Here is a 144,179-nt window from a genome sequence, read left to right on the forward strand (position 1 = left end):
CCACAAAGAATCAGTATAATTGAGACATAGTTGTGACATTATATACAGAGAGCAGTGTTCTAAATACATGCACATATTACTTGAATTCTTAAGTTGCCTTAAAAAAAGGTGATTAGTGTCAGAGGAGCAGCTTGGTTTCCTATTGTGCAGTTTGTATTAGCTAATCTGAAGAAAGACTGTTGTTTTCTGCCTAGTTACTTTGCTTGTTTTAAGCTTTTTGGTTTTTATCATGTCACTTTGGCCCCACTCATTTATGGTGATGTTTTGCACAGATGCAAATAGTTGATGAGAAATGATTGATTTTCACTCGTTGCCACATGTAATCATCAGGTGGATCATTGTAAGTGTTTGATGCATGAAGAAGCAACACAGACATAAGTTTTACTTTTAAATATGATTGGCCATTATGGTTTCATTTGCAGACTCAAGAATGTTTGACTTAAAAAGCACTACAAGGGCAAAGAGATAAAAATGCTAGATTTAAGTGAGAATGATGGAATTAAGTATGAAAGAAGGCTCCTTCCCTCTTTCCTACTGTAAATATGAGAACAACATAGCAAATTCCTAACGTAATCTGAATTTCAAATTGTTTATTGTATTTTAGTGTTTATTGTGGTCATCTAAGTATACAATGTCAGCTGCAGCTGAAGCTTTTTATTATGTGAAATGTCAATGTTTAATTCCACAGTGCACTGACTGAATATCAGACCCAAAGTAGGACAATTATTTTACGCTTCCAGAAAGAACTACTACTGCCTGTGGTATCATCAGCAATAAATTCCTCATTACAGTGTTGGTTTGAGTTGATGTTTCTCTCTTTGCTTTCAGACTTGTTTTAATGTGTGTTAGCAATAAGCCATGCCCCTGGCGGGACCTCATCCCTTCCAGTGCTGGCTTCTCTCCATCACTTTTACCTCCTTGTTCCTCCCATTTCTTCAGCCCTGGCGAAACTTGCCCCAAGGTGTGTCTTGTGCCTTCTGCAGTTCAGACTTTCCCTCTTCCCGATACTCACCTATTTGCAGAAATATTTCTTCTACTGCATTGCCTCCTCAGCTCTTGGGCCTCGTATTTCCGTCTTTCAGAATGCGTGAGGGGATATATGCGGAGAGGAGAGGGCAGATTAAGGAATCTCCCACATCCCTCCTGCCAGTCCCCTCAGAAAACAACCAAGAGTTTCCCCCCAAAAGGGAAGGGAAACAGATAAGACTCATTCCACATCCCTTCCCTAATCCTGGGATCAATAGCAGCTAAGGGAACCGAGATGGGATACTGAGAGCTCTCAGTCCTTTGTGTGTGAGAGAAAGCATTATATACTTAGGCTAAATGAATTTTTCAGAATTCACAATTGCCTTACTGCTGCAAATGGAGGGGAGCAGCCAATTAGGTGAGATTTTCCCTGAAGGAAAATATTTTTTTTAATATTTAAATGAAAGTCTGAAACACATAATGTATTAGCAGATGCCATAGAGGGGATGCATCTGGTTTTCATTGTAAATCTGCCAGAGGTTAGTTTCTCCTCTAAGAGTGAGTGCATAATAATAACATAGTATTATGTGAAGGCATAATAATAACAGTGCATAAGGACAAGGGAACAATATTAATGGAACACAGGCAATCTTAATTCTTTCTTTTCTTAAGCGTGTGGCTTTGCACCCTTGAATGTGTGCTTTTGAAGTTTAGTTTTGCAAGTCATTTCCTACCTGCAGGCTTTTTAAAAAAGGCAAACTGCCTGCCTTCCTGCTCCTGATATTTTAATCGTTATCACACTGCAATGACCCCAGATTAGCAGGTCTGGAGCATCCTGAACCTCTCTGTAGACCTCTGCCATATAAGCTAACAGAGGTACATGGAGCCTTGCACTGTTAGGGTGCTACTGACATTCGCTGACAGCAGAGGAACAACCTTTCCTTGAATTAAGACAAAATTTAGCAATGATAAACCGTAATTAAAAAAAATAGAAAATCAGGTAAAATTTACCCAAGCATCTATGAATAGGCTATTCCAGCTGCTCAGCCTCTGCGGCAGAGTTACTCTTCTCCACTCAGGACAAGTTAGAGCACCAATTTTTAATAGGTCCTATTTTAATTTTATTTTATACTTTTACTGTATACCAAATATGAAATAGAATTACAAACCCCAACAGATTAGACTCTGACTTGGCAGAAACTTGTATTGTCTCCTCCCCCAGAAGCACCCCATAGACCTGAAATCGCACAGTCAGGCCCATTTATGGTATTTTTCATCTGTAAAGCACCCTAAGGGATTAAAAAAGTTGATGTGTTTTTTTAATTGGATTTCCTGCAAAATAGCGTAATGACTTTCCTCTGAGAAGCTGCACATCTCATGCCAGAGATAGTGGAAAAGTCTAAGGAAGATTACATCTCCCAAGAGGGAACATATCTAGATGTTGCTGTACAGAAAGGACATCAAGTTACAGAGAGAACAAACCCACCAAGAACAGTTAGAGAAGGAATAGAATTTCATCTCACATCCTCTCAGACTGTTAAAATCTTGTGAAAAAAGGCTTGGGTTTGTTTGGAAAGTGATAATATGCATGACTTGAATGCATGTAGTCTATTACCTGAGGTTTTACTGAGTTTAGCTGTTGGAAGTAGCTGCTGCTTTCATGCAGATAATCTGTTTTCACAATGTTCTTTCCTGAAACTTGATGCAAACACTGTTTGCCATTAGCAGTCTCATAAAAGTATTCTTTATGCCTCTTTGAAAAATTCTTCTTTCTCCTCTTAAAGAAAAAGCACTGCACCACTTTCCTCCTGGTCATTTTGCAGCTACTCTTTATCTTTGTTTTAGGTCTTTCTGTACGGAATACTGAAGAGCACACTTGGTTGGTTGCCGTTGTTGTTTTCCTTCTCTAAACACTTTCTCTCTGCCTAATTGGAGCTTAGGCAAAGGCCTCTGTAGGGCCTCATAAATCAGACAGTGCTCAACTTAAAAAAATAGTTCATGTGTTCTGAAGCCTGTGTCCCTACTAGTGATTTTGTCATCCTTTCCTTGAACTTATTTTTAAGGTCGTAAAGAGTTGTGTTGGCTGACAGTTTGCAGTGCAGAGGAAGGCTGGGGATGTGAGGATGGAAGGCAGAGGAAGGACATCTCAGGGGAAACACAACCTGCTTTCAGGTGAGAATCTGAACCTCCACAAAGTGAGATATACAACCTCAGTTTGGTTTTCAGTTCCCTCAATCTCTGTGAAGATGTGATGGGACAGAAAATACAAAAGACAGTAATATTAAAACAAATGAGGCCACAAAGGCATCTAGCAAGATACGGGCTGCATCCCACTCTCACTGTAATCATCTTCAAGATCCCAAGGGCTTGAGGAAGCTCTGTTTGATTACATGCCTCATTAAAGCAACACGTATCGTTTTCATGTATTTAAATTAAGGAATTTATTAAAAAAAAAAACCAAAGCCAAAAAAACAATCAAAACAGTGGTTTGATCTAGATACAGCAGCACTGTGACATTACTAGGACATTATGTACGAAGAATCCAAGCAGCCATAGAACACAGAAGCCTTTATCTTCAGTAACAATCTCAAAATGAAACTAGCTTCATCAAACAATGTTAAAGATCTCCCTGGAAAGAGAAACAAAACCAAACAGACCCTCCCCACCCCTAACCCTTTGGATACTAGAATGATTATTTTTTTTTTTGTACAATACCAACAGCCACTAGCTCTTCTAATTGAGAACACTTGCTTTAATTTATTACAAAAATGATCTGTTGACTCAGTTATGAAAGACAACTTTTAACATTGCTTTAGAAGTGTCTGCTCCTCTTATAGACTACAGTATTAGAAGTGCCTAAAAACATTTAATCCTGGATATGCTCTTGAAATTCAATCAATCAGAAGGATATTCTGTGTGTGTTTATATACCAAATACGATTTTTAATTTTTAAAGCAGGTGAAAAGACTAACCCTAATATGAAACTGCAATTTTACAATTTAATTATTAGTCAGATATGGGCAATCACATCATAGTTCATGAAATCTTTAGGTCTATCTACATTGCTCAGAAACACAAAATAAAGTTTTTACAACTTTCACCTTCAAAAGGCTAAAATGTTAAGTCTTTTAGAAGAGTGTCCAGTGTTTAAAAGAAATGGAGCAATTAAGGGAGACCGCATTCAATACACATGAAACGTAACTCGTTTGAGCTTGCTAATAAACATATCTAACAGCTGCATGTCGGGTGATGAGAAACGAAAACACATTTGTCATCCAGCCACTACCTGAAATGTTTCTTGTCTGGGAGTTAATCTTCTCTACAGGACCGCCGATTCTCCAGAAAACCTGGAGTTCCCCTTTGGAGCCCGTTGATCCCAGGCACGTGGTTGCCTCTTTTGTTTCCATAGCTGGGCAGTGAGCTGACCCAATGTTTGCCACGGATGCATCTCTGTGACTTCACACAGCATCTCACTTAATTGGTACCTAGGGATTTGTTTGCAGGCTTGGCCAAAAAAGTTGAACCGATGAATGTTATTTTGTTCTCTTCCTCATAACTATTTATTTCCAATATAAAAAAGAGGAAGCGTTTGTGTGAATGCCGCAATTACTAGCTAGCTCTTAAATAAGAAATGAATACTTTAACATTTGCGCTGTCATCTCATCTTCTGCTGGAGATGTCTTTACAGAAGCACAGTGCATTCTGTTTCAATATCTCTAAGGAACTAAGACAAACCAATAATAAAAAAGAACCTTAATTTACAAGAGTCATCTCCCTAGCCATGTAAGTAAGAGCAGCTATATTCAGCCTATTTCACTTAAGTAGTAATACAAAGAGTTGATATTGATCTGTTTTATGCAGACTCCAAAGTGCTTTCTATTGATAGACAGAGAGCATCCCTCCACGTTTAAGAATGGGAAAACAAAATTGTACAGGGGTTTGCCCAGGGCAGTGAAGAAAAACATGGGCAGAGTAGGAATACAAACCACCACTTCTGGCTCCAGTACATAAACCAAGGAGAATACATATGTGCCAGCAGGAATACTCATTTTAGTGAATAGGCAGCAATCTGTTTAAAATTGTGTCTTTCATAAAGCCCATTTGTCAGTACACTAGCTTAGCTGATCCAACTGCAGCAGCTTGTATTTGTATTGTCACAGAGACGTTTGGGGGAGGTGAGCATATAATACTGTAGCATACTGTTGGCTTTCACCTTCTTTGGTGGTTTCCCTAAAGGAAATAATTTGCAAAATTCTCTGAACCAAAATTCTTTCTCTCTCCTTCTCTTTTCTTTTTGCAGTTAAGGACAGAAAGTTATTACCAGCCAGCACCGCAATTTTATTTAGTATAAAAGAGATTGTGTCCTGCCCAGCACACAAAAGAGAAGAATTGTTTTAAACTTATGCAGACTTTCTCTCAGCTTTAGCATGAGGATGTTAGTCATTGTTATTCTTACTCTAAATAATTAGTAGTATTTTAAATTGCAGGTCATATTTGTGAAAGGCTTGAGATAGACAACTCTGCAATCTTCTGTTTTCCATGGAGCCACTGAACAGACCGATCCTCCCAAACGTCACTGCCAAATGTACCTCCCTGCAGCCAGAGACAGACTAGGACAATCCTTGGGCAGGAAAGCCTTTAAGTCTGGACTTCTAGAGCTCCTGCAGGCCACTTTGTACTTCATGCTACACACATGAAGGAAGATGGTCTACATCCCAAGGGGCGGACTAACCCAAGGATGTTCTTTCACAGAAAAGTCCAGTCTTTTCAAAGACTGTATGGGAAATGCCTAGAAATGCCTGATGAATGATGTCCTCTGCACTGAGAGACTTAACAAGTGAGTATTACAAATACAAACTGGAAAAAAAAAATCACAACTGACTGCGGAGCAGAGGTTAAAACACCCATATCTTGTCCACAATGAAGTCAGGTCCTGCAGCCACCTGTTCCATGGATGTCCGTAAGAAGAAGCAGCTGTGCTATAAGGGTGTGCATTTATTGCTCTTCCAGAAAAGCCTACATCGGGAACTCCTGACTGAGGCTCAGACACATGGGAACAGAGACCTGTGTGATGGCTCTTCGTGCAGGCTGAGTGGATACCTACTTGCCTCGTCAAACTGTTCCATCTGACTCTCATAGAGGTGACGTTGTCTTTGAGCCACGGGCCAGACCCTATGCTTAATATGACCTTGTGTGTGTAATTTCCAGGTTACTCAAAAAACTGTGAGCAACATATGATGAACCAAGGAAGACTGTGCAGCAATGTGTGATAACAACTGCCATTGGACACTTGCTGAAGACGATACACACATTACGGTAGTTTTCACACTGTCCTCCAGAGCTCACAGCTTGTCTGTCTTCCTTGTCCAGCCCGTGGTTTTATTAGTATTACAGATTGGTTTCCTGGTTTTCCTTTTAGCTGAGGCATCTCTACTGAAAAAGATCAACAGCAACTGGATTTGAAACACGAGGCTTTGACAGCTGAAGGAAAGAATTCAAGCTGGATCCTGAGGTGTAGTTGAACGACATTAAGAATCAGTGTCTTCGAATCAGATGCTTTACTGGGTCAGCCAGGTTTGATTCCCTACTGCTGATGGCACTCTTAGCCATAGTTTCTGGGGGAGGGGACGACTGCAAATTGAGATGGTATCAAACTGTTTTGACGGATAGCTGGTATTGTCTCTGAACTGCCACTTACCAGGCATCCCTAATCAGCAGGGCCAGATGAATGCTGAGATATTGAATTCTGCAGCTCCCTAACGCTCAGTTTGATCTCCAGTACCTGTTTGGTTTGATGACCTTCACACCTTTCCAAGCTTCACAAGCAGGTTTTTGTTCAGAAACAACATCTGAGTCATGGCCATTCTTGTAAAAAATCTCTTTTTAGATAATCCAGGTCAAGAGCGCACACATAAGAGTTTATTATTTGTTATTTTTTCCTTCATTATCCCTTTGTTTAAAAAAGCCTCTCATCCAACCAGAGAGTGGGAAAAAATACCACAAGACTTAAAGGAACCTTGAGACACTGCAGAAAACGAATAGCAAGCATCTGAATCATAAAAGCCTGTAAACTAATTAGTGTTCATCAGACTACTCAGTAAAGATTTAAAAATAAAAAACATGCTTGCACGATTCAGGATCAGATTGCAAAAGATTTCTGATTCTTAAAAAGAGCTAAGTTTGCTCATCTGTCTATTTAAAACAAGCAACCAGATCTGAACGTATGCATGTTTTTGAAAGAATTTGTATTGTAATTGGAAAGGAGATGATACAGAAAATTAATCAGTCTGGAAAGCTATTAAAGAACTACTCCTTTCTGCTCCTTTGTTATGTGCAAATCCACCTCAAAAACTATTCAGTTGGAATCAAAATACTAAAAATCCCATTGCAAATGCTCTCCAAGGTTGTATGATTAAACTGAAGTCTTTTTTTTTCAGAGTTCCTGAACACCCACGGCTCCCAGTGTTTTTTAAATTCGGCTCCACAGAGCCAACTGCCAAGTGTGTGTGGAAGCCTGGCTGTGCAGGGCACTGCCTTGGCAGGGCTTCAGCCCTGAGTTCTGGGCTCAGGTTGCACCCGGTCACACAGTGGAAGTGAGAGGACTGTGGTCCTACTCCAGTCTTGAGTGCAAGGTGAGCTGAATAATTTAAAAAAAAAAGAAAGAAGTAGTAAAAAAGAAAATCCTGCAGGTTTTGTTGTTGTAGGCAAACCCTGACTAGAAGATTCCTAGGACTGTTCATTATCACTAGCGATGTATGATACTGATTGAATCTTTCAGGGCTTGGATACTGAAAGAGTACAACAGTTCTGCTGCCCCAGCATTGTAATACTGTTTAAAGTCTGTCAGACAGGATAGCAACACTTTGGGGATGTGGCATGAAATCTCCCTCAACTGGTCTTGTTTTCTGTCTCTCCCCTTACTCACTCACTGCTCCCAAGGGGCTGGGATCCAGAGGGACTTCATCCCAGGCTTGACGCTTCAGGTGCACATAAGCATCCTTCTTCCATACCATCTTGAGGATTCAGATATCTAACCCTAGCATAATGTTCTCCAAGTATCAGGACTCAATGAATGCAGCTCTCGTCATTCGAGGACTTTGCACTGTCCCTGTGTCTCCACCGCTAGAGTCCTAGAGGTGCTGAGTAAGGAACTGTCCCAGCTGAAAGGAGAGCGGGAGAAGGCACATACGCTATCATTCACTGTTGTCATAAAAAAGTCATCCACCGCTAGTTAAGGCTGATAGCATCTAAGAGGTATAAGGCCATCTACAATCTATACTTGCAATTTGTTCACCAGCTTTCAGTAAGGGGTTTGTTGTTATTCAGATTTTATTTCCCAAGTGGGAGATGGTAAAGAAAGAAAATTTAGTCTTCATATGCCAAATTGGTAACATGTAGGAGATGAATCCTTGGGCCAATAGCTGCAGTTTTATCAGATTTATCTAATGAAATATTAATGGGCTAAGCCTTCCCCCAGTCGTCTTTCTTCCTTCCTCATGGTGGTAGGCGGATATTATCAGCCACGTTTTTCTGATGGGGGAATATGCTTGTCTGTTGCTGCAAAGTGATACAGTGGCAGCAGTGGAAAAAAGAGCTTAGCCTTTCACTCTACCCCCCATCCAGCACCCTCTTCCCCTAGCATCAGCGTAGAGGATAAAATCAACTGAGGGTGCACAAACATATTGTATACCGTATTGTTAGAAGGTGATGTCTTAGAGTGGTAGAAACAGATTGGAGTTGCACAACATTTGCAGCTCTCTAAGAAGAACCAAGATGTGTGTCTTGTCTCGGGTACACTGATATACATCAGTTGTCTGGCTAAGATCTGTTCCTCCACTTCTCACCCGCATTTCTTGAAATCAGGTGAAATCCCACATGTCATTGAAGAAGGCTTGTGAAAACCTCCCAGAGCAAGCATGTCTTCATCCAGAGCGTGCTCAAGTGACTGATCAGATTCCTGTTGACTTAGGTAGCTTTACGTCGGGCCATGAGAACAGAACTGGAGGTAATAGCCCTGTCTGTGCATAGTGGCTTTCACCTTTACAATATTTCATTCCCCTCCTGTCAGGACGCTGAAACCATTATAGATTTAGTTTATAGCTGATACAGAGAGAGAAAATTACTCAAAATTCTCATCTATTACTGTCTCTCTAAAATCTTGTATCTTCCATAAGATCTGCAATGCCATCATCTGACATGGGAGAGTGGCTGAAGCTCTCCCTCAGCACCACCAATACATGGAAAAGGAATTTCTGGACCACACTGATCTGAAGGAAAAAGAGGAACAACTTCTTGGTGATATTATGGCACACTTGCACAGCTTCACTAATGACCACGAAAACTGGAGGCTTTTGAAATGATGTGGACTTGCATCTTAACGTAGTGTACTCCTGATACAGGCGCCAAAGCCTCATCTCCCTTTCTTGACTTTTCTCTGTCAGCTGCTTTATGCAAATCCTGTCCCTGTTCTGTCTCTCTCCCTCATGACCTCAAGATATTCTAGTATGAAATTCCCGTGTCTGTCTCACTCAGAGATTTGCCACTACTAACCTGCACCTTTTTTCCCCCTCTACGTTGTCCAGATAGAACATATACACGACAGTCTAATGAATTTTGGCTATTAAGATTTCCACTGCAACAGTGCTTCCTTGTACCCTGGGATAACTGCACTGCTAGCTAACAGGGTTTTAGACACACCAGGCTGACCTTCAGATGTTCCTGATGACTCAAAGGTGTACAATCATCAGCATACTCTAGCCGACATTGTAAAGAGCATGGTGAACCAACATGTTTTACAGAACACGTTGGGCTAGAGAGATCCTGTCTGCACTTGGAGGGACAAAGGTTTTCCAATTCCTGTTGAAGGGAAGTAACCATATTTTTGATCTGGTGTTCTTAATAGTGATAGATAGTGGCATACTTGAGAAGAGCATGATTCTGATGCCTGAGGTACTGCTACTGATCCTGACCGATCCTGTTTATACTAGTGGGAACAATGTTTTCGTCAATGGTTAAAGCATCCTGGACAAAGAATGATGGAACCAAAAGTGGGCGGTATTATTTCATAACTGACATTTTATTCAATTAAGTTGAGGACCTAATTGAGGGGATGAGTCATGGTGTGTTTGGCATGACACATGAAAGTACTCTAAGTGCAGACACAACCTATGGGTTCTGCTACTGCTCAAAAGCAGCTCAGATCCCACTCTCAACCTCCACAGCTCAGCTCTAGAAAGCTGTCATGAATCTCATGGTCAGCACAAACCAGACTATTGAATTTCTCTCTTGCTACCTGTTTGATATGAGCAACTGTGGAAAGGCCTTGGACTTTTGACTGCAGCACGGAGAACACTTCAAGTTTTGCTCTCATTTCAGCAGGTGCAGGTTTCAAGTCCTTGAAAACCAAATGGTCATTTGCTTTCCTGGTCACCTCTCACCCAGTTTTGTTCTTGCTGTCATTAGAAACAGCACAAAAACTAGTGAAGGAGAAGGGCTTAAAATAGGGTTCTCTTTCTAACTAAAAAGTTTTTGATGAGCTAACAACGTCAGTAAGTGCAAATCTCAGCTGTGCTGGTCCCATGACATCACAAACCTTAGGCATAGCAAGTAGCATTCTTGAATGCATCAAAATCTTGTCCTTTAGCATTTAATGCGAGACATTACAAACTAATGAAGAGGAGAAATGTATGCAGTGTTGCTGTAAACCAAATATACAGATGTAAAATAATTAAGAATAAACGGTTGCATAAAAATGCATGTCAATAAAACCCAGTCTGATAAAGTGATTTATGAATAATTTTCTAGAATTACTAAAAAGAATGATTTCTCGTTTGAGGCTCTGGAAGTCTTGAGTCACATTTTTTTTCTTTTAAAAAAATGTCTTAAAACACATGGCTTTACAGCTGCTGCTTGGAAAATATACACCTCCAAAGTCTGACTTTCATTTAAATACAAATGTACAAAATGTAAACTGAGACAATAGAGAAATTTACAAAACTTTTCTTTAAAAATAATAAAGACAAAATTCAGTTCTAGTATGATGCTATTTAAATACGTGCAAGTAGTCATGTTCATTGAATTTCTATTGCAATGTTCTAAATAGACAAATTTGATTCACACAGTCTTGAGTGCCACCTCCAAAAACAGACCTGAGTGGAAAATTCTTCTTAAAACATGAGGCTCCACTGGAAGGAATGGATAGAAAATCTCCATTTTTGGGAGATTCTTTTTTTTTTCACTCAACGGTGGAGGCTCTCTCATCCATAGAAGCTCCATAGATTATAGTGGAAGGATGCAACATGTTGTTTCATAAAACTGAGTTGGAACTAGCTGCTTCCAGTGGAGTTTGAACTTACGTGATTTGAATTTATGTGGTGATTTAAACTGGCCTTTGAATTTGGAGAACTCTTTGAATTGTTCTGGTGCTGCAGAAAGAGGAAGACAATGACAATTAGATTCCCAAAATATGCCATGCTTTCTTTTAGTCCAACATTGTTCATTTTATGGTGATAACGTACGAACTGGACCGCAAGATTTTTGTTTGAAGATCTTTGGATGTAAAATATTCCTCACTTTCTTACCTGTATTCTCTCTAGGTCAGGAGGACCATCGCAGGTCTTGAGGAAGGCAGCAAAGAAGACTCACTCGAGCTCCAGGAGTAAAACCAATTCACTGCAAGATGTCAGTATCTGCTAAATCTGACTAATACAGAGGATACCTGCCCATACTCAGGCATGGTTTTAACCCTACAGAAATAGATCGGTCTAAGAATGTTATTTAGATTTGCAAGTGGTGCCATGGCGCCTCATGAAAGCTGTACATCACGTATTATTTGGTCTGCTCTCTTCTCTAGTGTCTTGGTTTCCTGCCATGACTACCTCACTCAAAATTTGCATTTTCTTTTTTTTAAACACATAAATCAAGGATTTTCACAAGGAACTTATTAAAACCACATAACCATTTCAAAAGGCACTTCAGCATATCACTGAAAAAGAGGTTGGGTAAGAAGTTTTCAACTGCTGGAAACAAAGCTCATGAACAACACTGGAACTTCTGGTGGTAAAAAAATCACAAGAGGTAGATGGGAAACCTGGGATATGCAGTATGAGTCGGGAAATTACCAGGTAACTGTGACAGCCAGCCCTCTCTAAGACGCACTGTCTTTCTCCTAGCAAAAATACCACCAGAACATGGCTGTGACACGGGGCATCTACAGGAGTTTCCTTGCCGTAGTCATAAAAGATCTCACCTGTCGTTTAAATATTCTCTGCAGCAATCCTTTCTTGGGTGGCTCTGGGGGGTAGCTTTTGTTTAGGTCTGGTGAAATAGTACCATTTGGTCCAAATACATTCAGTTCTTTGAAACACTCTGTTTCTATCATCTAGTGGAATACAATAAGAAAGTAAAAAAGAAATTATACATCTGCATTAAATATATTCCAGTAGTGCTAGGTTGTTCAAAGTCAAGATCAGGACCAGCAGCTTGAGCAATATGTTAGGAGAGTTAACAGTTGAATTCCTGCTGGTGGCTATAGAAGGCAAATAGGATGTATGAAAAAGAGAGGCTGAGTCTGCTCTGCCTGTTTGCATATCAGTCTTATTAGAAGTTGCCCCACAAAGCTTTCTGTTCTTTTCTTTAGCACTGTGGAGAATATAGGGTAAAGACAGGCATACTCACAAAATCCCAGTTATTAGCACCCCTCTGCTTAAGTGGATCTGCTGTTTGATCCAGAGTTGGATCACGAAATCCACTATTGGATGCATTTTGATATCAAACAGAAACAAAGACCCAGCTCTGGAAATCCTGGAGCAGTTCAAGGTCCAGGGTCAACTGCTGCAGCTGGGACCCGCTGCAAGTACACGACAACGGGTGAGATCAGGATTACCAATGGAGGAGCCTCCCATTAGGACTTCCAGCCATCCCACGGAAGTTCCTGAGAGCTGTTGTCGAAACACCTCTGTAGAAATCCAGGAGAAGGAAGTACAGTCGGATCCTTGCCAATTTACACAAATACGCAGAGCCAACAGATACAGTCACCTGAACCTGACATCTGTGGCACATTATAGATCTTGAAAGAGGCCATTTGTAACTTATGAAAGCATTAGAGTCTGGCAAGTTATCCAGTGGCTATATATTACTGGAAATATACAGCTCCTCTTAAACCATCTGTGTTAGGGGTTTTGTTGGAGTAATTTTACTATGATACATCCTTACCTCATTTTGCCATGGAATAGACACTGATCCTGTGGAAAACTTGGAATAGAAATCATCATCTGTTTGGTCCAGGTTAACTCCTTTCACTGTGGAGAATTGCTCGATGTCTAACACATCCTTGCAGTATACTGCTCTGGGCTATCTCAGCAGAAAAAAAAAAAGAAAAACAGCAAGAGAAAAAATATTTCTGAGTCTGACCATGTGCTTTCATTCACAGATTCAGTCAAGTGAGAATGCCTGACAACAAGTGACTATCTGCATCTGGCTTCTCTAGACTTGCTCTGCCCTCATGTTTATCATCAAAGGCTGACTTCGCTTTAAGCATGTTAAGCTTCTCACTTTGAAGTCCTTAAAGCATCAGCGCAGCCAAAGTGGGTTTTAGGCATCCATGTAGCATATGGTTAAGAGGTGAGGGGAAAAGGACAGAAAGAGCAAGAAGACAAAAATCAAATCCTTCAGTAGTCTTTTCTTTTAGAGAAGGAACAACAGAAAACCAGAATGTTTATGAGGGACACACTGGAAAGGCACCTCAAATAGAAGTGTCCTTCTGCTCAGATAGCTGTGGAGTTTGCAGCTTAAAAGTTTAAAGGAATGTATACTAATTGCTAAAGAAAACAGAAGGGGTTTGGCATTTTTCCATTGTTTTTATTAATAGCTCAGCTGCTGGAAGCTGTCCAGAATCACCTCTATTAACTCTTTTAACTTGGCTGCATTTCTTCAAACAAATAGCCAAATGGCTTTGCCTTTTTAAACTACTTAATTTTCTGGGATGACAGAGACAGGACTCTCTGCAGTGACGCTGCTTTTAGCTCATATTCCAGCAGTCAGCCACAGAAAGCAGAAATAGTCATCACCGGCTACCTGTCATAGCTAGTGTGGTCATCTGCATGCCTAGAGAGTTCCCATCAACAACAGTTACCCTTTGATGCGCAGGAATAATTGAGGGGTGGCTTGTGGGACTAGCCTGACCTGCTGAACTCAAGCACGTGTTGAATTCTACTGTCTACACATGGTACCGTGACTGCACAGCCCAGGAGTCCAACCACGCAGTATTTTATCTAGATCTGAGCAGTGTGACCAAACAAATCCAGCTGATTCCTGACAGAAGTCCTATTTGCTGGAGGCTGCATTCCTCTGCATTCCTGACGGCTGCAATCCACAACATTTTTGTGGAGACAGAGTAGTCTAGAAGAGGATGGAGAGACATGGGTTGGATTACAACCTCTGCCATTGGCTATATAGCTTTGGGTGATTCAGCTGACTTCAGTAAAGACTTGGAAATCTATGGATGAAGTGCCAAATTAAATTAGGGGCAGCTCTTGAGTTCCCAATAAATAGCCATAAAAATTTATGTGCCTCTGCTTTAGCAAATATGTCTATAAGAGGTGCCTTCTAGGCCTTACATGCCACAGTTAAGCTTTTAATACACTCTGGCGGGTCCCAAATTTGAGCCCAGAATTTTCTAATTTTCTACATCAGAAAGAAATAGTAGCTTGTCTCTTATTTCTTCCCACTAAAGCAGGTCGTAACACCATGGGCTAATTGGCAGGAATAACTAGGCCGCACAGTAAAATGTAAAGCAAAACCAGAGCAGCTAAAGTAAACTTTTGTAGTGTTCAAACCACTTTGGTTTGGTTGAGTTTGCAGCAATGTGAATGAGAGCTGCCAAGATGTTACTTTCCTTAATACGTTAAAATGGCAGGGTTTACTTAGAACCATATGGGAACTTTAAGGATAGAAGGTCTAGCCAGAACGAGAGCCCTGCAGGAGGAAAATAATCAGATAACTCTGTGCACTGGGGTAGAGACCGATACCACAAAAGGGTGGAAAAAGTTTTATTATTGCCAATGCAACAAAGACTTTCAGTATGTGCAAGACCGGTGTGTAAACCTGAGTAAGGACTCAATGTTGGGTTCCGTGCCCCATGAACACTAACAAGTTGAAAATGCTCTCTCAGGTGCAAGTCACCTCCTCTGCTTGTGTGACACTTGATAACTGAACCTGGTTCAGACTCTCTGTAACGAATGCCTGTTTTCATGATGATCCAGTCCATTCCTCAGTTCCATGGAGCTTTGGACTTTGTAATTCTGCTTTCACGTCTGTATGCATACATGTGGCTTTCATTGCTGATTGTTCTGAGCACCACATGGTCCTGAGCGTACTTATTCTCACACTACTACCGCGGATAAGGGAATACAAAGGTTCCCAGTTTAAAGTTTGGGAACTGAGGCAAGAACAGATCAAGTGGTGCCTCCAGTGTCACACAGGAAGACTGTGGTAAAGTGAGTGGGAAAGAATCAAGCCCCAGGTTACCACCCTACGTGGAGGCCCACCCACCCTGCATGCACACGTCTACAGAGCAGCTCTCCTCTTCCTCCCAGCCTCCCCACTCCAGTCCTACAGCTTATCACATCTTCCTAGGACAGCTACCCATGCAGAGAGTGATGACAGCTCTAAAAGAGAGAAGTTATTTTAGAAACAAATCTCTTGAAAGAGGCCACTGGGGGTTCTTCCTATCGTACTTACATCAGGGACAAAGGGAGGATCCAGCATTCCTGCTTCTAACCGCTTGAAATTCATGCTCTTGAAAAAGGGGTGCCTCTTCACTTCTGTTGCACCTTCCCCTTGACATCCTAGCCGCTGCTTCACATCTTTGGTGAGGAGCTGAAACATGCCAAGAGGAATGGTAAGGATGTCAGAAAAGCAAGAGCTCCACAAAGATATTTTTATCTCCAGTTGGTTTTGAACGTGCCCAGAGGGAAGTACAGAGGGGAATTGTAATTGCTGTTACTTAATGGCCAAAGTTAAATGGATTAGGACTGCACTGTTCTACATGCTGGTGAAACCCTTTGAAAATTACCTGCTGTAAAGTGTTTACAGTCAAAATAGGGACCGTTGCTTCTGCTTACTTTCAGTGTACACTTTCAAGAAGAGATCTGACATACCCTAATAACATACATAGATGCATATTCATAAGTCCCATGGGCTTTTTCTCAGTTCTTTTTTTTTTCTTGTTACTCTTGTAAGAATAATTTTCCCCTGTTGCTTAGGCTGCACAACTTCACTATCAAATTGTATTCCCCTCCACCCATGGCAGTATATTCCAGTACATCACATGACACATTGAACCAACCCTTTGTGCTCATGGGCTTATCTCTGCTGAACTTAAGGGGAGTTTTGTCCATGGAGCCAGTATCCGTGACCATCCTCAGTTCAGCCTTGTTTGTTTTCAGAGAAGGGCAAGGCACCACCTCTACCTGCTAGAGCAAGTCCTGCCTGTTGCCTGGGTGCCTGTAATGGAGCAATGGACACTAACTGAACTCAGCATCCTTGGTCTTTCAGATAAGCAGGTCCATGAACACAAACACAGGGGCTGTAGGTCCTGGAAGACCTTGTATGGATGGTCTGCAATTGATCTGCAAGAGAACAGTTCAATGGAAGAGCAATTCTGGCACAGACTAGTTGGTGGATGAGGAGACAGAACATGTAGCCAAATCTTCACCGAAATGCCTCTTCTTTTAAATCATATGCGTAGACTCAAGTAGGCTAAATTAATGTCTTAAGAGATCACATCTAAACAGTTGAAGAGAGGCAGAGCTCAGCATGCAAATGACTGGTGCAAAAAGACCACCACGTGGGACAGGGACCTTTCTAAATGTACTACTGACTTAGGCAATCTGCTGAAAAGTGAAGGTTCACAAATTGGCTTCCTTTTTTTCCTTCCATTCATCTTTGAGGAAGCCTGCATGGCGCTCTCTTAGATAGAGGAGGGAAAATACAACTCCGAACTCACTGTGATCTGCCCAGAGATTTCAACTGCCTATTAAAGGGATGCATAACATGTGCCTTTCAGTACAAAAGAAAACGAAACATGCATTGAAAACAGTCAAAGCTAGCTTTGCTGGAGTCTCCACTCTGGGGGAAAAGACCACATACTTACACTGCAACATCTTGGAGGAAAAAACACCAGCCCTTTCCCACAGGAAGGGTATGCCTTCTGGAGCCGGGCGTGAAGCCAGGCAGACACCCCACCGCTCAGCACTTTTCGTACCCTGATTTCTAAATGGCTGCTGAAGGAAGGGGCTGAGCCAGCCTGCATTGACACCAAGGCTGTGAGGCGGCCGCTGGCCCCACCACTACCCACCACCGCCGGCTGGGGAAGGGAAGGGAAGGGAAGGGAAGGGAAGGGAAGGGAAGGGAAGGGAAGGGAAGGGAAGGGAAGGGAAGGAAGGGAAGGGAAGGGAAGGGAAGGGAAGGGAAGGGAAGGGAAGGGAAGGGAAGGGAAGGGAAGGGAGGAAGGGAAGGGAAGGGAAGGGAAGGGAAGGGAAGGGAACGGCCGGAGGGGGATGCCCGGCGCGGCCCCGGCGGAGGGGAGCACGGCTGCCGGGCGCGCCGGGGGCCGCCGGGGGGCAGCAGAGGAAAGGGCAGCGCGGCCGGGCAGCGCGGCGGGGCCGAGGCGGCGGCGGGGCGGTGCGGGGCGGCGGCCGGGCCCGGCAGGGGCGGCGAGGCGTTCCGCGCCCCTCGGGGAAGGATCCCGACGAGTAAGCGACCTTGGAGCTGGTTCGGGGACTCTTCCCTGGGGCAGGAGGCGACTGGTGCCTGGGTGCCCGGGGGAGGGAAAGGTTCACCCCTCACCTCCTCCTCCGTCTCCAGCTTTGCTACTCCGAAGCAGGAGCTGAAAAGCAGCGATCTCCCCTCGCCCCCTCCCCAGGTGGGCTGTGCAGACCGATCGCACTGAAATGATCAGCAAAACTCCCTGGGACTGCCTTCCCACGGGAGCGTCAGCACCCATGCAGGACAGTGACGTGGTTTGGGTTCTCTGAGCATCTGAGTCCGTGAAGGGACTGAGCCCTTGGGAGCCCCCCTGGATAAGCCCCTGGGGATCATACTAGCTGTACCTGACAGCCAGGGCAGTCAGCAAACTGAGCTGTACCTTGCAGCGCCTGGCTGGGACTCACTTAGGAGACCAGGAGGCAAATAGCTTTGGGAGGGTCGGAGACGAAAAGAAGTGTTTCAGGAGATCAGGTAGACAAGCAGGTGCAGCCTTGCATGAGGCTGGGAACAGGGAGCCAGGCAGCTTCTCCACTAAGGCAAGGTTGTCTGGAGACGTTGCTTGTAGGCTTTCCAGTGCAGGGTATGCCCCAGAACCCTCTGGTTGTGTTGCTGTCTCAGCCACATCATCTCAATGAGGAGGAACCTTGAAAGAACGGTTTGTTGCTAATGTGAGGTTGGTAATCTTTCCTCTGGTGTCTGGCTAGAGCTGGGTTTTCTTGTCCTTATCACAGGTTTACAGGGTCACAGCTCTTCAGGCTTCTCTGAATGCTCTGCTACCCCCTGGGTTTCAGTGGTTTTCTTATCTGACTTCCACAGCCTCCTCAGTTCTGCATTTTTTTGCTAGGAGCCTCATTTCCACCCTGAGACAACAAATGGCTTTGGCAATCAGTGTGCCCCATGTATGCAGAGACCATCCTCCAGCCAGTCCTGAGCAAGCTACAATGGCAGAGGCCAAGCAGCAAGAAGAGGTAGTGAAAGGGTTTGTGGGATATAAATGAGGAGTCTTCTGCTCAGCTCTTTCTGCCTCAGCAGTAGCAGCAGCAGCAATAGCCAGAGGAGACTGTATGGATTGAGAGATGGGGGAAATGGTAGTGGTTCTGGCCACAACAGCAACTTCCAGCTTCCAGATAGCAACATCCCTTTCTTCCTCAGTTTCCTCTGCCTCTGCTGCTGTCTAGGTGGTGACATCTGGTCTGACTGGTCACCATGACTGGCTGGTTCATAGACAGAGAAAGACTTGAAGAAACATCTCTATGCCTTGCCATCCTCTGAGCACATAGATTCACGTGATACAGCACCATATTGATCCAGCTCATAGGAAAACATCTTTCTCAGGGCACTTCTCTGGAGCTTGCTTTTCCTGGGTAGAAGGAAAGAGGGACATTTTGCTTTCAAATCCTTGCATGAGACTTCAAGGTCTCATGGTCTTGAGGCAAGGTTTTTTGTTGTCGTTGGTTTTTTTGGTTTTTTTTTTTTTAAATCCCAACTGGCATATGGATTTAGCCTATGTGAAGAAGATTGCTTTGGAATTTCCAGTCAAGATCTGGTTTGCTCTATTGTGTCTGGGCAGAGAAGCCAAAAGGTCTTTTGATCTTCTATTCTCATGTTGAGATGACTTTACTGACAGATGGAAAGAAGAATCTGAAGGCAGAAGGACCACTTTTACTACCCATGGCTCTGATGATACACTTTTGGAAATGATACCTTGAAGCTTTCAGGAACAGTGCTGCTGAGGAGCAAGTTGTAGTAGGAAGGGGTAGATTTGGACTTGCCTGTAGATGATAAAGGAGACCTCTGCAGTTTCTGCTCTACAAGTCAGCTGTGAAGGGAAGAAAGGGGGTTACTTTCCTGTCTGTACAGCCAGTAATTCTCCTGCCTCTGGACTAAGTGGGAAGACCAAGCTAATCTGGGAATTTACCCTTGCCAGGCTGTAAATGTCAGAAGTTGTTTGGAGTGTGTGGTCAGAGGATAGGGCAGTTGAGGATAGAAAAAGGCTGTCTGGGGATTCCTGGGCTTCGCCATGAGAAACCAGGGAGTATTCAGTAACGTCAGATGCAAGAAGGAAGTCTCTGGAGCATGAATGCAGTTGGTTGTGGGTGGCTAGCCACTGCAGGCTGAAAGACACAAAAGGGAACAGGCCACTGGGAATAGGCTGGGGCTGAAAGACCACAGAAAGGAGAGTATTCTCCTGCAAAGCCCTGCTGCAGGGGAGCAGCTGCCTGCCTCTTGAGGAGAGTCTCAATGGAGAAAAAAATAAGAAATTCATGGAATTTGGTAAGCTGTAGCTGCAGCCAGCTCTAGAGATGGCAACAGGTGAAACCAGACACTTCTCCTGGCTTCTGTTGTGGATATCAAGAGATAGCATAGACTAGAATATTTTCCAGAAGGGAAAGTCCTTCCTTTCTCCAAGGAATAATGAGTCTTGTAGCATTTCCTGCAGCCCCAGCAGCTTTCTGCATTAGTAAACCTGCATAATAGCCTGCAATATGCATCCCATTTGGGAATCTGACCAGGGAAAGAAAACAGAGATTAACAACTGTATGTTTTGAGTCATCTCTACACTTTTGTTTAATTCCGTTTCAAAGGATGTATTTAATATGAATAGAGAGCAGAACAAAAGCAACTACATCGGGCTGATGACAAGCCCTCCTGGGACAGCAGTGCAATGACCCAATCAAACATATTTAAGTGTAATTCTACAGCCAAAGCCTATGGAGAATTCACAGAGTTTCAGATCTGAAGATGGCTTAGGCCATTCAACCATGCATGAAGTTGATATACCAAGCAGCAGAGCTTTATGTTCTGGTAACAAAGGCTCCAGATGACACTGGATGTGTGTAAATGAAGGCAGGATTTAGTCTACAGAGCTACAGGCAAAGCGTGACTAGAATAGGACTTTCAAAGAAGAGTCTTGTGTAGCAGCGGTGAAGTTACATTAAGATCTTTTTCCTGATATAAAGAACTCTCTGATACTTTCATGTCACTCATTTGATCCCTGCTGTTGATAAAACTCTGCAATGTCTGAGACTTTTTCCACTACTTTGTTTTGCTTACTTTACAAAAAGAAACAACTGTTGTGAGGATTGCTAAAAAAAACCAACAGTCCCCAAAGCGCTGCTTTATTTATCTTCATGTGATCAGTCAGTTCATATCCAGATCATACCATGTAATAAACAACTCCAAGTCCTAAGATGTTAGTCCTAAAATTATAGGAGTAAGGGAAACTTTTTGTAGGGTAGGTTTGTTTTGTAACCAAAAAATTGCTGCTCATGAAAAGAGAAAAGGGGAATGGTAAACCCACTTCCATTGACCCAGCTGATCAAATAGTTTAAGGGATCACCTACATAAATTTCAACCCTGAAACAGAAGTAAGCATACTATTTTTAACAATTTTTAGAGAATAGAAAAGTAATACTATGGTCACCTCTCAATTACTAAATGAGACAAGACGGTGGTGTGGGAACTGAAGATGCCAGAATGACATAACTGGCTGTATATCACACTGCTTATGCTTATGAAATCACAGCCCAATCTGGCCAACTGAAGAGTCAAAACTCTCTCAGACATGGGTGACAATTAAGCTTATTGCAAAGGCTTACTACAAAAGATTTATTATTATTATTATTATTATTATTATTATCAATAGCAATAGCAATGATAATCATTTGAAGAGCACCTTGATGTGTATGAGGTGCCTCTCAAGATAGATGAAAGAGCAGTAGCACTGATAACCTTTAAGGTGTCATAATGTGTGAACAAGTTGGTTTGCAGGGATGAAAGCAGAGAGGAGGGATGAAAGCAGGCAGGAATAGTAGCCGTATGATTACAGAGTTTCTGGTGGTGAGTGGGGAAGAGAAAAAATTGGTTTTAGGAGAAAAAAGAATCCATCATCTTTTGGTTGGTTGGGGAGGCACTTTGGGAAGGGAATGGAGATCAGAATCACAGAACAGCTGAGGCTGGAAGGTGCCTCTGGAGATTGTCTAGTCCAATCCCTCTGCTCAAAGCAGAGTCACCTAGAGCAGATTGTTTAAGGCCGTGTCCAGTTGGGTTTTGGATATCTCCAAGTGTGGAGACTCCACAACCTCTCTGGGCAACCTGTTCCAGTATTTGACTACCCTCACCGTGGAAAAGTGTTTCCTGATGTTCAGAGGGACCCTCCTATGTTTCAGTTTGTGCCCATTGCCTCCTGTCCTGTCACTGGGCACCAAACCAAGAGTTTGGCTCCGTTGTCTTTGCACCCTTCAATCAGAGACCCCTTTTGCGGAGTCAAATAGGAGCTGCAGGAATAAGAAGTGGCAGGGAAGATAGTCTGTGGGAAACGTAGACAAACAGGACACTGACAGAGTGACAGAAGAGCACAGCAATATGGGCCCGTCCAATACTGTTGACTTGAATGCACTTCAAGTCACATCTTTGGATGCAAGACTGCACTTGTCAGGGAAAACACTCATGTACATCAATGAAGTACAAGTCATAACAACAACAAACAGGGAGCATTTCCTAGAAAGATTGGATTTTTTCACAGAAAAAACACACCATGAAGCACTTATGTTATATGGGAACTATGGGTTGGGGAGCTTCCCAGAAAGCCAGCTGCCCCTGTTCCTAATTATTTATTATTCATCTCTGTTTCAGTCCAAAATGAGGGCTGATTTATGGGAAATGACTTACAAAATGAAACATGGAAATATGGGAGATAAGTGCCTGCAAAAATGCAAAGGGCATAAACGTCCAGGAGGGGAGGTTAACATGGGGTGACACTAAGGGTTTTCATACGAGTAAATTAATAAAGACAATATATTTCCTGATGGAGACGCTATTAGCTCATGGAGTAAGCTTTGAAGAGAAGGTTAGGAGACAAGGTGGAAAACATGTTGTTCCTCACTCCTGCCCTGAAGAGTCCACTACAGGAAAGCCTTTTGTGTTGGATCTTTGTGAAGGCTCAAGTTGGATTTATGTACTGCAACTTTATGCTTCATTTTCCAGGTATGATGGGTACTTATGTATCACTTTTTTGTTTCCTTGTTACGATGCTGATACAAAGCAACAAAGTTCTGGTTTTCAATATAAAGAGCAAAAAGTATTTGAGAAAAGATATTTGAATCATGGATTTTTAAAAATAGCACTTGATAAAATACATGACTTTTGGATGGAAAACCACAAATGCCATCATGCTCAGTATCAGAAGGCTCTTTCAGCCTTAAGGCACAGTAATTTTCATGTATTAATGCTCAAAAATGACAGGGTTATCTTTGGGTCGATAAAGAGTTTGCACAAACCACCTAAATAAACATGCCACGTGATTGGACAGTGAAGCAGTAATGATCAAGTTGTCAGGAATGATTTGCATATAGTTTATGTTCCCTGAGGCAAGGGAATGAACTAGACAACTTCCTGAGGTCCCTGACTCCCTGAAACCATAGACTCTATGGCTTGAAGATGAAAATGACTACTACAGTATAATGACTTTCACTGTCTACTCCCCTGAAGTGGTAGGTCATCTCCAGCACTATCCCATCAATGCTACATTTAATTCTTTTCAGCTTTAAGTTCTCATGGGCTTGGTTATTTTCAAAGTATACTTTCATTCTATTATGCCTCATGCCTGCAACTAACTACAGAACAAGCAACAAGAATATGATTTTTGCCTCATGACATTTTCATTTCATGCTAACAACAGGACCCGCACAAACTCTCTGCCACTCCAGCAGATGCTGCTCCTCACCTGGTGGGAGTTGAGATGCTACTAGAGAAAAGATGGCAGGCTGTTTAAGCACATGAAATGGTCTGTAAGAGCCTGTGGCTGTCCTAGATCCTCCCACGCCGACTTCACTGGGGGCTCTGAATCGCAGATTAAGGGCAGTGAATGGCCTAGAGTATCTATCGAGTGATGTCAGTTAATTACTACCCTTGGGATTCAGCAGTGAGTTGGTGCACTGTGAGTTAATGACTTCCAGGCATGATACTTGGCAATACTACCATTATTATTTTGCAAGGAGACTTCAATGTCTCTTCATGAAGCTAGCCAACCAGAATGTTGTTGATCTGTTTGCTTGCCTGTTGCACAAGATATTGGTGAAACTCTCACTACCTATTTGTTGACCTTTCTTTCCCTTCATTCTCTCTCTACCAGTATACACAGATGTGTCATTGTCTCCAAAGGAGACTTCACTCTTCAGCAAACAACATCAAGAAAAAGGCCCACCCCTTTCCAAATTACAATTCAGCCTTCTAAAGATGGATGTCGACAAGACATGGATGAATTCAGACACAGCTTTGAGATTTCTCAGAGGGTTTGAGGATTTCCATTGTCAGACATGGCTATTGTGCTACGAAAATGACTCCCAGCTGAAAGAGTGAGAAAACATTTTAAAGGACAGCTCAACAGTATTAAAAAAAGCTGGATACCCTGGCACCCCGGGGGAAAAGCTGCTAACAAAGTTAGTGAGATGGGGTGGGACAACATTTGAGTGTCACAATAATTTCATTGCATAATCTTTGTCCTGTTTACCCCCAGCTCTCACCAAAGACAATGGAAGCATGGGGTTTTCAGTTCCTTGCAGGAGACAATCAGAGTCTTGCATCATCAAGTCCTTTTTATTTTTTCTACAAGATTATAAAAGACAGAAATGCATTCTTGACTGCAAACTAACATTCAAAGTCTCACGAGAATAGATACCGCTTCCTTGGCCATAAAATTTTGGAGAGGACTCAAGATGACCGTGATGAATCTCATGGAGAAGCAAGCCCAAATAAACACAATTTGAATGAATAGAGAATGCAGTCATCCCATCAACAGATGAGCTTGGTTAGTCCTTGTCTCTGCAGCCCCTCTATGGTACTGTGTTACTGCTCAAACCGTGTCAGATATACAGCTTGGTAATGAAGCTGCCACACCGGGCCTTCAAGCCTCTTACCATTTTACAGATGGACTTGGCCTCCTCAGAAAACTTATGGGAGTACACCTCTTCTGTCTCCAGCACTCTTCTGTCCACTTCTTCCCTCTTCACCTTCTCTTTCCTTCCACGAAATGGTGATTGCCCAGCAATCATTTCATAAATGAGACAGCCTAGCCCCCAGTAGTCAGGGCTGAGTGTGTATCTCTGGTTGTTCAACACTTCTGGAGCTGTGGAGGAGAAAGATGTGTCTTGTGGAAATGCTTGATATTTACGTAGGCAAAAAAAAGAAATTTCTAGAAGTTCCATTTTGGTGACTGAATACACATGCACAGAGAATGGTGGGTAAAATATAAAAATACCTCCTGGTTTCTGTTGATGGCATTACAGAAAATGCAGCATGCTACATGCCATGTTTTTTTCCCTACATGCTACATGCCATCTGCATGCTGTCTTCTGACTTCTCTACCAAGCCAGACCAATTAAAAAAACAAAAAGAAGTTGAAGCTAAGTGTTAAGCAGAGGCCTAATCTTAAGAGTCCTTCCAGATTTCTCCATTTAGGGAAGAAATGACATACAAACACACATCGTGTAAACAGCAGTGACATTTCTTCAAAAGCAAATTTTGTCTTTTTGCTCAATTTATAATTTTTTCCCCACCCTTTAAAAAACAAAACCATTTATTTTGTGTTGCAACCATCCAGTGTGCTTTGGGCATATAGTCACTGTCTTGCAGGCATCTTCTCTTCCATACGTGGGTACAAACACACACACGCGTGCTCAGAAGTACAGTCTTAGTGTGTGCACAAACTGAGATAACAAAATTTAGAAATGCCAACTGATTTGCTTGCTTTCATTAAAGTCTCCATATGGTATAACAGTGGCTTATATCAGCCAGTTTCTATTTAGTCAAATAAGCATAAGTAATTTTTATTCCAAGAAATATCCCCACCCAGAGAATGCATAAAATAACTACATTGAATTTAGAAAACAGGTCTAGTTAAATCACGGAGTGCGTTTTTTACCAATGTACAAAACTCTACTCTTCTTTTGTGCAGCTTCCCCCGCACGTAGGGGAAGACTCAAGATGACCTTGGTCAAGATGACCATAGGTGCGGACTTACCCATTTTATCGTAAACACACAAATACATTTTAACTATTATACAAAGTAGCAACTAGAAAGAAACCTTTCTTTTGGCACATAACACTCCTAAAATAAATCTACGCTAAAATCACTAGACTCCCAGTTGTTGTCTCCCCTTTTAGTTTTCTTTGCTGATTTAAGATTATAGACCAGGCTCATGTCTCATTAAGAGCTGATGTGGTCCATTCCTTTGCCCACTTCTGATTTCCACCAGCATGACTCTGTGGTGGGTTGCCGCAGGGATCTGGACCCAGCTGAATGTGATTCTTTTTTTATTCTTCTTCTTAAGCCTACATGGCAGAAAGATCTCAAAAACTCAAGTAATCGTCTCAGCAAATTATCAAAAAGATAAGCTACTGAAGACTTACCCATATACCCTACTGTTCCTACTCTTCCACGGATTGATTCACCCTCAGGGATTTTAACAGCTAGACCCAAATCAGATATTCTAATATGGCCTGGAAGGGAAAAAGAAACAAAACAACACAAAACAAATGTAATAATATGACCCAAATTAGTTAAAAAACACAACTGTACACAAAACACATCGCTGCAATATTCTTGCAATTTACTGTTCAGACATTTTAACAAAAGACTGTTCTGGATCACTGAATTGGAGCAGTTTCATTAATGAGGAAAGGAGGAATGATTAAGGGTGTTATAATGCAGTGAAAGTAATTTTAACAATGAGGCTATGGACTAGAATGGATTCAGTTAGGTATTTTAAAACCAACTGAAAAAAGGCAATGAGGAGCATGCTGTAGGGAAGTATCTTGAACTGATCACAGGGCATGGATGGGCTGACATAATTCTGTAACTCTCCGATGGCTGAAGGGGCTACATCTGGTCTGTAAGTCAGCATGAGATTTGATTATCGCTGCCTTCAGCAACAAACGGGTACCTGGGTTTGCATAAAACGAGAGTTGGCTCAGCAAAGGATGAAAGTACTTTTGAAAATGGAGCGGGAAGCACAGATTTAGAAATCACAATTTCCTTTGTGTTGTGTCAGCCTTGCAACAATAAGGATGGGAAAACAATGAAAAAAGGCAGACACCCCAGCAAAGCCGTGCTCTCGAGAACAAGCCCTGCTGAGCAGCACGGCTGCTTCATTCCATCCATGCGGTGAGCTCCAGTACTTCACCCACCCCAAGACAGGAGTATTAGTGTATGCTGAGCCTCTTAGTCACTTCAGAGCATTATTTGTCTTTGCGCAATATATATCCTAAAACTAACTTAATCTACTTTACTGTGAAAGCATCTCTGTAAACCTCTGAGACTTACCATAATCATCTAGCAGGATATTTTCTGGCTTCAAATCTCTGAAAATGAAAGATAACAGTTATTTGTATGAAGCTGGGTTTGATAAAATAACCATACGACAGCGTGTGAGTGCATTTATTACTAGTAGTAAACCAACTGAGCGTCAACTCAAACAGCAAGGAACTCATGAAACCAATACAACTTTCTACAACTCACTTCACAGATAGACTGAAACCATATGTCTTCTTCTAAACTGGAGTTACATTTTTTCACTAAGCCAAGCTTTTAGTTCCTAATCCACTCTATAATGGACTCATCCATCTAGTCCTGTAAGCCCTGTAAACCAACCCCTATAGTCCTGTGTGTTGCTAAATCTCTGTAACATTTTCTGTTGTAAAATCTTCTGTTAAAAAGAAAAAGATTTTAAATTTTAAAATATTTTATTTGCATATGAAAATGGCAATAGCAATCTGTTGGGCTCAAATTTTCTATGTCTGGCATCTGACACAGACCAAATATGTGAATGTGTGTACATGCACTTATGCACATGTGTAATAATTTCAGCAAGTTTGGAAAATAAGGGGCAGAGGGGGGGATGCTGTGCCCAGATTAAAATTCTTCTTAAAAACATTTGTGAAACTCTAGTGCCTATGTGGTTTGGAGCAACACCATGAAAATTGGCAAGGTGGTCACTCTGATGTCAAAGATGTGCCTTTTACTGCTCCTGTGGAAAAAAAAATTCCCAAATCTGGCCAAGTTATAAACTTCTGGAAAAAAAAAAATCTCAGTTTTCATATATTTAGCAGAGCCTTGGCAGGTCATTCTTCTGAAAGGTTTGTCTGCACCAAACCCACCCCACCACTTGCTGCTTCTAGATGCTGCCCAGGCCAGCCATGCTCAAGTCCCATCACTTGACCAAGGCTGTTTTCCAAACCTGGGAGGTGAGCACACCTTTCCAGCTGCCGCTGCCATTCCTGGATGCGGTGGGCTGCTGTCGAGGCGGGAGCCAGGCAGGCTCCTTCCAGTCCTCCCCGTGCCGCTGAGCAGGGAGGAGGTACAGCCTGCTGCTAGTGCAGAGCGGGAATGAAGCCAGCTTGGGAGATGGGACCTGGAGGTGTCAGAGGGAAGATGGGGATGTGCTGGGCAGGGAGCATCCCAGAAGGGCCGTGTGATGGGAGCAGGCTGTGCTGGCTCAGGAGCCCGAATCAGGCACCAGCATGGCCAGGTGAGGCAGGGAAAAACGTGTTGCTGCAATTCACAACATCATGCCCTGACTTTATCTGATTGACTCCTACTGAAACACAGCATTCAGCCTGGTGCAAATCCAAGAAGTGCTTGGCCTTGTCTTTTTTTAAGGCCTCCTTGCATTTGTGAACTAGCTTGATTCTGTTAGCTTCCCAGCAAGACGCATTTCTTTTCAAAGAGCAAAGAGAGGGGGGCATACAAGAGAAACCCTCGCACCAGGAGATCAGTGCATTGCACAGAGTCTGTGCAGGAGCCCCCCCTGTGTTTCACGCTGTACTACTCCAGCGTCATGAATTTTCCTGCGAATGGAGAGGGGTATTTTATACTTTTGACAATGCTGAGATTAAAATTTCAAAACTTGTCTCATTTTTATTTATTATTTCAAGCAAGAACATAGAGTGCTGTGAACAATCTCCTCTTCTTGCTTGCTTCAGACCCTCTTGACTTCTCAAGATAAACTTCACCGGGTGCCCAGTGGTACCAAGCCTACTTTTCAAATAAACAATACTGAAATATGTGAAGGGCAGCCGAATGCTGAGGAGAAGCTGTGATTTTGTTTAACTTACCACTGTGGGCTTTCCCTGCCTATCAGCAGAAGGTTTCCAATGATGGAGCAACATAGTTGAGGGCATTTCCTATTTATTCTTAAAAATTTATTCTGAATCCCTTAAGAACTGTTTCTTTGAACAACTCAGACTTCATTAGTTACTTCATCTTCCGCTCCAGCAGTTATTAGTCCCACTTAAAGCTGTAACTGTGGCCAAAAGACAAGAATCCTGCATGCAAGTTGGGAAATGTTGTCTCTGAATGAGAAAATGAGAAAGTCCACGTGGACTCTGAGAACAACAGTTTGCTCCTTATAGTCCTCTGCGATTTAGGGCAATTAGAGCAGGCTTTCTTTCCCCCCCAGACATCAGTTGTCCTTTCTGTTTCCAGATTTCTGGTTCCTCAGCATCAAGGCTGGCTTCCTTTGCATGGCCAACATTTCCAAGTGCTAAGGAGGAATGTGATTCTTGTACTGAAATGTCTAGGAGAAATAAAACTCCCCGGTGGACACAGTTACATGTAAGGCTACTTCCCAATGGCACAGCTTCCCACGTGTAAACTAGCCTCGTCTAAATAGACTGAAACATAAGCTGTTGGCACTGCGCCCATGCTAGAAAGGCAATGGTATATTGTTTGGCTGTACAGGACAGCATAAACAACTCAATTAATCATGGTGGACAAGACTGTACTGTATATTTGTGTAATGCCTAGGACAATGTGATCTTGATGCTGACTGGAGCTTCCAGGCACAGCTATAGTATATATATAAATAATTTTTATATATATCATATATATATTTAAAAAATTATATATATATATTTATATATATATAAATAATTCGAGGAGAACCAGCAGCTTTTCATGTTTGCTTTCCATGAACAATCAACCCGTTGACCTTTACTAACGTGATGCAGTTCAGAAATGTAACATAAGTGCCATGTTTGGCAAGGGAATTCTGAATCAGATAAATCTGACTCTGAGCCTGGTTGTTCTCTCGGGTCACGTCCGCAGCGTGCGTCACCGGCCCGTGAGATAGGGATGTAGTTTCTGATGCTGTGATTTACTTAGAAGCATTTTGTTCATAGAAAATGAAATTAAGTCTGAGGAATAAGTGTTTTGCGCTGAATTATTCACCTTGAGAAAGTGGTAGCGTTTAGCTGCTATATTTTATTGACCTATATAGCACTTCTCAAGGGTCCAAAAACATGCTGTGGTATTACAAATTACAGGTCTCTGCAGATGCTCCTAAAATACTGCTAGAAAATGTCACCTACAAGGATATAATATCATTCATCACCAAAATGAATGTGCCATCTGAGGTGTAAACTAGCAGCTCTTTTAAGAGTAACATCAAAACAACTGCTTAAGGAAGTAGGATGCCATTTCTCTCAGAGCCACGTACTATTTTAGGTGGCCAGATCTAATTTGTTTTATTAGAAAGTGGCATTAGTATGGCATTTTACCAGCCATGTTATGAATGTACCAGTCATTTGCATCAATAAAGGATGCTTGTAATCTAGTACTTTTCAAAGAAACACTACAATATCTCCTAAAACGTTTCTGAATTTGGTAGGATGTTTTTTAAAGAAAAGGGAAGCCAGACATGTCACTCATTATTTGATTTTTCAACTGACATTAAACAATTCCATTTTGTTCCTTGGGAAAAAAAATCTCCTTCCTGGGCCAGCGCCAAGTAAATCAGCATGTTATCTGTCTGCCCTCCTTATGCCAGCCAGCAAGATCTGAGTCACAGTGAGGCAACCAAGTGGCAGTTCGCTAGAGATCTCCTCCAAGAAATAACAATATTGTAATTGCTATGTATACAAGCATATGCATAATGCTTATTACACATGGGCATATCAAATGATTTAAAGTGTGGCTTAGTTTTTAAAAATAACATGTTATTGTCTATTAATCATTGTCCTTGGAAGTTCTTTCATCAATTTACAGGACCTCTTCTGCTGTGAATGCCAGCAATAATGATTTCACAAGCTGGGATGATGAAGACAAACATTAGCTGTTGTTTACAACTACCTTGGCCATTGATTAAAAAAAATAAATCCTCGTGGAGTCACAAGAACTCTGTCTGCAATCACCCTGCTTATCCAGCAAGTAAACCCTATGATGCCCTAGAAAAGTGCTTGTATAGAGCTGTAAGCCAGGCTGGAAGCTGAGAACTTGAAATTTGTCCTTCTCAAAGCTGGCTGCCCATCACCGCGCCGGGCAGCGCCCTGCCCGCTGGCTGCACCCGCAGCGGGTGGGATGCTGCCAGCAGGACGGCTCCGGTGCGTGGCTGTGAATGTGTCTCCTTCCACGGCTGGCACGCTACGGCCACCGTCACGATCCAATCTAGCTAATCAAACTAGTTCGTGTCCTAGGGCGTAAATCCATTCCCTGTGTCTCAAACTCCCTCCTGCGCTAATTGTGCTCCCTCTGGGATAGGAGAGATGGGTTTTCCACATCTGACGTGCTGCGGCCCCTAACGCAATATAATCTAACTAATTAAAATAGAGGTTTGAATAGAATGATCTCCATTTCATACCAACTAGTAACTAGATTCCTTAATGAAATCCCTTTAAAGGAACTTTCATAATTTTCTTATGTCACCCAGAGCACGCTGAGGCAGAGTTTGAGGAGCTTTGTGTTAGTTCTGTATAATTTAGACAGGATGTACTTAGTGAAGCAACTGCTTCCTTCCATGATTACTGAATCATACTGTATTTGTACAAGGCTCTGCAAAATTTCAGCCAAAGCACTGAGGCATCTAAGCTGTACAGCACCACAATGAGTAGGGAGGATGCAGGCAATTCTTTTCTACCAGAAAAGATGTCCGAAGACTGTAGAGAGTGCTTACCTGTACACAGTATTTTCTCTGTGTAGGTCTTCTAAGCCACAAAGAATCTCTGCTGCATAAAACAAAGCTCTTTCCTCCTCAAAGCCTGGGTTTCCCATGTTGTAGATATGAAACTTCAGGTCACCTCCGTTCATTATGGTCAGAACTAAACACAGTGCATCCTTTGTTTCATAGGCATAGGCTAAATTGACCTAGGAAAACATTTGTAGCATAGTTGTGACAGTTCAGTTAGCAGCTAAGAAGAAAGCACTAACTTTTCATTACAGATTTTCTCTAGAAAAGGAAAAAAATACATTGACGGAATTTGATATAGGCCTTATTACAATAGCAAACGTACATTTTAAAAGTACAGAAAAATCAGATGTTAGGATTTTATAGATTAATTTGTTGAATCCAGCCTATTCATCACCAGAAACCCTCAAGGTTAATGCTCAGATAGTTTCACAGACTGGACAAACATACTAATTCCAGGCATACTTTTCCATGTAAAAGAAATCCTAATAATCAAGGGAATCTACACCTCCTGCTGCACTATTTTGCTGGATAGCCGTCAAAAAACTATCATCTCAGTAGGTTCCCAGGAAGGCCCAGATAGCCCAGCCCTGTGCTGGTCAAACGGACCATCACTGAGACATGAAGGTCAGCAACACCCCTGCGAGGCTCTGCTGGGTGCCCCAGGAACGATCAGACAAGCCAACAGCTACCCATTACTTTTAAATATGTGCCATCATCTTTGCTTCTGCCAGAGGTGAGTAAACATCTTGCATTTGTTGTATTCACAGTGTTTCCTAAAATAAGTATAAAGAACATGACAGATGCTGAGATAACAACACTTTTTTTTTTTTTTTAAATCTAAGGCAAGTTTTTAAAGAGACACAAGAGCTGGCACGACTCAGGAAAGCTCTACGTCAGGCAGACCAGCTCCACGTCACTGGCTAGATGCTTCTACTAGCTAATCTCTTCTGATCTATTTGGGTTGAATCTCCTTCAGTCTCCTTCAAGCCCCTCTCTCCTAGACATTGGGAATTCAGGTAATCACACTGGATAAAAATAGCTCAGCCTGATGCAGCTCTGATGCAAGTCAAGGCTGTAAAATGCATCGTGTTCCCATGGCAGGAACAGGCACGTTGGTTGGTGCATTTCTCACAGACCAGAGACTAAAATGAGACTCGGCAAAGGTGCATGGAGCAGGACTAAGGTGCAAAGCGAAGGGAGTCAGCTTCTGGCACCTTTCCTGTAGCAGGAGTTGGAAGAGACATCAGATTCAACAAGAGACAGTGCTCAGCAGGTGAGCAGGGAGCTGAGCGCTAGGGAGTTCAATACTCACTACAAACTGACTATTGACTTTTTCTAAAATCTGCTTTTCATTTAGTGCCATGGATTCGCCTTTCCTCTTTTTTATTCTCTTCTTCTCTAATCTCTTGCAGGCGTACATCTTCCCTGTCGCTCGGACTTGGCAAGCGCAGACCTGCGAATTAAAGAGAACAATTGGTGGGTAAATCGAAGCAAACGCTGTGTCTGGGTTGCACTTTACTCCTCACGATCTGATCTGATTTAGTCCTTTTAAGGTTAGAGACGGCGGCGTAGCGAATAAGGCATAGGCAGGGGCAGCTGGGGAACAGACTACTGTTTCCAAACCTGCTGCGTAATATTGGTTTAATTATTTCACTTTCCTCCGCCTGCTTCCTATCCCACCTCCTTTTGTCTGTGCAGATCATAATCTGCTCAGCTAAAGCCTGTCCGCGCCTCCTCTGACTCGGCTGCCTAGGCAGCGACCTCGAGCCATCAGTAAAATACAAATAAGGGTGTGACCCTAATTCCACTGTGAATGCAACAGTCGAATACAAAATAATTCTCAAAAGTGTTCTTTTGAGATTACAGTGTCATGAGAGGTCAAGTAAAACTGTCAGCAATTAATGAAAATCAGCCTCTGTCGCATCAGGCTCCTGTAACCTGCAGTGCCTGAGAAGTAAGAAACACTCTTAACAGAAACTTTCAGAATTACTCACCTCCCCAAAGCCGCCTTTCCCTAGTACCCTGTACTGCCGAAACGTGTTTTTTGTTACTGGTTGCCTGGAAGAAAAGGCAAAAAAAAAAAAAGAAAAAAAAGACACACTACATTTAATGCACTCTCTGTGATTTATTTATTTCAGAGCATACTTTTGAAAAGCAAAATAGATAAATATTATATAATCACATTATTTCAAGGTAATCATATTATATAATACAATATATAATTATGTAATTACATTACTTCAATACTATGTATGGCTTGAACTTTTCAATTCCAACATATTAGGCTGTAATAAAATACAACACATTAGTGAGTCATCAGTATAATTTCTGCTAGCATCTTAGGACCAAGGAGGGTTTTGAATCTCCATTATATAGCTTCGGCCTTTGTTAAGCAAAGAGGAGGCCTGAGAGCTTCCAACAAGATCTTAATTCTCATGATATATAGGAATTTTTTAAGGGCAGAGCTGGGCTAACACTTTATTGCTTTGCTTGGTCTTCAAGATGACAAAAAGAGATCCAAAATTCAATCCACCAGAAACTATTTCTGGTGTCTTGACCTTAAACAAAACAGGAAACTGATGTGAAACAAGGAAAGAAACAACCCAGGAACCGGAGAGGTGGGTTTAGGTGCCGTTCGCCAGAGAGGAGAGCAGGAAGCCGAGCTCCAAGCCGTCCTTCCCCGCCTGGGGTACCTGCCTCCTGGGAGAGCATCACGGGCAAGAAGGGAGGAAAAGCATCTCTTTCCTTTTATGGGCCAAATTAAGGGTTAAATACGTCTGTCTTTCTTGCTGAGGGTAGAGTGCTCCCTAACAATCACTAGACATGATCACTCTACGATCTCACAGGATTCCCACAAAATTCTGCTCTACCTAAATGACTCCAGCCCTACATCTAACGTATACTTTGTTACCATAAAAGTTTTATAACATGACAGAAGAAGAACTCTAGATTCAGAGAGATCCGATTTTGTATCCACCATTCCATCACCGAAGTTTTACAATTATATTAGCAGTCGATACGAATATTCCTACCAGCTTTGTTTTCCTCTGGCGGGCAGCCAGCCGGCAGAGGGAGCACAATAACGTGGCTGTTCCCACAACAGTGATGATGAGGTTGATGACAATAAGGAATAAATGTTAAAGTGAATCGTTTCATTTATGTTCATTATTGTTTTTAAAAGTGGGGGAAGAAAAATACGCAGAAGGCCAAAACTAGAAAAAAAAAGATGCTATTTTCAGGCTTCTGTGAGGATACTGCAAATGCTGTTGGGGTTAAAAGCAACAATTAGCAGTGGTAACTACATGCTCAGCAATGTCCCTGGAATAAATGGACTGTATGACTCCTCTGTTGGAGCCAGCACACTGCCAGAAGGAGCTGTTGATCACACTGTGCTACTAACATCTCTTTGCTAATCCCAAAACCAGTTCTCCCAGCTTCTTAAGCCAAGCATATCCAATGGCTTGTCACATTTGTTGGGGGAATGGAAAAAAAAAAAAATCCTCAAAGCATTTCAGAAAATTCCTTATCCCAAATGTGAAAATAGGAAATAGCCTGGCTAGAGATGAATCATCTGATGCTTTTTTAATTGAAATGGAAGAGTAAATGCTGGATTCAGTAAAGATGGCATGTGGAGCATGTCTTGGCATGAAATGGCTCTCCCCTTGGCCCACCGCTTCCCTTGCCTCTTGTGCAGCAGCTTTGTAGCTTTCCAGGGAGAGGAACTGGCACAGCTCCTTTGATCTTCAAGGCATCATGCTGATACACACCGCTCATGGATCTGGCCCTAGCTCATCTGCCGTAATTAATTCCATTTGTGGAAACTGGGGCTTCTCTTAACTCAAGGTCACTGTTACCCAGCAGTGTACGTCTGCTACAGCCCTCACCGACAAGGAGAAGGCAAAGGCCCCTTTCCTTGCAAATTAATACCCACTAAGGCTGCCTGGTTATTAAAGGTGCTTAGAAATATCTAGCCAATAAATATAGTGCGAGGACCTATACGCCGTATTTTTGTCTGTTTACAGCGATTTAATAACAGTGATAACTGGTCCAGACAAAAAGTCACCATATTCAGAGCGTAGCTAAACAGAAAGACAACTGAAGTTGCTGAATGTACTTTAATCGTACCTAATGTGCCTAATATACCTAATACCATTAAATGGCCGAACACTTGAGCTTTAGAAGCCAAAACTGGCTCCCTGGTGTTTTGGGGTGGATTTCTGTTTTATTCTTTACTTCCCTAGTGAGCAGCATCTTTCAGTCTTGCTTGGGCACGGTGTTTGCAAATGCAAAAGCCAGAGACTGGATGTGTATCTTACGTTTAGCATTATAGATGCACAAGGGTAGGTTATAAAAAAGTGCAACGTGTCCTTCAAGCTGTGCCATGAGTAGCTTGTGGTGACAGGGCCTACAGTGAATCGGCCACAGACGTTTCTCAGATCACAGGAGATTTGGATTCCTATTTTTTTATAGGCTGTAGGTCTTTTCCTACTCACTTGCCGTGCACAAGCATACCGTGCAAAAAAGGTGCCCCAGCTGCTTGCTGGAGCATGTCACCTTCAGGAGTGCGACATCCTTAAAGAGAGAAGGGAGCGGCTGAGGAGTATTTATGGGTGTAAGCACACTCATGGAGGATGAAGGAGCACTATCCATATCCCAGACACCAACTGCGCTCGTTGGATGGTCACAGCTGGAGACGCAGCTCATGGTTAAATTCAGTCTAATGCCAACATAACCATGACTTTTCTATAAGGCATCTTCCTGTGGCTAAAGGCATTACCTCTTCTTGAACCTTCTAACAACAAACACTTAAATACAAATGCTAAAATTAGGAAAGCCTTCCTGGAGTTCTCTGGGAGAGCTTCCCTGGAGTACAGCTCTGGGAAATGGGGAATGAGTCTTGATGGACCTTCCTGAAGGAGAACAGTGAAAAGTGGGAGAGAATTGCTGCACACAGAGGGCCGTAAATGGCCAACATTAGGATGAGGCATTGGTAACGCTGAAGAAAGGCCAAACTGTCTTTATCTTGAAGGCAAGGGAGCAAACATACTATCTGTCCATCTCAGCTGTCAGATTTTGAGTGTATTCTACAGACTTCGCATGGAAAGTGAAAATAAACCTTTGTATTCATTTTGAATTAAAAAAAAAATTGTGACACTTACCTTTCCAACCACTTCCACTGGAGAAACCTGTCGAAGTACATGCTGTTTAGGTATTCTTGGAATGGTTCCCCACTGAGGTGGTCAAGGACAGATCTATCTCAGATGAAAAGGATATATAAGCATTTTATAATCCTGAACTTGGAGCAAAAGAGAAACAAAACAAGAGGAGAAAATCCAGACTTCTTGTGAGGTAGGATCATTTTTACTTCTACTTTATTTTGTACTTTATTTTACTCATAGTTTCAATCTAGGAACAAAGTGATATGTTTGATGTATTTCATAACAGGACGCCTTATACAAACTGAATAGTAATATGTACTGGTTATGCTTGCTGAAAATTGACAGGGCATGTCCCACTGGCTTCAATGGACTTTTACAAAGGCTGTTAGTCACTAGACAACAAATGTCTTTGTTTCTGTTAGTAAATTAACACAACAGCCTCAGGAACTGAGCTCCTAAACTTTGGGGGATGTTTACATCTGGATGGAAAATTTCTGGCTGAAGTCCATTTCTGTCGAAGAGGGACCATCAGAGGTGTTATTTTGAGCAAAAAAATAAATTTCAATTCCTGCTGTACAGAAGAAGTAGTAACTGTGATTAAAGTCAAAGGGTTTTTCCTAACAAAGAGCTATGTGGTTTGTAGAGTAAAACAGAGGAAAGAAAGTCTGAACAGGGATGTGGATTTGTTTCTGGATCAAGAAAAGAATTTTGGGGCTCACGCAGTGGATGCAAAGTCTTTTGCATAATCAAAGGAATAAAGGAATAAAAAGGCCAGTCTGCAAATGTGAGAAATAAGTATATTGCTTGTGACAGGCAACAAGCAGCCAGAGACCAACAAACATCCCGTAAGAAAGGCCAAGGGTTCAGAGCTAAGAAAAGATGGGCTGAGCTGAGAGAGCTGCCTGAGATGAAGGTGGTCACGTTGTTTAACAAGGGATTGTTGACCTGCTGGTTTTGGTTCTTGCCTTGCTTACTGGGACTACTGCATCCACCTCTGCTGGCAGCATTGACAGGGACAAAACTTGGTGTTGGGTGAAAAATGCCCACAAGAAATGAGTATTTCTGTCTTGGTGTATACAGACACTTTTGTGTCTGTATCTAAGGGTATACAGACACATTTCCAGATTTTGCAGGAGGAGGAAATCCTCTCTGAAGGGCTACTCTGGTTTGGGAATGGATAATGTATGTTTTACCCTGGGGCAGTTCTAGACCTGAGCAAACAATTCACCATGAATAACGTGTCTCCTCAGTTTAGTTCCTCCCTGTTCATGAGCTACTATTCGTAAGTTTTTGGAATTTCTCAGCTGTTTGAATTTTTTTTGGTAATTCTTGCACCATCAATTTGGAACAGGCAGGTAATTGCACATATTCAGTATTCAGAAGTCAAATTGTTGTTGTCTTCGTTAGCTTTGATTGGACACAGATCATATGGTTTCCCCTAAGGGGATTCAAGCTTACAAAATAAAATAAAAAGTAAGTCTTAATGAGCTTTAACAAATGTCCAAATTCAAAGCCAAAATTATAGGGGAAATTGGAGGAGGGCAGGAGCACACAGTCAAAATATTAAAGGTCAAAGCAGAAGTTAGAGTTATACATGCATTTCTCCCACAGACTGATCTTATCTATGAAGACATGTCTGAAACTCATCCCCGTTCCTGCTCCTACAGGATAGCAAGCTTCATATTTGTATGTATGCCTCCCTTTTTGGTCTGACTGTGAACTCTTCCAAAATTAACATTATTCAGTACATTTAGTAAATACCAACAGCAAGTTTTTAAAACTTCCTTTTGACCCCATTTCAGTCCCTGTGAAATGATCAGCATATTTATTAACAAGGTCTCAAACCTGGCTCATTTATCTGTTTCCGTTGAGACGAAGGAACGGCTGTCGGTGAATACGAGCCTGAATTAAGTGGTGTCCAATGCTAGCCTATTCCATTCAGTTAATTAAAAGCTGCACGTATTTTAAAGAACAATAGCTGCCTTTCAGCAGTAGTTTGCTTTTTAGTTCCCCTCTTTGGCAACAACAAAGTGCATTTTAGAGGGAACTGTCAGCTTTCAAACCGATTTGAGAACTGGAAACAGGCATCAGGGGGGTTTGTGTTGAGCACAGCTCTGCCTTTGTCATTGGGACTGGCACACACAACTGGTGCGAGTTATACGAGCATCTCTACATGACACCAGGCCAATGCAAGGAAACTGGTTATGTTATAAGAGAAGGCCAGAAATAACCCACATCTCCTACCAACGCAAAGAATAACTGAAAACAGAAAAGGTCAATGAAATGAGTCAAAACAATGAATGACAGCGGAGCGAATTTTACAAATCCCCATTACATCACCCAGGGAAAAAAAAACCGTGCTCAGCCAGAAACCACATGGGCCAGCTTGCGATGATCCCTCCTTTTCATATTTTTATTGGTTTATGATCTACTGGCGTGAACGTACTCGGGTCAGTGTTTGCAAATGCAGATTGCATACCTGGAGCTTTAGCGCATAATAGTACAAATCGCCTCGCCGCTACAAAAACTGATAAGCCTTTTCCCAGACAAAGGATGAAATAATGCATGTTCGTTTGAACGCCACAGACAGACAGAAAGCATTAAAAAAGCCCCATTCTCCTGGTGAAGATTTTCTGGAAAAGCCATGCGGAGCAAGTTTGCACATTCCTCTGTCTAAATGGACTGTATAGCCACTTAATTTTTATTCACTTTGAAACAGAGATGTTTTCTTTGGATACATTATCATTGTAGCTCTTTTCACACAGCATGAAATCCATGGCTGGTTTACTTGGCTAGAACACTCTGTCAAATACCTGAAACACTAAGTGCCTGTGTGTAGTGTATATAATGGCATGGAAATATTTATTATATTTTGTTCAGATGAAATGACTTCACCGCTTGTCAGCTATGCCTCTAGGATTATGAACATAAGCCGAAGATACCTGCTTCAGGTTCAGATTGAAATGTCTCTCTTTACCTGACACATTCCTTACACGCTGCTGACTGCAGCCCTGCGATCTTTGGGTATCGAGTTATACTTACTTTGTACAGTGAGAGAATAGCTCTTTGCAGGGGCTGTTTTCGAGTTTCTCCTCTGTCTGTTGGATAAGATCTTGACTGACTTCGGGAACGCAGGCTGGAGACTGGGGAGAGAAGAGAGAGGCACATTATCTCTGTGACGAGGTGCAGATTCTCCTTTCTTAACGTGAAAAAGACACATTCATTATTTATGCCCTGAGCTGCTTCCATTCAATTCCAGCGGTTGTGTAAAAGCAAAGGAGCTTTACGTCAAACAGCAGTAAAATAGGATACCGTGGTAACTCGCTCCACATTCCACTCTATCCTCACATTGCTTTTCTGCCTTCTCCTGTACCTTCACCTCCTTGCCCAGCCTCATGAATATGCAGGACCCACTCTTTGCCAATTCTTTGAACTGCTCCCTTGCATCCCATGAAAAATGTGCTGGCCTGAACTGTGTACGGGCCATTCTCTAAACAAAAGAGAATTTGCCCAGCGTTTTCACTTCATTGATGATTCATTGTGCTGTCTGAAAAATCCATCTTTTTTTTTTTTTTTTACCAGCAAAGGAAAACATGAGCAGAACATCGGTATTTATTGATTTATATATAAATAATATAAAAAGATGCTCGCAGAAGTGTCTGGACACCTTAATTCATCATTAGAAGGACAAAAATAATCCAGTAGTTTTAAAATAATCATTTCAAAAAGGAACTCTGCCAACCAAGCACATAAACTCTTTTCATCCTCTCCTCCCTTTAGAGAGAATGTACATTCAGCCCCTTCAAAAAGCCCTTACCAAAGAGAACTCTTTTGCAGTATGCCTTGATGGTTAACCAGTTTAGGACCTTTGGGACTAATTATCTATAAAGACAGTTTTTAGGCAGTCCACATTCTTACTCATTGACAGTATACTGTAATTATATTAAAAAGTGTATATGCATGTACGTGTGAGTGTGAGTGTCTGTGTTGTGTACACTTATTTATAGACATTTCTCCCATTCACATGAAAGCCCCTTTATATAACCAATCGGATTTGGGTATTTTCAATAAATCCAGCCATAGATGACAAAATCCTCTTTCCTTGCAGAAGCCTTAATGCTCGGTAAGGTTCCCCATCCATGGCCACGACCACCAGATGTGCTGAGTGGGTGGGTCACAGAGCATCATCACTCATTCCTGGCCAGATGTTCTCATTAACTCGCCCTTAGCTGGGGATATCTTGGCAAGCACTGAAATGCATTGCAGGCAGAGTTCAAAAACGCTGGGAATGAGGACAGAGGAAGGGGCAGAGGTGGAGCCAGAGAAAATCTCCAGCATGGTGAAAGCTGAATTAAGTCTTTTATCTTTTCCTTCCCACTGGTGAAATGTGAATATGATCCTGGTTGTGACACAAAAAAGTAAATTTGTTCCCCTTGAATGTTTTTAAATAGGAACATGGTCTACAGAACTGTCTGTGCATGCTGCGTAATGCAGTCTCACTATTCAACCTTGACAGACAATCTGCAGAACATGCTGGATGTCTTTGACCTCACTGAAATATTTCCTCATTTCCTCCATATATTCCTCCATTTCCTCAGCAAAAGTTACCTAGGGAACACCAAATTTTAATCGCAGACAGAGTATATTGCTAATAATTAAGAAGTCTCACAGTTTCTTGAGAGGTAGACGAGCCCCCACATTATCATCTGAAAGATGAAGAGGCTGAGATAAAGCCAGATTTCCTCAGCTTGATCGGCCACTGAGGTTGACAGGAACTGAGAACTGTAGAAAAAGTCTCAGTAAATCAGACAACTTCCAGAAATTCCTAACTGTAGATGCCCATGACTAAATCTAAGTCCCAGTTTTAGTTCAAGAGAGTAAGTAGAGGCAAGAGTGAAGCAGTGAAAGAACTGGGGAAAAACCTCAAAAGTCTTGTTTTCCAGTCCTACAGCTGCTGCATTGAAACTACTGGGGAAAAAAAGGGGAAAAAAAAAAAAAAGGCTTTTATAGGAATACTCAGATATGAACAAAAGCTTAATGATTAGCAGTATTATTTCAGTTGATTTTGGCTAGGAACCACATGAATTAATACCTGTACTTCATAGTTTGCATGTACACAAGCTCATCAGCAGCCCAAAGCTTGTATGTGGCTGCATGTCTGCTGCTCGGAGACCTGGTTATCTTGAACATCTCTCTGATTTATAGGGTACAGAAACACCACTGAACTCCATAGTCTTTGTACTGCTGTGACTCAGGAGTGTCTTCTGACGTGAATGGAGTTGCACTTAAGTAAAATTGATACTAGGGCCTCTAATTGAAGTTACTAGTAATTAAATCTAGAACTTGTTCTACATTTATAGGCCAAAATTGAGATCCAAAAGCTAAGTACTAAACCTCAGAATTAGTCATTTAGACCAAGTGACCTGATTCTTACTCATGCCAGGCAACTTCATTTCCCATTGGGAATTCATCTCCCAATGGGAGGCAAGCTGCCTTGAGGGTAGTGTTGAAGATCATGCCCATGATGCATTATTATAGTAATAATTCCATCAAATTTTGTCTGAAATCAAAGTACATTTAAAAAAAAATTATAAGCATCAGCTAACTCTTTTTCATAAAGAAGTAACAAAATTCTTAAAGGGAAGGTGGAGAAGAATGAGCAAAAGAAACTGTAAGACAATGTGGGAAGTATTTAAAAATGGCATGAACTGTGATTCCTCTCTCCAAGTTTGTGGGAGATACAGTCACCACTTGGTTTTTCAAAACCACTCATTGCTGACCTTTGAATCTTTGCTTCCTCTGAACAAATCGAGAGCAAGCTAACAATATCAAGGTAGGTAAAGACATAAATACACTGACATCCTGTACATGGACTAAAGCCTTACAGTGTAGTGCAAACACTTTACTAGACCATTTCATTTTCTAAAACAAAAAAACACTTTTTTTCACAAGCGGATCATTTCCAAAGGTTTTCTAGGCCCAGCAAAACATTTTGTGTCATTATGCAGCCCTTCATAGTGTTCAGGGCAGAGCAGCTGCACCACGTGTATGGGAGGAGCATATCCAGCCCTTTCCAACTCTGCATACAATTCTAGGGAGTCTTTGTATGATCCTTCTTGAGATTTTCCTTGAGACTTCATAGTTCCCACTACTCCCATTAAATAACCATGCCTGCCATTTTCCCTGTTTGAGTACCGTGCATACCTACAGCCTTCAAATGTTCAAACAAAGCCAGAAACAATTACAAGCCAAAACCCAACCCACCAACCTACTTTTGCTCCCCTGGAGAACAATTAGGTAGCACAGGTTATGAGTGCAAGAAAGCATTTGGATCCCAAGAGCGAAGGCTTCCAAAGGTAACACTTTGGCCACTTACAGAAGAAAAAGTTGCTTCTTCCCTGGAGAGGTGCAAAAGATTTCTGCAGCCCCGATGAAATGGTTATTAACACCATTCTCCCACTGCATTATGGGTAATGGCTGTAAAAGCAAATTTGGCTTTTATAGGGGAAAAGAGACACCTTTTCCAACATATTAAATGTCCTGTGGCAGCTAGGAGAGCCATACACCATGATTAAGACCATTACATCTGTCCTGGTTTTGGCTGGGACAGAGTTAACTCTTCTTAGTAGCTGGTACAGTGCTGTGTTTTGGATTTAGTGTGAGAATGATGTTGATAACACTCTGAGGTTTTAGTTGTTGCTAAGTAGCGCTTATCTTAAGCCAAGGACTTTTCAGTTCCCCATGCTCTGCCAGCAAGCAGGTGTGCAAGGAGCTGGGAGGGAGCACGGCCGGGGCAGCTGACCCCAACTAGCCAAAGGGGTATTCCATACCGTGGAATGTCATGCCCAGTATATAAACTGGAGGGAGTTGGCCGGGCGGCGCGGATCGCGGCTCTGGCATCGGTCAGCGGGTGGTGAGCAATTGCATTGTGCAGCACTGGGCTTTTTTCCTCCCCCCCCCCCCTTTTTTTTTTGTTATATTCCTTTTCATTACTATTATTATTACTACTATTATTATTATTATATTGCATTATTATTATTGTTAATATTATATTTTACTTTAGTTATTAAACTGTTCTTATCTCAACCCACGAGTTGTGCCTTCTTTCCCAATTCTCCTCCCTATCCCACCAGGAGCGGGGGGGGGGGGACGGGGAGTGAGGGAGCGGCTGTGTGGGGCTTGGCTGCTGACTGGGGTTAAACCACAACAACATCTGAGCGTGTGACAAAGAATATTCTGCTAACTCTTCAGAAACACCTGCAGAAACCTGTTACGTTTCTTGTGTTCAAAATCAAACACTGAGTAGCTTTAACAAGTACAGTCCTGTATTTCCCCTAATGGCTATTCTGTTTCCTGAAGGGAAAGAAAGTGATTCTTGATCTCACTTACAATAATGTAAATCAGGAATGATGCCAGTCAAGTCAACAGTGTAACACTACGGTAAAGCTGATGGAACTGAAACCAGATTCATGGCCCAAGACTCTGGCTGTGCAAATAGTGCTTAAATTGATCCAACGGCAAAAATTTCTCTCATCGCGTTATCCTTTTTGACCAGACAGTTTAATAAAAGTCCAAAAGTCCAAACTACTTTCACCAGGTTTTAATCAAAATCTCCTGTCTCCTGTATCTTCTCATTTATGGCCAGAAACTGAAACCCTTCTTATAAATATTTTGCAGTTTGCAAAGCAACATCTCAGTTTTATGATGCCCTCTTGTTTAATTTCTAAGAAAAGAACGCAACTAGGAATTGGATTAGTGATTATCTGAGAAACAAGAAATGGATATTCATTCACTGCTGAGTGCCATTAACACACTCTGAGAAAAGTCTCCACTTCTAAATTTTGTTTTTTCTAATTTAAAAGACAAGAGATCCTCCCAGCTGCTCTTCCATTTCAGTAAATAGCATGAAAACACCTGAGATGTCACACACTTGTTCAAGGTTAGTTGTGTTCATGTCCACAAAAATTTGGAGACAGCTGTTCCTTCCAAATTAAGCCTCTGGGCCTGCAAGATACTTTCCATATTTTGCTGAGAGGTTGATTGCAGCTTCTCCCCGTTCCTCTCCTGTTCACTAGGATGCAACCACTGATCAACAGCGCGGTGGCTAGGTTTGAAGCTGGATGCGATATCACCCATAAATACCAGGTTCTTGGTGGGAGCTGAGAGCATCGCAAGGCGAATGCAATCTGGTCTTGCCTGCCCTACCACAGTTGTCCCTGGCAGCCTAAATGCCAGGAGACCCCTGCCAGGCAGCTGCGTCTGGGCTGCATCTGGTACTGCCCATGGCCCCGCACTCGGCACCTCACGGACGTACTGAAAAGAAGCGAAATCTGATTCAGATCAGATGAAAGCTTCCAGGCTGCATAACTCCTCATTATCTGTTATTTTGAATGTCATGTTGCATCACTATACTTTAAAATGTAAACTCTCCTTTTTTGACAGCTCTGTAAGTTTTGCTACAGGCTACTTCACTCAGCCCTTCAAGACACAGTATTTATTGACCTTCACTGAACAGGACAGCAAACAAATAAGCCTTCTCATAAAATCATCTCTGTACGTTTGCCATGGTACTTACAACATTTCTCTGATGGTGTTTCCCCTGTGACTGTGTGGAGGACACCTGACCTTTTGTCCATCTATCAGCTAATCAAATTCTTTACAAAACAAGCTGAAATGCCGGCAGTACCAAGGGAGGCATTCAGAAGACCTTCTCTGATAATTTTACTTTTTCATTAAAACATGTTATTTGTTCTAAATTTCCTTAAGACAGAACATCCAAATGTTTAAAATGTATGACTTCGGTCAAGATGTAGCATGCTATAGGTGTTGCCTCCAAGTCTGTGGAAGTGCAAGCAGGCAGCCAGCTAGCAGAGATTTGCAACTTCAATGAGCAAAAGCATTTTCCTGACAACCCAGCAGTTGGGGTTAGCCTTTCTGAAACTGGGGTGGGGTGAGCAGCAGGTGCCTGTGTAACCGACTCCGGTTATTTCCGATAGCTGTACAGAGCCCAGAGCAGATGCACACACAACACAAACCTGCACGTGCAGAGTTGGTTTATGGCGTGCAACGCTGCTGTTTCTGTGGGAGAAGTGCCCAAATGACCAAGGGAACTGAGAGGGATGTGCTGAGACTCCAGCTAGAGACACGTATCCCGTTGGGGTCACCACTGTTTGAGAAAGCTACAGAGCGCTGACGAGAGCACCAAGTGTCTGGAGGGTTGAGAAACATGCTTGGGAAAAAAGTGCCAAAGGGAAGCGTTGAGGAACTAGATTTGTTTAGTCTGGAAAAGTAAGAGTGAAACATGATAAAGGTCTTTTAATATAGAAATTTTTTTAATAAAGAGGGAAAGGATCAATTATTCTGCATGTTCTGCTCTGCACTGGGGGAATGATGTGAAGGAATCCACTTAATTCAATATGAAGGCTTTTTTTCTAATTTTTCACACAGGGAAGCACAAGACCAGGTATATGAATATTGTGGAATCTGTTCTCGGAGGTCTTTCAGACCTCCAAGGGCAGACAGACATCTGTTGATGATCTAAGTGTATTTGATCTCTGTTCAGTGCAAAAGGCTCTTGAGACCTCTCCCAGTCCTTTGTACCAATGATTTGCAAAACACTGGACTCTGGAAAACACGGGCACATGGCATGGCCCTGAGAAGAGATGAGGAAGGGAGTTTGTATGCTGAGTGCTCAGCAAAGGAAACCTGGAGCTCTGAGCAAAGGACTAAGTATCTTCTTTGCAAATGAACAGTCCTGCTTCAAAGAAAGACACTTGTCTCAATCATCATTGTCTCCTACAAAAAAGAAATAGCTTGCAGAACCCTGAACTTTAGATCAGAAAAAGGGATAGCACTGACTTCGGTCAGACTGACTTTGCAAGAAACAGAGCAGGTCCATAGTCTGGAGGTAATTCTTTATCCTTACACAGTGCTTTTCATCTAAGAACCTCGAAATATTAAAGCTTCATTGCATGATTAAGTCTTCATGAGCTAGGTGGCAATCTCACAATATTTTACAGAACAGTGAACAGGGAGGTTAAGAGTTGCGTTTTGCAGAAGAGTTGATCATCATCTGTGACTGAAATCAAAGAAGTCTCACTGAGATGAATGAAAGCTATAGATGCTCAGATTCCCCAAATCAGTCCATTTGTAACTTGCAATTAGTGAAGAAGGAACAGAAACCTAGAAATACAGACTTTCATTTTATACCAACTCTTGCCAGTGGCTGTGAGTCATCACGGTATCTTAAAGCACGACTGTTCATCACTACAAAAATTATATGAACCAGAAAGATACCACACTCTTTAGATTGAACAGACTTCATGCAAACTTTTGTCATAAACACAACTGCTTTCCTGGCAAGTTTCAGACATGTAGCCATGATACTGAAACATGATGAGTTATTTTAAAAGTCACTTGCATAAAATAAATAATGTGCAGCATATGTTATGTCTTAGGTTATGAAAACATTCCACAACAAACTAGCTTAAAACAATTAAAAATGTTTCAGTCAATGGACAAAAGTTCAAGCCATAACTTTTCTTGAGCTGTCTCCGGTTCCAAGCACTTCTGTCTTAATGATATGTGTATTTTCAGATGTTGACAGCAATTTTCCACATACACTCTTTTTGGAAATCTCCACACAGATTTGCTACTAGTAGAGACCTCAAAACTATGAAAGAAACAGGCTAAAATGAACTTTGGTGTGAGAAGCTGCATGATGGGATGAGAAGAGTTCATACACAAAAACCTGGCTTCATCCAGCTGTTACGTTGCTGCATTTGATTTGCACTCACACGGTCGTGACCCAAGACCAGCAACGGAGAGCAATGGTTTGTGTCAAGGATGGGACAAGGATGTGGAAGTCTGCCACATTCAATGCCAATTTCTGCTGTTGCTTTTGCAGAGTCACATCATTCTCTGGATGTTTGAGGAAGGCTCAGCTAGCAGGGGGAGTAGTAACTAGGACAGGTAGCAATGGTATGACTATCAGGGGTGACTGTCCTCAGTCCTTTGAGGCAAACACTCATAAGGAGTCGTAAGGAGGACTGTAATCAGAGCAGTTACTAGAAAAAGGGCGACTAGGTAGATATATGCAAGTCATGCTGGTAGGCGCAAAATCAGGGAAAGGCACATTTATGTGCTCAGGTGATGCATGTTTTCAAAGGGGAAAGGTAATGGAAGGCAAAACAGAGGCCACGAAAGTCTGCCTTTTTGTGCCTCCAAGGCTGATCTGCTACTTGTGGCTAGAGATTCACCCCAAGAACTGGCCTGTGGTATCTCCACTGGGGTCTGCACGGCTGCCCTCAGAGCAGGAACACGCCAGCGCAGGGCACAGCCTGGGCTCTGCTTGCCTCACCACAGGGAGACGTCTGGAGCCACTTCGGGTGACTCTGATGTGCCCTCACCTCCCCGCTTTGGGCAGGGGCAGGCCAATGCCAGCTGAGATTCAGTCTGAGCTACAGCCTGGGAAGTACTGACCAGGCAGCTGGTGACCAGCGGAGGGGAAGTGTGAAGGGGCTGACGATGAGAATCACAGAATCATTTAGGTTGGAAAAGACCTTTAAGATCATCGAGTCCAACCGAGAAATGCAGAGGAAAGCAATGGAGGAGGAGATAGGGTGTCTTGGTGGTACTTTGATTTTGGGAAGTCCGGGTTAGGCATGTGTTTCGACCTGGTGAGGGAAAGGTTCCCAGCACTGTCACAGCACACGCAGTCTCCTGACGCTTTTTGGTGTTATGCACAAAAATGTTGGAACATTCTTTTTTCTTGCCCTGTGTCTGATCTTGTCTGTTCGGGTTTAGCTGTATATGTAGTAAACAGCCAATTCTACATCAGGAGCAGCTGCAACACTTTAAGTAATCAACTTCTGCATTTTCTTTTTATTTTTTTTCCTACCACAAAGTCATCTGGGTCTGTATGAGGCAAACCAGTAAAGCACAAGGCTTCATAATTCCAGGATATTTGCTTTGAGATGACAGATGTAGGAATTGGCAGTGAGGTGGACAAGGAGCATGGAGAGCAGCTGTGTTATTAGTAGCAATTTATCTATTACGACAGTGTGTAGACATTATACCTGAGAATGGGGACCCGTAATGCCAGGCACTACATACACGTCATGAGAGCTAAAGCTTCCAAAGCACACCAATCTCACTAGCCCTGGGAGTGGGAATGGGGGCCAAAGACATGAAATACCTCACCCAGGATTACAGAGCGGGTCAATGACAGAGAAAAAAATTGAACCCGATCCTGTTCTCTGATCAAATGGTATTTTCAGCACTGAGGGCAGGATCACTTGCTGGTAGCTAAATGAAGCAAATCAGCAGTGCCTATCAACTGTGGGGTTTGTTTTGTAGCTGCAAGCTGATCTGGAGTCATGATGAATCTGTTTTCCTTCATATTCTACTAAACTATCAAAACATGTGTTGACACACAGAAAAATACAATGAAGACAACAGAGCCCTCAGCAAACAGCTGAACATGTTCTTCTGCCTGGAGGGGTTGTACTAATCCATCACAAAAGGCAACGCTAACCACCTCAGTTCATGAACTCATTTACTGCAGTAAATCTGATGTAGCTTCAGGCCGACTTGCTCGCTCCAGACTCACTGGGCTGCCTCTTGGGCCTCGGCAAGCCCACTGGTAGGAAAAGGACAGGTTTCTCCTCTGGGTTTCCAGCATCCTTCCTCTTTGGTGCTGGGGTACAAGTTGTAGTCTTGAACTACGCCCTTCCTTGGAGAAACTTAGCAACCACTGAGGTTTCCTTTCTGACAAGTGCATAGAAAGCATATGAAGCATTTTTCATTGCTCTCCTGTTAATCAGCACCAGGGCCTGCTATCTAGCTATACCTTGTTTTTCCTGTTCTCAGTAGACCTTTTTGTAGCTGCTCCTTTCTAGAAACCACATTTCTGTTCCTGATAGTGGCAAACAAGCAACTGCCATGCAAACGGTGTGAGTCAAAATGTTTCCTACATAAAGCTCTTCAATCCAAAGTGTGGTTTCCTTGGAATGTTAAATTATTTGATTCAGAGATATTTAGGGGTGTAACCACAACATGAGTTTCGGAGCAACAAAGGAAGAGAAAAGATTGGTTAGATCAAGAAGGAGAAATTTCTTCCCGGTTCCTATAGGTGACCAGAGGAAATCTTAAACACTCAAAGCCCCATAGAAAGTAATTTTGAAACAACAAATTATCCCACGAGACAAAATTTAGTTGTTTCATCAGCTTCTTTTGCAAGTCCAGTGAATCAGCTGCAGACTTTATACTCTTCAATTAAATAGAAACACTTACCGCAATCCCGACCAGCTATGGGGTTTTTCGTAGAGATTATTTTAAGAACCTAAACTGGTCACCATGGAAGATATGCTTTTGACTTCAATTAGTGAGAAACTGGGCCTCACAAGAAGTGCTTGGCAAGATATTTTTCAGTATCTTTAAACCCTAGTCCTTCCCCACCCATAATTTTTTAATAATTCTTTGGAAACCTGCTTATAGAGGTTTCTTTACTAAAGAAACAAATTTTTCCTCCTTTCTGTAGACACATAGGTTTATTAGTGTAGAGGTGCTCATAAACTAGCCAGCTGAAATTGTTTTATATAAACTTGCTTTCAAGTGGGGGAAGGGAAAGTATGTTGCCTTTTTTCTGCTTTAAAAGCATTTTGCACACAGATTAAAGGATGAAAACACAGATGAAATAACCAGTACCAGTAGCTGTCAGCAGGATGAGGAGGGTAGCTTAAGAAACAGAATAGAAGAGAAGGCTAATACTAACCAGGATTTTCTAGCTACCCAAAAGTTAGGCTACTCGCACAATCCTTGGACGTGTCATGTAACCTCTTTCGTTAGCAACCCAACTGAGCCATTGCTATAGTGCATTAATACAAGGAGCCAGATGTCTGATAACGCATTTTGGGAAAAGAACAGTATTCTCACCACTAGTAGCAACAAAGATGACAGGACAATCTTGAAAGCTTCTGTTCTCAGAAAGTTTTTTTCTCTCGTCAGGTGTGCTTAATAGGTTTGGACAGCATCCACTGTCCAGCTTCTTATCAGAACCTTTCTACCTTTTAACGTCCTCCTGCACTGATAGATAGCCTAAACATTAGCAAGCAACCTTATGTTGCAATAGTCATAGCTTGGCTTCCTCTGGTAAACCAAATGTCATTTGTTCCATTAAAAAAAATCCCTAAATCTATAAACACTCATTTACAACCTCAACGTTATTGAATGGCTTTCTTGCAGGAAAACAAACAGATCCCTGCTCGAATTCACTCCTCTGAGACATAAGCCTGTAAATATGAGTAACCCTTCCCTTGCAAGCGATCCTCGTACTGAAGCCCACGAGCTATTTGCTTTGCATGAAGGTAGCTCATGCATGAAGGCCTGATCCAGGCTGCACTCAAGCCAACGGCTGTAGTGCTATCAGTTGCAGTGGGGATTTTGCAGAATTTGCCTTCATCTTTTTCCATTAGCAGGTCAAAATCCTGCGAAAACACTTGAATGAAGAAATGAAAATCCAAAAGAGAGTTCAGGAAGGCCTTGAAAAGGATTAGGAAGTGAATTAAATAAACATCAGGCAGGAACCAGTGGCCCACTCACAGAAAGACTGGAAACACCCACGAAAGCAAACAAAATCACTACCTAGCACTGCTGGAAACAGGGCATTCCCTAATCACCTGTGTCACACGATCCATTAACAATCATATGGTAATAGCCATCTGCAAAGAACTGAGAGGGAAGACATTTATTGTAGGAGATGACACACTGTTTGCAGTGGCATATTCCACTCCTCCTCAGTTTTGCTTGTTGGACAAACAGCACCTGTGCCAGGATAATAAACTTGCTATATGCTTGATTTTTGACTCAGGTCAGGGTCTGGCTTGATTAAAAAATAATAAATTAACATATAAGCTGAGGCTTGGCATGCAGGTTAAGTGAGTTTTGTAAGTGTAGTTGCATTACTGGGAAAAAAATATTAAACATTAATAGTTTGAAGTGCCACATATCCACAACTTAAATATGTTGATTCCATTTGTAATCAAAAGACTTTTTGTTTTTAAATCTTCTTATTTTCTTATTTTTTACATTTATCTAGTGATATTTTAATGAATTGAAATATATCTGTTTTCTGTGAAATTTAAAACATTCCTTGTGGTAATGCTGTGATTCCTGGTTCCAAGTTAAAATAACCCACTAACATTATTAGCTTAGTGATTCTTCTAGTTGCATCATGCCAGCCAAAGGTGTAAGCCTCAGGCATCTCATCTGAATTTGCCTGGCCCATTCTTGTGAGGCTACTCAGCTGCTGAAGTCTCTAGATGTTTTTCCAGAATCCTAATTTCCTATTACGAGGGAACCAGATCAGAAACAAGGTACGTTTAACTTCCATTTTCATCATGTGCCTCTTCATTCTCTTCTTTGTTGGGATCAAGCATACAGTTGCCTGTTACTGCTTCTGAGGTTAGCACAATGAATCCTGAGGTCAGAGAGACATTTGCTGACCCATTACGCTTTTAGCTTCAGAAATCCAAAGCTGAACCAACCAGGAAAGTTGCTGCAAGTCGCAGCAGGTGGATAGAAGGGCTGTGGAGGTCAGGTGTTCAAAGGGCTCCCGTACCATTGAGAAATCGTGCACAGAAACCTGTGTGGATAGGCCGTGCAATGTAATTTAATGTATTCTGCATTACACCTAGTGTGGAATTCACCTCATATTGCACTTTAATCATCTAAAAAATGAGACACTCGAAGTTTCCCTGGGCTCCCTGTAGTCAGCGGGCAGAAAGAGGCACCTCATCTCTCCTATCCAGATGCCTCCCTGTGTTTGGATAACCAAGGCTGCAATATGTGTGTTGGGGGTGTAAGAGGCTGGACTCACCAGAGGTCTATTTTAGTGTCACTCTGTGCAAATGCACAAAAGCCATCTCCTGCAGATTTCTGGATGCTTTGCAAGCCAGTGTTTCAGACAGCTGGAAAAGGCTGATCGCTTTTTTCCCATGTGGGCAAAATTTTAAGGCAGAAGAGGCTATTTCTGGGAAAGCTGAATGAACCTTGAAGGCTTACAATTAACTTCCCTGGTCATTGGATAATCCATACGAACTGAGTATAAGTGATGAGGGGTATGCAGAGGGGATAGGGAAAAGATGACCCCCTGAAAATGAGAGGAGGAAACTATAATGAGCATATTCATTAGCCAAGGGCAGACAAGTACATCCTTCCTGTTCTCAGATAATCCTGAGCAGACGGCTCTTTATTTGCACAGTGTCCTCAGCCCTTTCAGATGCCCTGGCTAGTCTCCGAGAGGAGTCAGAGCAGCCTGGGGGGTCTGCCCTGCCTCAGCAGACAGATGTGAGCCAGGTTTACGTGTGTGGTTGACAGCAATTAGCTGAAGCAAGTTTCCATTTTCCAGAGGGTCAAGCCAGAGTAATTCCAGCAAACACAGGGAAGCTAGAAGGCTTTTGCCCACTGACCAAGTCATCCCAATGATTTTCCTGACCACAAATGACAAACAGCTAGGAAGCATGTGAACTTGGGAGTGTAACCTCTCCAAAACAACAAGGAAGGAAAAGCAGAGCTTCAACTAATAGCACTGCTTAGCATAAAACCAGTGTAGTTAATGACTCCAGCTCAAACCTTCAACCGGTCTGAGCAAATGCATTACAAATTCAGCCTTCCTTAAGTCTAAAGGACAGGACACAGGACTGCCCAAGGACCTATTCTGGGACAGCATCACCAGGGTAGAGCAGACTCCGTGTTGTTTCCATAGGCCCTCATGCAGTTTGGCACCATTGCAAGAGACAGAAATCCTCAGTAAGTGTTTAGTTAACTAACATTTGTATTATAAACAGTGGGTAAAGGATGAGGAAATAGGACCTGAGCAAACCGTGAGAAAATGCCTTTCAGTCTGAGACCACAGCAAAGGGACTCCTAATCAAGGCAACACTGTGATTTTTCAGATTCCTCTGCCACACTATATTACAGCCTGGCTCCAGTGACAGAAGAATGCTTATTAAAACAAATTCTGATTAGAAAGCGTTAATTTGAGTAACAAGGTTGCCGTTCTGCTGCTCAGATATTTTCCCAGAATTGAACTTCGGAAAGATGAGCTTATGCAGAAAGTACACTGAGAAGGTACTTTCCTGGACTAAGACATAGTGATCAGCAGAGATATTGATCGTGCTGTCTCTGGAATAACAACAAGAATTATGTATTGATTTCTCTGGAGACTGGATTATGTATTGATTATGCTAGCTGCAAAGCAGAGGCCTAAGTAATGCTATCATCTCTGGCTAAAACGGTGCCTGTAGAGTAGCGAAGTCAATAGAAAGGGGAGATGAGAAATCCATTGAGTCAAAGGGTAAAGTCCCAGGGCAATTAATTAAATGGCAAAACTCTCCTTGGCTCAAGTAAGGCCAGGATTTCTACTTAAGTATTTAGTATCCTGTACAGTCTCCTAACAGGAACCCAAAGGACACAGTGAATAACGCTTTCAGCAAGTAAATAATTCTAGCCCATCCCAAATCCATGTAACACACTGTGTTCAGACAGGCACTTCATTCATTGCTTACTTCAATTGGGTCATTAATGAAATGCATAGGGTTTAGAAAAATTTGAAAACTAGCTGTGGAGATAACTCTTGGACCAAGCCTTAAGGGACCATCCACTGTAGCCAGTGAAAAGCGATATTGTGTTGGCCTTTTCTCAGCAAGATGATAAGCTTACAGGGGGACGGAGATGACTTGCTGGATATAAGTGACATAAGCTGAATTTGTACGAGAAAGGTAACAATGTAGAAAACAGTCCCTGAAGGCTCACCTTTCAAAACACAAAGCCTCTGTCTCGTATTAAACTCTGCAGGTTGCTTTACAGAAGCTTAATGTTTCTTTCTTTCAGAGCTTCCCTTACAGTGACATTCAGCTTTTGTTTTGGCTATTCCAAAAACTAATTATAACATGTTCCCTAAAAAGCATTTAGTAAAAATAAACAGTTAGAGGAATAGGTCTCAGTACTTGAATCCAATTCTTGGTACGGTATGACCTGCCCTTCCAGGATTCAGCCAGAATCATTAAAAAGTGATACATGAAACTTTCCTTATGGGAGATGGAAAGCTTTAGTGATCAGCGAAGATGACTCACTCTGAAGCACAAGTGCTGAAGTTTGCATTTATTTTGGTGGTTAAAATAGGAAGGGGGAAAGAAATCTCAAGGAGAGAGCAACCAAAGGCAAAGATCCTTGGCATCAAGATTGAAGCAACGGTGTGCAAAAAGAAAACTACTCTTTGACAATGCAGAGCTGAGAGCGGGTGTTTGTGAGCAGGAGCCTGGACTCAGCTGCATGGCTTTGTCCAGCAGAAGGGCTCATATATCATTTTAATTTCATCTCACCCATGTTACATAGATGTTGTCTTCTCCATAAAGAACTGATTTGAGAGAAGAGCACATTTTAGCTAGTAGACAAGTGGAAGGCCAGGCACTGCTGATCAGCCGGTTTCCTTTTCACGGGACTTTTCCCTCCCTTCCTTATCCTATAATTGTTCATAAAAACAAAGACATATTTTCATTTAGCAAAATACCCATTGCTAGCCTTAGACTGGAATAAGGAGGGTTTTGCTGTGTCCAGCTAACCTCTTGCAGCAAAGAAAGAAATTGCAAACACGGCCTTTATTCTGTGCATTTCCTGGAGGAAAGGAGACCGAACAGGAATTCAGATAAGAAAACTCATGCTGTTGCTGTTCTTCATATTCTGTGAAGTATATTAATGGGGATAACAATACACATTAGCCATCCTATTCAGTAACATTTTTAGTACCTAGCTGAGTCCAAATATAAACTATAATGGCATATGGAGACTGTCTTAAGAGCCATTTCAAATCAATTTAGTTTTATATAGCGTCTCTCAAAGTATCTCAAGGTGATTTACAGTGAAAAAGAAAATAATGGGCTAGTGATTTAGTAGAGTAAGGCATGGCAGCTGTCAGGCAGGAAGGCAAAAAGTGCTGCATGGAGAATCAAAACTCTAATTTAAAAGCAGTACAAAGGTAAACATATCTCTCTGCTCTTCCAGTACAAGAAGCAGCCAGGTAATGAAGCCAGGCTGGGTTCAGTTTAACTCAACTGTTCCACGAAGCACTGAGGGCTTTTCCATTTGCAGACAGAACTGGAACCTAAAACTGAAACATTCCCACTCAACTGTTGAGATTAGGAAAAGCCAGGAAAGAAATATTTGTGACCAATTCATTTTAGCAGTTTTACCATCGTATTTCACAACCTCAGAAATTTTAGACTTCCTGTGGGTTGGACTTTTGCCCTACAGGCTTATTAAGTCAAGAAGGCAGCTTTAAGTGCCTTTTTCATGGAAACTATTAAAGCCTCTCTTGAAGAAGCAACACTCTAGTCAAGAAACCTTGATCTTGCCAGTGTGGCAACCATTGCGCTGCTCCTGTTAAGCAAAGGCAGCCTGCAGGTGGAGTTCCCTCCAGATCACAGTACTGAAGTGGCAAATGCCTTGTTGGGTCTCTTCCTCTCACCGGACAAGGCCCTCTCACCAGTGGTCATCCCCACATGGCCCCTGAGGATTAGCCAGCTCACAGTTGGACCTCCTCAGAGAAGCAGGTTAACAATTCTTCAGAGCATGTTTCAAGGATGGGGAGTGTCTTCAGCTACAGGACACCTCTTCTGTGGGTTTTCACTCTCTTGCTCACCACTCAAGTGAAGCTGCTAAGGAAGCCATGAAAACGCTTGTATTTTGGCATCCTCAGCATGAAGATCACACGTACTCCTTACATTTCCCTCTCATCAAATAGTTCAGAATGGCCTGTTGGATATGAATGTTTCAATGAGCTTTAGGCAAGAGAGAGGGAATACTGAAGTCTTCCTAGGTGAGGACTTGAGTACATAGAGTCATAGAACAGCTCAGGTTGGAAGGGACCTTTAAAAATCATCTGGTCCAACCTTTCATGGGAAAGGGAGCCTAGATGATATTATCTAGCACCCTGTCCAATAGCATCTTGGAAACCTCCAGTGATGAGGACTCTACCACATCCCTAGGGAGGTTGTTCCTACATGCCACTTCTTTGAGAGGCCTAAACCACCCGTTTTCCCTTCCAGGTGCCAGGACACATTCAGAATTTGTCACTGCTGTTGCCTGTAGGCCAGGGAGATGGTGGAAGCCTGACCTGCTCATGCCTTCCCTGGCGTCAACCACAAGAAAAGGCTGCCAGACCTCTCCTCAACTTCCCCAGCGAGCACAGAGGGGCTGTTCAGGATATTAAAGCTGCGAAGAGCCTGAATTATGATTACTTGAAAAAATGCCTCCCCCCTCAACCATCTTGGCAAGCGTTGAGCTTGTTTAGCGGCCTTGGGGCTGATGCTGAATGTTCTCATACAGAGCTCTCCACGCGGGAATTCACCGCTCCCACATGTCTGAGTCTGCTAACTGTGCAGCGTAGCACCATCTTGGAGACAGCGGCTGCGTGAGTCACATGAGGCTGTAAGTACTGGTGTGATGTCGATTCATCTGGGAAAGTGTTTTCTTTTCCTTTCTGCTGTGCAAGTAGTATAGGTTTTATTAAATAAAGTGCATGTTCCCCATGCAAATGAATGCACTTTAGAATGATGATATACTGACACATTGTATGTTAAATATGTATGACATCTAAAAATCTAAGCAAGAACTAAAAATCATGTATAAATATTAAAGAGCATGAAGTCTACTTTTTGTTTTCATTTTGCTTCTGATCTTGCACTCTGGGAAAAATACTCCTCACATTATAAGACTGAATTATCTGTCCAAGAACTAAACCTATAATTTTATTCTATCAGTCAAGCTGTGTGTCACACTATTTTTATATCAAGACAATCAGGTTCTTTGAAGCACAGACACACACCTACTTAAAAGAAGCGTTCCTCTGAAAGCAGACGACTTTGGAATCAGCAGCAATTTGTATCTTTCAAAGGACTGATAACTAAATGGAGAAATGCAGCTCCTAAAGAAAAGAAGGTTTCTTTGCTGGCCAGGATGATACTCCATTAGGACATTTGGATCCAGATTCATCCCTTTTGACTGCAAGCATCTAACCTGGCTTCGAATCACTGACTTCTAATGGCTTAAAATGTGTCCTTTGGAGATTCTTATTTCTCTTTCTTAACAAGAAAGGACAGTAAGCCATCTGAACTCCTAGCCTGAGTACCTTAGTTAGGTATCTAAAAAGAAATGAAATTAATCCAGGCCTTGCTCTAGTTTTTTAACTATTTGTTGTGTGGGAGACGTGTTAGAAAATCTAGTATTCAACCCATTGCTATGGCACAGTCAACCTCGCCTCTAGGAAGTATTTTTTGCTACACAGGGCTTAAACATCCCTCTGGGAAGAATAAGAAGTTTCCCATTAAGGAAAAAAAGTGCAGTGAGACCAATGCAGACATTAAAGCACCACCACCAGGGAGGCAGTTTTAGATTACAAGTGAAGGAGCATATCTTTGTGTTTCTTTCTGCCCAAAGATGTTAAGGTAACTTGCAAATACCAGAAAAATTTCAGAACAGACTAAATATATGTAAATAGCCTGTGCCCATTTTATGTACTGAGAAACCAGGTACACAGGTCAAATATGAAGTGCAGAGCATGGCAGAGAATGGAAACTCCAGCTCTGGAGTCCCAGTAATTTCCCTTCCTGTAACACCACCATTTTTTCTTGATGAAGAAGCAGCCGCTCTCAGATTGGTCTTCACTGTGCATTCACTTACCTCACTAAACTATTCCACGTGCTTCTGCTGCACTATGGATGGCAGGAGTGCCATGGGACAGCGGTGAAGGGATTTGGCATCTGGAAACCTGCACCAAGACTGGCTGAAACGAAGCAGTACTATCCTTCTCTCACTTTACTAGCTCTGCTATCAGCAAAATGCCTTTCCCCATTTCCAGATGGGAACTGGAGCAGTGAGAAACATTTTCCTTCAGTATTTGTCCCTCATTCCTCTGTCGACAGAAATTTTAAGACAAATGGTAATTTCGGTGGATTTAAAAAGCAGTGGAACTTCATGCCCCTAATGAATGGGCAGCAGGAACTCGTACTGGCAGTGCTCAATGGCTGCACATGAAACTAGCCAGGCTCAGTAAATGAAACCAGATCCCAAAATGCAGTCTGAGATAACTGAAAGTATGCGTTGAAATTTATTGTAGGAAAATGGCTGACCAGAAAAAAAGTGGTCTGCTCTGCCCCTGCACCTCCAAAACATATTGTACCATTTAAACGCTCTAGAAAGACATCTGCCAAAAATGCAATTAATTCTCCTGAAGGTCGAATGTATTTCTCTTGTAAAACAGTTGAAGCAGCAATTGTACGTCTTGATTACTCTTATGAAAGCAACTTAGGAAAAATCCTAGGATTGTTCTTGTGTTTGAAGTCGGATGTTTATTGCTTACTGGCAGTGACTTTTGTTGCAAAGGTTAAACGCAGTCAACAAATGATCGTAACCCCCCCAAAAAAGGGTTAGTCCCAGTGGAGCCCGTCCAAAATTCCCGCAGCAGATTTGTACTTCTGTTCGGAGTGCCACCCTGTGGACACAGCTGCTACCATGAGCTCCTCTCCTTCCCACAGCCCCCAGACGCAACCCTTGGGAACCGACAGCGGTGGAAACAAGAACGGGTGGTAGCACCTCTCAGCTCCAAACCACGCTGTCCTATGTCAGTCTTGCATGTCCTTGGCCACCTTGGGGCAAACGGTGGTGGGGGACGAGTGGGAATTTTTGTACCAAAATACAGTGTCTGTTACCAAAGACCATTTTTGCCGGTGCTTTCTACACAACAGTATATGAAATACCACCACCTCTTTTGAGGTGGATAGGAAATAATTGTGGCATCTGTTGATAACAGCTGAGGTCTCTTGCATTACACCGCAGATGTAGAGCTTTGCACACCGAGAAGAGACCAGAGAAGCCCCCTGCTTATCCACAGATGAATTAAGCCCCTGGTAAGCTCAAGTTCATCCTTAGAAGTCAATTTCTGGATTGGATTATAATTTTTTTTCTCTCTGACTGTTTGTGTAAGACTTGCAGGTTTATTCACTGGAGATTGCCACCATAAATTTTAGGAGTCTGGCTTACAAAGCCTATAACAACCTTGTTTAGCAAAGGTGTGCCTTGAAGCATTCCTTCAGTAATGCCACTTTGGCTGCCCCTTACCTCTGGGGTGAGGTATTTCATCATGATTTCCTTTCCTTTCTCTCCCAGCTTTTCATCTGGAGCAATTTCATATTCTGCCTGGAACAGATATAAGAAAAAAGTCAATATTTGCACTCATATTTCACCATTATAACTTCATTTTGGATGTGGCCTTAACGGAACGCTCTGTCTGAAAAATCTGAAGGGTAAATACCATTTTCTGATGGAAGGAAAACCTGTACCCACAATCCTATTAAAAACCTTCCACTACATTTTGACCAAACCCTAGCGGTGCCTTTTCTGAGATGATGTCCCTTAATTAACACCAATACAATTTAATTCATTTATATTTTATAGCCTTGCCAAGCCACCTTTCAGAAAGCGTTCAGTGACAAGAGACGGCAACTTTATTTGGTTTTGCTCAAAGGGAAGGTGGACACAGAAAGTAAAATTATTTCTCTGAGTAGTAGGGAAAGTGAATGTTTGTTAATTCTTGCCACAGTGGTGTTTCAAGCACCAGGTGAACTCCTTCAGTAGATTGTCTTTTTGGTCAAATGTGTCCTTCCTATTTATTTACGTCTTCCCCTTGGTCTAACAATAATTCTGCAAAGCAGAGAGACTTGCCCATCACTTTTAGTGATCCTTGACTCGGTCCCTCCAGAAGGCAGATCTAAGAGCCGATTTCTTAGGCAGATTTCTTAGGACCAAGATAAAACAAGAGAGACCATTTAGAGGAATAGACACTATAGGCAAAATCCTCTTTGACTTCCCCGGTGCGTTAAAAAAGAGAGCACCACATTCCCCCACACAAAGTTTACCTATATTTTAAAATTCTGACTATTCTATGTTGTTGTGGTTTAAGCCCAGCCAGCAACTAAGCACCACGCAGCTGCTCACCCGTCCTCCCTCCCAGTGGGATGGGGAGGAGGATCAGGAAAAAAAAAGTAAAACTCATGGGTTGGGCAGTTTAATAACTAAAGTAAAATAAAATACACTACTAACTGCTACTACTACTACTAGTAATAATAATATTATAATAATTGTAATGAAAAGGAATATAACAAAAAAAAAAGATAGATAAAACCCAAGAAAAGACAAGCGATGCACAACGCAATTGCTCACCACCCGCTGACCGATGCCCCAGCAGTGATCCGCCCCTCCCGGCCAACTCCCCCCAGTTTATATACTGGGCATGATATTCCATGGTATGGAATACCCCTTTGGCTAGTTGGGGTCAGCTGCCCCGGCCGTGCTCCCTCCCAGCTCCTTGCACACCTGCTTGCTGGCAGAGCATGGGAAACTGAAAAGTCCTTAACTTAGGATGAGCGCTACTTAGCAACAACTAAAACGTCAGAGTGTTATCAACATTATTCTCACACTAAATCCAAAACACAGCACTGTACCAGCTACTAAGAAGAAAATTAACTCTATCCCAGCTGAAACCAGGACCCATGTATTGTAGCATTACTGACTTTTGATGAGTTTCAGGACAACGTTTACATAAGAAACAAAAGAAGCACTACTTGTGCACCACGAAGACATTAATCACTTCAGTTAAAGTTTTGGATCCATGGCAGGCATTCGAAGGAAACACGCGCCGCATGGGACCCCAGTGGCTAAATAACAACGACAAGTTCTTAAAGACATTCCCACTTGGCACTGCCTAGGATACGAAGCTTTAGCCTTAGGATCAAAATATTTTCCAGAAAAAAAAAAAAAAAAAGACAGCCTAATAGCTTTCATGACTGTTTGTATTAAAAAAAAGGATCCCAGAAAATCCTGCCAAACCAATTAAGTAACCTGGTCCAATACAAGCTGTCTGCAATGATAAATGATGAGGAAGTTAAAAAAAAAAGAAAAAGGTAAATCAGACTGAACTGGCAAACACTTGGAAGAACAAATTTCAGAACTATTGCCCGCTGGAAGATGTATGTGCTGCTCCGAGCTTGATGCAATAAATCTGAAGGCAGGCTGTAATGGATACCCTAGCTAAGCAGACCTAGGAATGACATGAAAACCACAATGTAGTAATAATGCTATTACCCATCTATCTGGCCAGTGCTGATTTAGCTATTGCAGCTTAAGTCTGAAGCTACATATTTATACAAATACATAGCAGGTTGCTTGAACAATCTAGAATTACCATCTGATTTGGTTTGGGAAATGACAATGACCGCAAATAATGGAGAAACCTGTATTGCTGATGAAAAATACACTGAAAGCTAAAATCTACAAGTGCAGTACTTCTCTTTCAGTGACCATTTTGGGGATGAACTGATTACATTCTCATAATACTTAATACAAGGGTTTAAAAAAATCTTTTATCCAATTTCCTGTCCTTTTAGATGGTATCTGAGTATGGGTCATTTCAGCTCTTAAAGCACAGACACTCCCAAATGTTTACAGCATCTTAACAGCATTTTTCTCCATGATTCCTTGCTAGGGGATAAAGCAATGGCAAGAGTAACAGAAGGAACATTTTTTTTAAAGGTGAAAGTTGCATCTTATTTGGACCTTACAGTTTATGGTTAGATTCACAGACAAACTAGGTGTTTTTCATATAAAAGAAAACAGAAATAATGTATATTTTAATAAAACAAAATAGTTGTAATTAAATATAACTGTCTGTGCAGAAGACTGCAAAGAAAGGAGAACTCCTTGGTATTGCCTCAGCATGGAGTCATCTAGGAGATCTTCTGAGTCCTCCATTCAATGCTATTTACAATTTATCCAATAATGACCATTTCTCTCTCCTTCATTTGCTTTTAGACTCTGGATCCTGGTAATATATTGGTTCCCTAGTAAATAAAATCTGATTCAAAGTCATCATCTGCCATTTGAAGTGCACCAGGGAGATGTCAAAAAATTTGGTGACCTTTTTGCCACAGATACCCTATTACATTTACATCCCATCCGAACTGTACAACAGGACGCAAATCAGGACAGACCAGAAGACAGAAGTTTATCAGCAATTGGATCAGGGTTTTGAAATGCAATTCCTGATGGGATCCAACATATGCAGAGCTAAATGCACACACACACACACACACACACACACACACAGTATCTAATTCTATCTCAAGATAGTTGGGAAGGAATAAAAGGAAAGTTTAATTATACTTGCATTTGACATCCTCAGAAAATGCGACGCTGTGGTAGTGAAGGTAGGAAGTGACAGACAAGTGAGGATGTGAGAAGGAACCATAAGCTCCAACTGTGAACAGTGTTGATTTCACTGCAGCTCAAGTACTAGAAGCCCGTTTCATTTTGTTTCTAAGTTCATTATTATTTTCTCTTCAGTGCCACTTTTGAGCTGTTCGGCAACAGATACTGGTACATTTTCAGCCATGGACTGTTATTGCAGGAAGAATTACCCGTGTAGAGGGACAGAGTGTCTTCCCCATGCTCACTCTGCTGCATGCCTGGGAAGCGTACCAAGGTCCTCAACTCTCAATCTTGTGCTTAAATCACAAGATACATCTCCTTCTTCCACAATACTCAAAAGCATGGCTACAGTTTGCAAATCCCTAATTGCTAGAAATAATATCATTACTTAAAATCCATGTGAAACAAAATATTTTCCATTATTCCTTTGATGAATCCAGGCATGTGTTTCAAGGCTCCTGCTCTGAAGTCTAATAGCTTCTCCATGCCCTAGTTAGGTCAGACAGGGCCCTATTCATAGCTCATAAATGAGAGGAGGATTTATGATCACCCTGACTGCATGGGACGAGCTGCAGGGAAGGCTCTTTCTGCGGGCAGGCGCGGATCCTTCAGTCCAAATGGCCAGAGGATGTGGGCTGGCTGCCGTTTGTTCCTAACTTTCCTTTTGGCTGCTGTTTCAGAGGTAATAGTTACTTTGGTGGCTCCTGCTTCCCCAGAAGCAACCCTGACTGAATGGGGGCACGGAGGTGCGAAGCATCCTTCCCTTCGGAGCAGCCGCCCTCGGGATGGGCTGAGCGAGATCGGATGGGAAAACCCACTTCCACTGGGAAAGGGAGGAACGTCCAGCCTGTGGCTGGCTGTGGGACAGGGCCATGGGCTCAGGGATGGCCGAGCAAGAGGTTCAGGGGCTGGAGGGTGCCTGTGACTGAGGGAGAGCATCGCTGGGGCAATGGCGCAGGGACCCAGCAGGGGCTCACATCAGCAACCTTAATTCTGAGACATCGTTTTATGCAGTGTTTGATTTTCGTCTTAATATTCTTTGAGGTCCTGAAACTGTATGACTGACTTAAAAATATTTGAAAATTGAAAAACGGAGCCAAAGGGATATCTCTGCAGATCTGGGAGGACTCTCTCCCATGGCAGGTAGCTGCTGGTTGCCTGCGGGAGTGTGGCATGGCCACAGGAGTTGGTCCCTCGTACCCACCAGGAGATGGAGATGGGAACAGACACCCCCACCGGAGCCATTTCAGCTTCTTGGTATAAGTCAGGAGCAGTGGAGTCACCTTCTGAGCATCTGCAGGAGGCTACTGGTGTTTCGGTCCCAATTTTACACCTCCGCTTTCTCAGGTCCCTCCTCTGTTATCCCCAGCATCTCTCTCTGCTCCAGCTCCTGCTCGCTCCTTCCTCGGACTCCAGGCTCTGCCCTGTTATTGCTCTGTACTCCAGCGACTGCCCTTGCACTTGCCTCCGCTGGAGATTTAAAATCTGTGACTGAAAATTGGAAGGCAAAACCCAGACAGCTGGGATTCATAATAACTCACATTTCTAAATGAAAAGTGAACTTGAAACCACATTTTTCATATTTAAACACAGGGCAAAAAGAGCCCTTTTGACTGTTTAAAAACACATTTTGAGTTAATGAGTTTGTTGATATCAACAAACTGGCATTTCTGATGGAAAAAGCCTTGAACAGCTTTAAGACACACATACACAGATGGTTTATATACCATGTAAGGGACTTAACCAAATGAATCTCCCTAACAGCGAGACAGGGTTTTTACAAATGGCATTAAATGGATGCTTTCTCATCCTTTTACCCCAGATAAGTGTAATGTCTAGTGAAGCGTTCAGCTGAAAAGTCCACCCGAGAAGCTTGTGCCTCTCATCCCTGGCCCCCGTGCCTGGATACCACAAGCAGAAACAACCTGGAGAGGCAGCGGGGCTATTTTCCTCCAGAGGATGTGTTTCTGTGCGACCGCAATGCAAAGAAATAACACCATACAGGTTAGAGAGGAAATAATATTGGGTTATTTTCTCCTTGACCAGAATTAGCGACGTTCTCCTCGAGTCAATCTAAATCTGGTCCACATTAGCATGTTAAAAGCCCTCTCCCGGGAAAAAAAAAAAAAAAAAATTAAAAAATGATGAATGTGATTAGACAAAGCAGGAAAGAGAGTCCAGAAGCTAAAGTCTTTGTTATAACAGCACACAAAGATCACAGCAGAGGAGTGGGAAACATCAGGAGCCGGCAGCCCAGGAATGTGCTGTTGAGAAGGGGACGTGGGCAAGAAGTCCCCGCTGAACTTCTGCCTTTTTGTGCTGGAGGCATGGGCTGTGGGGAAGAAACACGTCTTGCTAGCAGATTCCCTGCTCACTCATCTGCCTTTCAGCACAGGAAACGTATCCCCTAACACTTTATTTTAATAGCTGTCTTTCAACAGCTCCGAAGTTGTATGATGTCGCTAAAGTATTTGTAAGCACAGCAAGGCATGCTTTAGGGCTGTGCATGAATTCTTTGTTAAGGGCTTATAGGGGAGCTGATTTAATCATAAACCATCTCCATTTAATGATAATAGTTTATGTTCACATAGTTCCTTCATCTGAATGGCTACGTAAGGGTTTGGTGAACTATTCGTGGGAGATCTTTGTGTTTACATGCACAAAGATAAGCATGCAATGCATTCAGAGGCACAAGTTGCAGCCATTGGTACTTCTTACTAGATATTTTATCTAGACAAGTCAGGACCTCTGTCAAGAAACTGTTTGCACAATATCCGTAGTAAGAGATGGCTCTCTGTCCTTATAGCCTTACCGTACCGGCTAGGAGAAGGGGTTGCTGTTGCCCCATTTCCCAGACAGACAGCCACACTGATGGCTGCTTACTGGTCCCACAGCAGTGGTGGGAACTGCCCGCCCCCAGCTCCACCAGCGCTGCACTGCAAAGCTCTTCATCTCTTTGTTTTTATTGTTTATATCGCTTTTATCATTTAATGTTGGGGTCTACTGCTTACAAACCACATATCTTTGTAGTCCGTTTTACAACTGATAGATTGTGGCTAATTATCCAAACACTGTTCTCAGAAAATATGTAGAAACTTTATGCCTCTGAGCACTTTAATCTCCATTATTGGTTGCAATTGGCCAAGGTATTCACAGGTTTCAGAGGGAACGGACAGATACACACCTACATGCATGCAGAATTTAATGAAACAAACCTTTTTTTCTTCAGAAAGCAGCCTAACGACTGTTTAACTGCACAGACAAAAACCCCCAGACGCTGCTATAATTAGATTTGCAGGAGACTACATCAGATCAGGTTAGCTATTTCACCCAACAGCTGAAATAAATGTCCAGCAAAGAGGGGATTTTTTTTGCTCTTTACGTATTCTGGTCTGCAAGATGTGGTTGATTTTACCAGTCTTTGGAAGCAAAGGTGTGAGAGAGAGCTTGCAAAACTTAGTCTCACATAAGTACGGGAATGGAGGTTGCTGGTAGGTTGTTGAGTGTCTGACTCAGCTTCTGGTTTCCTCCCAGGAGCCCTGATCGCTGCTTTCTTTGCAGGCAGTTGAGTGCACTGGTTAAAAAATGGTATTAAAAATTGGGAGGCATCAATTACTGGCTTCTGCCAATGACTTACTGTGTGACCTGGTAAAGTCACTTAGCTGTGCTCTGTAAAAGAGAGGTGGTCCTACCTCTCAATGCACAAAACCCTCTGTGAGCCTCTCATGAACAGCTAAATATTTTCCTCTATTATTTTTTTCTTTTTATTTGATGTTACACAAAAGCTAAGTTTTGCATCTCATGTTAGAAAAATAACTAAGTCAAAAGAAAATGGAGGGTCTTGGCTTTTTCTGCTTGGGGCTTGTTACAGCAGGTGGTCTCCAAAAGGTTTCACATTCCTGGTGGTCTCAGAATAGAGCTGTAAAGTCAAACTTCTGGTCTCATTACAGGACTTTTTTGCCTAACGTAGGACTTGGCCTGAATCCCACTACTCAACGCAGTGTGACCCTGCTGGGCGGATTTCAGTAGCAATCATCCAATTTAATGGCTATGGTCTGTGTTGCTCGACCTTAAAATTGCCTAATACAGGGATTTTCACGGGCTGGGAGCAAGCTTGTACAGAATTTGAAATCAATAAACAAAGGAGACTGCTGTTAATTAGCATTAAAAAGAGGAGAGAAAGAGTAAATATTCAGACCTCCACACAGCCAGGCATTTTGTTCATGAAATCCTCGTACTGCCAGTCTGAGCCTAACTGGGAACAGATCGCTGGCCCAGTAAAGGTACGCAGGGCAGCTCCAGTCTGCAAAAGCAACCCGGGGGTGGGTGCAAAGCACACCCTCGCAAAAGGATTTAGGGATATCAGTCCGGGATTGCTTGGAGAGGGAGCTTTACAACAAAGCCAGTCCCATCACAAGCTTTCGCAGGACCGGTGTCACCTGTGCTGCACGGATGCCGGGAGGACACGGAGTTTCAGTGCTTGGCACCGCTCCACAGGGCTTCGGGAGAATGAAATGACACAGTGCCCTCAATTCTTGCAGCCGGAGGCGGGCTGGGCAGCCGGCGCTGCTGGGAGAGGCTGGGAGAGGCTCTGGGGTGCTCTGGGGCTGGTGGCACTGGGGGGACAGTAATGTTTCCTTTTGCCCAGATGTTATTACCGCTGTCAGCTTAACCGGTACGCCCTGAGTGCCTGCTGCCAGGTGTCTGCAGGGCTCGCACAATGTGGGCTTGTTCTCCGCAGCCCCTGGGCGCTGCTGGAACCAAAATGTGACGTCTGCCGCTGCGAGGAGGTGTGAGAAAAGAACAGAGCCTCGCTAACCCTCTCCAAACTGAGGATGCCTCTGTCTCTTCTGTCTGAAATTAAAACCACTTGGAAGCAGTCTTTTGTGGCTGTCTCCCAAAGGATTTCTGCGGCTTCCTAGAGGGATGGCCATCACCCGTCTCCTCGGGGCTGCAGCCATCACACCTTATGTGGCATTTCTGTGGGGATGCCTCTCCTCAGACGGGTGCGTGGTGTTTCATCAGTGGCAGACACCTCACTAGACGATGCCAGTTTGGGGCAGGACAAACACATCCAGGGTACCCGAAATGTCCTCCTGCCTGCCAGCGTTGAGCACGGCTGCACAGAGCGTTTGTCAGAGGTAGCAGTTTCATGTACCTCGATGGCTAAACCTTTCACTGGGGAAAATCACGACCAGTGCTAGGAATATCAGGTAGAAGTTGTTCCCAGCTAAAACTGATTTGAATAGGACTTTATCCAACACTTTCTGTGATGCTGTAGATCTGCTGTAGATACTGCAGTACTAACACAAACTTTAAGTGACCACATGTCCTCTCGCAGACTCTTACTTTTACAACTTCAGTGCAATCCTCACATCTCCCGATACTTCACAATAGCTTGACCGTGGTACAAACAAAAAAAATTTTATTCCTGTTGGTATGCATTGTTTTGCTTTTGACTGTCAGTGTTAGCCAGAGAGCAAAGCCCCCCGGACACTCACACCCAGCAGTGACAAGTTCGTCTTCCTCTCCGGTACGATTTAGCCTTTTGGCTCATCAACACCTGACCCTTCCGCAAGCTCCCAGCAAGAAAGCCACTGAGAGACTTTTCCACTGTGAACAGCTTCTCCTGCTGGCACTACACACGGCCAAGTGCTGCCAGACTGGGAAAGAGCGTCAGGTCCCCCCGGGGCTGGGGGGTGTTGCTCAGTGGCCGGGTTAACTGATAGCTCACTGGAGTGGAAAATGGAGCAGATTTGTTTCTTGGTGACCTCAACCAAGTCACTTCTATACCTTGTGCGACTGTTTTCCTGTTTGAAAAACCATGATAACAATCAGGATGTGCTCTGTAAATCACCCTGAAGTCTACCGATGAAAAGGCTTGCTAAGAGATAGATATTAGTATTACCACACTCATCCTCTCTTGTCAGTCCATTCATCATCTTCCCTTTCCTCCCAGTGCCTCCCAGCACTGCAGGCTTCACCCACATCAAAAGACATTAGTCACAGCAGCTCAGCTGCTTGGGCATTGACATGAAGGGAGGCCACGCCAGCACCGTCCCGGGGTGCCTGTCCCTCTCCCGCCGGCGGCTCGCGCTCCCCGAGGCTGGTACCAACCCGCTGCCCCTCTACCGCCAATGGTGCTGGGATGCTGACGGGGTCAGCCCTGTCTGCTGCTTGCTCAGGTGTGTTAGATGCAAAATCACATCCCACGAAACAGTGATTTCTTGGGGTCAGAGGAGTCTCCTCTGTCAGGAGAGCGCTGCGAAGCACCCCAAAATATCACAAGAATTGACTTACCACCGAGTCAAGGAACCTAATGCAGCACTCGAGCTCGGGTCGAGTTTCACAGAACTGTCGAAAGAGAAGCCTTCCGATCGGCTGCTTTTCACATATGCTGCAGTAATCTCTCTCTAGAGGCAATAAAGAGAAGAAGAGAAGCATGAAAATGAGAAGAGCTTTGCCTTTTGGATCGGTTAGGAGTTTAAAGCATTGCAAGTGAGTGCAGAACCACGACCCCAAATCAGAACTGCCACCTTCTCCCTGCCACCATGTTTCAGGTATCCAAATACAAATATAATTAATGGCTTTAAGACTCAAACAAGAGAGGCTCAATTTTATAGAGCTGATGTTGGTAAAAGTCCCACAAAAGCCATTCAGCTATTATGAAAAAATAATTTCACATTTTTCTGTGGTGGAAATACATGCACTCTGCAAAGGTGCCGCTCAGCCTGCTGGTGTTTGTGGGAATGTGGGGAGCAAATTACAAGTCCTTGAAATGTGAGTCATACATTAAAGGGTAGGAAAAGCTGGAATTTGTGGAGACCTTCCTGGATGCTTCCTAGATACGCACTAAAGTGCCCCTAATCTCTGGAAATGCTCAACCCACTCTCTACTAAACCATTATTGCAAACTATGTACTTTCAAAGGTTTCAAAATTTCTGCAATTTACTCGCTGAGCATTAACGAATGGATGGAGCATATGGCATCTAGCTGGTTTCAGTTTCACACAGCACTCCTTTACAGAACTGTATTTCCCCTTAAATGCCATTCCCCTGTGCTGGTGCATCCAGAACCATCACTGCCAGTAAAGCAAAAGGTCCTTTACCCATCACAGGGACTGTCTGCAGGAAAACATGGGAGAAGGGCAGGCATGATTAACTGGCATTGCACTAGTACAAATGCTGAGGGCTTTGGATATTTTTCTGGTGAGAGCAGCAAATCCCCCAGCCTGTTTGGAGCAGCAGTACTTGCTCGAGACACGTTATTCCTCTAGAAGCACACACATGTCAAACAACATACTGTGTTTCCTTGAGTGTTCCTCTCACCACCCTCCTCGCTGCCATATGGCACTTGCTGTTATTACGGAAACAACTAGCTTCTAAACACATAACATAGCACTGCAAACAGACATACGAAACCCACACAAGTTGTCAGTGCCTTGGTTACTTCTGTCTCAGGCCTGGAGTTGCTCCTGCAATGTCTTTTATTCCCCCTTTGCTTTAGCCTCCAACACCCTTCAGCTCCATCCGCTCCAAGAACACCTGCAGGCACACAGCTGCGATGGAGCTCGCCTTTGCCATGGAGGCACCCTGCCGAAGGGCTCGCTCATCCCAGGTTGCACCCTGGGGACCATGTTCTGTAAAGCCAGGACATCCCTCCTGAACGGAAAATGCTGTACGAGATGTTGGACTCGCTGACCTGTAGCTGGGTGGCAGGTGAGCAGGAGCACCCAAGGCTGCCTCTTGTAAGAGGAAGGAGGGTGCTTGCCCAGTGCTGTGCCTGTGTGCTGGTATGCCTGTACTTCAGGAATTGGCTCCTAAGCACCTTGTCCTGGTTTCCCAGCTGAAACCAGGACACATCTACAGTGTGGTTGCTGGAGACACGGGTTGGGGCTAGCTGGACTGTACCTTTAATTCAGTACGGTCCTGCTCTGGTCTGGTGTTCTGAAACAGTCTGGAACAACGTACCAGCACCATTTTGTGGCTGGCATTGCCAGTCCCTTTTGGATCACGATATCACTCAATCTATCCAGAAGATTGCAATGCTTTGATACCCTCTAGCAAATAAAACTGGATCAAAATCACTGTGTAAATCCTAACTTGACCTCCAGTCTATCTAACTATCAGCAGTATGCCCGTGGCATGGGTTTGTTTGCATGAGCTGGAGCCTCCAGCGTGGAACATCACAACACAGGCACGTACGGCAAGAAAGCCAGCGGGCTCACTTGGACGCTGAGCAGCCTTGGGGGTGTCCTTGCGAGCGGTACAAGCTTGTGCTGCTTGACTGAGTAGCTTTTTTAGTGAGAAGGTAATTGCTGAAGGCATGTGCAGACACACACAGTGCTAAGGTAAGCAAAGGAGTTAGGAAAGAGCCTGAGTGGGTCAAAACAGCAACTCACAATGTCCCAGAGGCCGGCACGAAGCCAGAGGCTGAGCAGTTCAGGTGAGCTCTCCTGGGAGGTCTGGAGGCTGAACTACATCTGTCTGATGCTGTTTTCTGCTACCTTGAATAACTAACTCTTCTGAGGGTATGAATAAAATATACACCCTGAATATCGGTAGCACACAGCCTGCCTGATAGCAGGCCTCAATCCCTCCAGAAACCCAAACCCACAGCAAGCTTCCTTATGTTAAACAAGCAGCAAAAAATGCGACTGTCTGAATTTGTAACAGAATAAAACACAAAGGAACAAATACATTAATCAGCTATTTTGCCCTATATTTTCTCTTGTACAGCGCTATTTGATGCACGGTGACAACACTTGTTGTACAAAACGCAGTTAGTTTATCATCAAAGTCGTTATGATACGGTGACACTTACTGTAGCAGAGGATGCTCTTCTAACAAAAGGGCTAGTGATATCAGCTAAATAAGCATGCAAATTGCACATCCAATAACTGCACATTATAGCATAGCAGGAAAAGAAAATAAGCAGCTAAACACTATTACATATGTGGATAAATGAAACGTAAAGAAGACATGAGCACAGACTTCCTCCTATGGTACATAACTTGGCCAACGTGTGAGAAGGGTGACCCGTTCGTAATGAGGAAAAAGGAAACACCAGAAATAATCTCTGAAAACACAAGAGCCAGAGCAGTTCCCTGGAGCCATCCACTCCTCGGTTATGTTCATTTAAGTGCTGGATATACCAATACAGACAATAAATATATGATGCAACTGCTTTCATTCCTTGTAGGTGACACAAAATATTTTCTTAGGCCCTGATCTTGCCACTGGCCTCACTAAGTCAGCTAAAGGAGTCTGCTTTCAACTAATTCTTGGGATGCATGGGCCCTGGAGTGGACTAAGAAAGAAAAACACCTCTCTCAGCTAAAGCAGAAAAAAGGAGTGGATAGTTTTATTATAGTAAGGAAGGCAGAAGTGTTTTAACAGCGTGCTGCACCCCGGAGACCTGGCTGAAGCACCCCGAGCTGTGCTCACGAGCTGCTGCACGAGGGGAGGGGATGGAGAGCCAGGCGGGTACTGCAGCCAGGGGCTCCCTTGGGCTGGGGCTAATCGTCGTGTCGCTCTCGGTCCGCCTGCCAGTAAAAATATCCATCCAGTTTCAAAAGTTTAAAAAATAGAAAGAATGATTTCCTGAGGAAATGGAAATGTTAAACACTTGGAAGTGAAACCATATGCTTATGATGATGAAGTGTAACTAAAACAGCTCTGAGAGTGATATCTTTGGTAGTCAGACGCTCCTGCTTCAGCGCAATCCTGTTTAACACCTGTGAAGTCACCCAAAATGGGGGTGAAAAGCTGGATGGGTCAAAGCCCTAGGAAAGCAGTCACTTCTCACTGATGCCAAACTCTTTATTTAGAAAATATCACTGGCAAATAACATGCACATGCAAGTGAATTCTTTATCTTCCTAACAGAGTAACGACACAGATTAATATAGAAAAGGTATTATATAAAATACCATCATAAACATTCATAAGATAAATAAAGATAAATAACGTTTATTCTAAATTCTACTAAATCATTTTTCCCTTTACTTCGTAGCTTATGTGTTGAAATACTACTTTAAAGAGCACCCAGCACACAGAACATACCAAAATAGTTACACCTGCATACAGATAATGCCATCACCACTCAAGGTCTATGGCCAAATTGGTTCCCCAACAGATACCCTGGTAAGGTCCTGAAAAAGATCTAAGCACACGCCTAGGAAAAACAGTCCTATTAATAAAATTTTATACTGACCAAAACATGCCATTGATGAAATGAAAACCACAAAACAAGGTAATAAAGAAAGCTGCTGACGATAAAATCCCTGACATTCAAGTCAAAGGGAAAAAAAATCTAATATTTTAATTAGATGAAAACCTCCCTGTGCCTTGTGAAGATTTCGTCACCTTGATTTCCCATTTAAATACCAGTATTTTTTTTGCTGGCTCAAAATATCACCTTAGCAATTTTGGAGAGAACAGTGGTCTGCAGAGAGACCAGGTCCCCCCTCCTCTTTCACGTTTGCCATATATCTCTGGGTTTTGATGGGTTAGTGGTGAGCTACAAAACTGGGTGATGACTCTTGGCTGAAAACCAGTCTTTTCTGATATTGTTTCATTCCGTGTAAACTGCAGGTGTCTAAGTGAGATTGCTGTGGAAAGTTGCACTTCCATTTCTGGGCAGAAGCCCTCGTTTTGAAGGGCTACTAATCCAACACCTGCAATCAGCTGGTGAGGCTTCCTCCTATAGATGTCTGTGGGGAGGGATGAGCTCAGTTTAAATCTCACTTTTCAAGTCTACAAAAGCCAGGGACATCTTTTCGGCTTTTTGGTCATTACTGGTGTGGCCAATGATTGCACTTACGTACTATCTATTAAGTAGCATTTTATTTTCCAACATATTGGAATACCAAGAGAAGATATTTCAAAGAAATGCACGGAAAATCGCCAAGAAGACATGCAACATGCTACTGCACGGGGAAATTTGGACTTGGCTTCTGGATCTCTGCTCCCCTTGGCATTAAATCAGCCTGGATTAAAACTGAGTAAGATCCAAATGCAATGTAATTCTGCTGCCTAAAAAAACCCCAAACCGACCAACCAACCAACCAAAAAACAAAATAAAGAAACAAACCAAAACCCCCCTCCTTAGCACCTGGAAACCCCAAAGTGGATGTAGGAAGAATTAATTGTTCTTTTCCTGCTCATGCTCAATGACCCAAGCCGAGAACTCATCTTCCCTTCCCAATTTTTTTCCTTTAAGGTGAATCAAAATCTTTCAAACAGATGTTGTTCCAAGTCTATTATTTGCCTGCTGCTCTCTTCCTCTAGCCTGCTTTAGTCCAGAACAATAAAAAGCACACCAAACTCATGGAAGAAAGCATTCAAATATGAGGGAACCCTCAGTCCCTACGCTCAAGCTGGACAATAGGGAGCAGCATTGGAGTCAGAAGGGGCTAGCAGTCAGTTTGTAAGACCGTTGGCACACCAAAAGTAAAACTTTCTTTTTCCAAGGGGCTGAGGCCTGTCAAAGCGATTCCCACCAGCCCTGGGATGGATGGAAACTTCAGCTAGAGATGTCCCAAAATTGCACGCCTCCCTGCTCATTCAAACTCGGGGGGGGATGCTGCTAAAAGAGATCCTAACCACCCCAGCCCAAATCTAAAACCACTTCTGTTTTTTTTGCCCATCTCTGCTTTCTACATGTAAGTTCTCTGACAGGGGCACACAATGAAAAGGAGGACAAAAGCAGGAACTAAAAGCAAGATTAAAAAATATGCAGCACGACTGAACTAAACAGACTCTTACAGCCCATCATACAGTGTGCACTTGTAGCAATTTCCTTCTTTTTGTCAAAAAAAGAAGACCAAAGCCTTTAAAGTAGACAGAATTGTTTTGTGTCCAGTCAGGGTACTAATGGAAAACAAATTGTGTCTTTAAACACTGAATAACCCCATTTAGAGCTATATTAATATAAATACATTTTTCATTTAAAACCAGCAAGTCTAACACTAGTGCTTATAAATATGTCTTATAATTTACTGCTGCTCTTCTCCAGCCGAAAGTGGAATTACCACTGTCTACATATAAACTTAATAAACAGTACACACTAAACTGCCTAGTCTTTGAGGCTGATGAAAGTTGCTTCTTATCAAAGGATCCTTTGTGGATGCTTTAAAAGGATTTAAATTGCTTTGATTGCATTATTAACAGTGTCTGTGTTGCTCTTGTATTTCAGAATAATCTGGAAAGCTGGAACACGAGCTCTTGCATTCTACAAAAAAGATGGGTTTCCATCTCGAATAAATATGCCTCAATACAAAAGATAATCCTTGTGTTCAAAAGCAAGATCCCAAGATTGGCCATGTTAACACTTCTGCAGACCCACTTATTACCTTCTGATTTTTTTGATGGCCTTCAGTACTGGAGATGTCATGGCCAGTCAGAACTTCATCAACTTTGCTAGGAACCCACATGCTTGCAGTGAAAAACATATCAAGTTTCTTTCTTCGAGAAACTGAAAATATGGGCCCATTTCTGATGAAGAAACGTGGATATTGCTGTTTAAACTGTAGAACCTGGCCAAGTGCATGTACGGTAAGGTAGTGAGGGATCTCCTTTTCATGGTGACTACTTGGGAATGTTGCAGGAATGGGGGGAAGCAACAAAAGGGAAGTTTCTTGTCCTTTTTATCTGTTTTTTCTGGGGTTTTGAGTTTGTTTGGTTTGGGGGTTTGTTGGTTTTTTTGTGTGGTTTTTTTTTTTTTTAATATGGAAACCTGCTGTTGAGGTGCTGAGGACTCTCCATTTGCCCTGTCTCCAGCAATGCATTTAAAAAGTGAGGCAAGCCAGATGGTTAGAGAATACAAGACAGGAATAAAAATGCCTCATTTCAGTTCATTCAAAAATTCCCAGGAACTGCGGCAGTAAGTCATGTTATAAAAGCCTAATACAAGCATCTAGGCTCCCGTGGGAATTCAGTTACCAGTACAACTAATATTCTGCATCCTGCAGACCTCAGTGGCATGCTGTATTTATAAAATGGGGCTAACAGCACTGCCCTACCTCAAAGCAGTGTGGCCAGAATAAGTATACTAAAGTGTGTGAGCCCAGAGTGCTACTGGATAGCCCTGTGGCTCCTTGCTATTTACTTGCAATGCAAACTCCCGGAGCGGAAATTTAGTCCAAGAGAGCACAACAGAGTCTTTTTATACATTGACCGCTATACTGCTCCATAACTTCACCTGGCACTTCACAGAGATTAAAAATGACGACGTAGCCCCTGTCTTGGAGAGTGTTTATCTTGGCAGGGCCAGAGCTGTGCAGGTGCAGGACAGAAACTCTGAAGCCAAGGGCCGTGATGAAGTTCTCTTGCCGGTGGCAAAAGCACACTCCCTCTAACAATAAATATTTCATCTGTTTTCTTTATTTTTAATAAAATATGGAAATTGTTACCACTTATGACAGGATAATGGCTTGATAGATTCCTTATTTTAAACAGCAGCTTGTCCCGGTCTGCAGTTAAAACCAGCACTTCATTGCTGTAGAAAGCTCTAGACCTTACATATGAAGCCCCGGGGAAGAACACATTTTTGGCTTTGGTTGATTTTTTTCCCCTTGAATTTAGGATTTTCTACAAAAAACTTGGAGACCCTCATCTATGCTGTTACAGCGAGCATTGCTTTGGCACTGGTTATCCAAGTTTAATTAATTAAAAATACAAATGCAATCAAGCTTGCTTGAGACAATGGAATTACCCCAAACTGGTTTTAAGTCCTGCCAACTTAATTTTCGCTGCTTGTCAGCTGTCTTTTTTAAAACAAACAAAATTTAATTCCCTGATCATCGAACATCTAATGTAATTATTCAGATGCAGACAGTGTTTGCTTTGTGTAACTTTCCTTATTTCCACTCTTTCCATGGTATTAGGCTACAGGGATAAACTCCACACATCACAGCAGCATTACACTGAAGATGGAAACAGTCCAAATCTTAGAGCTGGACCAATACGGAAAAAATGTTTGGAGAATATTCGCAGTTAAATACACTTCGGTGATATATATGGATCTTCTCATTTGTTTTTTGAAAGCAGCTGTATTGAAGCTTTGCTCATGGAATTTTATTTGAAAGTCAAATCCCACAAACAGTTGCACAAATATGTTTGCACGAGTACTTGAACCAGAACATGTACGTGGCTTTGTTGATTTTGGATGAAGATTTTGGCACAGGGGATAACAACCCACCCACCCTTTTTGTAGCAGCAGCAGCAGCAGGATCAAACGAGATCCTGTGAGCTCAATATAGTTGCTGCAGAGAAAAACATGAGTTGGGTCCAGAGCCTGGGGAGGGACCCTCAGCTGTCTCAGGGAAGACATTTGGTCACCCAGCCTTGTGCCAGGCGCACAGTCAAATGGTGAAGAGTGAATGCTCTGCCCTGAGACTAGGCTATTTGCCAGTGGAAGACAAATTCTCATCCTACCAAAATCTAAGTTACTCTGCTGAGTTATTCCAGCGCTCCTCCAACACTTCCAGTATCTTCTAAAAGTTACTCATTCGGGCAACTGCATCCTTTCCACATGGGTCACTGATCAAGCCCTGAGTTCAAAAGCAGACTGCAGATACTGCAGGGTCAAGAGTAGGTTTAGCTTGAGAAGATGGAGCCTGCCATTAATATTTGAGCCTCTTTAAATCATAGAAGCAAAAATAAATATTGTTGCGTGAAGTATGGAGTGCAGGGAAAGCTAACAAACAATTGTTACAAATAATGAAGGTGATCTTTAAGCCTGCTGAAGTGGATGGAAAGATTCCCATCAATTCCAGTGGGTCTTTGATCAAGCCTAGTTTTCCCACCTCTGTCAAGCACAATTTACATGAATACTCAGTCTGTCTCTCGGCTCCACAGTCAACATCAGCATGACAGTGGAAATGCATGCACCACGATTAATCGTCAGGCTCTCTGGATTGTGAATGTGCAACGGGAATATTTTAAAATCTTTTTTTAACTGAAATTATTAGGTACTGTGTTCTTAAATACATCCTTTCTTTTGCATTTGGCTACCAGTTAGAATAGCAGTGCATAGAAAGGGAACAAAAAGCAAAAAAGAGCAGGGAGACAGATTGACTGACTGATAGACAGACAGATGGACAGGTATGTTACACTTCTAGTTAAAAAATTAAAATGACTAGTAGTAAGCTGGTTACCATTCCCATAAATTACACTCGAAAAGCACATGCCCCTGGATCAATGCCTTTAATGAAGTTTTCTGAGCACAGTGTTTGAACTGTTGTCTTCATAGCTGGTCACAAAGCTATTCAGGTCATGGTGGACTTCCAAACTACTTCACATTGATCACAGAAGATGCACCATCACCAAAATTTCCCAGCACTTGAATGTGGTGCTTGTTCTGCAGCCCCAGGGCAAGGGCTGCCCACACCATAACCATGACCACCACCTCGACGAGAAAAGGAGTTTGTCTTTATCTTCTTAAATGTCTTTCAACAATGTCTCTGTGGTAAAGCCAGAGGAATGGAAAAAATCCCTCAAAGAAGTATGAAAGCTCACCTCAGAATTGCCCTGGGAAATTCAGGGAACAAACACTTGGTTGTTCTTATTTTGTTCTGCTTTGGATTGGGATGACAGAACTGGATGATTTCTCCTCAAAGAAGGTAGCTACTGAGATTTTTTTATTTGGGACTTTTATGTCCAGTCTTAAAGATTTTAACTGAATTACCGACCTTATTTTCTGTCTAGTGCTGTTATTTAGACTCCTGCCTGGTGATATTCTGAGTAATACGTGCTGAAAGAAAATTTCAGTAAAAGTTGTAATTTGAATGTTTAAGGTTATGAAATCTACAGAACTGTTGCTGTTGTACATAGCACAAAATAAACATCTCGATTCCAGGAAACTAAAGGAGACATCTTGTGAATCGCTTTCTTAAGACGAAAAGACTTCTGCAAAACTACTCTTTGACTTCTAAACTAGCCTGGGTAGAAACCAAAGCAGCTGTCAAGACTAAACTTTTACCAGGTCAATAAAATGGCAGAATGCATATAGCCACCAGCACAGTCACTCTGCGAATGCATATTTAAGCAGCATACGTTGCTGACAGGCACATAATAAAACTATTCACGGGGATTACTAACTCTGCATGCCGCTCAATAGTCACTGCAAGTTCTAAACATCTCAGCCATTTTATTAGTGATTCCTTTAACAGAATAGTAGATGCTATTAGTTGTTACTTCATTGCTAAACTTACTTTTTTTTTCCTTTCAATTTTTCTCCTGATGTTTTGAAACCCCAAACTTCAAGTACAACAAAACTCCACAATCTTACACTGGTAAGTTATTTTTCTAAGTGTTTGTCAATTCCAGCCTTTAAAAATATTGCAAAATAAGCTCAACCATCAACCTAAATAATCAAAGAGACAATAATACACTGAAAAAAAATAATCGATCCTCAACAATTTTAAGGGCTATCACTGACCTTTCACAACATGGCTAAATTACCATTTAACTGGATCTTTTGCCCAAGTACAAGTGGTCTACTTGTAATAATACAGACACTGAATTTGACTTGGTTTATATGCACAGGCTGATTTGACTGCCTGCTGAGTGACAGCCCCCTCTGAGCAGGCATGAAGGAGTTGAGCTGCTGAGTAAAACTGATATGAACAGTGGAAAAGAAATTTTAAAGTCATTTAGAAACCCCAAATACGCTAAAAGGAACTTGTGCAAGAGGGGGATTGCCAACGGAAAGTATTTTTTTCTCCTTCTTGACAGAAGTCCGCAGTACCAAGGATCTCTTCATACCAAATTATTGAGATGGATGTAGAGAGCGTGGCAGCTGGTGTCCAGACACAAGAATCATCAACAGTCTTACTCAGGTCTACAGAAAAAAACGCAATTTTAGAGAGAAATTCCTCTTCATTCTTATGAAAACTAGGTTGTCATAGGGAAACTGAGTGAGAATTTTTGTAATCTTAAAGGTTATTCTAATATTTGTATTTTTTCAGTTTATCTCTCTTCATTTTTTCTGTCATTTCTTGGTTTAGTTTCACACTGTAATATATATAAAATCTTACCCCTATAAGGTGTTTTTTCCCTGTAACATTTTCTTTCCTAAATTTCAACATACAACCACAAATGTTCACCAACACAAAATAAAGGTGTTCCGATCTGCAAAACAAGAAGCCCAGACTATCACCTCTAAAGCCACTGAAAGAATTTCAGTGGACAGAAGACAAAATTAACAAGAACTTCAACTTGGGTTGCCTACCTCATAATTAGTGCTATGGTATTTAGATGCTGAAAACATATTTAGACATTTTACTTCTCACTTGGAAGATGATACTTCAACATCCCTTCGCACTACATGTTAGACCTAAAGAAATACATCGATAACTGAGATCCTAAGGCAGGTCTGAAGTGTTCTCTTCCAGCCAAGCACCCTTCCAGCCAAGTGCTGACCCACTCAGACGTTGCTTCACTCAAGGATATCAACAAGAGGTCTGCACACACTGCTTGGCAAAATAAGCAGAGTATTAAAAAAACCCACTGAAATCTAATCGGGTTATCTCATTAACTTCTATACCAGACCAACATATGGCAAGGAATAGCACTGGTATGGTAAGAGCAGCATCACAACTAGATGTCATTAGTCCTTTGAGAAACCTGTTCCCAAGTTATTCTGGTCAAGAACGTATAGGGAGGTGGGGTGGATCGGGCTAGAAATAAGCATGGGTTTATTTCCCCCTGTGGGAACTCTGCAACAGCTCATGCTGCCTTTTATCAGCTGGGTGACACTACCTTCTCTCTGTGTGAAGCATCCGCTCTGTGTCCATAAATGTGAAGTGATGCTCACAGATAAAGTGCTCTAGGACCCTTTTCCTGGGGAAAAGGATCACTTATGGGGCAGCCACCCAGGTTGTGGTTGCCCTTTCAATTCTACCACCGAAAAAAGTAGCCTCTTGTGCTTGTACCTTCATGCTGACCTCCAGAATGGGTAGGGTAGATGCTGTATATGGCTTTTTGGTGCTCAGATGTTTAGAGCAAGCTGTCACTTCACCAGCAATATTCTGTGGCCCATCTGCATAGATAGACTGCTCCTTTTACTTCATTAGTGAGTGCAACGGTTGCTGGGAGGAGTTCACAAAGTCAAGATTGCTGTGTGAAATTATACCTTTAGAGATCTGCAGATTCTCCTATGAGAGTGAGATATGGGAACACTAAGTACAGTGAGCTAGGCTGGAAGAGAACCATCAGCTAATGGTTAACACCTACATGCCCAGGACTGAGGTGCACTGTCTTCTGAGTCCTCAGGTGAGCCGAGGAATTGCACAGAAGACAGGGATTTCCTCTTCAGCAGACACATAAAATGTACTTCTATGAAAGGAAAAGGGAAAAAAGGGATGGAAAAGAAGAGTCACATGGCTGATCTGAAAGGAAAGCATGTTTGCAACGACATTGAAACATTAGAGACATTGTTCGAGTGCAGTTCATCCTTGCAAAAATATTATCCTCGTCGTGATGCCAAGCTCGGTGAAAGTATGGGCTACTTGCCATGGAAGTGCCGGGTATTTAGGCTAGACCTGTCATGGGGCTTATTTACTCTCTGCGCCCAACGTTTCAGACACACTCAAGCGTAGTGTTCATGTCTTGGCAGGAACTTCTCATTCATGCATTTTCTCCTGGTCCCCTTTGAGGAGTCTTCCTCCTCCGACATTGCAGCGGTTGAAATTTCATTGCTTGCTGAGAAAACCAACACTGATTAATTTCATCCTACTTGCATGGAAGAGGTAAAGTATGCAGGTCTCTAGCCAGGGACAAGGAAATCCCTGCTGCTTACATGCCACATTGAATAAGCAGCCCATGGTTGAGGCCATTGGACTTCAACAGTCTTCATTCCACCCGCAGGAAAGAAGCAATTAACCGTAGCAGCATGGGAAGCAAACAGGAAGTAAGGCAACACATTCACTTTTGATTAGAGAATTCTTTTTTTATAAGACATAATATTCCACAAGGAAGAACTCAGCTGTAGTGTTACATTGACACACTCCAAATTATTAAAGGAACGTGAGTGAAGTTGCAAAGTTAACTCTGAAAACCTAGGAAAAAACTAAATTAAAGTTGCTCGCGTAGCCTGAATGCCATTCCTCCCTGTGCGTGTGTTCTGGTACAGTCTTTAATTACATCACTGCAAACTGTTTTTCCCACAGGACCTTTGCCTCATTCAATGCACAGAACGGACAGTGCTTACTTAATGAGCAGCTATTCAGTATTTCGTTTTCTCCTCTGGTTCAATGTGTGGCCCTAGACTTTATTTACTGCACACCAGTCAGGCCTGCTCTGAAGACAGAGTGATTCATTTCCCCATGGACCTTTCTGTGGCATTCTCCACCGTAGCCTTTGAATACTTCACACATATTCATGGATCTATTTTCACACCACCTCTGGGAGATGAAGAGGATGTTATTAGTCCAGTTTTACAGATGGGGAACTTAAACATATGAAGATTAAGATAAAAAGTATCCATTGATTGGTGCAACTTGGTTTTCTGTGTATTTAGCTTTATACGCTATTCTCTCTGCTCAAGGCCAATCTTCTGTTTGCTTCAGTTTCAGATGTTAGTACTGAGACCCAAAAATCTCAAGGCAGCTACTCAGAAAATGAAAAATGCACAATTAGAGGCCAACTGTGAAAAACTCATTTTAAGTAAGTGACTTGCCTGTCATCATGTAAGACCTATCCCTGTCCAGTTCCCTAGTGTGCTATTCAATTGCTTTGGCCATAAGACCATTTCCTTTGATGCTGCAAATCCCTATTTAAATTTATCACACACCTTTTACCTCATGCAATAAATGAGTCAGTCATTCTATCGTCCTTTATTAGACAACCCAGTTTCATCCCCAGACTAACTCAGTCTTTTGAACTGACTGCATTAGGGCTCCTGAGGAAGAAAATTGAGCATGTGATATATAGAGAGATATGAATTTAAGCTGCATAGGCAGCCTTAATTCAAAATCCATTTTAGGTGCTCATTGTTTTAACACATATTTTTGCATGTTTAATTTCCTAAGCTTTTAAGGAACTGGAAAACTGGAGAAAAAAAATTGCCCTGGACCAACAGAGAAGCCCTTGCTTATTAGGAAGAGCTCACACAAAAGGATGGGAACTTTCAACTTGGCAACTTGAAGAATGTCCTTTTATCACAGCTTTTCCTGAGCTCTTTCCTAAATTTTCTTTGAAACAGAAACTCCATCATGTTGACACCCATACTGATACCCATACCAGCAGAGCTGAAACAGGGATGTCACCGTATTCACTCGTGCTGCTGGGAGCTGGGAAAGGAGCTGTAAATTGTGTTAGCTGACCATCCTCAGTTCTAGGGTCTCTCTGGACCATGATTCCCCATTTTTTTTCTTTTGTCTTCCCTCCCTAACTTCTAGCCATCTTTCCCAGCAGCACTGCTTCTCCATTCTAGTTGCCCTAAGACAAACAAGTTCCCTCCACTTCTACATTCAATCTCAATCAAAGATAATGGGTCCCAAATCCCCCACCCATCTGATCCCAGGACTTGTCCTACACCGGCAAGATAGTATGCAGCAGTACAAGTGGGATATGAATTTACTGCATATCGGCAGCTCTGCAACAGCTCTCCAAGTGGACATCCTTTGGGAGACATCTGCTAAGACTTTGCATCTCAGTCTGAAGTGGTTAGTTTCTTTCACTGGAGGGAAAAGTATTCAGAGATCCTCAGGATGGGATCCTTCCCTGAAATGCACCCTTAGATGGCCTCTTTCCTTTTTGACTGAGAGGTTGTATAGGTAGATGAGTTGCAGCAAAATAGTTAACCTTTGTGAACTCCCTCAGCAATATGCAATGTACCTAACCTCATCTGAAAGTGGAATAAAGTATCTCGCACTTAGCCTGAATATTTAAGGGAATAGCTATAGTGGTGTTAATTCACCAGTGCTCATTCCCTCAGTGGACTGATGCTGCTTCTTTGTCTTTCTGATCAATCCTGGCTCCCACTTTCAGCCTGTTGTTTTTAATCAAAAAAAAAAAAAAAAAAAAAAAAAAAGCAAGAACAGAAAACATCCAGCATGGAAAATTTCAGTCTACATAACTCTGGCAAAATCTTAATCTTATAATGTGCAATATTAGGCAACCTTAATAATGGATGGTGCTACCCAGCCCACTAGTAACAGCAACCCTTACTCAGAAGGTTTGGCTTTGGGAGGAGCGCATCTTTATTATTTATTATGTGTTACAGGGCCAGTTCTGTCCTGCCTGCTGATGTTTTAGGACCTTGACCTGTGAGTAGTCTCACAGAATTCAGAAGGCTTGACTGGAGAATTCAAAGAGGATGCTATCTTTGAGGGTTATATGGGAATCAAAACACAAGCAGCTTCTTTTCCAGAGATTTTTTTCAGCCTAAATAGATAAACATAAAAGGGCAGAATATGAGGAAAAAGAAGAGAGACTTCATAAGATTTTTGCAATGTTTTGTATAATTTTATGATTTGTAACAATTAAGCATCTCTGTCTGCTTATCAGGGATTAATATTACCTTACTTTCCTTGAATTCCATTTAGTTCTTACATTATGCATATTCCATATGAGCGCTCTCTTCTCTCAATATTTCTGGCACAAATATCAGCCTCTTTGGTAAGGACTCATAAGGTTATGAATGTCTGGACAGCCTGAGTAATGAAAGGCCATTTGGGGCCGAACCATTGACCACAGCTTTAACTTGCCAGGAAGGATAAAACATAAAATGTAAATTAGGTACTAATAACCCATTTTCCTTCTAAATCCTTGGTACAGATATGCAGCATGAAGTACAGATTATGTTTTGAGAGAGATTTTGGAATAATTTGCAGTTAAAAATATTGTATGGGACCTTGTGTTGTGGCTTCAGAAGAGACTGAATTGTGAGTTGTTACTGCTGCCCTTGAACCCACTTCAGTCAATGGAAAGTTTCATTGGCACCTGGATTTGTTGCTTTGGGTAGCTGCCTAGCTACCAGCAAAACCCAGCACATAATACTGTCATCAGGGAAAGAGGAATGTGCAGTCCAGCAAGCAAGACATGCATGGAAAAGTACATTTCTCCCAGTATGTTTTGCAATCTCCATGCTATTCCCTCCCCATCTTCCTTTCCACTGATCTCATCTGTGGAGACGAAGTCAAGAAGAAAATGTAGGAAGTAGCACTTGCAGGGCAAGATCGTTTTACTGCCTGTTGCATGACCAACATCAGCCTTAACATAGCTTTGACCCTCTTAATGGGGCCATCCCCTTGTGAAAAACAGACGTTCAGCTCTACTGTTTGTCAGTCAAGGGATCTGAAGGCAACCTGAGGTTGGTTGGGTGTGTTTAGTTCACACAATGAATTTGCTATTAAAGCTATGGTGTTGCATTCTGCTAGTAATAGTGTGCACTAAACTGTTGGGAAACAGAGTTACATGTTATGCAAGTTGCAACACAATATTTCTGTTGTGTTGTTTTCAGAATACGTATAAAGACATGTTCTTCATGTGTGAACTCCAGCCTCCAATTACATTATGTAAGAAGGCTTGAGTCTCCAGTTCCCCCCTTAGAAACTATTGTTCTTGTTCTGTTCGCTGCAACCCAACTATGAGGAAATGACAAGTTTTCCTTTCTCAGCTGGGCCCAGGACTATCTAAAAATATAACCTGTGTAACTAGCTTCTTGAATTAATTATGTTCCAGGTAAAAATAAACCTGAAATATAGAATGGCACACACATGTACTTGGCCTTAATGAGATCTATAACTGCTTCTCCACCCCACGGCACACATCTCTCTTATGTGAAACCCCAGAATCTTGCTACCTTTCAATAGGTCAGTATGCCTGACACGGCCAATTCAAGCCACTGTTCTACAGCTCAATAATTTCTACCTTTCTTTGCACTTAGAAAATAAGATAATTCAATCAATAGTTTTAAAAATGAAATAAATACCTGGTTTTGGCCTGCAAAGAGGGAAAAGTGTTAGCAAAGCAGACTCTGTGGAGGAAGAACTCTGTAATTCATCAAGGTATGGTTTGGGTTATCTATCAGCCTTAAGTGGGAAACTCCAATGGGAATACTCAAGCACTCCTACATATGCATTTTAATATTGAAAGTAGTGTGAACAGTGGGTACAGCATACTGGGTACCCCACTCAACCTCTTTACAAGGGGAAATCAGTGGCTACCTCGCTGATATGAGACTTAAAGAGAATGTAGGAGTAGATCTCTGCTCCATCCTTCCAGAATTGCCTTGCTAGAAGAGAGATCTGCCTGACAAATCTCCCAGAGGAGGAAAGCAGAGAAAGCGAAGTCCTGCCTCCTCATTCACTCTTCCTGTTATTAATTTGTAACATTATTACTAATGAACATTATTTTACTGTGCTAATGTCTAATCATGGCACAGGACCAAGATCATATGGAGGGGAGCATGGTGCTAGGCACTGAATAAACACAGAAAAATAAGGCAGTCCTGCCCCGGTGAGTGGAAGGGTTTACAGAATACGAATAAATATTCATTGCTTTTGGACGCCTGTCGGAGACACCTTCCAAGTCTTCTCAGGTTCAACCGCTACGATTGATGTAGCAAAAGAGAATCATGATTTATTCGGGTAAAGGAGAAGACTCCCTGAAAACACACATTCTGGCAAAACAGAAACAGACTAAACAAGCCTCTTGAAGAAATATGCATTTGAGAAACTACCCTGATCTAAAAGATCTGGGTTTTATCCTTCACCCATTATGTGGACCTGTGGTACAACAGCATGCTGGAGATATATCATGCAATAATTCAGGGACACTAACACTGTAGAAAAATCAATGATACTGTAAGAGTAAGCAAATAAACCTTGAGATTACAAAGAAAAAAAAGAAAAAAAAATCCACAAGGTCTGGTCTGGTGCATGCTATCATTATTAACGTGAATCATGACTTCATGGTCCTCAGAGGAGAGCTGATGTGCCTCCCCATAAAGCGGGTCTTAGGGGCATATTCATTACTAGCACAGGACAAGCACCACAGTTTGCTCTCATATAATGATCCAACAGTGGCATTTAAGTGAGCAGAATGTAAACACCCAGGCTGGAATTTGGCCATGACACTACATTTAACATCCTACTCTTAATAAGAAATGCCATATAGGCTGCAATGTCCAAGCAGAGCAGACACAAGCTTAATTAAAAGATCTCATCTGATAGTCCCCCACACAACAAACTACATAGACCAGAATTTACAGTCCTGGGCAACATCAAGTGTTGAGTTGACCCTGGCTGCAACTGCCAAATGTGGTACAGCACTTGGAGAACATTTGTTGTGGATGAAAGCAAGCGTATTTTGCCTTGGAGGGTCCCAGGTATGTCCCACAGGAAAAAAAACTGTCTGCAAAAGGCCTCTCTTCCTCCCTGTTCTGTTGGCCAGCTTCCCTTGTGTGTACCATCGTGCTCTCAAATGAACTCACTCATAATGTGACGACAGCCTCCCCATTTTTTGGATGCCAGACTTTAAATGAAAGGAAATTAGGGTATTTGGAAGGTTGTCACCTTATCCTCTGCCAAAGACCAGGAGAATTTTCTTTCCTTTTTTTTTTAGGAGCGGCCAAACCACTTTTGAATCACATAGTCAACATGGTGAGTATGGCTGACTTGCCTTATTTTCCCCAGAATCAATCTACACTGTTCAATGACAACAGCTTGTGCAAATACAGGCAGCAAGTCAGCAAAGATATGACAGAAGGAAGACATAAAATTTTCAGCACAATTAAGAAAACTGGTTTTGGTTACTCTCATCCATCAAGACTGATTACATCAGTAAGGGTGGCAAGGCCTGGCTCTAGTATGGAATAATCTGCCTGCATCTCTCACAAATGATATTTTCACTGAACAGACCCAAGACAGCGTTCACTTCGCCTTAGGTGCCTGTGTTGACACAGTCTGATTTCATCCATTCTGTCGCCTGGTCCTACCCTTGGCACAGCCTCACTGAAGGTATTGTAATACTCACATTTCTCTATTCAGATAATTCCCCTCTGCATCCATCATTGTGAAAAGTTTTACAAATATTGCAAGATACTCCAAGAATTCATACCAAGTCCATTGATTTCCTTGGAAACTGTGATACTGTGGAGTTCTCCAGATCAGACAATTCATCTAATTTAAACGATTTCCTTCTCTTTTTTTCACAATTCAGCATTCTTGTGTGGCATTTTAACTTGTGATCTTTCTCAGTTTCTTATCAGATTTTCCTGTATTCTTCACTCCAGCCTTCACATAATTTTCTCATTAAATAACTGAAATCATCTGAAACAGACCATGTTTTTCAGCCTGTACTCAGAGGGACCCAAAGACTTTGAAAAGCTCAGTAAGCAAGGCCAGGGCCAGGGCTTTGCTTACTAAGCTTTAAATTTCCCATGTAGGTATCCACATTTCAGTTGGAATATATTTGGGTTCCTCAAATCAAGGGAAGCTAAGAAATCACTGATTAACAAACTCTGAGTTGTTACTGCCCACAGTTAAGACAGAGACCACTTTTTATTTCTTGTGTCCAGTATCACGTCATAGCCGCACAGCTCTACATCAGTCCAGCTATACTGGAGGCATTGACTTCATTTTTGGATCCTATGATTCTCGGTGTCTATGAGTAATTGGCAGCTGAGTTCTGGGTAAGAGCAGCAGTTTCAAAGAGCTACAGTAGGTCATTAATAATAAGAAATGCCTGAAATGAAGCCTTAAAATATCCTTTCTCTAAAATTAATAGGGGTATAAGTTTCACTTGCTGCAAATTAGAGACCAGGAGGTCCAAGTAAGACCTACTTTGTAAGCACTCTATTTAAGCAGAATAGACCAACACCATGAAATGACCATGCACATACAGTTTGAGATAGCAAATGCCTACTAGGCTACCCCAGCTGCAACAGGCAACAGCGTGAAACACCATGGCATGTTCATCTTCAGTTTGAGTGAAGCCCTTCAGAAACTTTAATAGCTCCTGCTACTTCTTAATAAGCCTATTCTGCCACTCTTTTCAGGCTGTTCCCATGCACACTGCATTAAACCACCTGCAATTACACCTGTAATTCATGGACTGCTTGGGAAAGGCCCTGGACAAATAGCTTCTGTTTACCCAATGAAGAGATCACAAGAGCTTCCACCGGTACAAAACCAGAGTGCCTGTTGTGGTGCTGGTTTTGTTCTTCTTGATTTGGTTTTGCCTTTTGATGATGTGTTTTCATGGTGGCATTAACGTTTTACTACTCATCTCAGCCTCATGCTGCCTGAGAGATTACAGTTTTTGTATGCACTTTCCATTGCCTTGAATTAGAGCATGATCTTTTACCATGACCATAGCTCTGTCATTCTCAGACTCTTTAACCCTGATCTGTTTGATTCTAGGTCTGAATATGACCCAGAAGCCACATTCCTTGTGTTGACTGATAATGTCTTCCAGGCCACAGATAACTATTTGTCCACAGCAGTTCTTTCAGATAGGTCAGCTATATTTATTACAGCACATTGACCACATGTCCTTCCCCTTCTTCAGCGACAGAAGCTGCAGAGCAATGCCAAGCACCAATTCTCTGACCACAGGGACTTCCATGGGAGATCCACGTCACTCCTAGCTCTATTTCACATTCAGAGCTTTGATGGGACAAAAGGTTCATCACATCTGGACAGCACTGGATGTGCTCTAGGGCAGCTGAGTGACAGGCCACTCCAGTATGATTCAGGGACATAACTGGAGCTTATAAGCCTGGGGTGAGAAATTAAACTGATTTACTTAAACATAATGAAAAAGCCAACATTTACAAGAGGCCAAATTGAAGGGGGCTGTTTTGTCACTCAGGTTCAGGGCTGGGTTGGCTTTGCCAAGTGGTTTTCTCCTTGTGACTGATGAGAAAAAACTGTGGGCTTGACATTTGAATATGGACCTCTCTACGGTGATTCATGCCTCTGCTGGCTTCCCACACGCCATCTCCCCTTTCAAATGACTGAGAGCAGCACGACGCTTTTCAATGGGTTTTTCTTCCCAGGTGCCCTGTTCGAGACATGCGCTGCAGAAGGTCCCCGTGACTGTCATTAGCTAGCAGTTGAGTTGCAGCTCGAGTGGAAAACACCGAGCAATAACAACCTAAATACCAGACATCTGCTGTCTCCGTGCCCCAGGCCATGTCACTTGCAATCACTTGAAGAGCTCAGTATCAGCTCAGCGGTGTGGGCTGGAGAGCAGCCGGAGCTGCAAACGCTCCTGGTGGAAAGGTTGTCTCCTCTGGAATGCACTTCCCTGCTTCAGCTCTAGCAGCCTGGATTCGTGACCTCCAGGTCATGCTGTAGGGTCCATCTGCTTTCCCAGGGTCTGAAGGAGGAGGAGGAATTTGGGAAATTACAAGGCTACTATAGGAAATGCTTAGTCGTAGCATGGCAGGAAGAGGTTGTGCCTTAAGACATTGACTCAGTGGGTAGAAATTGTACTGATGTTGAGTAAATCAAAAGCAGAATGGGGAACTGTTACTGAGTTGAAGAAACAAACACTTATTGACTTTGTGGGACAGAAGATAGAGGACTTTTATAACCTGGTAAGTAAAATTGTTCTGATTAAGGTTTTAAAGTCTGTAAATAGAAAAAGAGAACTAGCAGAAAACATAGATCTGGCGGGGGGGGAGAAAAAATTCCATTAAGGGATTGTTCCAAGAGCCCACTTAAAATATTGAACGCTGATCCCTTTGCCTTCTAGCTCCTTAAAAGAAATCACCTCTTACATCATGCCATTCAAAACGAATTATGCTTTCAATTTTCCTTGTTTCCTGCTATATTCATATTAAACTATTACACTATATGCAGGGAAGAATCCAGCAAAAGCAACTCATCTTGCTGTATGCTAGGAATAGTTTTCTTCACATGGCTTTAATGCTGAAGACAAAGGTCAGCAATTTACCCCAAACAAAGCACTGGAATTTAATCTTTCCTCTGCTTGCGAGCAGCACACTTCCACGGCCTTCACAGCGTTCTTCAATTACATTCCTACTGGAAAGTAGGGCTTTAAAAAACCCTCTATAAAGGCTGTTCAGTTTTTTTCCTGAGAGACTTGAAGCCATGAATACTGTATTAGGGAGCTGCCAAGTTATCTGCAGAGGTCCTCTACCATTTTACCTCTTCCAGAGACGCTTGTTTAATTAATGCATTCCACAAGCTGTAGGGCTTCTCACAGCTGAGGATTTCTTCTGCTTCGACGCACGACTGTGCTGGAGGGAGAGGGCACGGACAGTTCATGTCAAATCTTGCAGCCCCCTGACCAGCTTTGCCTTGCATACGGACTGCGTAGCCTGGAAATGCATCTCAGAGCAATACATGAAACCAACAAACTGTGCTTTGAAATTGGGAAGGAAGGGGAAGACAGCTGGAAATGTGCACTATTTAAAATGCTGTAGGATGAGAAACAGATGCTGGCACGGCATTTGTGGAGTTGCAAGTTACACAGCTTATGCTGGCAGTTGGCAAGCTAAACTGGTATCAAACCCATAGCTATGCAAAACCCACCACCACAACTGGCATCCAGGCTGGCAGAGCCAGCCAAGAGCGAGCAATATCATGGGCGCCAAAATATTCTCTCTCTTGCCGTTGTACCTCCGCCCTGGAAAGGACCAGAGCAGAGAGAGGGAAATGAGACTGCACCTGTCTGGGAGATAAACACAACATCTCCCTTTCAAGGGCTATCTGTGCATTACCTGTCACCAGGACTTAAGTTCACTTAAATGAAGGGAAAAAAGGGAGGGAAAAAAGCGAAGGTGTGTATTTGCTCTCTAATTCAAGTCTTGATGATCCATATCTCACAGGAAGAGCCTCCAGCTTAACTCCCAGTGCCTTCTCTGCTCTGAGGCAGTCGAAGGAAAGGGTTTCTGATCCCTCCCCGATGCATGTTGTAAGTGGGTGAGTTGGCAGCAAGATGAGATTCCCTTCCTTATTGCTGCCTACCAAAAAGGGAAACCCTGGAAAACTGCCAGATCTGGGGACTTGTTAGGGAAATACTAGTTTGCTGATGGGAGGAAAAAAACAGATGAGGCAGAATTCCACATAATTCTGCCAGCTAAAACATTGTTTTGACTTGCATCAGTAGAGGGAAGCTATCAGCTCCTTTACACAAAGGATAAAGGCTTTTTGGGAGACGTGATTTAGCATCATCACTCCCCAGCAACTAGTGAGACAGAAGGCTAAAATCACTGGGGCTTAGGAAAAAAACATAATCTCTCCTTGGGGATGGAGAAGGACAAGTTTTCAACTGGTCTCATACCATATGAGAAAAGAGAAAATAAAGGAATATCCTACCTACACTATGAGTTACAGTGAGCACTTATGGAGCTCTTTATAGATTTCAAGCAGTCTATAGGTGCTTACTAGTAATTGATTGCAGGTGATGGTTACTTTCCATGTAGTTCAACGGTGCTATTGAGAATAAAATCCTATCCCTTTTTTTGAACCAGGATGGCAGGTCTCCGTCAGAGCTCCTTTAGGATTTGGAACAGGGGCCAGTGCCAGAAAACTTGCGAAAACCACAGGGCTACAGGGTGGATCCATGTCTTCCCTCTCTCTGTGCTGGCCCTGTTGTAATCCCAGTCTGTACTAATGCACAAAGCCCATTGCAGCACGCAGTGGGAGTAACCACAACCTTGTGTGACCTTTGCGTTGGCAGCTCCTCTGCAGAGTTTGAAACTTCGCATTGCCGCCTTCCACTCCTTAAGATCTTACCTAAACAAGTTGATTTTTAACTCATAAGAAAGGCTCTGGCCCCCGAGGAGACTTTGAAGTAGATTCTAAAAAAGACATCAGTCCTAGTCATAGGACTAGGGGTTGTCCATGGCAAAGAACAGGGAGAAAAGGCTGTAATTCTCCCTCGCAGCTCTGACCACTGATTCATAGTCACATTGGCATAGACAATACTGGCATAGACAATATTTTTAGAAGGTTTTATTATTTTTTTTTTCCATAGAAGATAATGAGGTTATGGCGTCCCACGGACACCCACAGTCTGCTGGGCAGGGATGAAAGCAGTCTCAGAAGGAAAGAGTCTCTACCTTGGAGGAAGAAAGCCGCTGTGTAGCTAAGGACAGTCATGAGGTCCACTCCCAACACAAGGGCTACTAAATAGCTGCTCTTTTCATGCTGGCTTTTTTCTCCTCTCCCAAGCAGTATGAGCCTCAGGAATACTCCCACTGACTATGCAAAGGGGATGTACCCTTATTTACCTACAGTTGTCTCCCCCAGCCCACCCGCTCTCCTGTCTTCCATTCTCAATCCTCCTTGGGCACAGATCTGGGGCACACAGAGGCCTCCAGGAACCAACAGTGCTGGTCTGTTCCCACCCCAGGGACAGGTTAGCTCCCTCCCATGAGGGGCCCAACCTGTCACCAGCATGGAGGTCTTTCCCAAAGATATCTCACCTAGCTACTCATGCACAGGCTTAGCAGGTTCAGCCAAAGAGATCTGAAAAGGATCTTGCTTGAAGTGGCATGGCTGCCAGTTGGCTTTGGCTGTTGGAGAGCTCATCAGCACGAATATGTCATACTTTGCTACATTAAATCAAATATTCCATGCTATTCAGTAAGTTCCCCACCATAGGTTTCTCCCTTTTGTGTTTTAGAGTCAGCAGTGTACCTTTGTAGGGTGTCCTTACTTCTTAGACCTCACTTGGGGCTCGGTGTGTTGAAGTCACTGCTCATGAGACAAACTATACCTACGCCAAAAGGTCAAATGCAATGAACGTGATACTGAAGTGCTGAATATTGTTTGTTTGGACTGATCAGAATATTTCTGAAGTGACTTATGCCAAATTCTTCCTGTGCTCAAAACCATTTTTCTCCATAAGCCATGTTTACAAATGCCTAAAATATTTTGAACCAAGAGTTATGAAAGTCTGAAAGCACTTACTTACAGAGGGCTGTTTCAACATTGCAAATACTTATATGTAGTTGAGCCAGGTCCTGTTGCTCATGAGAACAGCCTTCACCAATCTGTCAACACTGCCTTGTCCTAACTTGTCCAAGCGAGAGCTCAGAAAATCAATGTGACGTGAAGAGACCCTCAAGGTGCCCCTGTGCAAATATAATGCTGGTGCAGGGCAGGAGGATGGTGAATCTGGCAGGTACAAAGAAGTTTGTAACTATTTGCAGAGAATATACTGTTGTGAGTCATTTCATACCATAGAGACTTCCCATCTTTTGGAACTAATCAATCATTCTTCTGGAAAGGTAAAAACCTTCACATTTTTCTTAATATACTAAATTTAATTGTGACTTAAATGTCTTGGTCCATAACATTTTTTAAGGATTGTAAGACTTCAAGCTTTTTGTTGAGCCATTTTTGCGCTGAACTTTACCAATTCCAGGACAACAGGGAGTTCTTCAACAAAATCAAATACCAGCTTACCTTCCTCCCCAAACTTGGGAGATTTTTCATAGTTTGCATTATACCATCTTGCTCTATAATTTTGTTTCCCTTCCCTACATTGGACTTTCACTCATCCTTTCCATTGCTTCAGCTAAGAGACAGCAGTTTAGGGTAGAGAATATTTTATTTTACTTGTCTTAGAATTCTCTGGCATTGGTGTAGGATGGTAAAAATGTGATTAATAAGCAAATAAAAGTACTGGCATAACCAGGAACTCTATTCAGAAATGGTCTCATAACTCCTGCTTTGACCCTGCCAAGTGAGGGTTCTATTTTAATATCAATATTTAGCAGAATTCCTGGCCATGCCCCAATTTCTGATCTACAGAGCACAGAGAAATATTTCCAGTTATCACCTCCAAAGTGTTTTCAAAGCAGCATATAGTGATTACCTGAAAAATAAATGGAATCTCTCAATGACTTTAGAGATTCAGCCAAACCACCAAAAAATCAGGCTTTTAACATTCCCCACGTGAATTTCCCCACACTGTGTCTTAAAACCAGAATTAAAAGTTATGTGTGGGATTATCCTAAAAACTCTCAACCTCTCTTTTCCTTGAAAGCCAGAAATCAAGAGCACTACGATAATAATGGGCCAGATTTGCACTAAGGCACGTTATCTGGGGTCTCGCCTCAGATGTGGATTTACAAGAGGTATGAATCCCAACCCTGTTAACCCACAAAATAATTTGCAGTGCCTTATATGATATTTAAAACTGAAATATTGTATTTATATTCATTTTATTGTCCATTTGCACTGTCAGGAAAAGATAACTAAACCAGTGGAACTGAAGTGCACAGATCAAGGACCTTCACAATGAAGGAAGAAGTACACCTCGTGCTGAAAAAGTACACTTTGTGGCAAAGAGTGCTTCAGTAAAAGAAGTGCTACAAAGATAGAAATAAAATTGAAAAAAAGAAATACAAGATTGCTTTTATATTTTGCAGATATTCAAAATAGCATATATATAAAAAATGTGAATTTTGCTTCACTCAAAATACTTTATGGACTTTGCGTGACTTTCATATAAATTAAGACTACCTCTTATTTTCTGGTTTTAAGTAAAGAATAGGATGTTTCTTTTTCTCCTGCCCCTCTTCCACCAAAGAAGGGCATGGAAGGAGGAAATAAAAGAGAAAAATGTCATACTTCTAGCATGACTGTTCCTAGTAAAGCCTAAAATGAAGCCCAGCCACAATCCTAGAGGCCTCTGTAATGACTACCAGAAGCCAAGTCAAAATAATGCTTCCTCTACCAACTGCTCCTAATGAATTATTTCCCTTGAGAAGCATTAACTTAGGTTAATCCCATCCCTCCCTAAAAGCCTGAATGCATCCCCAAAGGCGAGGATTTCGGGCTGCTCATCCCATGAGCGCACTTCACAGCATCCCTATGATGTAGGTCTGGTAGATCTTTTCTCTCTTCCCTCCCCACAGTTCCCTTCTTGCATTACAAGAGGGCTCCTGTACAATTTAATTTAAGGGAAACTTTCTCACTGACTCCAGCAGAGCTGAACAGAGTTAACCAAACCAGAGGCTTGCTTTGCCCTGCCACCTTCCTCTCATCACTACCAGGAGCAAAGTTGAGTGAGTTCAGCAGGGAGAAGAGTAAGTTTTTATCGTTAATATAGCCCTACCTCTCATTCCGCATATCCAGCAAATGCTAAATTGGTTTTAAAATAAATTTCCTTAACAACCAAGTACTACTATTTAACAGGACCCGTGAGCACTTCTATAGCATTTTACAATTCCAAATCACTGCATAACTATTAATTAGCCTTAATGACTCATATTACCTAATAAGATAATGAAAAACCCTGCAGCTTACAATATCTACTTCTATTTTCAGTGAGAGATGAAATGGATCTTTTAAATATTCTCTTCTAATTCCTTTTCTGCATATCCCTGTAATAACTTCTGGAAATAGTTCAAAGTGTGTCGTGGCATTTTTTCTTGCTTCTTAATTTGCAAAGACTAATTCATTGCACCAAATACAGTCTTTGCCACAAAATAAAAATACAGAGGTTTAGTGATAATATTTGTTCCTTAGGAGGCTTTCTGTTGAATGACGACTGGTGTGGACTCACTGTTTGGTAAGGAGATGTGGATTTGCTGCCTGTTCTTTATGGAGAATAGCAACGTCTTTCTTGGTTTCTTTCTGGGTTGCCACTGCCAAGGTAATACTTAATGGATTAAGTCTTGTGAAATAAATTCTGTAAATAGAATGTGGGCTGAGATCATTTCAACTCATTTCCCCTGCGTCCCCTTCCCGTCCTGGAAGCTGTCAAGTAAAAGCAGCCTGCAAGCAGCCTGTTCTCCCAGTGTTAGTCTTGAGTCTCACTAGATGCATAAAACAGCTTGTTTTTCACATACTTTCTGTGATGGCATTAAAAAAAAATTGCAAGAAAAAACCCAACCCTTCTCAATTCCACCCGTCGCTATAAACTGGATACAGCTAATCTTGCAAGGGCACTAAACATTGCTCTGTTTGTCCATCATTAGAGCACTAGAAACCTATGTCTATGATAGAATTATAGTTCAATCTGAAGGATTTTAAAGAAAGGAACTGAACCAACTGTGGGTTTGTAAACAAACAATACGGTTTTGACGTCAGCCGTATCATTTCACGTGCTGGAACAGTTTCTACCATGTGGCCAGTTCCTGCCCCTGAAAAGTATCTAATTTAATTTAGATGTATTCATGATATGGGACAGCACATCAAATCCAAGAAACTACAGGGTACTGCGGAAGGCAAGGTCTATGCTGGAAAGATTGCATAAGCCGTACTTTGAAGGAGCAACAGAGACCTTTTGGCTGAAGGAAGAGAGGGGAAAGCTGTGCCTACTGTAGAAGAAAGAAAAAAAGAAAGTGAGGGGGAAGGGAAGTGTACAGAGTGGGGACTGTCAAGGAGAAGGACTTTGTTTCTTCTTTAGAAATAAATCAGTTCAAGGGTTTTTTCCTGCATTGATGTTATCCAAAAAAATGTACATAACTTTTTCCAGAGCAATAAATCCTATCCGCAGCTTTCGGCAGTTCTTCCAATTTTGCTTTCAGTCCTTCTTGGGTTCCTCTCTCTCTGTGCTCTTTCTGTACTTGCCCCGCAGACAACCACCATGGAGGACAACTCAGCCGGGGAGATCTTCTGTTAGGTACCGCTCCAGCATCAAAGGGACTATCCACCCCACAGCACCACGACTAGCCCTTGAGTCCTGGTGCAATAAGTGTGACCCCAATGGGCAATGCAGAGCCCCTGTGGCAGGAGCCCCACTCCCTCCCCTAAGCACAGGCAGCCTGGGCTGCTAACAAGCACCTAGGTTAGGAGCTGACACTTGGGTGATGCAAGAACACCAGCAAGATATCATTTTGCTATTGCTGATAGTGACTGAAATATATCTTATGCTGCAGTTATCTAAGGGCACCAATGTGGGAAAATTTATTTTCATACAGTGCACAATTCTGATTGCTGAAAAAAAACCCCATCTGGTGTTAAGTGAATTTAAAAGGATTCCCTATGTGGATAGAAAATTATTTGTGAGTCTATGTGTTTATCAGCTTGGGCTTTAAATGATATGAATTTCTCTGGAAACATATTTCAATGAACAGTATAACAATGATACAGTAGGGGGGGGGGGTTGTGGTTTGGGTTTTTTTTTTTACTAGATAGTATTTTCTACTCCACTGATTCCAGTTCTCTAGGTTTGCAGAAAACTTAGTGCCTCCCAGAGGTGTTGTAGAGCTCTGTGCTGGGTACTCAGCTCTGGCTGTATGCACACACACACCACCAGCATCTTCCCGACACAGCTACCCATATGCCTACACATTTGGAAAGAAAATAGGAGAAAATTCCCCTTGCTGTTATTTCATGCCACAGAATCCTGACTACTTGTTGAAAAACTACTTCCAATAAAAATGTAAGTTTTTTTCCAAGGAAAGCTGATGCTTTCTACAAAAAAAATATTTCTCAAGAATTCAAACTCTAGTTTTAGCCAAAAACATGAGACCAGCCTTAGGTGTAGTATTCAGACCGATACTATAAGACAATCACAGAAGTTATAATCAGTTGTGCTTGTGGAAGGCAACTGATGGAAGCTCGTGGAAGCCTTGTGCAGTGGAAGGCAAGCTGCAATTCTTTCCTTTGATCTATTTGTTGGCTTCAGGAGTACATTTCTAAACCTTGCTTTTTAATCACTGTAAACATCAGAGCTGAAGAATTTAGTGGAGAGAAAATTGGCTACTTCTTCATGGTTTTGATCAGACTGGGCTTTTGATGCCTTTTTTTTCCCAGTTTCAGTGCCTGAGCTTTATGAGTGACACCATCACGTAGTCTCAGATTCTGGGATCTGCACATGCACTGTATTTCTTTGCCTACATCTCCGTTCCCCGAGTGGATACATCCCCCGGGTCTGACACCTTCCCCAGCCGCAGCAGGGCAGGGTGCCACGCAGACACATTATCCCGTGATGAGCATCAATATGCCATGTTGTCACTTGATCTCTCAGAGGCAGCTTCCCTCACGAGTAAGCCTGGAAACTCACACTTTTCTCTTCCAAGACCCCTCACCCATGTGTTCATCTCTGCAGCGCTGGCAAACCTCTGAAGCCAAGGAACCCGAGAATTGCTGGTGGGAATTCATGAAAGATGTCCCAGCACCGTGGAGCAGAGCAGAGGTGCCCAAGCTACCTTTAAACGAGATAACCGCGGTATAGTAGCAGTCTTTCTGCCACAGGATGGAGCTCAGTGCAGGCTGTAAAGCATTTCTAGGAAGCTGGATAAATACTCAAGCATCTCTCTGTCACTGATGTCCATACTGCTGCCTCTTGATTGCTATCAGCACCCATGCTGGCGGCTCAAAACACCTCATTTAGGTAGGTCTGAATCCCATTGCAGAGCCTGCACCATCAGTATGCCTCCAGGCAGATAAATTCCAAAGTGACTGAAAAAAAATCAGGTAGGTGAAGGTCTTGATCATGTCTGAAAAAGTACAATACAAAAAAAGTGGGGGGAAAAAAGAGCCAGCTTTTGTAAAAAGTGAGCATGTGAATTCTGCGGCTTCGATTTTTTCCCACTTACTCTGTTCACCATCTCTACAAAGCGTTTCTCACACAGAACTGTATTTTTAACAATGCTGAAAAGAACCTGACAGAATTGGAAGCTCAAGCTACTTTTACCCTGGATAAATGGGACGCAAATGTCACGGAAGAGGTTAAATGGCACAGTGAGGATTTTTTTTCTCTTTTTAAACCAAGCATGGCAAAATTAGTATTAATGGGGCTGATCTTTCTGACTGTGAAACCTCACTGAATATAAATATTTAACAAGAGAAATCATCAGAGTTCTCCTTCTACCTGAGCACAATGCACAACCTGAACCTGCTTTACTGAAGGAGTTAAAGTTGTCTGCAATAATGCAACAAAGCACTCTATGCCATAAACAGCAGACACATTCTGTGGCAGTTTCCCCACAAACTTCAATCTATGGGGAAAAAAAATCTTGATTTATTATATAGCATTTGGACAGTTGTGAAAGAAAATTTGCCAAAGATCAGAATAATCAACTCTTTCACCCAAGCAGTTTTTTTATGGAAGAAAAAAGCACAGAATGGGTCTGAGCAAAATAAATAAAAATTCCACACTTTTAACCAACAGAACCTTTTGCGTCATTCAGAAATATTTACAGACATCCAGAATCTTTTATCATCAAAAAGACTCTCTGGCCTTTAAAACTACAACTTTTGCTTATATTTTTGTTTACTGATGGCCTTTAAACTAGTGGGTATCCCTAACTTGTGGCATCTCTTCATGCCGTGTTTGTCAAATGTAGGAATATTTAAAGCTGCGCCTTGCTATTTTTTCCCTTCCCTTGAAACACCTCTCTTTTGCTAAGCTATCATCTGTGAATTGTCAAGATAGCAGAATACCATCTACTAGCAGCATCCATCATATAAGTCATTGTCATGAGTGTCTCAAACACCAGTTTTCAGCGATTGAAAGGGCTGCTAACGCCAATACTGACCTGGAAAGGGCTAGCTGTTTTAATACAATTAAATACAGCCAGGAAGAGGGCTGCAAATAGAAACATACATTAGCCATTCATAGTATACAAATATACATATACAAGCCTCTCTCAGAGCCCAGTAAAGGTATTAGCGTAGCATCCCTGTTCCACTTGCCTATTTAATTAGCACACAATGAAGGCCACTGAGTTTCCCTGCAAAAGGTGTTGCGTACTTTGGACAAAAAAGAAAGGAGAAAAGAATTTGCTTTTAAGTGCAATCCAAAAAAAGAGCTCCTTGGCTAAATGGCACTTTTAATAAAGATGTTTCCAGTGTTTGTTTATTTATCAAAAGCCAGTGTTTCTCTCGGGTGTTTTGATTTTTGTTTCTGTGCACAAGAAGGAGGGGAAAAAAGGGGTTACTAAGCAAGTCTTTCAGTAAGACACCAGATGATGGATAGTCAAACACAGAGTCTCCTGTAAACACAGAGGGAACCAAAAGGTATGAACTGACTCATAATTGTGTCAACACAGGTCGCAGACCCTTGGTTTATTTCAGCCTTCCTGTTTTTCACAGATTTCTTTTCACACTACACTATTTTTTTTAAGACACAGACTCTTTTCAGTACACCTTAGTGGGGTGCAAAAGCACACACGTTTTTACACCAAAATGTGGGCATCTACACACACATGTAGGCTGTATTGCCACAATTACAGCAGCAGCATTTTCCATCCATAGCTTACGGCTGCATTAAACTAAGCCGTGCCTTTCTTCACAGCAGTCCATGCCCGCTCTAAATCAAAAGGTCCATCCCATCCCTGCCTCCAGCTTTTCCACGGAGGCTCTTGGGAAGCATCCAGAAAAGAGGAGTACAACAAAACCACAACAGCCTAGTCCTCCAGTTCATGCAACCCTCTAAGACTCGGTGTGATTTTTTTTTTAACCAAAGTGGCAAGACTGCGTCTGACCAAAAGTGCTGGGAGGCTGACACACAGCAAAGAGGTCTGGGATGAGCAGAACCTACCGGTATTTGTCTTGCTCTCTAAACACATTGAATTGAGGTTGTAGCCTTTTCCTTGTATAAAGTTGTGCTTCTCTGCTGGGTGCCTATTTCCATAGAGATTGGAGGAAAAAGACTCTCTGGGGTCTCTATTTCATTATCAAATTTGATTGGCACTGAGCAGTGGGCTAAGAAGTTGTTAGGGGAGGGACTGATGGGCAGACACACCAAGCAGTTGCATCCCGTGCAAGTCATAGAGCAGTTAGCTGACCGGTGGTTCAAGAAGGCTGTGTCAGTACCTTCCCTCACAACATCACCTGCGGAGATGCCTTGTCGCCTGAAATCCTGAGATCCTTTTAAAGGACTTGCAGAAAATAACAAATGAAGATGGGTTAATGCCAAGGGAGTTGTTCTTCCTCAGCAGAGACTGTAAAAGAAGCGGTTTAAGGTCAGACTGCAACGACCGGTACTTGTCCCTGGACGTCCATGAGCCACAGAGAGCCCAGTGCAATGGATCTGCTCATGCCACAGATCCATCCTGAGCACCTCGGATCAACCACACATGTGCAAACAACTTAATGTTATGGACCCGGAGAGTCTGGCTCATCCAAGCTGTGTCAGATCCTCTGTATGAACAGCAACTGTTTGTCTGGGATGTTCCAAGCTCAGCTAGATTAACTGAAAAATGGTAGAGCCAGCAAGGACAGATGACCTTACTCAGGCTGAGCAGTGCCTCATTCCTTGTGTAATCAAATCCAGCTCAGCAGGAAAGCTACTCAATTAAAATTAGAGTCACAGAACAGGGATTTGGACCTTATTTCCCGTTGTGTAAAAGTCAGTTGCTAAAATTCCCAGTCAACGGGTAATCTTTGCAGTGAAGCCAAATCCACCAAGAGCATCACAAGGGCTCTTGTTCTGTTACTTCACCAATTCATTCACAAAAAAAATGCAAAACAAATTACATTTAGGACAAAGCTGACACCAAAAAAATGCCAGAAACAGCATTTCAGAAACAGAAATCATTGACAGACTTAATTTTTTTAAGACTACTCATTTTAGGATATTACACCTTTGTGAAGAGCAAGCATTTTATCTGGTGCCGTTTTCCCCTGTAGGAACCAAGGTTGATGGAACAACGGAGAGGATTCCCTATGCAAATTACAATATATTGAGTCAGATTTGCTTCCAGCAGGTTTTGTACCTTCAGAAATTGTTCCAGGGTTTGTGAATTTGTCGAGTGGCCACAAACTGGGAAAACCCACGCTCTTTTCTCCTGCCTCCCCCTCCTTTCTTTACCTCCTTTTAGCTCTACAGCAGAAGATGAGGGAAGCAAAATTTACTGAAGGAGACCATGAAGAGAGTTTCAAAACATTCCACATATTTTCTCTGCATAAACACGCTGTGAATTTCGAATGTAAATAGTGCCAGGGCACTGTCACTCAGGCCCCAGGAGTTCACCCAAGTTAGACAAATTATGCTGCCCGTTATCTCAGTTGTTACAGTTTCTTGCCTTTCATTCATTCATTGCCAGTGGCTGGATTTTATGTCAGTGCAGGGGAGAAAAGGAGCCTCAATTGCTCAAGTTAACATCTTGTGCTGAGACCAGTAATACTGGGCTTTCCAGTGGAGAATGCACAAGGAGATAGCTGCTAGCCTTGTTTGCCAAGGCAGCAGTCAAAAGAATGCTGAAATTTGGCAGGTATGAGGAGGAGAAATGCTGTGTTATGGAAATGGCCCCTGCAAGCTCCCTTCCAAATCTGCAGTGTTTGGCCCACATCGATAAAACAAACAGTAATTCAAAAAAAATTTTTACATGTCCTATAAAAAACTACATAAAGTGGTGTTGTGGTTGTGGTTTGAATAGAGGATGATACTGCTGAGCAAACCTGCCTGGCAGAGGGCAGTGGCTGTTGCTTCAAACATCATATCCAGACCATAATTAATATTAACGTTCAGCTACATCAGCAATCTCTCTGCTTTCATCGTCTCATTTCCTCCCTGATAAAGAGCTACTTATTACAAGGGAATGCAGGCTGCGATGAGGGGATTCATTTCTGAATGTCCTTTTACAGCCATGTTGGTCCTGGTAGGTACCAAGTCAAAGTACCTGTTCCATATGCCAGGTACTGTCTAACGGTAAAGTCCCTTTGGCTCCTAGAGCCTGTGCATGCGAAGGAAAGGGCCTGGCCGCTGCCAGCCCCAAGCCCTGCCTTGCAAGTGCGTTATGCCAGTCTCTCCTGCCTGATCCACAGTGCCTTGTTAGGAGCCAGAAAATGTTGAGTTTGCATGGCAGCATCATGGGAGGTATACACATTGCATGCCCATCTCTAAACTGATTCCATTTAATGATGAGTACCTGTAATGTCGTTCTGCTGAACCAGTTTTGACAGCTTGTTTTATTTATGCAATACTTCCAAAGAAGGGAAAAGCTCTTACCTATTGTTCTTCGGAGATCTTCACACTGGCTAATGTGAGGGAATTTCAAGATTTCCTTCCACTTTTTGCTTTTGCCTTTGCGTTTCCCTCCACCCCCTGCAGAGAAAGAAATATCAGGATTAGATTTCTTTGGGGGCATAGCCTCATCCAGAGTTTACCAGCCCAGTCACAGTTCTTATGGATATCATCAATAATTAAAGCTGAGACATTGTGGGTAGATGTACAGATCAAGTCTAAGTTTGTCTGGGCTGAAACAGACCAAGGAGGCGGCATCTGGCAGATGATCAGCTTGCTAAAAGTTGGGAGTTCAGGCTTGTGGCCCACCAGGTCCAGTTCAGATGACAGTGCTGAACAGTGCATCTCCAACACCATCTCTGCCCCAACTGACAGCCATTTCACACGAGTCAAATAATCTTGTAAAATTACGGGTCACATCTTTTCAACCTGGATCTCCCCCTTCTGGTTTTGGGATGAGCCCTGATTCCATCCCCAAAAAAGTGCTGGAAACTGAAGACCAAAATTCAGTTCTTGCCGTCCCTCCCTCACATTACATATACTGCCAATATTACCGCTGATGTTACACACTCTGGTCACTACTGCTTCCACAGGAGAAGACCCATGGGAGAAAACGAATATAATATCCTCATGAGGAGAAAATCTCTTTTTGGTTCTTTTTTCCCCTTCTCACTCTTCCCTGAGATTTCTTGAACTGGACTGTCCTCAAGGTGAATGACGTAGCTGGCTTCCTCCAGCTCTGGCTGAATGAGGTCCAAGCCCCTCAGCCTTTCCATGCTGATGAATCTCCCTTATCAACGTCCCTTCATAAATAGCTTGCTGCAGGCATCACTGGCATCTCTAGGTGCCACATCTGAGCTTGCAAGGGGGACGCCTTCTGCACTGGGCTCCGACCAGTAAGGCTAGCGTTTCCAGCATACCTTATTTTGCTCCTTGCTGGGATCACTAGACAACACACTGCCTACGGGGTTAGGCTCCCTCAGCCCAAGCAAGCCTAATGCAGGCTGACATGCTGTGCGTGCTCTTCCCCAGTGTCTGCTAGACGGGCACTCAGATCTGAAGCAGCTCAGCCTAAGAGGAGATTTTTAGATTTTTCTTGCCTTTTTTTTTTTACTGTCATTGGACACTTTTTTACTCCAGCCCTCACCTGGGTTTCTCTTTTATGGCCCCACATTTTTTATGCTGCCACATCAGCATTACTGCAGAGGGCAGGAGGTGTGGTGTGGTTCTGGGGGTTTCATTCCCGGCTTGTTTGTGTGCCTGTCCTGCTCGGAGAGGCTGTGCAGCCAATGGAGAAAGAGTATCCCTCCGGACATGAAAGCCCAGATGTAGACTGAGATTCTCCGAGTCGCTGTATTTACTGCAATTCAGTCCCTGCACACAAGATCTGATTCACTTGAGTCTATTTTACATGCGCTGGCACATCGAATGACTAATTCAGAGCTGAGTTAATTCTGTAGAGGGGCTGGTAGAGTCGCAATTGCAGATTGAGGGTGTGTTGGGTACTACATGATATTGCAGGATAAATTAGGAGAGCATTGACTCAAAAGGTAGCAGACCATTACAGAGAAAACATGAGCCTTGGAAAAAATTGTGAAGTACTGCTCTCTGTGGGGTGTTTCTGATCACACCTTTGGTGCAGGAGTGCTTCTTCTGCATCTCACCTTTTATTCCTTTGCTGTTGGTGACCAATGGTTTTGTCATTGCAGAGCTTGCCTTGAATTATTTTAAACTCCTTATTGACAGGAATTTATTGTATGTCTACATCATGCAATGTAGTGCAGAGATATCTGCACTAGCCATGAAGGAACTAGCTTGTTTGGACTATCAGGAGTACAGCTATCCTACCCTTTCCAGAAATTAGTCTCTGGCAAAGCACAGAGAGCTGCAACTGCCTCCACACTACGCTGTATTATGCAACACAGATGTACCCTTTGGGTGTATAATGAATTCTGCTTCAACCTCCTCTCTTCACTGCATCCCAAACACTGCTGCTAAAGTCATTTCCTCTCCTGTCCCTCCAGCCACAGTATCAGAGAGGCTGTCTTGATCTCTTCTTGCAGCATACGGCACTTGGTCTTGCATGCTGAAGGTCTTAGGTACGCTACAAGGCGCTGAGAAGCATTTTGTGGGCTGGGGTGGGCACTGCGATGGTCCGTTCACCAACTCTCCTGGAGCGCGCGGCTCTGCTGTGGTCACCAGGGACTGCAGGGGTTTGATTCAGCAACCCGAAGGGTCCTCTTTGGCTTTTGTCTCCCTGAAAGCCCACTCCTGCAATCCTGCAGAGCTGCTCCTGCCTGCCAGGCGGCCACCTCCACTCGCCCCTCTCCTTCTCTTCCAGGGGCCTGGCTGCGCACTCCCTGGTGCTCCTGACCTTATGCCTCATCACACTGTACTTACACTTCTCTGCCCCCTCCCTTCACACACTCCTCTGGGGAATGATCCTTCCTCCAGGAATTCCCGTTTCCTTCTCTTCGCCAGTCATTCTCTTTGGCTGCATTTTCTTCCCTGAACTATTGCCTCATGTTTTTCCTCACAGTCATTTATCTTGTAAACTTTGAGTTCTATGCCTTGATGTCAAACCTCCATGGGAATTAAATGAGTTAAGTATATATTTATTAGCACTGGGGGAGGGATGGGAAGGAAAGGGAGGGCAAGGAGGCAGGGAAACAGCTGGGCTGGTTTCACAGCAGAATGGTCCCCCTTTGAGAGCCACAGGGTTTGAATCTGGATTTCTGGATCCCTTCCTCAGGCTGCCAGCTCCCGGAGCAGCTCATCCCACCTCCACATACAAACATGTGCCTCTCACTTCTGCCTGCTGCCTCTCCCACTGCAGAGACCCACTCCGCTCTTACCAAGGAACAGGCAGAGAGGGGTGCTGTAAGGGGGCTGGCAGGAGCTCTCTACTTAAGGTATGAGCAGGCGCTGGAGGCAGCACAAGGCGTATGCAGCTGCTTTGGGCAGTGGTGCCTGCCAGAACAGTATTTCCAATCCTTTCCGGACACAGGAGGCAGCAGGAATACGTCAGATGAAAGCATCCTTTAGGGTGCATCTGCTCAACACTGGTACATCTTCACCCATTGAAGGTCTACCCTCTAGGCCAAAGCACTGGAGATTTCAGAGCACACCTGCTTCTCCAGCCATCTTTACAGAAGTCCTCACAAAATGGTTGCATCTTTAGCAGCATCAAGCTGTGCAGAGCATTGCAAAATAGCCCTTTGCTCTAAATGACAGCTCTGAGATTTGTGCAGAGACAAAATGATTCTGCTAAGCTGGGCCAGAATGTTTTTAAAATCCATTCAATGTAAAATATATACTGATATATTTACATTGGATGATGTATTTCGGACATTAAATTTCCATCAAAACTGGAGAAGGGCTCTGTGGTCCCCTGTTACAACTGTGATCGATACAGCCAGTGTGTTCTCTTCTCTTTGTGGCCATCCTCCAAAAATAAGCAGCCTTGCCTGATGAATCATTTGCTCTTAGCTGAGCGTGAAGTAGCGTTACTGTTTTGCCTGTGACGTCTTTATGTTAAAGATTCTGATCAAGTGCTTTAATCGACCTGACCTTTCCGCTCTCAGCTTTTCTTGTGGAGCCAGCAAACACTGCTGGCTCCAAACGTTAATTCTAGGGGGTTTGAAGGACATAATGCAGTGAGACAGCTGAGAGAGGGTAAATTGTCTAGCAGAGCTAAAAGCTAAAAGGGGAGGTTTCTCTGAATAGGTCACTAATTGTGCAGGTTGCAAAGGGAAGCTTTTCACACGTTGCTTTGATTGCTGCCTTTGCACTGTCTATTCTGGACAGGGGAATTTGCAGTCTTCAAGGCAGCTTCTCAGTGCAAGACTTGACAGACGTGCCATGTTTTAGATGTGAGTTCCATCATGTGGTGTTGGAGGGTCTGACTGCTTTAAAATCTTGGTTTGCTGATGATGACAAAAGGTGAGCTCCCAGCAACAAGATGAAATCTCAGCTCCACTCCCTTGCGTGCACTTAACAACTCGGCATTTGCAAACTGAGGATTGAAGCTAATTCTCTAACATGTCAACCAGTCCTACAGGAAACAAAAGCATTTGCTCTACATCGTACTTACTGAAAAATACATGGCATTTCTCGTATCATCTTGTGATGCTGGATGGCAAATCTAGCTCTGATCTCTGTCTGCAAGGACAGAGACATAACCAGAGGCACACAAATAAAACATTGGCGAGCAGGAGCTACCCTTAGCCCAAGGTGCCTACTTTTTTTGCCTCCATTATTCAGGATATACTTACCCTCCTCACACCAAGAGGAGGTAGGAAAGTATCTGCACATTGTTAAGCCAGTGAGATATTAACTGGCTTGTCCTAAATGACATGAGTAATCAGAGACAGAGCAAGAAGCTGAAGCCAAGGCCCTGAGCCTGTTAATCCTGCTAACGACAGGATCAAGCCATGCTCCCGCTCAGCTGATTAAAAATGTTTCGTAACACAGAGTAACCATAATGATGGGTGAATTCATTCCAGCATCATGCCTGTAGCATATTCCATTCATGCCTCATGCCACCACGCAAGGTGGCTTTTAAGCATGGCTAAGCTGCCTTCGTACTTTTGCTCTGTTCTTGCCCAAGTTGATAAGCCTGCATCACACCCCATGTTGCCAGGCCTGGCTAACCCAAGATGGCCAAACATTTCATTGCCTTCAACTGTATTATCTGCAATCTAGTTAATCCACAATTTAGGTAAGCTATCCACAGATCACTGAAGGACGACTACAGTTTGTGTCTTCCATTTTGCAACAGTAGCTAGGCTCTCATCAATGTCCTTCCCAACAAGAGTACAGAGCTCTGTACGCTCTGATTGCAAGGCCTTGATTACACAGCACATGAAAGCAGTGAAACAAACTCCAAAAAATATTGAAAGTCCAAAAATCATGGTTAGTCTCCTACTTCCACTCAAACAAAGTTTACATTTCTTCTCCTCTTCCTCTTGCCAGCCTTCCTCTATTCACTCTCTCCCATCAAAGTGTATGCAGCTATATGGTATATATGGAATTGCCATATTAGATTAAACGAATGGTCAGTCTAGTACAGGACGGACTGCAGGCTGCTTCAGAGGAAGATCCTACAAAGCTGTTTCTAAAGTATTTGGAAAGCAGGAACTTTCTTCCATACCCTATTAATTAGATATGGATAACAAAACATGAAGGTATATTGCTTCCAAAAATTTATTCTTCTTTTTTAGAATCTATGCTACTTAAATTCAGGCTGTTCTTATGCTCCTGGTAAATGCCCTGGACTGTCGAATGCCCTTTTGCCTCATGTGGGTGTGAGTCCCAGAGATTAACCATGTATTTGTGAAGGAAAAGAATACCAATTTTAAACTGCTTATTTTCCTGGAGTGTCTCTTCCTAATGAGACAGCATGAATAAAACTTACCAGCCCATCATTTCCCCCTAAGAATTTTTCACATCTAACACATCTAGCCTCTAAGGCAAACAGTTCCACCCTTCTTAGACCTGCTTCACATGGAAGTTCACCCAGGTTCACCATTCTGTAGCCCCACCTATGCTCAGCTGTACTAGCAAATAAAAATGGTTTGTTTTCAAAGAATGAAAGACACTGCTTGCTCTCTGCCGTTCATCCTGCCCTTCTCATCTGGGAAAGCAGGAAAAAACCCAGGAACCCTGTGTTATCCTTACAAGATCTTAGATGATACTTCTGACTAACCTGTGCTTAAAACAAGCACTTACAAGACCATTAGGAACCTCTTTATGAATCCCCTTCTACACCACCCCAAGGAAAAGGAGGAGAGTATGAGGGCTGGATTTTCAAAAGCAAGCAGGTGTCCACCATCCACTGGGACACAATGCCTCTGCAAATGAGTCTTTAGAGGCTCTTGTTTATAAGATACAACAAAAAGTCCACAACTTGCCCTCAAAACAGAATCACGTTACACAGCTCCTCTTATCGACGCTAATCTGTCTTTATCTCCTGCAGCCTTTTTGATGAACGTGACTCTCTGAATAGTCACAGACTGTGATAACGGCTTTGTGCCCATCTTCCTTGCTGTCACGGCATGTTTGCACATAAATCATCTGCATGTTGCTACAGATACATAAGCCTGACAACCGCTGTGTAAAACTTCCCATTGCTTTTTGGAAATGAACAGCAGATGTATTTCATGTTTAAGCCTTCAGAACCACAGAGATGGGAATTTCATAAGCAAAAATGCAAGCTTCTCCCCAACAGAGTCAGGCTGGCTTTGCAATCTGGTTACCAGAGGACCAGAGGGCAAAACATTTTGTATACAACTGGCATCTAAAGTCCTATTAACGCTGGCTTACAGAAGTCACTGTTCATAAACGAATATTTATTGCAGGAATATCTACCTATTATTTAAATAAGAGGTCAAGTTGTACTGTACATACTGATGAGTGGCTGAAACATGACTTTAATAACACATATTGTATGTTAATAATAATGTGTATGTTAATAATATGCTTTAATAACATCCACTGCCCTGAAGGGACAGAGGAAGCTAAGGGATTAGTCTTTGAAGACTGATCCTCAGGGCTTGACTATCATATGTCAAGGCCATTTTGGTACTACTCTAGGAATATAAGGAAGTCTTTACATAAGCTACCTTTATGCCTAGTCAGAGCACATTGGAAGGATCTTAATCAAACTGAGAAAACCTTTAATTTTTTCTGTTGGTCTCAAGTGGGAATCCCAAATTGTGGCACTCTCCATACAAGTCTGCCTACATCCTCCGTTGGGTATTTTTAATGCACATTTGAGATTATTTCAATAAGTTGTCTTTGGGTTTTGTGGGCCAGTTCACATATGCTGGGCGTACATTTTGCTGCTATGCATGTTAACAGGGTTTTGTTTGGTGATGTGATTTCCCTGGATGCAGTTTAATTTTCCCTTGCGTAAGCACCTTTAGTTTGTCTATTATGGCGTCTCTCTCTTTTATGCCTTGTATTTTAACTGTATTGTGTTTATCTGCAGCTGATGAATGAGCAAAAAGAGATCATTGGCTTTTATGTCACAAACAAAAATAATCCAGAAGATACAAAGTATACTGAAGATTTACAATCTATTCAAAACCCAAACAAACAGTAAATCTTATAAAAATAAAACCAGCTATCATCTAAAATAGTAAAATTAAGCACAGCCCAAAATTTGAACTTCTTATTCTTGACGTCAAAGTAAACTAGGCTACTGGCACAAATCCAGGCAGTTTAGTTGTGTTTGGAATGCATTACCACGTATTGGGTTGTTCAATAGGCTGTTGAGATGAACTGAGTTGATGGCTTCAAATTGAAAGGTGCCTGGATAGTATTTGATATTGTAGTTGGCAACAAGAGCAGAAGAGACAATGCAACAAGTGAATCTGGAGCCACTGTGCTCCTTTGGAAGCTGTTTCTGGACCTGTAAGATCTCTTGGAGGAACACGCAGAGGCTATGATGTCTGAACCTGGGGAGTATTAAGAGATGTTGTCCATCAATGGTGTAGGTAACAGAAAACATTTCTCTGTAACACTTCAGTATCAGTTTATGGGGATATGATATGATTACTATGGGAGACCAACCTTTTGAACAGAGCTGTTGAGAATCAAGGTTATCACTCTGCTACAAATGCTAAATATCTCAGTGGAGTTTTCCTCCAAACCGGAGCTGAGAGTCAGTATTTCAAAGTTCTAGAAAATTCTGATTTAAAGACATTAAACCATTTCATTTTGATAACATTTGAGTCATCTCAGTTCTCTAACGTCAAAACATTATCATAGAACATATCAAATAGAGTATTAAGATATATTATATCATTGGAACAAAATGGGTACGGTAAATTGACATTCTTTACTTTGTTAAAATGATGCTTCTGTATTGTCAAAAAGAAGCTAGAAAAAGCAAATCCTTTTTTCTTTTAAGCAGGCACTTGCCTGCAAACCCTTTCATTTTTGACAAAACTTCATTCTCAGAAAGTAAGATTCTTTTGTCAGAAATGTTCTCAACCATCACATGTTTTGAAGCACACAAGAATTAAACAAGGAACGTGGCCTTCTCATATCTGAATGTTCAAGTGAATCTAAATTCCCACATTCCTTACCAGTTCCCTTAAGTTAATTTGCACAGCTGCAATTTACATCGACTGTAGGAGACCTGCTTCCCATTCTTCCAGAGAAAGAATGCAAATCCCTGCTCCAGAAATCCTTCTTGAATAGAGCTTGATAACATCTTTCCAGGAAGGAACTCCTCTTTAAGCACTGGCTTTTTAAACTTATGACCTGTTCTATATATTTATTACCCTGTTTTAGTAACACGTATGCAAGCTGCTAACCAATGCCTCCAAACCTGCAAATGCAACTCATCATCCACATATAGTCCATGTATTGCCCATTGCCCATGTAGATGCCCAGGAGCATGCGTAGTGCTCCTGGATTCACTGGCGTTCCTCAAGCAACCCAAATGTTCTTAGGGCTGGCCCCTAAAGCCAAAATACCTTGGAGGGACTTGTGGGTCCTAGTTAGACACTGAGAAAAATGACTAGAAGTCTAAGAAGGCTCTGTCGATTTGCTCCTCCGCATTGTGCAGTTCTGATGGTTAGCGACACAACGGCACAACGGGCAGCGCGAGACAGGCAGAAGGAACACACGAGGAAACCTGGCCCTGGTACAGGCAAATACATGGGGCTCGGTTCTTCTGAAAACTCTGGTGCCAGTTCTAGAGGGAGAACATGCAAAAACCGAGCCCTGAGCAGGGAATGATGTGGGTTGTCTGTCCCCGTCAAAGAGCTGTGTGGGCTTTTTCTCCTGCAAATAGTTCTGCAGTCTCTAAAAAAAGAACTTAGCCTCTGTGTTCCTGACATTTGAGTTTTATAAGGAGTATTTCTGAACTGTGGGGAGGAGAACCAGTTGGATGGGAGGCGAGAATTCAAGTGTGTTCCTATCAACAGTCTGTAGCCAAGCTCTGAGAATTACGTTCTTTTCTATTTTTTTGCCCTCACCTAAATAAACTTACCAACAGGGCTAAAGAAAAGAATTTTAGTAAACGTCATGAAAAATTAATTATTTGAGACAGGCTGTTTTATTAGGCCTGACTGATTTATTAGTTCCACCTCATTGGTAGAATCAGTAAAGCTTTGAGATGCTCTGATAAGAACCCAGAAATCCAGATGTGTTTTGCTTTCCGTACATAAATAACAGCACAGTCTTTCAGTTTAGATGGTTTATGTCTGAGTCAGGAAAACAGCCACCAGAAAAGCAAGAAAGAAACAGTGTAGAGTCTCCATGAAGGAGGCAGAAGAGCAAGTCCCTCAAGCATCTAGATGGTCCACCTGAGTCCTCAGTCCTGCTCTCTGGCAGGCAGACTGGCAGACCCCAAATGTTTAGAGATGCAACACACACGTCTCAGCTATACAGAGTCTGATGCGAAGTGACTCTGCAGCCCGTTTGTGCTGCCTATGCACGCAAATACTCTACCGAATCGCTGCATTACCACAGTCTCTCCTCCCACATTTAATCCCACCAGAGATACTAGCCCAGCAAAGGTGCTGATGTGGACACTTGAGTAGGAGAGCACTGAGGAACTGTTATCAGGCGCCCAGTATGTTTTTATCTTGTGGTGTTTCTGTATTTTTGCAGTGGTCTAGAGGATCATTAAATCAGTCTCACGGTGCAGGGAGATAGCCCAGCAGTCATAAGAAGGGTCCTTCAATGATGCCTGGCTGGATTCACCCTTCTCTCTCAACACTTTTCAGACAGTTGATGTAAACAAGCTAAAAATTGTGAAAATTAGGCTGGGAACCTCCTGAGAACATATGTATGGTCTACACTGCCAGAATTGTTTTAGAGGAACATCTCTTCTGTGATACTTCAGCCCTTTTGCTTCCAGAGTCAGCCGAGAAGAAAAGTACAGCATCGTAACATGCCTTAGCTTGGGTCACTTTCTGTTTGAGATCAGGATCAACCACATCTTTCTTTACCATAAAAGCAGATAATGACCCTGTCCATCTTCCCAGCTCTCCTTGGTCAAATAACACATCAGATTCTCAGCTACAGACGTATGCATAAAGCATAAACTAAATCCTAGATATATGACAAACCTTCACACACTCCGCAGAGGAAATGTGGAGATGGGGATGAAACCACCCTGAAATGCCTGGCTACAGCGAGCATTTGCCAGTTGCAGTGACTGGCTGACAGAGGGGAAAAGGTGCTGGCACACACTTTGGCTTTGGAGGAAAGAGGTACTACGTGCATGGCAGGGCAAGGGTGGAAGAGGGTGCGCAGGGCTGATGCGAATGGACATGGTCAGCTTTAGCGGAGACTTCCCCCTTACTTAGCTACAAAGCCTGGCTTTGGCCCCATCATCTTGTCCAGCAACAAGGTACCAACAGCTCCTTTCTATGGATCTCGCTGTCACACCCTGCTAAATTACCCCTGAAATCATAGAAAACACTGTCCTCAAAAATCACTGACAGCCCAAGACATGATGGTAACACAATTGTATGCGTCAGCATTTAGGATCATTATTGTAAAAGGTTACAGAAGGGATTCAGGTTAATGGAGGTAATCTGTGATTATCTGATGTAACAGATTGCTCTGCCAGTGACTCATTCCTTCTGCCACAATATATTGTGGGTTGCAGCTGCAAATAGTGAGCAGGATGGAGCCAGCTCCCAAGCTAAGATTGTCCCTGCTGTTCGGAGAAACCCCTATAAGAGAGGGTGCCAAGCCATTGCAGGCGTGTGAAAGCCTGGCAGAGCTTTACGGAGGGGAGTAGGTCGTAGCGGTGTACTACAGTCAGTCATTCACAGGTGTTACTATAGCTACCAGTTGAAGGACTCAACAAGAAAAGCAGAAATAAAAAGAGAAAATCAGGAGGTAGAAGAGAAAAAAGAGGAAACTTGTCATAAAGCAAAGGCAGAGGGTTCCTCTGATCAGCTAATGAAGTGCTTCAAAAGCAGCGACTGAAAAATGAGGCTTGAAGGTTGCATGGCGTAAGCATCAGATGATGCAAGCAGTTGGCCCGCTCTTGTCTCACCTCTCCCACCCACCCACCCCGAAAGCTGGCAGTGGTAAGCGCCATCTCAATAAACACAAAACAGCAGCTTTGTGCCAGGGATGGATTAACTATTTCCTCATTGCTCACAAAGTCCTGCACTTCTGCTTGCTCTCCCTGCAGCCCTGGGGCCACAATTAAAAGAAGGTATTGATTTGGGCCAATGGCCTCCCGGTAGCAGTGTGGAAACAGGCCATGATGGACAATGATCCTAGCACCAGGGACTCCAGGAGAGAGCAAAACCTAGGTACTGTCATAGCCTGGAAGATGAAGGAAGAAGAAGAAAACATCACCATGCAGCGATCCCACAACAACCACACCTCCCAGTGTGAAGACCCTGAGTCTGGTTCAGAGTGGTGCCGGATGCCCAAGCTAGCCCAATGCACCACAAGCAGCTGCAGCCAGGGACAGACACTTCTAATAGGTACATAAATCTAAATAAATGTATAATTCCCGCTCACATGCTTTCCTGACAGCCAGCTGTTCCCTTTGCTTGCTGTTATCCTCGCTCAGAGATTAATGTCACTGTCTGGGACAGCAATTTTTATTACAAAGCATATACATTTGGCTGGTGGTGGGCAAAAGCTAAGCCTTTGAGTAAATAAAATACTAGGGCAGCTCACAGGGAATGACAGAGAACAGATATCTGCGGGGTCTTTACCCTGGCTCTGAAAGCCAATAATGGCAGGAGGTCAGAGATCACCGGCTTAATTGTCCGACGAATTAATGGTGACGAACGTCTGTTTCTCCTCTTGTTAAAACTGACACCAGATATTTCAGAGAAAGCAGAAGGGCACTTGGCCACAAAGGAATGTTTTGATGGCTGAAGCTGAGATTGTTGCCAGCCCCAGCCCGTCAGAGCAGCGCGGGTCAAACGAAGTCATTGTAGGAAACCGCTGCTGGCTCCAGCACAAAACAGAACCTTCTGGGCCCAGATGGGCAGCCACGGATTATTCTGCTCGCTTTGGAAAGAAAGATTGTTTGCTTATATTTAAAAAAAAAATCAGATCCAGAATATAACAAGTGTAAAAAAAAAAAAAATTAAATTGGAGGAGTGTGAGTTGCACCATAAAAATCAGTCTGAGCTTGTTTCTTCCTGTTTTGAAGAAAAATAGAGAGCAGCAGAAAAAAAAAAAAACAACCCAAAATTTATTATAAAAAGCAAAATTTTTCTTTAAATTTTCCCTCTCCAGAAAAAGTTCCTCTTTCATTGTCCTGTATAACCCTGGTTCAGCAATGCGTCTTTGAGTGGAAAGTGTCATCGTGTGAGGAGTAACAAAACCAGGAAATACTAGGGGACCATTTTTATCCAGTTAGTGACATTTTGTGAAGCTGGCTAACACTTTTCTATTGAAACAACTTCTCCCACAGTTAAGAATGAGGTCTACTTACTTATTTTCTTCTTGTTGCTTAATCTCATTTCAATTCAGATTTTTGTGTGGAGTTGTAGGAACAAGGATGAAAGCTTCCCTTTGTTTTAAGGTGGTTATGTTAGTTTCGAGCTGTTGTGAAAGAGACTGAAGGGCACATCTTTCTCGTTCATGTGAATATACGTGAACCCCTCTGGTGTTTTATTTAAGCTACGTAAAGAAGGAACAAGCATTTTCTGAATTTTAAAAAATACAGTATCAACCTGCAAGTCAGTTTCTGAGATCCCTAAAGTGACTTCTTACGTCGTAAGTCATTCCCCTCATTATGGTACATGCTGATACCTTTAATTAATAGAGTTAATATGTAACACTGTCAACAAGGATGTGTTACATTGAATTAGGTGACTAAAGTCTAAATATTCTTTCAGCAGTGTATTTCCACAGAGGTCACGTCGACCAGGGAACAGACACTCTGGTTTTCAAGTAAATCTATGTGCTCAGTCTCTGACTGAGCTAATTATAATGGTGCCTTTACCATTGCTGTCTTTAAGTGTCTGCCAGCATGTCCCTAACAAACCACCAGGTTCATGTTTTTCTAGCCCACATGGAAAAGTCTGATTATCAGGTCAGAGTCAATTCTAGCTCCAAGGCTGGTGTACTTACATCCCGCGTGAATCCGGCTTGCTGAGCTTCAATTAACAATGAAGAAGTTGGTGACAAGCTGTCATTGAACGGTATCTTTGCTTGCTTCTCGCTTCTGCTGCTCATCAATACCCAAGGGAGGAAGGCTGCTGGGTCTACAGGGCTGAACATCTCCCCGAAGACTTAACATGGTCCTAAAGGGCTAAGGGAGGCATCTGGCTCAGCAGTTCCAGTTTGCCTGACACGCTGCAGAGCAAGTCCTGGTGTGAGAGTGCTCTGACCTGCACATAGGCACGTGCCCACCTGGCCTCCGCTGGACAGACGGCTGTCCTCGCAGGCCCCAGGGCCCATGTCCTACCAGCCGAGCAAAATTAATAGAGGGGCTTTTGCAGCAAAAGCCTGTAAGCTGCTGCTTCAGAAAGGGCAGTGGTCAGGGTGCAGCCCATGCCACCTGTGACAGCACTGATAGTACGGGGCAGCGCACCACTGCAATGCTAGGGCCACGGCCAGGTACAAAGTCGGTCACACAGAGCGTGATTCCGATAAATGAGGTATATATACTGCTTGTGTGGCACTGAGAGTCACTCTGGAGCTGAAAAAACCTACATGGAAGACACAATCTCTGCTGCAAGAAACATTTTCTGTTCAGGTGTTTTATAAAATCCATATTTTGGGTTGTTATTATCATTCCTTTCAGGGTATCAGGGCAGAAAAAAGAAATTCACCTATTGCTTTAGATGGTATTCTGATTTTTAAACTCACGAGAGCAAAACCCCAAGCAATTACACAGAAAATCCAAGCCTCCTTATCTCTTTCCACTCCTCCAGTGACGCAGCATGCTCTGCACTGTGCAAAGCAACACAGCAGCAAACACTGATCTTCGTGCCTAAGCATCTAAGCCCAAGTGGCACATGTGCTATTTTAGCACCTCTTGGGACCGCTCTGGGAGATAATGTAATTAATATTATCTTGGTGACGGCTATTTACCACATCCCACTGGGAAACTGCAATCTGTGCTTATGGAACTTGAACCCAATTAATATTTGCTTCCTACCAGTTTCAGGTGTCTCCTAATTTAAAGCTACGTTTACAGGCAAAACAGGTCAGTAACTCTTCCCAGTGAGCCAAACAGTATCTTAATCACTTGTGTTTAAAAGGAAACAAATGACTGAGCACTGATAAAGTTCGCCATTATGCTTTTGAGGAAAAGAAAAGTGACTACAGAACAATCTGATAACAAGAGAATTTGCTTCCTGTGTAACTCGATATTTATAAACCTTCTCAGTAAGGGGGCGAAAAGGAAATAATTTCAGCTGGCTGAAGTTAACATTCCAAATTACATTTTAAAATGACAACAAAAACAGGACCCCAGCTGAAAACAGCGCTGATGGGAAAGATACGCAGAAACAACACGAGGCAGGAAGCCTCAAGTTCAGGCTGCCCTTTGCTCCTGCGGCGTGGGCTCTCCTGCCGCCTGCGGACATGCACTGCACCTTGCACGGCACGGATCCGCACTCGGCCTCTCCCACAGCATCGGGGGACGTGGGGTGTCAGGGGCAGAAGGTGCAAGCAGGATTGTCCTGGTTGTGTTTTCCACCTTCGATGGAATGACTGGATTTAATAGCCTTCCTCCATCTCCAGTAAACATACAAGTGGCTCATATGCATGAAGACATGGGGGTTTTTTTCAAGCTAAGGGCTAGACTTTCAGCCTTACCATACTAGGAATTTCAGTTATTTTCCATGCTTTTGTATATTTAATCCTTTTGAAATGCAGGCAATGATTGCCCTACAGCCTGACTAGTGTCTCAAGAGCAGAACTAGTTCTCAACCATAATAGCCTCAAGTCCAGCTATGTCAAGCACCTACAACTCCAGCTGATTTCATCGGGAGCCGCGCATGCCAGCAAGCCCTTAAACAAGCCCCTTGAGAGAGGGAGAGATAAGGATACTAACTGCGGAGTCCCCTCTGCACAAAATTGTAAGTGCAGATTGTTTCTGGAGTAAGTGTTGGTTTCTAAGGCTTCCTGGTATGGAAGTTTTTCATTGGAGAATAATGTGGGAGATGTGGAAGAGTGCTTACAGTGATAGTAAAAATAAATACAAAATATTTGTATTTTATGCCTAAAAAGGCAGTGTTCTCAATTATTAAAAAAAGAAATGTTCATCTCCCAGAAGTAGAGAAGCAAAGACAGGGGGAAAAAAAGTAGAAGGTGCATCTACTTTGTTTCACATTTTCCATGTGGGTAAATGACAAAGCGGTTTGCACTTTACTGCCTTGGCTTCAGATATCAAGTAAAATATTTCTGAGTTGCTTTTAAAGTATATTAATAAAAATAATAAAACCAACACATCCCTTGGCTTTTCAGCAGTGCCCCCTACTTAAGGACCCAAAAGCATTTTGCAAACAAAAATAGCAAAAGCTTTTCCAGCTTAAAGATGAATTTTGCCCTCACATAAATTAGCATGACTTACAGTCCTGTTGAGACACTCTACATGTACAAGTGGGAAAAGAAATTATCACAGACAGTTTAAATGCACAGCTTTAATTAGAAAAAAACCAAAATAAAACCAGACCCATTCTTCTTGAAAAGTTTTCCACTTGATATTATCAGAGGACCTAAGATAACTAGGACTGCTAGACGCTAGAGGGAAAAGCATTCTTTATTTTCTATTTACTCCGTTTGTTTTAAGCAGCCCAGCTTTGTAGAGAAAAAGCATGGGGCGCTGCTGTGTGCACCGTGCACATGCAGGTGTGGTGTGGATCCCCTTTGCCAACTGGTAGTCACTTGACGAGGGGGCTGCACACCACCTTCCTACTGCCGGGAGGAGAACAAGCAGCTGGAGAGAGCAAAAAGACCTGCTGACAAAAAGGCTGACACTCGCCCTTTACCAGACACTAGAGAATCCAATGGCGCCGATGTTTCATTACTTCCACTGCTCACAGGACAGCTTGTTTAACATTTGCTTTTTTGCAATGCCTGGAGGCCAACAAATTCAGGACTTCTTTGTACAAGGCAATGCATGAACACAGATCCCATCCCCAAAGAGTTTCCAGCTCACAGTACAGCAGCCAAAAGCACTCCCCGTGACATCCTGAGCCCATTGCTGTCACTGGGGATGCTGCCTTTGCTTTCAGCAAGGGCTAGGATTTCACCCTCCATGGCTCCAGAGGGTACCAATTTTCCCACTCATCAACACAACTGCTTTCTGAGGAAGTCCCATTTTTCTGGTATTACTGAAAAACCATAAAAATTTGCCAGGAAAAATCAAGGACTGTAAATGCACTGTTGTCCAGAGCTGACTACATTTCAAATAGATTTAACAAAAACACGAAGATGGAAAGAACATTGAAGAGTACGGGCGAGTCAGACCAGTTGTTTTCCTTCATTTTCACCCTGCCATCTCTTGTCTTTCTGTCTTCCCCAGTTCTGTCCATCTCTATCATATCAAGCATTAACTACTTATTTCTATTTTCCAGGTTTGTCCTCTTTTCATCTCAAAAGTCTTGTTGACTATCAACATCCACCAGCCTTTGATGCCACCTTCTGTCTCTGACCTGTTGCAATCTGAACTGCTACCCCTCCGCATACTTCCGACTCTTGAAAGCAACCCGAGGAATAAGGGCCTGGAGCCCGTTGCTCTTCTCTTCCCTCATTTTAGGGAAATGCACCTAGGAGTAGACTGCAAAGTCCTGTTCCCTCTCACTTGTTCTCTCTTCCTCTGGTCCATGAACCCTAAATTCTCTTCTGCATACTTGCACATCTTCAGCAAGCAGGAAACCCTCACTACCAGCACCATCAGCCTAACCAGCCGTCTGGTGTCTAGGACATGCAGACCTCCCATCAGGATGAGGCGATGTCTCATGTTTCCTGCATGCAGGGTCCAACAACTAGGATACAGAAGTATGGCAGTTTTGAAAACAGTTCCTGGCTTGTATCAAACAGTCCCTGCACCTAAGCCCTATATGGACCTGGTGTAGGCCAAAACTGTGCCAAAAAATGTCCTAACAATAAACAGTGTGGACAACTGTGTGCCAGCGCTCAACCCTCCTGCCACGGCAGGATGACGTCGTCTGTGACATACAGAAGAAATCCTTTGTTGGTTGACTTGATCATGGCCAAAGTTTCACCATAAGCTGCCACCAGGACTTGGCTTTGGCCAGAACCTCCAGCTCACTCCGATGAACCCAGTCGTATTTGGGTGTCTTTCACCCAATGCTGACACAGGCATGCATCCATCTCTGAAGAATAAAATATAAGGGATGCAGCCTGGCATTTGAAATCACTGGCCACAGGCCTGTTCCTCCTCTTCAAGAGCTGACACATTAAGACAACTGACTAGAAGGAATTAATGGCAATTTGCTCACACAAAAAAAGCCAAGAATAGGACTTTAGTCTTGTCCTGAAATCCAAGAGAGATACAATAGCAGATGTCTTTCATCTATATGACCTTTTCCACTAAGACAAAAGGGAGACAGGATATTAAATCACAGTTTAAGGTTTTTATGACTCTTGGCAAGCATTTATTTATTCTGGGTTTGTTTGTTTTGGGACTTTGTTTTTAGGCAAGGGAGTGTTATTTTTTGCACTTCATGGAACTTCAGCTGAAATACCATAAAAATGTCTAAGACAAATTTCTTTTGTGTGATTTGCACATTTTCAAAGTCACAAGCTGACTCCCCTTCCAACTCACATTGCTCAGACCAGTGTGTTTAAACCAGGATAACCACGTGACATGAAGACAGCAATTCATTTTTCACAAAGTCATGGAAAACCTTGATGGCACGTGCAGTTACGTTAGGGGGACAGCAAATCCTTTAACCGGCAGATGTAGATCAGGGAACACGCTTAAAGGCTGTAGCATGTCCGATGCAAATCCCTCATTGACTACAGTGGAGAACAGACAGTGACAGCAGGACCCAGCACAAGGAACGTGGGAGAAAGTGCAGCTTAACTGCAGTTGTCTCCTTAATTTGCTTATACCCTTCGCTAGAGAAGAGCTCTCCCTAGCATGCTTAGCTTACCCTACAGATGACTAAGCAGATGGGAGGATAGAGATGCTACTAGGAAAGATGATCCAGAGGAAAGGACATTAACCTCGGACCCAGCGAGGATTAGTTTTAAGTCCTTCTTCTGGCACAGATTTCTCACGTGATTTTAGGCAAAGAGTTAGGCTATGTAAATACCTTGTGAAACTAAGGGCTCCGGCTCATGATCACAGATGGACTCAGGTGAGATGGCTCAAGCAGATACGGGTCTGTTCACCCAGCTCCTCTGCCAGGGGCTATTACCCTTGGAGAGTGTAAGATTTAATGGGCTGTGCTCCTAATTCACAGCTGCTGAAACTCACATTATCGCACCAGGCTATAAATCGTGACTGCAGGTACGCATCCTAGCTAAAGCTACCTACGATCTCAGCTCAGAGCCCTTAATCTTGCCCTCAATCGGTTCCTAGCACATAACATGAACCGAGAGTATTTCCTAAGCCTCCCTTTGATATTGATGGGTGTAAATACATTAAAAACTGAGAAACCCTAAAACCAGATGGAAATTTTCAGTGGAACATTTTTCCCTCAGAAAATACCAATCAGCCATAAGTAAATGTTTCACAGATGTGTCAATTCTGATAACATTTTATTTTTAAAAGAAGAAAATTAAAAAAGTTTTCAATAAGGTTAAAATAGAGTGTTTTAACTTTTGATTCCAAACTATTTTTACTCCTTTTAAAGCACTGCATTATATCATACTGAACAAAATAAAATTTTTGTTATCATTTATTACCAAATGAAACATATAGGGTGAGTTCAAACATTTTTTCTCAGATTTATTTTTCACAGCAAATTAGAAATGTTTGCATTCTCTTTGTCTGAGAATAGAAATATGTTTTCTTGAAATTTGGGAAGAAAAACAAACAAACAAGCAAAACCCAAAATCAGGACAACAGCAAAACTTTTGGCCCTCAAAACCTCCCTAAGGCCCTCCTCAGCTCTCGCAATCGCAAGGGCAGGTGAGGACAGGCTGGAACTCCGCGTGTTCTTACTGAGTGACTAAAACACGACATGGGCCAACCACATGATACTTCCAAAATGAGAACACATATGGCTGAGCATTTCTGAACAGTCAAAATCTGCTCGCGCTGAAATCAATGGGCGTTTTACTCTTGACTTCTGTGGAAGCAGGGTTAAGTCAACACTGGGTAAGACGGGAAAATCCCAATCAGAGGTCAAGCACAGCGTTCCTCCTAAAGATTATGCATAAAGCGTGTGTAGACGTCATGAGAAAACAGAAGGTGCTACAGAGCTGTTATTTTTAAGCCGAGGGTGAGAAAATAGGCAGTGAAGCATAGAGCATAACTTCTTATGTTGCTTCGTCACCATTCTTGTTAAGGAGCACAGGGAAATCATTTCAAAGAGAAAAAAATCATAGTTATCTGTTTCTTCAGTTCAGAATAGACTTATTTTTTAATTTTATGTGATTTTTACAAGTTTTTTTAATACTTCTGAATTTTCTGAAACAATGTCTTTTTGAATATTGTTTTTCTAAGACCCACCCAATTTTCAGAACCACCAAAAATGCCCAAGAATACTTCTTTAAACTACCTAGAAGACATCAGAAGATATGTCCTCCAGTCCCTGTCTTGTAGAGAATTTAAATCAGGTCCTAGCTGCCTGCAATGCTTTTGCAGAATTGGATACCGCGTCTACCTTCTTTTGCAAAGAGCAATCAATTTGGAAAAGCCGAGGCAGACACTGAAGTGGATCACAGGGAGCATCTGTGCACAAAGATGGAGAGCAGTTCTAATTATCAGCATCGCAGGACTGTAATCCTCAAATCCAGGCATGAGAAATTATCAGTATAAGAGCATAATTTATTCCTTGTAGTCAGGCACAAGATGGATATCCCATTGGGCACCAGTTAGATTGTTATACTCATTTTAGAAGGCTTAGCAAGACCACTTATCATGTATGAAACAGTACTAATAGCAGGCAGTCTGAGCCATCAGATGAGTTTAATAAAGGGCTACACTAAAGTTAGCAACATGCTCTCATTATGCATGGGGTCAAAAATGCTGGCATGTAAATGAAAGTATAGCAGCTTCTTGGACTTTTGATACTAAAATCTTCATACGCTTCAAATCTCTCAGCCCAACATATATACCCTCAGGCATGCAAACTTTTAGAGTATGTCACTTAATTCACCACGGAAAAGAAAACACAAACGATAAAAATGTAGGATTTCAACACAAAGACCTTAGATCAATATTTAATCTGACGGCACTCAGGAGTAGTCCTGTCTCAATTATTCTTAATAATTCCCACAACTCACCTGTCTGACAATTAACAAGGAAAAAACCCAGAAACATCCGTCTGTATCTCACACTCAGAATTATGGCCACCATTTCAATAAATGCACTAGCAGTTTACAGTTCGTAAGCAACAGAGCCTGATCCAATAGCTGGGACCTTCAGTTGCTACCTGCTTGGGGTGATGTTCTCCAAGCACCATGCCTTCCTTCCCTGTTGCTGCTTTTCCCAGTGCTGACCAGCCTCAGCTGCCTGGTTTGTGAAGCTGGACAAAAGCGGCCACGCAGTGTGGCTTGGCCGAGGTGTAAAATATATCAGAAAGGAATTTGTTTTTGCTTAGCCCAGCAGTCCCAAGCGCAACTCCGACAGCCACGATTAGGGCTTGCGGAGAACACACATCGTTACAGCTTCACCCTTGGGCATTCACCAAAAGAGAGATTTGCTTTTCTAATTGGCTCAATATTTTGAGAAGGTAAATGGCGAATAATAACAGCCTCGGCAGCAACACGAGACAGGATGAAAGCAATACAAACTACCCATTTACGCTCTAGGCTTCACGGTGTGAGCCACACGCTGATCGAGTTCCAACCCCAGGAGGAAACTGTCCTGCAGAAGACATCCTCCCTCGCAGCGCTGCGGGGAGCACCCAGGGACACCTCTTTTGGCTTTGGTCACCTCGTTTGGCTTTTGGTCTCCGCGAACTATGGTATATTTCTGTACAACTACAAACCTCATTTGCAGAGTGATAAGTTTCCCGCAGAGTTAGAAACTCACTTCCTTTATTGCGAAGAAGAAATAAACAGTTCTTTGAGGGAAATGGCAGTATTTCTTTTGCATGAGCTGGATGCTATTCCAAAGTTTATGCTAGGTAAAATGTTAATTTCTGCAAAGCAATTCCGCAACAAAAGCAGCTTTATAAATGGAATTTGATAATAACAACAAATCTAATATTTTCTTCAGAGATTCTTAAACCTATATACTCGGCCCTCTCAAATACAAGGAAAAAAAAATCAAAATAGCAACATCCATCATTAGGTTAAATACAATTGGTCACACTTAACCTCTGATAATTTAACCATGCAGAGTACCTTTTAATCATAAAAGCTGCAGTAAATGTAATGCAATCTATAAATATCACTGAGGCCACCGATGACTGAGCTGTGGAGTTTGACCTCTAGGTTTCTGATTTAAATGTCCTGGTTTATGAGCACAGCGTGCTGCAGCCATTGACTGCTGTTCGGGTTCACGCTGACAGATGTCCCTTTCCAGATCTGTAAGGGGGAATGAACGTAGAGCCTCCACACCATTCATGGCTGCCAAACAGCACATTTTTAAATGCAACTGAGAGTCGCATCCTTCTACAGCCTGCTGACACAGCTCCAAATATCTCTCCTGCAAGCAGTCTACCTTTTTATTTTTCTATGCATGCCATTGTTTCGAGTCTTCTTGCTTTTCTGCAAAAGCATAGAGCCTTCTCGCCTCAACGCCAGAGACATAATTCTCCTGTTTGCAGGGCCGAGTGTGACCTCAGTCTTCTGCTCTCCCCGAAAGAGCGTATCTTCCATTGACGTCAAGGGCTCTGCACACGGAGGGAGGGAGATAAGCATATTGGAGGCAAGATCTGCTCTGTGAATGAGAATGGAGAATTTTGCTGTAGGAATTTACAAGCTTCTTGCAGCCTCCTCTCTTGATTAAAGCCGGTGGGATTATTACACAAATTCAGCTGCTGAGTCCCGGCTATTGGAAAGCTGCCTCACGCAGGGCTCTCTGCCATTAACCCATCCCGATTGTTTGGGCAAGACAAAAACCACCATTATCTGAAAAAAGCAGGTCAGAGGTAAAAAGGGTTGTGTCGGAGGGGAGTCGCTGACAGCTCTCTGTATGGCATGTCACACCTGCGAGCTCAGAGGAGCTCTTAGGAAACCTCCATCCTGCTTGTGGTGCAGACTTTAAGCAATATTGACCTGTGGGCTAAATTAGGGGGGTTTATACCCGGTCTTATCCATTGCCTTCCTGAGAGAAAAAATGGGGATGTCTATGGGGCTCAGCGTACTGCTGCAGACGAGCTCTTTGTGAGCCAGTAACCTAAGCACGTAGCGCAGCACGGGGCAGAGCAGGCACACTGCGAGGGCTCCCCGGGAGCGGGGCTGCACTAGCTAAGAGCCCCCGCTAATTAGCCTGGGCACAATGCCACCCTGATGTGGCACTGCTGTTTATATGTCTGCAGCAAACCTGATCCGTGAGGGGTCAGGGATCTTTGCATCATGCTCCGCTCCATGTGCAGATGTGCCCAGAGTCAGCAAAGGGACAACAGCCTCGCCTGCCAGCATGTCTCCCTCTGCAGCGGAGTTTCTCAGCCTCACTTTGTCGGCTCCTGGTTCCTCCAGGACCCAAGAACTGGGAGGCGACCTTGAGTTGCCCAGTTTAGACATACCCCAGCACCCTCAGAAATGTACCCAGAGAATACAGCACTCTGCACGAACACCAGTCTTTTGAGAAAAGCTGCTTACTACTAATATCATTACAGCAACAACAGACCAACAACACGATCTGATTACACTGTGGTGTACATTTAACCAGGATTATCTAAAGTTAAGTTTGTGTGTAAGCTTTCCCATACTCTCAAGCACAATGCTGTTTCACACTTACTTTTGTGCTGCTTTGCAGCGTATTGGTCGGGTATGTTTTATCTTCACTTTATCATGTGTCACCTTTACAGGCATTGCAGCTGTAAAGTGATAACGGCTGCACATCACTAGCGAGTTTTGGTTGCAACCAAGAGACAACATAGGTTTGAAAAGATGCATGTATAATAGCTAAAAGCCAGTTTTCTGTAGCACAATCTGGAGGGAAGGGAATGCTGTCAGTATGCCAGCAAGCACAGCCAGTGATTTTCATGGCTGGACTGCTATACCTGGTGGAACATTGTACTAGCAACTTCTGTACATGAGGCCTAGGTAGGACCCCTGAAGAAAGTGATGCCTGTCTGTGTAGATGGTGTATCGCATCACAGAATTTAAGAAATATTAGTGACTGTACACTTAAAGCCTGAGTGAGGAGGCACAGACAAAAGGTGAATCTTCAGTCTGACCTCTCGGACTTTCTGATGTTACATACCAGCATAGCTAACCTCGCATGTGCTGTCAAAGCTTGTAAGGACCGGGGAGTAGGGCTGGCTTATGGGCTCATGGATGAATTATATTCCACAAAGCAAAAAAACCCCTTGCTTAGACATAAGGTAAACATTGTGAACGAAATATGAATGGACAGAAACTTATAAAGGCCCTTACCAGCTCAGCCTACTTCAGGGTCAAAGCTCATTCATAAATGTTTTGGCATTGCAAAGGAAGGAACAAGATACTCATTTACAGCTGAAAGCCTCCTCCTTTCCTGTTTTCCATCAGCCTAGACAGACTGGGGCAGGTACGTTAGAACAATATAGTAAATGATCAGCTTCGATATACATAAGACAATGCTGATGTGGTTTTCAGATGATTCACATACCCAGCTGCAAGTTATCAGTTAAGGTTTCTCAGCCTCGATCACAACATTTCGTTCATTGTTTCTGTTGATACTTCAGAAAACAACATTTGAAAATGCCTACTGAAGTGTTTAATATGAAGCTGGAGAAGAGACAAATGATAGATCATATCCTGAAGTACAAGATCTCATTTTCATTTTCTTACTCTTCCTACGCAAAACCACAAACTTTATAAATCGTGATAGTACCAAGGTTTTTCAAAATCTTCCTACAAATGTATGACTCCCTGCCAAAAAGCTGCAGCAATGAGTTCCCTGGGTTGACTGCTCTTATGCATTAATTTTTTTCAACCATTAAGTATCGCTTTGTTCTTTTCAGCATATTGGAATATGTTTAGAAGGCCAAAACAACAAGGAAAAATGTGATGCTAAAGCTTCAGTATGATTTTACGCAGTATTTTTTCTATCCTCTAGTTACCTCTTTTTTAGAAAAAGGGCACATATAAATTTCCAAAATATTCCAATCAATTAAATTAAGGCATTTCCTCCAGTTCTCCTTTTTTTTCCCTCCCCTTAGGATTTCACATAAATTGCTGGTTGTCTAGATGCCAGGGGAAATCAAGAATTAAAATACAGAGCCATCCAAAACATCCTCAAGACCGTAGTCTGACACTGCGGTTTCTGTCAGCAACCACACTTTCATCTTATTGGGATGCCCTTGAAAAAAACTACTGCTGTCGGAAGCAAAACCTGTGCCCAGTTCATGGAATACATGAATGCAATATAAACCCTCACAGGCCAAGAAATTCCACAGACACCGCACGGATTAGCTGTGATAACAGCTTTTCTCATAATACTGAACGGCGACAGAAATAAAAGACGAATGTTTTTAACATCTAAAAATCCGGGGCCAGCCCAGCCCCTGGAGCAGGGCAGCATGTGTACTGCTGCACGGGAAGAAGCTGCCCAAAAGCCGGCTTGCCTCATAGTGGAAAAATCTACCTCATGTACGGAGATCTTAGGAAGGCACAGAGCCTTCACAGCAGCACAGCATCATCCCTCTGACACTTGCTCTTCTTGCACCTCAGCCGTTAGAGACCTATGCTTCAGGCACACCTCAGCAGAGCAGCCCTCGGGCTTCTCTAATTTGTTCCTTAGGATGGGACCAACACGGTGCAGATCCAGGGAGGGGAAGCTTTGAAATCATGTTGTACCCATCTTCACCTTTTCCTTCTGCTCTAAAACCCCCTCAGCCATAGGTGAGATCCTGTTTCCCAAGAACATGACAGATGCAGACAGTGATAGCTGGAGGGATAGGGTGTCAAATGGGTTCCTCATTGATTTAAAGAAATCCCATAAGTAACTTGATTCACCAGGTTACACTTTTCGTATTCTAGTTCTCCTGTCTTGCGTTGCAAGCACTGCAACTCTTGGCAGCATAGGCTGTTCCTCACAGGGCTTCCCCAGCTTCTCTCCTGACACACTGGTCAGTGCCATGAGATGTGCCCGCTGCAGCGTGAACGCCACGTTTGAACAGCTGCTACACAGAAGATAAAGTTTCAAAGGGGAGAGCTGGCCACCCCACCCTGGTCAGGGGCTAGCAGGTATTGATCATGAAAATCCTTTCCATGAATCACATGCATTTCTCAGCCCTTCAAAAGCCAGATGTTTCAATTCAGACTCATTCTCTTCTGTTGCCATAAATCAAAGAGTGAAGTGTAGCATTGTGCAGCCAAGAAATAACTGTCTCAGAAAGTGGGAGTTACAGCACTTCAGGATGTACCTGTCTACAGAATCAAATATGCATGTATTGGGTATTTCCAAGCATTCTCTTAACCCACCTTGACCAGGACACCCTGAGAAGCATGACCCTTCAAATACTACCAAGAAGGTGGGACACAGCCATTGGGATGGTCTCCAAAGCACCCCACTGCAGCATGTCTGTGAGTGTGATGGTCAGAAAGGCAAAGGGAGATAATATATTTGAGGTGGTCACTGCTGGAAAGCATAGCTCAAAGCAAAAGATGGTCTATCAGTTGCTCCCTGTCCAAGGGCTGGCTTTCCAGATGGCAGTGCCCCTTCCACATCCTTCCGGCTTGCTTCAGGGGGCAATGCCTGAAGGACCAGCGCAGAGGTGTACGTCTAAAACCCCTCAGCTGCGATACCTTTCCCTAGTCACACAAGTACGCTTCTCATAGCATGTTTATGTGAAACCCTGCAGGGCAACATAATTGCACTCCTGTTAATTTCCTGCTCATCATCTATTATCATCTTGTGTCCCATAGAGAGCTCTTCGTATCCCGTAGGCAGGATGTTGGTCAGTGAAGTGAGGAAGCTCCCAGGCCGACATAATCTATCCCTCGCTGAGACTCTCCTGAATGCCCTGACGCCAGCCCAAGGAGGGCTATTTCAAGAACTTGTGTAGTCTAATTTGTTATTGAATGTGGAGATGACATTATGCATCATATTCATCTCTGGTGCTGCTCTCACCTCGGCCGAGTGACAGTCAGGGTGGATTCATCCCGAGCCTGTCCTCGTCTGAGATGTGGGTAGCACACACAGACAATAGAAAAGCTGAAAGCCCTTTGGGGCTCTCTTCACACTTTATGTTAAGCAGCAGTGTCCCATCCCCTCCCAGAAGCTCTCAGGAGTTTTCCACACTCCGTTGATCTCTTCACACCACACTCAGCCAGGCCAGAGCAGCTCACTGCAGCCAGATGCAAGGGAGACTTCCCGCAGCAAGCTCAAAGAGCCCAGCGAAGAATTTATGACAGTTCCCCCCTGCAGCCCAAATAAACCAGGAGGGTGAAGAAGTGACTTGCACAGCCACTGCTGGATGGCAGCAAGTTCAAACAGACATGTGATGGGCCACAGCCACAAAAGGCTGGGAAGGAGAGCTGTGCTTCTAGCCCCAGGTGTGAGCTCTTTCCCCAGAAAACAGATTTCATGCTCCTCAGCGGTTTTTTGGCAGCCTGCGCTGAGGCCCGCCGGCGAGAACAGCAAGGTGCCTGGTCAGGAGCTGGCTCCAGGCCTGTCCCCGGCCAGGCGTGCCAAGTCGGATGCGACTGCTCGTCTCAGACAGCTCCTTGTCCACAGCACGGCACGGCAATGGCCCTTCCTCCACACGTATGCAGCAAATGTACGTCATCCTATGGAAAGACGTGTCTTCAGACCTCCCAGGCTGGGACAGATTTGGCAATAGGTGGTTTTCAAATATGGGACTCAAATAAAGTCTCAGGTCTGAAACGGCAGGCAGGACGAATGCAGGTGGACCTTCTCTGGGGAGGTTTCAGGCTGACTATGAAGAAGTGGAGCACACGGAGCAAAGAAGGACCAGCTCAACCTGCTAAAACTGCCCAGGGATTTGTCTCTTTAGGCAGGACAATGAGGTTACCCCACAGGGGTTACAGGGGTTATTCTGAAGGGAAATGCTGTTGGTATATAAAGGATACCAGACACGAGACTGAAGAAGACAGGCCGTTAGGCTGTTCCTCAACGGTCGTCTTGGGGAAGGAAGACCACTTCTACCGATTTGGTAAGCCTAAGGAACAAAGCGGTGCTCCCACGTGAAAAGTTTGAGGGTGACAAGCTGCACCTAGTGCCCCAGCTCCCTCCAGGTCTGTTTTCATCCCTGGGCCTGAGGGGAAAATGGGGGCTTTGCGCTGCGTTGAACCAGCTCAACCTCTGCTGACAGATTCAGCACTTCAAGAAGGTCATTTGGCTGCCGGTCCCCCATTTAGCTGTACGGCAGCAGGAACAGGTCCCAGACAAAGGAAACGTTTTTCCTATGGTGCTGCCTTCAACATCTGCTGAGATTTCAGCATCGCATTCCTGAACCAAAGGCACACGCTTTAGGAGAGCCCACCCACCATAATGAAGACGCGGTCACAGGGAAAGGGCAACAAGCGCTTCATACACTGTGACTTGCGTAGTACAGTCTTTTTGTGTGGTGACTTCGGCACTTTGAAGTTTAAATCTCGGTGACAAGGAGGGGATGCGGGCTCTTTGCCTACGGAGGCACTTTGAAAACGTTGCCCAAAGCCTCAAAGACTATTCTTAAGAGGACTGGATGAGTCAGGGCCACCAGTGCCGACACACATCATCTTCACCAGTATAAAGCCAGTTCAGACTGGCAGACCATTGTTTTAATGCAGAGAGCCTCCTGCTATTGTCTCAACGTAATTTAGAAAAACCAGATGCTAACTTCACTATGCATAAAAGTCTTATTCAACGACCAAAGGTGTCACTTTGAAATAAAGAGGAGACATCATGAAGATGCTACACAGAAAACACCCTAAATAGGCTTTAATAATAGGATTACCTATTGCAATGGGCTAGATGGTACTTGTGGTGCTCCTGGTGTGTCACTCCCGGCCCTGCTCTGGTCTAGCCAGGACCACCACTACCCTTCATGAGCCCACTCATGCAGTAGAAAGGGGAGGGAGGTTTTACCGTTAAACCTCTAGTGAAGATTTACACAGAATGACTGAAATAAAGAGAAAATTCACACTCACCGACTGATAAAGCACTAAAAACCAATAAACTGTGATGTGCCAGCGGTAGGAATTAAGGGTGGCTGAAGAGAAAGAAAACATCTAAAAGGCAGGGAACAGCGCTAGGGGAAGGAGACAGATCCTCTACAAAGACAGCGGCAGGCAAATTAGAGAAAGAACACAGAGGCGGATGTTAGAAAAATATAATGTTCCTGTGGGTGTATCACTTATCAGCCATTCTTGCACATAAAACACATTTTTTCAACATTTAGAAAAGAAAAAGAATGAGAGATCTGTAATTAACAGAAGTAAAGGCCTGGCCCAGATCCTAGGCTAGAATAACATTCTTGCAAAAGGGAATTTTGCTGAAATATCGGCATTAGACAGGGCAGGGCTGCTGCAGGAAGAGGACAAATCCAGAATAATTGGACCAGTCTGCCCACTAAGAGCCACCCAGCCAGGGACTCCATTTAATAAGCCATTTAAATCCTATTTGACAAGCCATTTAACAACAATATGACCCCACCGAAGGAAAATCCTGGGGGAACAATTTTGCATATTTGATACGGGCACCTTTTGCATATTCTGCTGCCAATGTTTCCCTGTACATCCTCCTTCCTGGGGCTCACTAAGGAAAGAAAGCCCATGGCATAGCCACAGACACAGTTTAGAGTTTAAACAGGAATTGCCTTGACAGTCTCTCTTGTCCTCCTCTCTCACTGGCACAAACCCACTCTCCAGAGGAAGAAGATATCTGACTTTATAGTTCCTCTGTCTCTCTCAGCAGCCTGCAGCCTCACAGGCCTATTTGTTTTGATGGTCATCCGCTTATGTCAAGCCATGAAAGTCTCTTTCCTACCATCAATCTGCCCCCGAATCCGCTGATTCTAAATGACAAACTGCGACCCTAAGCACTCACGGCTCTAGATGACACCGTTGTCGGAGCAGCACCCTGTCTACAGCATGTCTTTAATTACCGTGCCAACTTTACCTCTACTACATGGTCTTCTACCTCCTCCTCCTGTCTCAGCCTCCTGTTTTCATCCCCAACCTGTGCCAGCCGATGGAAAGCCAGGAATGCGGGCAAGGCTACCACCCCCTTAAGTGGGTTGATTCTTCAAAGCAACTAGAACAACAAAGGGCAGCAATTTATCAGGAAAATATCAGCTGTCAAGAAAAGCAAATGCAAATCATTTCTCTGCTGACTGTTCTTTTCACAACTGCTGTGCAATTGTCTTGTTCATTCCCACAGCTGGATGCTGTAGCTTTCTCCTTGGCGTATGTAATTGAAAGTGACGCTAGAACAACTTGAGTAAATTGAAATTGATTTCATCAACTGTGTATGTGTGTGTCAATGACACGTGTCTTTTTTTCCTCCCCTCTCATTGTCCACTAGCATGTTCTCCAGCCCAGCAGCTGTTGCCATTTTGTTTGATGGCACATTTTCCCACTGGGAAATGATGCTTCCATTAAACCCAAGTGTTTCATGAGAAGGTACACACTTTGTCAACATTTTCACTAAAAATGATCAAAACATTTCAGACCTGACTGGTCTGGAATACTGCAATTTGATAAGGTCAAAATGCATCATCTTAGCTTCGTCATTTAGATTTCTACATTATTATAAAGTCATATAACTGAACACCAGCTGATACAGGTGGAAGGCTAAATATCTCAGTCTCATCAAAATATTTCACTGAAATACTAACCAATGACGAACGTGAGAGAGGAGAAACCTTTTCTAAAAAGAAATTGCACAATTTGCGTCCATGGGAAATTTCACAACTTTCAGTATTTGTTCTAATTGGAATCTCATTTGCTTCCATACTGCCCATGGAATAGGATTTCCACGTCCCAACCAGATCACAGCAGCCTGCAGTCCCGGGCATGGGGTTACCAGACAGGGACATTTGCAGAATGGATTGCTGAAGAAACTTCTCTCTTGTTGCTCTCACACATAGGCACAAATCTTCATTGCTTCAAGGCAAAAGAAGAATGGATGGACTCTATCGGTGGTTCTGGGCTTTGCTGCAATCAGCTTGCCTGGTGCCTCGCTGCTTTGATCTTTCTTTTGCCTCCTCATCCATCTCCTCCTCCATCCCTCCCTTTCCTGTCCTAGAAGCCACAGTCTGTACTTGATTGCTCTGCTCTTCTCCAGTTCAGAAGTGTGCTGGGGGTCTTGCAACAGGGTTTGTGGTTGTGCTGTGTTTGTCTTAACCCACGCAAGGTGAAGAGTGGGCAGTGTTCCACAGCCACATGCTTGACTAGCCATGCCTCAGGCTCAATGAGTGCCATGCATTTAACTGCACTCTTCTTGCATCAGCTTTCACTTCTAATTTCACCTTTCTACGTCCATTTTGCAAATCCTCTGCATCTTCAGAGGACGCTCTCTGACCCTCCAGAAGATATTTGCAGTTTCTCTAACAGCTTTGCAAGACTTTAAAGAATTTTCATTTAAAATAGATTTATAGGCACCTACCTCCTGCTCCATTAACCTTTAGTGCCTCCATTTTCTTCACCGTGTTTTGTGAGTGCATGCACTGGTCTGGGCTAATGAAAGCGAAGCATCTCTGTAGCTGTGGGCTTCTCATATGGCAGTGTCAAGAGTCTAACTACCTAGGGGGTCCTTCAAGAAATTTGTCATGTATGAAACTTTTTCTTACAACTGATATTTTAACATGTAATAGCTGTATTTAAAACAACAAGTAAACAAAACACCAATTGTTTTGGTGCACCTGAGCGAACAATTGAAGTATAACCTAGATCAAAAATTTTTAATTACAGTATTAAAAAAGGCATTATCAACAAAATACAGCAACTGGAGAAATTACAGCTCATGAATATGCAAATTACCTGACAAAACCTTTCTGTAAATGCTTCAGTAATTTTCAGAGATAAACCTCGAACAAGCTGCCTCTTTCATTTGCAGTTTTATTTGTTGATAAATATCCAGTGCTCTCTACCTTATTTTCAGGAAATATTTTTAATGCAGTCATCATTTAAAAGCACTTCTTGTAGATGAAATGCATTAAATGTACCCAAGGTTCTCCTCCTGCATTAAAGGGCATTTTGAAGCCTGAAGTACAAGAATTTTTATTTCCTTTTAATGTTCAACATAGTAAGTGAAGACAAGTCACCTCAGGCCTCAACGTCTGGCAGTCCATGATGTAGCAAAAGTCATAAAACCAAACACAAAATCAAACATCGAAATTTTATGGCCATCTAGGACAAAACTTGGACAAGTAAAGACCTCAGGGAATTTCAAGAAGCTGCACCGATGTTGCCCCACAGACTACAGCAGGAGCTTCACCCTTCTGCTCAACTGAAAGAGTGGGAGAAACTGAAGATGGGGAATATCCAGTGTCACAGGTCTGCTCAAACACTTTGCTAAGGCACTTCAGAGTGTCCTGAAGGTGAGCATCAGGCTGCTCTCAGCAAGGAGGCGTGCTTTGAAGATGTGAGATGACTGTGTATTGAAGTCAATGGGAACCCTTCAATCTCTTTGAAAGGAGACTAGTTCCTGTCCGACCTGCTTGCTCAGAGAGAGCCAGCACCGTGGTCAAGTCCCGTATGTCCTATTCTGCTACCTAAGAGGATGCAGACAGTCTCCCCAAGATCAAATGCATGAGACGGCATCTCCCCTCTCTCACCCACGACTGTAATCATCTCCGCTATTGACACAAGATTCATTAGAGAAGGAATTAGAAAAATGTGACCAATTCATATGTGTTCCAAAGAGAGCTTGCTTTGCAATCACTCGTCTTCATTTAACGAGGTACTGAGCAGATCCCCACCTGCCCGCAGCATGGAAACCTGGCGCTGCTGAAGGAGAACCACTTCTTGCCTCCCAACCTGAGCCGCTTTCTTTTCAGCTGCAGGAGACTTGGTGGGGAAGTGAGAACAGCCAGAGTCTGACTCATGGCAATAGCGGAGGAGAGCAAGCATGGATCTGATCTCAATTTCCCAACACGCATATTTTCGATGGACGTGCGTCCACAGCATCGGCAGAGCTCCCTCGCCTCCTGTGTGCTGCCTGCCCTTTTGATAGACTAGCCTTTAGGCTGGGCTTTGCTATGTGGGGAATATTTAATCCATCTGGTATGAAAGCACAAGCAGATTGCCTAGCTCTCGCCTACCGGCAGACTACACTGGTTTTTATTCTGATCACTATAAGCAGGGAAACTTTAACATATCACCTAGATCTCGCTTGGGGAAAAGGAGCTTTAGAAGAGTTAGTTTGCCTTAGCACAGAGACTTCTCTAGCGCAGTCCCAGGGCCTCCTCAGAAGCCACTCAAGGGTCTTTTGTTTTCACGCTTCCTCCCCTGCGCCCCGAACAGTCCTCACACACGTAATCCCAGCCTGAGACCCAACACACATATTCACATCCAAGGGTCCTAAGGGCAGCCAAGGCCAGGCTGAAGGACGTGTGAATTATTTCGGTGGGACGTGTGTGATACTAGACTGTGACCTTTATTGTCTCTAGGCTGTAAGCCTACAGCCTGAGCCTTAATTTGAAAGGTGATGTCACATGATTGATTATTTTGTTACACTCAAAATCCTGTTTTATCAGTAGAGGAAGCATACCATATATATGAATGTATGTATATATATTCATATAGATATAAAAGGCCAAGTATTTATTGTTAGAATAACTGGTCTTAAGACCCTAATCAGTATTAGTCCGGATCTATTTTTTTTATTTTGTTTTATTTACAGGAAAAGAATGAATATTAGCATGGTGAGGACTGTTACACTCACACAATTAGTTTCTACCCTGTTTCCTGGTGCTATCCTCTCTCTTTCCCAGTCTCTCTGGGTAACAAGGCCAGAGGTTTCATTCCGGCATTTGGGGGTGTGAGGGTGTTTCAGTGAATCACCATCACCTAGAGTCCTCCCCCAGCAGCAATATAATGTTCAAGTTGACGTTTTCTTCTTCCTCACGCTAGGATCCACATGGGGTCATTTTTATATGTTTGCTAACAACGCTTTTACACCTCTACTCTTTCTTCATTGGTCTGTAGCTCCACGTTACATCTGCATTTACTATACATGATGGCTTTTATGTGTGCTAGATACCATTTCTTTGTTAATCCTAAACCCAGTTTTGTCCGGCTCCAGGTCTGCCTTTCTTTAACTGACCACAGGTGAGTTGCCAATGGCTGTGGGATCTCCAGTGCCACCCCTGTGCCCTGCTGCTTATCATCCTCTGCCTGTACTCCTCTACACCACATCCTATGTCTCCACTTCCCAAGGCTCCTGTTATCATACCAGGCCTGTATTTCTCTACACTACGTCGTTATGGTAGGGTCATGAAACCACGGTGGTATCATACAAAGATAAACGAAAGTAAAACAAATTAGCCATAGTCATGTGGCCTATTATTAGAAAAACTGCTGTTACAACTAAAGCAAGTAGAAGAAAGCTGCAGGCAGGTCAAGAAAAGTTCAAACAGAGCAAGTCTGACAAGCCTCCGTCCTGAGCCCTTGCAAACTCAGTGCAGAGGACGTGCATTTATTAGGCCAGGGCAGGGCATTCGAGGGAAACCAGAACAGGTTAGCGAAGCGTTTGAAAACATGAGTCCTGCCCCGCTGTATCAGTGGGGTAAGCAAGAGGGGAGAGAAGGACGGTTTGAGTCAGAGGACAGTTCTGGCACAGGAACAAATTGGTGCGAAACGGTTGTGGATAAATTTGGGTTAGAAAAAGAAGACAAGCACTTAGGATCTCGAACAATAAGAGCAGTGAAGGCAAAAAATCTAAGTAGTTTTAAGATGGACTGCCATCAGGTTAGAAAGGAGTGTTTGGACATTATGTGGCAGTGGCAGGGACTGGACACAGCAACACAGGAAAGGCTTCTTCAGGCTTACTGATTTGGGGGTGGGGAGAGGAGAGGAACCAAAGACAAGTTTTCACAAAACATTTACAGAATGTAAGTAATGGTCTAGCCCCCTAACCTGGATGACTTTTAACACACTCTGGAGGTTTACATATTCTGCATAATATGAGGAGCCACAGGAGCTTTAAGAACATAGGAAAGGGACAAAACCCAAGCACTTAAAAATGCAATTGAAATCCCTCTACCTAGGGACTGCTCTTCTGCAAGCAGGTATCAGGTACTAGCCACAGTTATAATATATTTCATCTCATGAACCCTATTTTTGCACAGAGATTTTCCACCATTTACTCTAGCATGTCCTCTCATGGAGTCCACCTCACCCCATCGCCTCCAACAAATGCATTAGTAAAAGCATCAGTGCAGCTAGAAAATAACACCGACATCCCACATAAACATACAGCTTTGTCAAAGAGCTGCTGGGTTAGGCTGTTGTGGAGCTGAGGTACATAGGAAAGGATCCCAGATAAATTACCCTCATTTCTGGAAACCTGTGTCTTCCTTAGGTGTATTTCTATATGCAACTATTGCGCACATCAGAAGCTTCAAACATGTTTGTTCAAGCTGCTATTTTACAGCTTGACCACAGCCTCGCTCTTTACAAGAGGAAGCAAAGCTTCAGAAGGTGGCGATTAGCTCTGTAGCCCCAAGACACATGTGGCTTCGGTAATTCTGTGGCAGCTCTCCATAATCTGGAAATGCCTGCAGCCTGTACTGGGGGGATGCAATTCCAGCCCCCGCTTGGCGGGTAGGGAGGGAGAGGAAGAAACTCTGGTCTAAAACAAGAATGGTAAGGAACGCTCTGGGATATGAAAAGAACAGAGGACAACGTCTCACCTTGCCCTGCCGTGGTTTCAAGCCATTGGATGATGAGAACATTAGAAAATTTTTAAAAAAATGGAAAAAGACAATATTTACGATGCATCTGTTCCTACTCTATGCAAACAAAGCATGCACATACGCACACAAAGCACAGACATATGGATGCTTGAACAGATCCTATCCCCTTCTCCTCTACCTGTTTTTTTTTTTATTGCCTCAGACTGCAAACTATTTGGTCACAAAGAGTTTATTCCTATGTTTTTCCACAGCAGCAGGACGGCAGGGCTCCAGTTTTGTTTGGGTCTTGAAGTGACAGCTATGATGAACACACTACACAAAATAAAAACCTCCATAATTTAGTAAGATGGCACTCATGTAAACAGACATGTGAGATCCAGAGGAGACTCAGGCAGAGCCCGTGATACTGGTATCACCGGAAACCGGGAATATCCTGACTATGTGCAGTTTCTCGAGAAAAGAATGTGTGTGTAATTGTCATGCTGCCCAGTAGACTTATTTGTTCATTTTCCATCTCTGAGGTAGGATGTGCATTTCCCACCTCACAGAGATGGAAAAAAACCCCAGTGACTTTCTTTTCCTGCTCTGACTGCCAGGCGACTGTCAAATCAAGGGATTAAGATACATTTTCCTCAAGATCCAGCCAATCCCATCTGGCTTCGCACAGTTTTTTGTAATTACTTTTCTTTTCCCTTAAAGTCAACATAACTTTCCCCTAGAATTAGAGTCAGTTATACTTCTTAATGCAGAAAGTAAATATTTTTAACATAAAGTTCATTCTGCTCTTGAAAATAATTAATTTTCAGCGCTGAAGGGAGAACAAACAACTTCATATCAGTGCGACAATGTAACAAAAAAGGACTACAGTGCTGAGGCAAACGTCCTGAGCAACAAAAAAACCATCAGAGCTGATTTTTTACATTCATTTTTAATATTTAGCATCTTGAGGCAGCACTTGGTATACATCTTGAGAGGTATGCTAAACTTAACAGGAATTAAAGATCTGGCTGTAAGTGGCACTGGCATGAAGCAGAATACCCTAAGCACTCCCTGTCTCCCAGGGAAGAGAAATGACTTTTCAGCCGTCTTTCCAGTAAAGCCATCCCAGCCTGGCCCGCGCACGTGACTTTCTATCAGTGCAATGAGCACGTGGCAGCTGAAATGCAGAGATATTGATGGGTAATTTTATGAGTGCTTCTGCCAATAGATGCTTCTACGATGTATTTGATGGAGGGAGTGCTGAGCAATGCTGACCCTCTGTGACACCCCCTCAATTTACTGGGATGAAAAAGTGCTCAGGACCTCCCAGGATGTGTCCTCACTGACAAAGAGTGAAATGCCCTTTGCAGCTTGCTGGGATGAAAAATAATAAAAGGCAAAAGCAACCCCTGAAACAGGGTAAGGTTCAGAGAATGGCTGTAAGACTGCGCAGTTAAAAGTCATAATTAGCAGACGAGTCCTTGGCATCCACAAGCTCTGACTGCCTCTGATTGGAGACAGTGTTGTCACTTACTTGTGACTCATTTCCTAATAGGGAAAAATAAATAACACTGGAATCCCCAAATACCTATTGTCAGCCTTCTGATTAAACTGAGGATGTGGAAGAAGAAACGTCTCCTCGCTTGAAAGATGACAACAAAGGAATGAAACGCTCAAATATCTAATAAGGACCAGTTCTTCAAAAAAAAAAATCCAAAGCTGAATAGTAAACAGGTCCAGCTGGCCCTGTCCCAAGCAGTGGGGATCTGCTATGCTCCAGAATGGCCTGAAGATCTATTTCTGCAAGGAGAGGATTTTTTTTTTTTTACAGCTTTCCTAAAATCCTAAAACACTCCTGGATGGAAAGGACACTGTAAGTGCTACTGATGTTACTGTGCTTGTGGGGATGGAAGGGGGAAGTGTCAGCAGAGAGTGAAATTGGGGGTCTCTGCATGCCCAAACTCAAAGGCAGAGCCGATACACCAGCCTGTAGGTGTGTATTCCACCCCGGTGACTGCACTGTGGTTCCTCCATGGAGCAACAGATAACACCACATCAGCCGGCTAACGCTGACAGGGGAAATGGCAGGTCTCTCCCTATATATACACACTCCAGTTTTGGGGGGGGTGGTGGGGAGGAGGGGTGTTGGGAGGAGGCAGGGTGAGTTTCCTTATGCACAAAGACTTGGCAAATTGAGATTATTCAAGCAAAATTTGGATTCCGATTTTGAATGCTGGATCTCAGCGCTGACCTAAATGAAAGGCATCCAAGCCTTTAAATTCACCTATTGCTGGATACAACATTGCCTTCAGGTCTTTTAAAAAAGGCTCTACCACAAAGCAGGGAAATGGAAAACACTAAAAAAAACCCGCCAAATGTCTGCAGATGTTCTAAATTACTCATTACCGACACACATAACCCTCCCCACTCAATCTGTGGGCACCATAATTTTCGTCCTCGTTCTCCCCCTCGGGTTATACAATGCTTCGCATATTTGCTTTCGTTGAAGTCTGGTAGCAATGGAATTAACCCTGGGCCAGACGACCTTTACGTAATGTGGGGCTGGTGGTGGCCAAGCCGCTTGCACCTAGCAGCTTAACCGCACGCAGAACCACACTGTATCCGGTCCCTTGCAGCCACGCACTCGAGCACACGGCTGCTGCGTGCTTGCACAAAGGCGTTGCCGCTAAACAACACTTTTCTCACCTCCACCCTCACATTCTCGTTTTCCAGTGGTAACACAGAAGAAAGCACAAATAAGCATTTAATACTGTCAGTTCAGCCTCGCTCTGCAGAACTTGAATATCTTCCTCCCACTCTTTTTTTTTTTTTTTTTTTTAAATAATACTGAAATGTCCCTACCAGCCAGAGCTGGAAGGGTGAGTTCATGAAGCGCTACCAAGCCCTCACCCAGTGCGGCAAGGAAAGCCAGGCGAGTAGCTCACAAAAAGGAGCTGGGCATTTTGTTTCCAGTCTGGAGAAAGAATATGAGCCTCGCTTGCGAGGCAGCTTGGTGTAAGGGAACTCTGGCTACAGAAACCTGGGCAGAGACTCGGGGACGGGGACAAACAGCAGGGTGCACTCGGTTTTTAAAATGTACAAACGCATAAAAGCACTCCTGTAGGTACAGCCTGACTCCCACCGGCACCGGCGGCCACAGAATAAACATGACAACTAGCACTTGACATTACGCACAAGCAAATATTTCTAATGTTATGAAGCAGTATCAGAGAGCAGCTGTACTGAGCTCAATCAGCACATACCACAAAGTACATATACACACCGTGCACTCACAGCGTACAGCACAGCCTGCACCTAAAATATGGGCCATTCAGCCAAAAGAATGTTTTCGAGGGGCTGCAGATAATGAGAGAGAGGAGTTTAATGTGGCAGATGCTAGTCTGGGTCCCCAAATAGCTGTAGGTGTCAAGATACCCCCTCGGATGCTAGCAGAGATCAGCTGGAGATCACGGGGATGGGAACATGGCTCAGGAAGAAGGCTCAGGAAGGGTCCCTGGTAAAGCATCGTAGGACCATCGATGGAGAGTGCAGAGCAGCAGAGGCACTGGTTCCTGGAAAGCTGAGCTGGCAGGATGGGGACTTCTGCAAGCAAGGTGAGTCAACAGCTCAGGGCTTTAAAATGCCAAGCCCTCCATTACAGGAGTGGCAAGGAGGAAGGATTTATCGCAGCTGGTGTTGCTAGAGGAAAATAATTTACCTTAGCCTTTTAATGTTAAGCAATGCATACAGAGCTTGCTAAAAAAACACCCCAAAATGACATGAAATATCATGGTATTATCTTTAGGAGAAGATTAGTTGACGGAGCCTTTGCTGTTTTGTTCAGACAGTAAGATCTGGATGATGCATTAGGAAGCACACTTCTGAAACCATTTTTTCCTCAGGCACGACATGTAAAGGTATGTCTAGAATGTATGCCTATGGATGTCTACCACCCTCACGTTATCAACGCAATGTACCAAACTCTGTTTTTTCCTTATTTTTACCTTCTTTTTTCCAGTGGTGATAATGTCAAGGAACTGGAGCACTTGGGTTCAGCATTACAAGAAGCACTAACCACGATCGCTCTGAGCCGATCTGGCTTCCTCTAAAGTTAATACAAATATGAACCTCACAAACACTGACATAAAGAATATGGAGAGGATCCTAAGCCCAAAATTGAGCTGTGGATCCCCTCCAGGCTCAGGAATGTTTTGTGTTTCTTCCAGTTACCCAGGCCAGGTCTTCAGCTGCTGCAAATGAGCAGAAGTGGGGTTGCTGTGCCCAAGCTCCTGTTCCCCCGTCCTCTCCAAGGAAAAGGCATGGAGCCAGGCCCCGCCGCGGGTCAGGTCCAGCCCACAAGCCGCCAGCTGCAGCTCCGCGGTCTCTCCCGACCACGGAGCATTCGCAAGACTCTCTGCCGAGCTTCCTGCCATCCCAGCGGGGACGGCGGGGAGGCAGCCGGGCTGCCAGGGCGCCCGCAGAGCAGAGCCCACCACGGGGGCTGGATGCTGTGCCAGCCCCATCACCGCCACCGCCGCGGCTCTGAGGAGGTGCAGCAAAGGGGCAACGCTGAAACTCGAGGTACGCGGCGGCTGTGCACGGCTTTGCGGACAGACAGGCTGGTGGGGAGGCTCTCGGCAAGGAGAAGGGGGAGCCATGAGCAGTGCTGCAGACCCAGGCAGGAGAAAGGAAAATCAGCTCCACGTTTCTTTGCCTGGGCCAGCGTCACACGTCCCTGAGACACGTAAGCATGTGCCATCTCCCCCTCATGCAGATCCAGTCGCTGAGGTCCTCAAAGGACTTAAACATCAACTTCCCGGGGAGGTCCCCTTAATCTTTGTTTATAAAGGGAGTAAACAGAAAGGTTAAGAGAAATGCCTGTGATCTGACTTTTTGGAAGGGCAGAAGTTAGTTGCTGCAGAGGAGCGCTGAAAATGCTCACGCTCTTCTCAAAAATAAACAATCAGGAAAATTAGGCTGTCATCTGTCAAGTAACAAACTAGTATCAAAAGAAAAAAGTTCAACCCAGGGCCCTCAAGTCCTTCTCTAGCTGTCTGGTAGCATTTAACATTTTCCTTAAGCACTGCACATACACTAGGGA

At 43.1% G+C, this 144,179-nt stretch overlaps 1 protein-coding gene across 1 annotated transcript; it reads right to left on the bottom strand.

Moving 5' to 3' along the window:
* Positions 1-11,218: 11,218 nt before the first annotated feature.
* GRK5 (G protein-coupled receptor kinase 5) lies at positions 11,219-104,109 on the bottom strand (the record flags this gene model as incomplete). Its single annotated transcript, XM_050898843.1, has 15 exons — positions 11,219-11,390; positions 12,215-12,346; positions 13,180-13,317; positions 15,706-15,843; positions 24,651-24,859; positions 26,143-26,232; positions 27,056-27,093; positions 31,680-31,870; positions 33,007-33,147; positions 33,689-33,752; positions 36,854-36,946; positions 39,896-39,996; positions 60,029-60,106; positions 69,473-69,585; positions 104,019-104,109. Coding segments are annotated over 15 exons (1,716 nt in total), but the record flags the coding sequence as incomplete, so codon positions are not given.
* Positions 104,110-144,179: the final 40,070 nt, after the last annotated feature.

Source organism: Gymnogyps californianus, chromosome 6, assembly GCF_018139145.2.
Source record: "Gymnogyps californianus isolate 813 chromosome 6, ASM1813914v2, whole genome shotgun sequence".
Taxonomy (NCBI): domain Eukaryota; kingdom Metazoa; phylum Chordata; class Aves; order Accipitriformes; family Cathartidae; genus Gymnogyps; species Gymnogyps californianus.